The sequence below is a fragment of the Pseudoliparis swirei genome, chromosome 11 (assembly GCF_029220125.1).
Source record: "Pseudoliparis swirei isolate HS2019 ecotype Mariana Trench chromosome 11, NWPU_hadal_v1, whole genome shotgun sequence".
Taxonomy (NCBI): Eukaryota; Metazoa; Chordata; class Actinopteri; order Perciformes; family Liparidae; genus Pseudoliparis; species Pseudoliparis swirei.
The window spans coordinates 16,805,952-16,923,412 of record NC_079398.1 but is presented as its reverse complement, the minus strand read 5'-3'; the positions used below and the strand labels follow the sequence as shown (position 1 = coordinate 16,923,412).

The 117,461-nt window shown below is 43.4% G+C and overlaps 4 protein-coding genes across 7 annotated transcripts; all 4 read right to left on the bottom strand.

The window, feature by feature from the left end:
• Window positions 1-13,860: 13,860 nt before the first annotated feature.
• On the bottom strand, window positions 13,861-51,579 carry ppp2r5eb (protein phosphatase 2, regulatory subunit B', epsilon isoform b). Of its 4 annotated transcripts, none has more exons than XM_056426487.1 (14): window positions 51,111-51,579; window positions 44,872-45,035; window positions 19,869-20,065; window positions 18,907-19,008; window positions 18,520-18,612; window positions 18,317-18,447; window positions 17,661-17,720; window positions 17,199-17,307; window positions 16,728-16,781; window positions 16,559-16,609; window positions 16,384-16,503; window positions 16,183-16,310; window positions 15,873-15,974; window positions 13,861-15,151 (listed from the first exon to the last, which is right to left on the bottom strand). In XM_056426487.1, the coding sequence occupies exons 2-14, from the start codon at window positions 45,026-45,028 to the stop codon at window positions 15,052-15,054; spliced, it is 1,404 nt and encodes a 467-aa protein (XP_056282462.1). In that variant the 5' UTR covers window positions 45,029-45,035; window positions 51,111-51,579; the 3' UTR covers window positions 13,861-15,051. The 4 variants fall into 4 exon arrangements, with proteins under 4 accessions (XP_056282462.1, XP_056282463.1, XP_056282464.1 ...); XM_056426488.1 differs by having other exon boundaries at window positions 44,872-45,032; XM_056426489.1 differs by having other exon boundaries at window positions 51,315-51,579.
• Window positions 51,580-52,677: 1,098 nt separating this feature from the next.
• On the bottom strand, window positions 52,678-55,534 carry wdr89 (WD repeat domain 89). Its single transcript, XM_056426492.1, has 2 exons — window positions 55,143-55,534; window positions 52,678-54,820 (listed from the first exon to the last, which is right to left on the bottom strand). The coding sequence occupies exon 2, from the start codon at window positions 54,805-54,807 to the stop codon at window positions 53,683-53,685; it is 1,125 nt and encodes a 374-aa protein (XP_056282467.1). The 5' UTR covers window positions 54,808-54,820; window positions 55,143-55,534; the 3' UTR covers window positions 52,678-53,682.
• Window positions 55,535-57,478: 1,944 nt separating this feature from the next.
• sgpp1b (sphingosine-1-phosphate phosphatase 1b) lies at window positions 57,479-70,813 on the bottom strand. The gene is made up of 4 exons (XM_056426507.1): window positions 69,791-70,813; window positions 64,298-64,355; window positions 64,205-64,233; window positions 57,479-60,492 (listed from the first exon to the last, which is right to left on the bottom strand). The coding sequence occupies exons 1-4, from the start codon at window positions 70,526-70,528 to the stop codon at window positions 59,941-59,943; spliced, it is 1,377 nt and encodes a 458-aa protein (XP_056282482.1). The 5' UTR covers window positions 70,529-70,813; the 3' UTR covers window positions 57,479-59,940.
• An 8,382-nt stretch (window positions 70,814-79,195) lies between these two features.
• Window positions 79,196-116,126, bottom strand: syt16 (synaptotagmin XVI). Its single transcript, XM_056426484.1, has 7 exons — window positions 115,991-116,126; window positions 93,642-93,818; window positions 89,528-89,746; window positions 87,467-87,747; window positions 84,665-85,132; window positions 84,394-84,583; window positions 79,196-83,904 (listed from the first exon to the last, which is right to left on the bottom strand). Exons 1-7 carry the CDS (start codon window positions 116,001-116,003, stop codon window positions 83,591-83,593), a joined length of 1,662 nt encoding a protein of 553 aa, XP_056282459.1. The 5' UTR covers window positions 116,004-116,126; the 3' UTR covers window positions 79,196-83,590.
• Between the last annotated feature and the right edge of the window lie 1,335 nt (window positions 116,127-117,461).

The following is a 117,461-nucleotide window of genomic DNA, read 5'->3' as shown; positions in this document are numbered from 1 at the left end:
CGATGGTTCTTTGTGGTTCTTGTGGAACCCCAAAGCCTTTTAAAGAACCACGTATAGGGACCATGGTGTGTCTGTGTGTAGCAGCCTAACCAGGGGCCCGGGGGCCCTCAGGCTTCCCAAGAAGCAGATTTCACATTTCTGAATTCCTTGAAGGAAAACAGCATCAGACGTCACAGAAAGCGAACCCAACACCGTGAAGCAGAGAACAAGTGGAGTGACAACGAGGCCCTCAGGAGCTCATTATCTCTCCTGGAGGGGGAACGGGGCCCCGAGGAGCCGAGGCATCAGCCTCTGATTTACTAAGCGACCATCAGAGCATCTTCGCTATGGGAGGATGTTCCGTGTGTCTTACGATGAAGGTCCTGACGCTGCTGCTCAGAGCTTCAGGAGGCCTCTCAGCCGTGGTGATGGAGGCGTAGCCGACGCCCACTGAGGCCGAGCAGCGCCGCTTGGCCTTCTGGGCCCCTGGAAACATGGAGCGCTCATCCAGCTTCATACACTCAAATAAAAGAGCTGTAAATTGTATGAGGGATGTAAGAAGAGAAGAACTTTAAAACACATCGTGGTTCAGAGGTTTCATCTGAAAGTTTAATGATGACGTCATTCAAGAGGAAGAAGCAAAGATTCAAGAGGAAGAAGCAAAGATTCAAGAGGAAGAAGCAAAGATCCAAGCGCACATCGGTTTGTGTTGAATACATCTTATTGTACCGCCTTCACGTCCCGTTGATGACCTCTGGTGACCTCTCATGACCTCTCATGACCTCTCGTGACCTCTTGTGACCTCTCTCAGGATGGACAGCTGCTGTAAACAGGTCTCTCTCTCTCCCTCTCTCCCTCTCTCTCTCTCTCTCTCTCTGAGTCTGGGCTCTGATGACATGTATTCACAGTAGTTTCGCCGCACCATTATACCTCCATTATGAGGTCACCTGTCTAGGGGGGAGGAGACATGGGGAGAGGAGACATGGAGAGAAAGGGGAGAGGAGACATGGGGAAAAGGAGACATTGGGGGGAAAGGGGAGAGGAGACATGGGGAAAAGGAGACATTGGGGGGAAAGGGGAGAGGAGACATGGTGAGAGGAGACATGGGGGGAAAGGGGAGAGGAGACATGGGGGAAAGGAGACATGGGGAGAAAGGGGAGAGGAGACATATGGTAGAGGAGACATGGGAGGAAAAGGGGAGAGGAGACATGGGGAGAGGAGACATGGGGAGAAAGGGGAGAGGAGACATGGGGAAGGAAAAGGGGAGAGGAGACATGGGGAGAGGAGACATGGGGAGAAAGGGGAGAGGAGACATGGGGGGAAAAGGGGAGAGGAGACATATGGTAGAGGAGACATGGGAGGAAAAGGGGAGAGGAGACATGGGGGAAAAGGGGAGAGGAGACATGGGGGGGAAAGGGGAGAGGAGACATATGGTAGAGGAGACATGGGAGGAAAAGGGGAGAGGAGACATGGGGGGAAAGGGGAGAGGAGACATGGGGGGGAAGGGGAGAGGAGACATATGGTAGAGGAGACATGGGAGGAAGGAGAGGAGACATGGGGAAAGGGAGAGAGACATGGGGAGGAGACATGGGGGAAGGAGAGGAGACATGGGGGGAAAGTGGAGAGGAGACATGGGGGAAAGGAGACATGGGGGAAAGGGAGAGGAGACATGGAGAGAAAGGGGAGAGGAGACATGGGGAAAAGGAGACATTGGGGGGAAAGGGGAGAGGAGACATGGTGAGAGGAGACATGGGGGGAATGGGGAGAGGAGGGGGAAAGGAGACATGGGGGGGAAAGGGGAGAGGAGACATGGTGAGAGGAGACATGGGGGGGAAAGGGGAGAGGAGACATGAGGGAAGAGGAGACATGGGGGTAAAGGGGAGAGGAGACATGGGGCAAAGGGGAGAGGAGACATGCGGGACAAAGAGAAGGAGAAGGAGAGGAGGAAACAAGATCATAAAAGAGAAGGAAATGAGCAAAGAAGAGAGAAAGGAAACAAGGAGAGAGGAGACAAGGAAGAAACAAAGTGTTCTGCAGTCAAAGAACAGAAGTAAGAGAAGGTTAACACCCTCACAACAGAAACCAGAACGTCACAATTAAAATAAATTAAATGTATTTAATTTAATTTAATTTAAATTAAGTTAAATTAATTAACAGAGCCAGTTTGCCAAAGTCTCAGAATACTCTCAACTCTCTGGAAACTTCACACCCAAAAACATTTAAATAAACATTTAAATAAATAAAACTGAAAAAATTCATTTAAATCCTGATTTTGTTTCGGAAGTCAGACGTTGATGTTTCATGTGTGTGAAGCTTAATGTGTGTTAACAGTGTTCACACACACACACAGAGACACACACACAGACACACACACACAGAGACACACACACACACACATACACACACACACAGACACACACAAACACACACACACAGACTTTGCTTGCTTGTAGTTGTCCATCGAAGCCGATGATGACGTCCACTTCTGACTTTCAGCGGTGAGTTTTCTGGTGGCTGTATAGTCCTATCCTGGATCCACAGGTCTTGTCGCAGGTGGGACATGCGTATGTAGTAGTGGTGGTCCTGGCAACCTTGGTTGTTTTTCTTGTATGCCTTCTTTCCTGCCTCCTGGCTGTCCTGTCCTCCTCCAGTGCTGTGGTCCCATCTTGGCACATCTGACGCCAGGTGTTACGGTCAGCAGCCAAGCCCTCCAGGTCCCCTGGTCTGATTTTACATTTCTTTAGCGCTGTTTTTATCTGGTCTTTATAGCGCTTCTTCTGCCCTCCAGCAGAGCGTTGGCCTTGGGCGAGCTGGCCATACAGCACTTTGTGAGGCAGCCGATTGAGGGGCATCCTTATAACGTGCCCCAGCCACCGTAGCTGGTAGTGGGTGATGGTGGCCTCCATGCTCCTACAGCCTGCTCTCCTGAGGATCTCGGTGTGTGGCACTCGGTCACGCCAAGTGATTCCTAGCATTCGCTGGAGACAGCGGATGTGAAAATGCTCCAGGGACTTCACATGGCGGCTTTAAGTGACCCAGGCTTCACAACTGTACAGGAGGGTGGTGATGCAAACTGCTTGATACACAGAGATTTTTGTATGGAGATATAAGTTCTTGTTTTGAAAGACCCGGCGCCTGAGCCTCCCAAAGGCAGCTGATGCTTGTTTGATTCTGTTCTGGACCTCATTGTCGATGTTATTGTCCTCAGAGAGGATACTCCCGAGGTATTTGAATGATGGTACTACAGACAGATGCTTATCATTGATGCTGAAGATGGGTGGCGTGGGTGGGATGTTGGTGCTCCACTGACAGACTACCTCTGTTTTGGTGATGTTGATGGTCAGCCCCATTCTGCTGTAAGCCTTCACAGCTGCATCCAGGACAGCCTGGAGGTCTTGTGGAGTGTGAGCCACCAGAGCGCAGTCATCTGCATACTGCAGCTCAAGGACCCTCACTCTGTGCAGCTTGGTGGTTGCTTGCAGCCTCCTGATGTTAAAGAGGTTGCCATCGAGCCTATAGACTACTGTCACCCCGCTGTTGTCCTCAATTTCCTTATGGAGCAGCTGGGTGACGCAAAGGAGGAAGATGTTAAAGAGCACTGGTGCTAGTACACACCCCTGCCTGACCCCTGTGCACACAGGGAAGGAGGCAGACTCTTGTCCTCCTATTGTCACCCTAGCATTCATACCATCATGAAACTGTCGGAGGATGTTGACAAACTTGTTAGGGCATCCAAAGCGGAGCAGGATGTCCCACAGTAGGTCTCTCTGCACAGTGTCAAAGGCTTTGGAGAGGTCGACAAAAGCCATAAACAGGTCTTGATGTTGCTCCCTGCACTTTTCCTGAAGCTGCCGGGCTGTGAAGACCATGTCGACTGTACTCCTGTTCTTCCTAAAGCCACACTGTGATTCTGGGAGCAATGCCTCTGTGATGTTGTTGAGGAGCCTCTGCAGCAGCACCTTGGCCAGGACCTTACCAGCAACAGCAAGGAGTGCTATACCCCTGTGGTTGCCACAGATGGTCTTGTCACCTTTGTTTTTATATATAGTGACAATTTTGGCATCTCTCCATTGCTGTGGGATGTTTTCATCAGCCCATACTTTAGTGATGTGTTGATGTAGCGCTCTTGTACAGAGGTAACCACCATGTTTAAGCAGTTCCGAGGATATTGTCCATGCCAGGAGACTTGTTGTTCTTCAGAGAGCGGACGGCTGACAGGACCTCCAGGAAGGTCGGGGGTTGGTTAAGGTTGTCAATCGGTGGAAGTTCAGGCAGTTGATCCAGGATGGTGCGGTCTGCTTTAGAGTCCTGATTAAGCAGGGTATTAAAATGTTCAGCCCACCTCTCCAGTATACTGCTCTGGTCTTTTAGGACTCTGAGCCCATCTGCGGTTTTAACAGGAGTGATGCAGTGGTTTGTTGGGCCGTAGATAGATTTGACTGCATTGTAAAAGTTATGCATATCATTTCTATCAGCGAAAGATTGGATTTCCTGTGCCTTCTCTGTCCACCACTTGTTTTGCATTGTCCGTAGGGTCTTTTGCACTTCACGCCTCGCCCTCAGCCATTGCTGTCTGGCGGTGCTCAATGAGGGGTTTTTCAGGGTTGCCTGGTGTGCTTTGTGCATGGCGTTCAGTGAGTTACGGATGGTGTCTGAGTTATTGTCAAACCAGTCCTGGTGGTTTTTGGTCTTATAGCCGATTGTGTGGGCTGCTGCTTCATGAAGGGCTGAGCTGATAGCGGTCCACTGCTGGTCTGTGTCATTCCCTCCTCTCAAGGTGAGTTCAAGCTCTTCAAGTTTTTCAGCCAGGGAGCATCGGAACTCATTTCTTGTGCTGGTATCCTTCAGACGGGCACAGTCTAAGCGTCTCCCACTGACCCCACGTTTCCGCATGGGGGGGCGTACGCTCATGTGGACTTTGGCCACGATCATCCTGTGGTCTGTCCAGCATTCTGCACCTCTCATGGCCCGGCATATGAGAACGTCTTTGATGTCACAACGTCTCACGATGACATAGTCAATCAGGTGCCAATGTTTAGAGCGTGGGTGCATCCATGATGTTTTATATTTGGTCTTTTGCTGGAAGATGGTGTTGGTTATGGTCAGGTTGTGCTCAGAGCAGAGTAAGTAATCTCATGCCATTTGAGTTGGCCTGACCAATACCATGCCTGCCAAGCACTCCTTTCCATATCCTGTCACTCTGCCCCACACGAGCATTGAAGTCCCCAAGGAGGAGGATCTTGTCGGTCTTGGGGATCCGGTGGAGAGCCTCATCCAGTGACTGATAGAATGAGTCTTTAACCTCAGTGTCGGATGGCAGTGTTGGCGCATACACACTAAGAAGTGTAGCAAAGCGGTTCTTCGCCAGGGGATACGGAGGGTCATCAGTCTTTCACTGATGCCCACAGGTGTTTCAGTGAGTCTTGGTAGCAGTGTGTTCTTGATGGCCAGTCCCACACCGTGCAGATGTTGTCCACCTGGGGGATAGCCTTTCCAGAAGAAGGTGTAACCGGACCCTTCCTCTATCAGCGACCCTTCATCAAGGAGCCTGGTCTCGCAAAGTGCGGCGATGTCGATGTTGTAACGCCTCAGCTCGGCCGCAATCAGTGCTGTTCTTCTGTGAGGTCTTTCGGTTCTGCCATAGGAGTCCAGGAGGGTTCTTACGTTCCATGTTGCCAGTTTTAGGTTTTGGGGCTTTTTTCTTCTGTTTCGACCGCAGAAGTGGAATGACCCGACAGGTGCGGTAGCCTGTCCAGGTGCGAGTTGAGTGGGCATTTTTTAGGCCACCTTTTCTAGGCCCCTCCTCGGATTGAGGTGAGCAGTGTGGTCCCTAAATAGGGGCTGCTCAGTCACACAGGGTGCTGCCGAGATCAGCTGCCACTCAGTCCCAGCTGATAGCGACCAATATCCTGTGCCGCTGACGTGCAGGGCTCTGACTAGAAGCTCCCAGTCTATTCAAACCTGCTCCCGTCGCCAGTTGCCCCAACGCCGCCAGTCTTCAACCAGATGTGGATCCAGAGTATTCACCGTGGTCAGAGGTGGATACCTGCAAAGAGATTATTTAGAGTGCCGTTGGAGGCGCGCTATCCCCAGTAGCACTATCTTCGCCATGGTGAGGTAAATCTGATGGCATGGGTGAGCCCAGGACGACCAGTTCCCCATCCTGGCTGCAGGAGGCTGCCGGGTCCTGGCTGTGTTTAGGCCCGCCTATTGCGCACCGCCAGCGCATTTCTTTTCTGTCGGGGTCTGCTCCCTTAGCCCTGCCTCAAGAGGCTAACCCACAAGGCAGTGGGGCTATTTGCCCATAGCTGGGGCAGTGGTTGATGGGTGCCAGGGCATGTCCACCTTGTGGTGGGCCTGCACACCGCATCTCTGGGGCCCACTGCTGCTCCGAGATCCCCTGCAGTTTAGCCTGGGACCGCAGGGTACCCAGTTACCATGTGTGGCCACGAGGAGGCACTGCAGGAGTCTTGGTGGTGGAGAGGCTATGTACTGGCAGAGGAGACTTACGCTCTCGGCTCCTCTTTTCACCCCCTATGAGGGAGCTAGCCAGCGGTAGCTGAAAGCAGAGAGTTGCAAGCAGAGGGCAGCATGCAACATGCAGCATGCACTAACTACAAGCACTTCTGCACTACTGCACTAGACGCTTCACAGCCACCCTGTGTGATGATGACACACACACACACACAGACACACACACACACACACACACACACAGAGACACACACACACAGACACACACACAGACACACACAAACACACACACACACACACACACACATACACACACACACGCACTCATAACCTCATATCACCTGGATGAATCCTCTCTGAGTCTCATGTTTCACTAACCCGGTTTATTTACTTCAGGACGTCACCGTCGCGTCTCAAAGACATTTTGGGGCTTTTTAATCTATTTTGCTGACTCGGCTTATTACTGTTGGACGTTGTGCGTTTTATTTGTTTCAGAGTTTTTATCTAGAAGTTTCCAAACTTTGTTGTTTCCACTATTTTCCAACCAGATTGAGAGAGTTTGCCCTGTGGGAGTGTGCAGTTCCCCTGGTGGCCACTAGGGGCGTAGCCTCTGATTTGAGCAGCATTGAGTCGATGAGGTGAAAACATGATTTACAGAATCTGAATATGAACAGATGTATGACGTCAACACACTGTTGTGTGTGAGTGTTTCCCTGTGTGTGCTTATGTGTGTGTATATATGAGTGTGTGTGTATATGAATGTCTGCCTGTGAGTGTGTATATATGAGTGTGTGTGTGTGTGTATATGTGTGAGTGTGTATATGAGTGAGTGTGTGTATATATGAGTGTGTCTGTGTGTTATGTGTGAGTGTGTATATGTGTGAGTGTGTACTGTATATATGAGTGAGTGTGTGTATATGTGTGAATGTGTATATGTGTGAGTGTGTGTGTACTGTATATATGAGTGAGTGAGTGTGTGTGCATATATGAGTGAGTGTGTGTGTATATGTGTGAGTGTGTATATGTGTGAGTGTGTGTGAGTCTGTGTGTGTATTTGTTAAAATTCGCCTGCAGCTGCAGATTAAAAATCTTTGTATTCATTTATTGAACAAACATTCTTCATGGAGATAAAGTGAACGAGGACAGAGGAGACGAGGAGACAAGGAGGGGGAGGGAGACCACAGGGGAAGGAAATAAATACAAATAATTGATTGTGTTCTGAATTTTGACAAGAAGAGAGGAGGAGGAAACAAGGAAGAGGAGGAGACGAGCATGAAGAGAAACACTGAGGGAAGGAAACACGGAGGAAATGAAGCAAGGAGAGGAAAGAAGGGAACCACAAAGGAGATGAGAAACTAGGACTATATTCAATTCAATTCAGTTTATTTGTATAGCCCAATTTCACAAATTACAAATTTGTCTCGGAGTGCTTTACAATCTGTACACATAGACATCCCTGCCCCAAAACCTCACATCGGACCAGGAAAAACTCCCAAATAACCCTTCAGGGGGAAAAAAAGGGAAGAAACCTTCAGGAGAGAACAGAGGAGGATCCCTCTCCAGGATGGACAGATCAATAGATGTAATGTGTACAGAAGGACAGATTTAGAGTTAAAATACATTCAATGAATGTGACAGAGTGTATGGATAGTTCATAGTAGGCATATTCCACGATGGAGACCTCCACGATCCATCAGGCAGATGGCGGTGGGGAGGCGGAGTGGGCGGAGTCTCAACAGTGGGCGGAGTCTCAACAGGACAGTGGCGTAGTCAGGAGCAGGAATTCCATGACCCAGACCTCGATGATCCATCAGGCAGATGGGATCTATGCCGTCTCATAGGGTCCGATGACCCCATGAGACGTGAAGTCAAAAGGACTCCGGGGAGAAAGCAGAGTTAGTAACGTGTGATTGAGAGATGAAAATTCATCCTTAAGGAGAGAGAAAAGAGGAGAGAGATGCTCAGTGTATCCTAAACGTCCCCCGGCAGCTAGAAGCCTAGAGCAGCATATCAAGGGGCTGGACCAGGGCAAACCTGATTCAGCCCTAACTATAAGCTCTGTCAAAGAGGAAAGTCTTCAGTCTACTCTTAAACGAGGTGACTGTGTCTGCCTCCCGGACTGAAGGTGAAGCTGGTTCCATAAAAGAGGAGCTTGATAACTAAAGGCTCTGGCTCCCATTCTACTTTTTAAGACTCTAGGAACTACAAGTAGTCCCGCATTTAGTGAGCGTAGCTCTCTAGTGGAGCAATATGGTACTACAAGCTCCTTAAGATATGATGGTGCATCACCAATCAAGGCTTTGTAGGTTAAGAGAAGCATTTTAAAAGTGATTCTTGATTTTACGGGGAGCCAGTGCAGAGCAGCTAGTGCAGGAGTGATGTGATCTCTTTTCTTAGTTTTAGTGAGAACACGAGCTGCAGCATTCTGGATCAACTGGAGGGACCTAAGAGATTTATTAGAGCAGCCTGATAATAAGGAGTTGCAGTAATCCAGTCTCGAAGTAACGAACGCGTGAACCAATTTTCTGCATCTTTTTGAGACAAGATGTGCCTGATTTTTGAAATATTACGTAGATGAAAGAATGCAGTCCTTGAGATTTGCTTTACGTGGGAGTTAAAGGACAAGTCCCGATCAAAGATAACGCCAAGATTCTTTACAGTGGTGTTGGATGCTAGGGCAATGCCGTCTACAGGAACCACATCACCAGATAATTGATCTCTGAGGTGCTCAGAGCCGAGTAAAATTACTTCGGTTTTGTCTGAGTTTAACATCAAGAAGTTGCAGGTCATCCATGTTTTTATGTCTTTAAGACATGCTTGAATTTTACCGAGTTGGTTGCTCTCCTCTGGTTTTATCGATAGATATAGTTGAGTATCATCTGCATAACAATGAAAGTTTATGGAATGTTTCCTGATAATATTGCCCAAAGGAAGCATCCATCCATCCATCCATTCTCATCCGCTTATTCCGGGGTCGGGTCGCGGGGGCAGCAGACCCAGCAGGTTGACCCAGACTTCCCTCTCGCCCGCGACACTTTCCAGCTCATTCTGGGGGATCCCGAGGCGTTCCCAGGCCAGCCGGGAGATGTAATCTCTCCAGCGTGTCCTGGGTCTTCCCCGGGGTCTCCTCCCAGTAGGACGTGCCTGGAAAACCTCTAACGGGAGGCGCCCAGGAGGCATCCGAATCAGATGCCCGAACCACCTCAGCTGACTCCTTTCGATGCGAAGGAGTAGCGGCTCGACTCCAAGCTCCCTCCTGATGTCCGAGCTCCTTACCCTATCTCTAAGGCTGAGCCCGGCCACCCTACGGAGGAAACTCATTTCGGCCGCTTGTATTCGCGACCTCGTTCTTTCGGTCACTACCCAAAGTTCGTGACCATAGGTGAGGATTGGAACGTAGACCGACCAGTAAATTGAGAGCTTTGCCTTTCGGCTCAGCTCCTCTTCACCAAGACGGACCGGTACAGCGCCTGTTTTACTGCTGCAGCCGCACCGATCCGCCTGTCGATCTCCCGCTCCATCTTACCCTCACTCGTGAACAAGACCCCGAGATACTTGAACTCCTTCGCTTGGGGCAGGCACTCTGTCCCCACCTGGAGGGAGCAATCCACCGGTTTCCGGCAGAGCACCATGGCCTCGGATTTGGCGGTGCTGACTCTCATCCCTGCCGCTTCACACTCGGCAGCAAAACGCCCCAGTGAGTGCCGGAGGTCATGGTCTGAGGATACTAACAGGACCACATCATCTGCAAACAGAAGAGAGGCGATCCCAAGACCCACAAACCTGACATGCTCCACCCCAGGCTGCGCCTAGATATCCTGTCCATGAAAATCACAAACAGGACCGGTGATAAAGGGCAGCCCTGGCGGAGACCAACACCCACCGGGAACGTGTCTGACTTACTGCCGAGGATGTGAACACAGCTCCTACTGCAGGCGTACAGAGACCGGATAGCCCGTAGCAACGGGTCCGGAACCCCCCACAACAATTCCCGAGGGACCCGGTCGAAAGCCTTCTCCAAGTCCACAAAACACATGAAGACTGGTTGGGCAAACTCCCAGGACCCCTCGAGGACCCTTGCGAGGGTGAAGAGCTGGTCCACAGTTCCACGACCGGGACGGAATCCGCACTGCTGGTCTTGAATCCGAGGTTCGACCAGCGGTCGGAGCCTCCTTTCCAGTACCCTGGCATAAACTTTCCCAGGAGGCTGAGAAGTGTGATTCCACGATAGTTCGAGCACACTCTATGATCCCCATTTTTGAAAATGGTAACCCCCACCCCGGTCTGCCAATCCATGGGCACTGTTCCTGACCACCATGCGACATTGAAGAGGCGTGTCAGCCAAGACAGCCCAACAATGTCCAGCGCCTTCAGCATCTCAGGGCGGATCTCATCCACCCCGCGCCTTGCCACCAAGGAGCTTTTAACAACCTTAGCGGCCTCTGCCAGGGATATTGGTGCGACCCCCCCAAGTCTACAGGCACTGCCCCCTCTAGAGGGGACATGTTGGCCGGATTTAGGAGTTCCTCAAAGTATTCTTTCCACCGTCCGACGATGTCCCCCGTCCGGGTCAGCAGCTCCCCCCCCCACGCTGAGAACAGCCTGGGGTAGACCCTGCTTTCCCTTCCTGAGCCGTCGGACGGTTTGCCAGAACCTCTTTGAGGCCGACCGAAAGTCCTTCTCCATGGCCTCCCCGAACTCCTCCCATGCCCGAGTTTTTCAAAGTAAGCATGTATAAGGTAAATAAAATTGGTCCAAGCACAGAACCTTGTGGAACTCCGTGATTAACGTTGGTGGTTATCGAGGCGTCATCGTTTACAAATACAAACTGAGATCGATCTGATAAATAGGATTTAAACCAACTTAGTGCCGTGCCTGAAATGCCAATCGACTGCTCCAGTTTCTGTAACAGGATGTCATGGTCAATGGTGTCGAATGCAGCACTAAGGTCTAACAAGACCAGGACAGAGAGGAGTCCTTTATCTGCTGCCATTAAGAGGTCATTTGTAATTTTCACCAGTGCTGTCTCGGTGCTGTGGTGTTTTCTAAATCCTGATTGAAATTTGTCAAATAAACTATTATGATGTAGAAAGTCGCACAACTGATTTGCGACCACTTTCTCAAGGATCTTGGAGAGGAAGGGAGGTTAGAGATCGGTCTGTAGTTAGCCAACACCTCTGGATCCAGAGTGGGCTTCTTCAGGAGAGGTTTAATAACAGCCACTTTGAAGGAGTGTGGTACGTGGCCTGTTAGCAGAGACACATTGATAATATCTAATAGAGAGCTGCCAATTAAAGGGAAAACGTCTTTAAGCAGCCTCGTCGGGATGGGGTCCAAGAGACAGGTAGACGTGTTAGAAGTAGAAACCGAGAGAAGAGGGTGAGATGAGGAAGGAGGAATAAAGAAGAGAAGAGAGGGGAAAGAAAGGAGGGATGTAGAGAGAAAAAGAAGAGAAGAAATTAAATGATGAGTAAACAAGGAAAGGAAAGGATAACAGAGACGAGTGAAGGAAACAAGAAAATGAGAAGAGAGGAGGAAACAAGCATGAGAAAAAACATTGCGAGAAGGAAATGAGAGGATAAAAAGAAAATCAAGGATGGAAAAGAAGAAGACAAAAAGGAGGAGAAAAGAAAAGGAAACAAGGAGAGGAAACGAATGAAGGAAATAAGGAAAAGAGGACAATACAGGAAATGAGGATAAGTAAAGGAGAGAAGGAAAGGGGAGTCTGGGACAGAGGAGGCGAAGGAGAAGAAAATAAAGAGAGGAGACAAGAAGACATGAGAGAAAAGGAAACAAGGACAGAGGGGAGGACAGAAGGAAGCAAGGAGAGAAGTGAGAAAACAAGAGAAGAGTATAGGCAGAGAGGAAACAAGGAAAGGATAGAGGGAAACCAGTTAGGAGATGAAGAAACAAGAGGAAGGAGAAGAAAAGAGAGAAAGAAAAAAATAAAAGACACGAAAGGAAGGAAAGGAGGGAACAAGGAAGTAACGAGATAAGGAGAGAGGAGGAAACAACAGATGAAGGGAGAGGAGGAGAGAGGAGGCGACAAGCATCATTGGAAACTCGATGGTGTTCTAAAGCTTCAGAATAAAAGATTCATTCAAACAAACCTTCTGGTCGTTGCCGCCCTCTAGTGGCAACATGAGATACTGCAGCACGTTGTTCCTGTGACACACTCTCGATCTCACACACACACTCACAGTAAATAAAGCACTCCAGCATCTGGGCTTTATCACAAAACAGGTTTAATTTAATATCTCTTTATTTTCTTTTAAAATTTGTATTTCTCCAACCCTTTTTTATCTTTTCTTTCGCTTTTTAAATCATATTATGTCCGGGCCATCCTAAAGCACACATTAATCCTGCGGGGGGAGGGGGAGTTTATTTTGTATTTTCTGTCACATTCCCAACGGGTCAAAGTGGTCTGCTCTCTGACTGCCTGCCCCCCCCCCCCCACACACACACACACCTGCCCTCCTCCCTCCCCAACAAAAATATATATATATACCCAGTGGTCAAAAGAAACGTCATCAAATTATCCCAAAAAATTAGATACAAACCAAGAGAAGGGGGAGGAGTGAGAGACAGAAAGGAAGACACAAAGTGGGCGGGGCCTATCATAAATACCAGGAAGTGTTGTTCCATAATACCTCTTAACATACGGGACACTCCTCTCCACGGGGCCCTAAGCAAAGAAAACAGATGCTAAATACTACAATATACACGATTATCAGTGTACTGCAATCAATAACAATTTACAGGGTTCTTTTATTGTTGTAATACTGTTTAGTCAACGCCCCCCCCCCTCCTTCCGGTGGGAGAAGGAGTGAGGGGAGGCAGGGGAGTCTTTTCACAACAGGAAGTTATTATATTTTTTGGGCGCTCCTCTAAAAAGACGTGTTTTATTTTGAAAATCCCCCCGGTATGGCTGCAGGGTACCAGTGCCAGGCTGATACCTGGGGGACCAGGTGCGGCAGGTGAGGAGGGAGGGGTCAAAAAGAGGAGTACATAACCAAGCGGTCCATCTTTTGTTTTGGAGGAATTTTATATATATATAAAAATAATAAACTGAATTGGAGTGCGTTTACATGCGAATCCACACGCCTGATATCCTCGGGTTCACATGGAGCGTCAACAGGAAGTTAAAGTACAAATTAATGAAGATCCACGAAAAACTGCAAAACAGGAAGTGATGCACGATTTAAAAAAAAGATGTCGGAAGAAAAACCTTAAATTAAATATCCGTGCATCTACAATTAATTATTGTTTGTCATTTGCTCCGCGTTAATATTTATACAATCATAGAAGCATATTTATCTCCCTTCAACTTTTCGTTATTCATTTTAATGTTACGGTTCGACCACTAGGTGGCGGCAAAGCAGAAGAAAGAAATGAAGTGCACACACGTGGTGGAGGAAAATTATTTCAAACCCCAATTGCGTTTTTTTATAGTCAATATTTATGCAACAATCCAGTTTATTTACATTCTGAAAATACCTCCGTCGTAGTTTTCGCTGTTGGAGCCGTTCATGAGTGCATATTCATCAACTTTGGTAATTTTCATCTCAGACAGAAGTTTCCCCCCCATTGATTGATTGAATGATTGATTGGCTGCATCAGAGCTGCTGGTTCACATTAAAATTGTGACACACACACACAGAGGCTTTTATTGTGAAACAGCCACAGGAAATACAGTGCGACTGATGGTCAAAAAACGTGTGATTTTAAAACACAACTAATTTTGAATAATTCACGTGGTGTTTTTGTTTTTTATGCAAAGATCAAATTATTTATGTAGTTTGTGAAAATAAAAAATAGATCCCCCAGATTGAATAAAAATATCAATAACTCTCCCGTGAACACGCATGTAAACGCAATCAAGAGGGGCTTGTGTACGAGCAACTTCCTGTTTCTAAATGTGGAGACAGGTGGGTGGGGCCACGGCCAGGTGGGCGGGGCCAGAGAGGAACCTTAAGGGGGAGGGAGAGGGGGGGAACCATAAACAGATGCACCATTAGAAAGGAAGGAGACAGAAAGATGGAGGAGCAGAGGAGAACCAGGAAAATAAAAATGACTCACGGGGCTTAAGAAGAAGAGGAGGAGGAGGAGGAAGAGTTAAAATCAATCTTCTCTTCTTTTTTTCTTCTTCAAAGAGTTTGTCTCAAGTCCGACAGTCCAAACGTTTTGTTGTTGTTTTAATCCCCCCTCCCACACAAGTCATTTTCTCATTTTCTATTTGTTCTTCCTTTATTATTATTATTGTTTTTGTTGTTGTTTTATCCATTTGCAATAATATCATTTTATTTATTTTTTTAAAGGGGGAGAGAAAAAAAATGTATTATTTACATTGCCGTTGAAATAATGAAAACAAGACGTGATGAAACTACCTAAAAGTAAGTCGCACAAAACACAGGAGGACAAAACAAAAATAAAACATAAGAAAAATAATCCCCCCCCAAAAAACGATGAAGAAACCAGCGGAGGTCCGGGTTGGGTCTTCAGGAGCTCTGGGCAGACATGGCTGAGGTGGGGTGGGGGGGGGTTAGGATGGAGGGCGGGGGGGAGTCACAGCAGGGGGGGGGGGTGAAGCTGTCTTCGTTAAGTGGGGATGATGCCGTCGCTCCTAAGGCCGCGCTTCAGCTCCAAGTCCTCCAGTTTCTTCCAGAGCTCCTCCCGCTCCTTCTCCTTCTTCTTCTCACTTCAACAAACAAACATGGAGGACGAGTTAGCGGGGCGGGGGCGACGTGTTCCTCCTGCACGAGTGCTCCATCCATAAAGTTATTGTCTTTATTAATATTTCATTTATTTACTTTTGTTAATTTGGTTTTATTTATCTGTTTAAAAGATGCTCTATAAATAAAGTTATTATCATTAATATTTCATTTATTTACTTGTATTTGTTTAAAAGTTGCTCCATAAATAAAGTTGTTGTCATTATTGATGTTACAGCAGTTTGATGTTTAGTTTTCTCTTAGTTCAAACTAAACATGAAACACTTATTTGAACTCTTACCATGTTTTTCAAAATTATATTCTTTAATGAATTTCCATCATTTATAATCACGTCTTTCTACTCTTGCGCCGTCGAGTTCCTTGTGTGTGCAAACCTACTTTCAAATAAACCGTTTGTGGTTTTAAAATCATTTAAACTATGTTTTATTATTGCACGTTAGCAAAGAGGCTAGCAGCTAACAGCGGCTAACGTTGAACAAAGGAAAACAAAAAGGTCCGCTAACGAGCACAGGGCCTGTGATGAGGTGGTCGTTTACAGCTTTACTCTCCAGTGACACAGTGAGGCTGATGTTTCATCTCAGTGAGGCCTTTCCTGGTTAAATCCGCCCGGTAACAGAATAACTTCACTCTTCCTCTCTTTGACCTTTGACCCCTGGTCTTTATTCACAAAACTGAACTCTTGCTCACCGCTGGCGGTCCGACTTGTACGTGGCCGTGAGCTCGTCGAATAAGGTACTGTTCATCTCCATGAAGGCCTTCAGGACGTTGTAGACCAGCGCCACGATGGCCCTGCAGGGGGAGGGGGGGGGGAGGTCAAAGGTCACAGGCGATGACGTAATCATTCCAGTCTGTGAACTCTGAATTCGTCCTGAAGAACAAAGGCTGTGAGTGTTAATGTGATTTAATGATCTTTATGATCAGTGTTTCTACCAGAACCTTCTGAAGGTGGAGACGTTTGTTTGTTTGTTTGTTTACAGTAAACAAGCGTTCCACTCACGGGTTCCAGTGCTCTTTGGAGATCCTGTAGAGGCTGGAGAACATGATGGGCAGGATGACGCTGGAGTTCTCCTCGATCAGACTCATGATGTACTCGTTGTTCCAGTAGTACAGCGCTCGCTCCGCCACCTGGAGAGAGCACAGACCCGTGAGCCTCAGGGTAAACAACAACAACAACAACAACGGGCGGATCTCCACCGACCTGGAAGTGCGGGCTGGAGACGCATCTGGAGATCTGCTTGAAGAGCGGCTCCTGGATCTTCACGAACTGCGTGGGCTCGATGACGTCCAGGATCTCCTCCAGCTCGCCCAGAAACATCACCTGGCAGGAGGAAAATGTTTACTACACACACCACACCAACAACAACAAACCTCACCTCTTTTTGACTGCAGGTTTTTGGCCAGAACTTCAGTAAGCCTCTGATGACCTGAGGAGAAGAAGAGCTCATTAGTGTTCACCTCCATTCATCACCACAGTGAGGCGCTGTGCTGGAGTTCCACTGTACAGCAGTGACTGACTGACTGACTGACTGACTGATTACTTACTGGTTCTGTTAATGTTGGGTCTTTCTCTAGGAACTGTACAATGCAATACGCCAACTGGAGAGAGGAGAGCACACGTTAGAGATCACTACGGCAACTCAGAGGGACCAAAGCAGAGTATCTATATATTAATGTGAGCTTTTTATACGCAGCATTGTATTTATTATAGATTATGAAATGTCACAGATCAATTTCTATATGATCAACACAAGATATTTAAACACGTTTTTTTCTTCTCCTAATTTGACATTAAACACACACACATACACACACACACACACAGAGACATACACACAGAGACACACAGACAGTAACAAACACACACACAGAGTAACACACAAACAGAGACACGGAGACACACAAAGACATACACACACACCGACACAGACACACAGAGACATACAAACAGAGACACAAACACAGAGACACACAGAAACACAAAGACATACACAGAGATACACACACACACACTACCTGTGCGTGGAAGAGGGACAGGCTCCTGACGGTGTGGAGGGGGATCAACACTTTGACCAGAAACTGTTTATGCTCCGCTTTCAGTGGCAGAGCGAAACCATTGATTATACTGGTGGGGGGGAGAGAGAAGAGACATTAAACGTAAACACATAACACATGGAACTTTCATTGTGACTCTAAAAAAGCCAGCGGAGGATCAACGAGCTGCAGACACGAAGAGGAGCGTTTATACCACAAACACAAAGATGTGGCATTCAGGCTCCCTGGGAACTTTTAACCTCCACAAAATGCAAAGAAAAAACTCTTCCATGGAACAATATGTGGACCTCTGGGTCTGTTGCGTAGAAACAGGAAGTAGTTATAGCGCTGGTGAAGAGACATCCCCGTGTGCGAGGACTGCATAGAGACGGGCTGAAGGCCAACAGAGTGTGTGTGGGGGGGGGGTCGGAGGCCTCCACATACCTCCCCAGGATCTCCAGCAACTCCGCCACCCCGTTGAAGTGCTCCGTCTCATAAACAAAACTGAGACAGGAAGACAAAACACGTTAAAATAACAGTAGAACAATGAAGACGAGAAATAAAGAGGTAGAACTGCACGAATATGGACTAAACTATCATTCGTATACTGAGAATACATTAGCAATGAGAATAAATATTATATATATCCAGTTTTATATAAATACATATATATATATACACACACATAAATATGTAAATAAATATAAATTAAAAAATGATAAAAATATATATATATATAAATATGTATAAAAATATATACAAATAGAAAATATATACAAATATATATATATATATATTAAATATATATATATATATATATTGCACTTTTATATTATAATAGACAGGACTGCTTTCACTTCCATGCTGTGCAACTTTTCTGCTTATGTCATAAAAAAATTACTAATAACTAAACAAGGTATTCTTTTCTTTTCTTGTTTTTTTTGGAACCAGTGAACAGGAGGTGATCACCTGGTAGCCCCGCCCCTAAAGCATCCCCTGCTTTATGGTCTGTTTGACTCTAAATGACCATAAAGTACTAAATGATGACATCATGCTGTATAGAAGAAGACTTGAAACTAGAGACTGAGACATAAACTCACCGTAGAAAAATATTATTGATCTGTTTTCGTATAAAAGCCCTCAGACCCAGGAATTTGCCGTAAATTCTATGCAAGACTGTCTTCAGGTAGTCTCTCTCCCGAGGATCCTCACTGTCAAACAACTCCAAGAGCTGGAGGGAGAGGGGGAACACGGGTCAGAACCAGTGCGAGAGCGAGCGAGCGAGAGAGAGAGAGAGACTCACCTGTAGGACAAACTTCTGGTCTATGTACTTTTTGGCAATGCTGGGCTGGAATTCCTGACTCTCCAAGAACCGGATGAAGAACTCGTATACCAACTGGAGGAGAGGAAGAAGAGGAGGATGAAGGGAGGAGGGAGGAGAAAGAGGGTCGTGTCTTTCCGCAGTTTGTGCATAAACTAAAGTCAAATGTAACGTGAGAAGAGTCCATAAACCAGACTGGAAGAGGTCAGAAGGTCAGGAGGTCACAGGAGGCCATAAGGTCACAGCAGGTGGAGTGTGAGGCAACTGATCTTGGTTTTAAATGGCCCGCGTTTGGGTCGTTAAAGGGATTTTGATTGGGGAGGAAATATGTGTTTATAAAGTTGTTAAATGACACACACACACACTTACCTGTAAGTGCGGCCAGCAGGCCTCGAGCGTAGGCTCGTCTTCCTCGGGGTCAAACTCATTACTGTCGCTGGGCGGAAGAGTCCGGAATATGTTGTGAGACACCTAGAACCAGAAGAGGACAGGTGTCAATCAACGGGAACTGTGAGGGTTTCAAGTCCTTCTTGATCCTCATTTAAAGTAGCACATTTTAACTCGTAAAAAAGTTAATTATTATCAAAAGTGTGATTCTTGTGAACCGTTTATGGGTCAATAAACAAATTAAAATATGTGTTTTACCTCAATAATGACACTCAGTAGAATATTTAATTATGTTTATTAAATAATTTATTTTGTTTAGTGTTTTCTTTTATTGATTATTGTCTAATATTTCTATGAAATTTTATTTAAACTTATTTTGAACATTAAAAAACATCCAATAGCGAAGTCTCTTCTCATCTTAAATGTCACAATCCAAACGATATCCATAATAACTAATAATAATAATAACGCCAAGTAATTTATTGAGCTCGTATGTAAAAAACATCGACGCCTCCATTTGTTTTATGGCATATTCAGTTCATGCTTTTATTTTGAAGGAGGCAGATGGAAGCTTCCGCTGTCGTGTTTTTAGTCGTAATTCACAGATTTCACACGTTGACCTTTTCACTGCAGCAGAGTTCTTCCAGGACACTAGTGTGTGTGTGTGTGTGTGTGTGTTAATAGAGTCGGTGAGATGAAGAGAAAAAAAGGTCCATTCCCTAAATTTGAAATTCTTATTTCTCTTTTAAATTGTGAAAAAATCTGATCGTTCGGCCGACTGTCATATGTCCGACTGTCTTTAAGCACATCACGTCACCCCAAACAAAGCCTAAACTCTATAACGTATAGATAAGTCGTCTGAAGCAAACAGATTACGTCATAAAACCTTGAATTCTGAGCTTATCGCGAAACTCTAGAGATGCAGGACTTTTCCTCCTCCTCACCATTTTGACGACCTCGGGGTAGGCCTGCTCCGTCAGGTAGCCCCGGCTGATGGTGACGTAGTCCACCAGCTCGTTGAGCGTGGAGCGCTTGTACTCCTTCATCTTCAGGTCCGACAGCGTGTCCATGAAGTCGAACACGGTGCAGCACTGCTGCAGCTTCTTCAGGAACAGCTCCGGCTGCTCCGGGGCCGGCACGTCTGGGTGAAGGAAACAAACGCACAGGGAGGAGAGATGGGGATGGGGGGGGGGGAGACAGAGAGGTTACAATGGTGCAGAAGTAAAATGAGCTCTCAGACTCCCCTGGAGGAACGCTGTGACGCTAAAACAAAAAGTCACTTAAGTTCTACTAATGTTTGTTTATGTTGACATTTTTTATGTTTATCTTGCTGTTGTTTACGGTCCACTTCATAACTTTCAGTGAGGAGTTTGTCACCTGACAAAGTATTTATGTTGGTTACATTATTTAATTTGAATAATTTCATTTTTCCAGACCGTCAGACGGACAAAACGAGTGTTTTCACTTTATTTATGACTTAATTAATAATACAAATATAATCCAGCACCAATATCATCAATATTTAAGGGCGAAATTCATCATGATTATTTATTCATTTAATATATATATAAATAAATAAATAATGATTGCAATTTCTTAAAACTACAACAATAAATTCTTCAAAGAAATATATATATACAGTAAAATATCCAGTAATAATTAAAAAAATAAAATAAACGACGTGTGCTTTGAAGACGCTTTCTGTTATTTATTTTATTATGTTTAATGTATTTAATATTAAAGTGTGTTTTATTTATTATTAATCCAGTTACATTTGAAATAATAGACAGATATTGTTTCGATATCATTCCACTTCAATACGTATGGCACTAAATCCCAGAGCGAGACAGATGTGAATAAATCCTCTGGACCTCGATGAATTATCCTTAAATACCTCTGAGCTAAAGTATTTACTGTATTTAAACTAAAACGTTGCTTTAAGATAAGATAAGATATATACTTTATTAATCCTCAAGGGGAAATTGGTTCTCTGCATTTAACCCATCCTTAGTGATTAAGGAGCAGTGGGCTGCAGTGATGCGCCCGGGAAGCAACTGGGGGTTCAGTGCCTTGCTCAAGGACACTTCGACTTGCAACTAATGGGAAGAGCGGGGATCGAACCGACAACCTTGGGGTTGCAGGACGACCCTCTTACCCCACTGAGCTACAGCCGCCCAAATAAAGGTCTCCTGCTGCGACGCTTTAGACACATCCATCTCCTCTGGACCGGGATTACGCAACAGATAAACTGTGTGTGTGTACGTGTTTAAGAGTGTGTGTGAGTGTGTAAGTGTGTGTGTGGTTGAGAGAGTGTGTACGTGTGTGAGAGTGTGTGAGTCTGATTGTGTACATGTGTGAGAGTGTACAGGGTTTTTCCTGGGTCAAAATGGGTCTTCGGTGCTCCCCAAAAAAGTCTGTGTCACTCTGTCCATTTGCGCACCTCACGGTTGCGTATTGATCAGACAAGAAGACACGCTTATCAACTCGATTACTATTGATCAAAGCAGAACGAGGGTTCGGCTGTAGCCTACTTGAAACATACTATTGAGAACATATTCGCTTGACAAGCACGGGATGAACACTTTTTTTTAAATTTACATCGCAGACTTTTTTTTGCCTATGGGCACAATCACACCAGACGCGACTCTAAAAAATGCAGCCGCACCAAAAACGCCTTGGCAAAAACGAGCCGGGCAAAACAGCGCGGTGCGCCTGTGGAGCGGACCTGCGTGCGCAACCAACCGTTGATTTTGGGTTCAATATATGAAAAAAAAAAAAAAAGGAAAGAGTACGGCGAACACCACCATCTATTCCATGAGTTGTGTCTCGATGGCGAGGCTTTCAGTTGCACTTCCGACCGAGCAGGAGTCAGTTTGAGTCGTGTTTAGATTTAGGATTATAAAGATCTTCGTAATTAAATACCGCTAATATAATATATAATATGAGGTTCTCCTCGGGAAAACAGGAAGAAAAGCCCGCCTCCTGCTTGATTCGATTGGCTGCATTGGCCGAGCGTGACATTGATGAGCGGCGCGCCTCCGCGCCTCCCGCTTAAAGTTGAGAATATTTTAACTTTTAAGCGCGCCTGAAGAACGCAAGAAACCCGAGCAGCGTGGCGTTTAAAAGGCGCGTCTGAAAGTCACACCGTACCATAGGGAATCAATGGTTTTGCGGGCTACGCGTTTTTGAGAGGCGCGTCTGGTGTGTTCGAGCCCTTAGGCGCTCGGGATTTGTCATAGGCGTTCGGGAAAACGGCTTAGGCGCACGCCCAAATTTTCTCTATGCAGGAAAAACCCTGAGTGTATGTGTGTGTGTCAGAGTGTGTACATGTGTGAGAGAGTGTATGTGTGTGTGAGAGAGAGAGAGAGAGAGAGAGAGAGAGAGTGTGTGAGTGTGTACGTGTGTGTGATGATTAATAGTCAACAGATGAAGAGAAAAAGGCTTCCTTCCCAGATTTGAAATTATTATTTCTCGAATTGTGAATAAAATCTGATCGTTACACTTTTTAACCCCCCAATAAAATGTTCGGCCGATTTTCATCTTTCGAAGGATTACAAAAAAATAAAAATAAACGATAGAAACTGGGAAAAATACATCCGATTTTATGGAGCCAACATTTAAGACACAAGCAACCGAATCAAAAGCCTAAAATTGAGATATTTTATGAAAAATTATCAGTCGCCACAAACTGTAATAACCATGAACTCCTGATGTCATGGGAACGAGGAAGCCCGGACCGACAATCACGTGACATCCAGGGAACCGTCAGCTGATCTTCAGGCTGCAAAGAGGACAGAATGGTGTCCCTACCGTCTCATATTAAACATCCTCAGACACTTAAACACCACGTGAGGGTTTCTAGACCAGATTGAATCCGGCAGGTCAGGTGAAGTTAAACCTCGACATCGTCGTCCTCCTGAAGCTCCGACCAAACACAAAGAGCAGCTCTGCACATCTCATCTCATTTTAAATGATTATTGTGAATACCTTTTGATTTAAAAAGGCCCACGAGTGACTCTCCAATGTGGTCACTAAATAAATATGAACGGTGTTATCAAGTCCATCAGGGAGAAATCTGTATTTAGTTTAATAAAGAACTTTTCCCCTTTATTATTTATTATCGTGAGCTGAACTTCTTTTACGGACTTTTAAACATGAATAAAGAGAAACAACAAAAACATAAGGAGGGAGCGCCGCAAAAATGACCCGTATGAACTTATTAAGGCAGCAATTAAATGGTATTTGGTGTTTAACATCAGAAGACGGTTTTATAAAGTCCAGTGTGATTTATTATTTTTTTATTGCTTGTTTTCTTCAATGTAGCTCCAAAATATATTCACTTTATCATAATTAAGAATTAAAAACACAAGCAGTCACATTTGAGGAATGCATACGTGTATATTTATGCATAATATATAAATAAAAATACACGTATGCATTCCCGACCGCTCCGCTCTGCAGCCGAATGTCAAACCACAAAGCGTCCAGCTGCCCTGAGAGCCTGATGTGTCACCTACTAAACACGCATGATCCACGAGAATAAATCCATTAATAATAATACGTTTATTTTATAAGGCGCCTTTCAAGGAACTCAAGGGCGCCGTACAACACATTAAAAACAGTTAAGACAACCGGAGAGCAGCGGCAGCTAAACGCGCCAGCGTTCACTCCCGGAAGAGACGTAAAGGATGAAAGATTACAGAACAACATGAGGGTAGAGAGGAGAGGAGAACAACCCGCAGGCTCCTATAGGAGGACAGTGTGGGAGCAGGAACACACACACCTCAGCACATAAGCACACACATTTAAACAGGCGAAGGCGTGGGATGGGGGTGAGGGTAGTGAATGCATATCAGTGTGTAGAAAGTTTGTGTGTGAGTGGACTGGGTTGTCTTCTTCCCCCAGGCCACAATCAGACAGTTCTCAGTTCGCAAGATGGTCGTTGCCATGGAGACAGCCTTGAAAAGGTCCCGGGATAGTCAACAATCCACAGGTGTCCGTGGAGAGGGAATGAAAGAGATTCTCCCCTAACATAAATAAAACCCGTCCACGTTTCATCCAGTGAGCCGATGAGCGGACGGCTTCGTCATAAAACCTCTTTCCTGTTTGAGTTCCCGTATCATGGAGGCCGTTTACTTTACATCCTTCTCAAATCCATTTAGCGGGGCCCATGTGATCCCTTTTAATGCAGCATGAGCGTCGAAGTGTTTGGCGTCCGCTGATCTGCTTCAGATTATTGATGCTTCATGTTTGGCTGCAGGTGGTTCTGGATGTTAAAAAAAGTGGGTTTTAGGAACTCGCTCCGCCTCCAGAAACGGATGTTCTTATAAAAGTAAAAACAATGAGTTTTTCAATGTTTTTTAATCCTCAAATTCCTCCATTTATTACATCCAGAGGATGTGAAAACGGGCCTTATTGTCTGCAATTTTTTGTTAACTACATTATCAAAGAAAATCTACTTTTTCCCCTACGTTTTATTTCATTACAATCGTGTAATTCTGAAGTTTCTACCTGCAGGACTTTTATACACTTAAGAGGAAACAAAGCCGAAAGAAACTTAAAGAGGGTTGAAGGCTCCGTTACCACATGAAGAAGCATAGACTTCTATACAACCAGAGGAGTCGCCCCCTGGTGCTCAGGAAGAAAATGCAGCTTTAACACATGGGAAATAGACTTCTATCCAACCAGAGGAGTAGACTCAGCTCGTTGGAGGTGAGCTTGCCTCCATCCTGGACATATACACCAAGCGGTGCGTGGCCAGGGCCAAACGGATGATGAAAGACAATAACCACCCCGGCCACAAACTGTTCACCCTTCTACCGTCAGGCAGGCGATACCGCAGTATCAAGTGCCGCACAAACAGACTGAGGGACAGCTTCTTCAGTCAGGCCATCAGGCTGCTGAACAAGGACTGAGACCCTCATTAACACTACACACCAGAACATATTCTGTGAATATCTATGGCCATGGTGTATATTTTATTACATTGTTTTATATATATATATATTGTATATATATATTGTATGTATATACATATATATATAGTCTCAAAAAAGTGTATATTTTATTACATTGTTTTATATATATATATTGTCATGATGTATAATCTATTACATTGTTTTATATATATATATTGTTAATACTTTCTTCTTTTTTTTTTGTGAATATTGTATAGTTTATTCTCATTCTTATCCTTTTTTTTTTTTTTGTCTGCTACTGCTGTCGGGTGTTTTGCACATAAGAATTTCACAAACCGATTATACTTGTATAAAAGGGGATGTGACAATAAAAACTTGAAACTTGAAACTTGAAACTAAAAACTTGAAACTGAAACACATGAAGCTATCTGGTCTCATAGACTATTCTGAGATGCTTTACGAGAGAGGAAACACTAACGCTCTCCGACTTCAGCCTCGTCGCTTCCTTCCTTCCTTCCTGTTCAGTTTCTGAGCTTTTGGAAGTCTCCTCTGGACTCCCTTGGCAGAGGAAGAGAGAAGTCGCTGCTGCTAAATTAATGGTGGAAAGAAGCTTAACGACTCAGAGAGAGACCACAGGAACTCCTTTAAGTTCGGCTAATTGCATAACGCCATCAATCTATTGAACACGGTATCAGGGAGTAGCAGCCTGCACATGTACAGATCTCACATTTAATGCAGATTGTAAGTTATTCAATTGGCCTAACGTGATCTCCAGACCGTTGGTGAGGAGCCACGATTCAGCCGCTGATTATTTTAGTGGCCAAACGTGATTTGTCTAAGTTTAGAGAGCAGGAGGAGCTCACATGAGGAACAGTCGTCTAGAAAGTGGAATGCATGAACACAACAATGAGAATAACATGCACAGAAAAATGTGCGTGGCTGTTGATGCTTTAATAATGCAAATAAAGATGAATGAATATGGTTTTGGGGGAAACAGAGAATAAGTGCAGCAGTCAACTCGGATAATAATAAAAACCAAAACAATAATAATAATAATAAAGGCAAAACCCTGCAGGTTATCAGTGGACGTTTATCGTTTGACATTAAAACTTAAAAATGCAAAGGATTTGAGGGGTTGAAGTAGTAAAAACAAACATCAATTGCAAGGTGAAAATATCGTTCTCCTTCTTGATTTTCAGAATGTAAAAAAAAAAACTATTTTCAAAGCATCTAGTTGAGGAAGAAATATGACACGTTCCAGTCGGATGCATTCATTGGAGGAAAAGCTTCTCTCTAAACTAATCAACCACTTCCAGCGCTGTGGTTTTCGTCCTCTGACGTCGCGTCGGAGCCACAACAGAAAGTTACCGTGGTGTTTATCAAAAGTTAAAACACTTACTTACTCCCGTGCGTCACTATTCTCAGGTTCTCCACACACACTCTAGTCGAGGAAGGTGTAATATGACCAGGAACGCACTCTTTACAAACAGTCCACACACACTCGGTGTACAGGGGAAAGCCCCTCGTCTATAAAAGCAGCAAGAGTGTGTGTGACGGGGCGAGTGGGCTTGAGTTACAGCAGAGTAGAAAGAGAGAGACAGATGGACTTAACATGCGACTCTAGGTCAATTTGTGTACACACACACACACACACACACACACACACACACACACACACACACACACACACACACACACACACACACACACACACACACACACACACACACACACACACACACACACACACACACACACACACACACACACACACACACACACACACACCTTTTTGCTCGTGACCTTTGCTCATCTCCTGCTGGCGGCTTCTAATTAACCTAATTTACCCGGCTGAGAAACAGATGACTGATCTTCTACTGTTGGTCCCTGGAGATCCTCATCAATAGTTTATTTAATTTATATTTATGCCACTTGAACTTTAGATATCAGTCACTTGGACCTAATAATAATATTCATAATAGCTAATATGTAAGAGGATATTCTTTCTTGGATACTCCCAAACTTAAAATCTGACAAATATATTTAAATGTATATCTATATATAAATATATATTGTTTTAAATATATTTTTTCAACAAGAAAGATATATATATATATGTATATATATATAATTTTATATACAGGGTGTCTACAGGAATAAACAAGTGAAATGTAAGACTTTTTAAGACTACGTTTAAATAAAATTTAAGACCTAACTTGTGATGGAAATACAAATCAAAAGTGGAAATATACATTAATCTAAACACACTGATGTTTGTTCAAAATGAACAGTATGGTGGAATGCGAAAGGATAACACAAAAATGTCATTGCTGTTGTAAATTATATTTATTAATACAACATTCAGAACATTTAGGTCCCATGAACAAATGCTTATAACATCAAGTTAATATATTTAAAAAAATACGAGCAACATAGTTCCTTTTGAACAAAAAATCTATTAAATAACATAAATAACAATTCCAGCTGCTTTTAAAATGCAAATTCATATACATAATAGAATGTATGTGTGTGTGAGTAAGTGATGGATTTTACCATAGCATAACATAGCAAACATAATATAACATAACATGACATACACTCTGTACTAGTACTCTGAACATAATTTACATGTAATAACATATAATGACCTTACTAAATATCCAAGATACATATACAATACAATATGCTAAAACATATACCAACCTATACATATACGAACATATATACATATAACATATACTACACATATGGTAACATATAATAAACTAAACTACAGACAAATGGGAGTAGCAGGTAGTGCAATAATTCAGATAAATATGTATTTGTCATGTAAGAGACAGTATGTAAGTGTAAGTACAAGGAAAGTGACAGTGTATGTAAAGTGACGAGTGCAAAAGTGTCGATCGTGTGTCAATGTCCATTTAGCAGCCTGATGGCTCTCGGGAAGAAACTGTTCTCCAGTCTGTGTGTGCGAGACCGGATACGACGGTACCGCCTTCCAGAAGGCAGCGGGGTGAACAGTCTGAAGGCTGGATGATGGCCGTCCTTTAGGATCCTGCCAGTTTTCCTGAGGCATCGTGTGGTCTGTGTCCTGCAGGGCTGGGAGCTCCCTAACGATGATGAACTCCGCAGTCCTGACCACACGACGTAGGGCCTTGCGGTCCTTGGCTGTGTAATTAATGTGTAGTGCGCCTATGCATAGCTGTTATTAACTTGACACACGAGTAAAGCTTAACTATATGAAACACATACTCATATACAAGAGGATAGTTAATACATATATTTATGGCAGACTTACTTTGAGATGCTGAAGTAGGTCCTGGTGTCATGGCCCATGAGCTCCACAGGATCCTGACTGGACGTGGTCATTTCACCAATAACGCACATGAAGTCCAGCTGTCTGCTCGCGGTGGTCTGGTCCAGAGTCTCGTGGAACAGAATGAAGAACGCACTGCAGCGTTGGACTTCGGTGATGAGCTCTTTGTTGCACGGCGCTGGATTTCCTCCGGTGACCTCCAGCGTTGTAGTTGACGTCGTTGCTGGCGGCGGAGCAGCAGCTAGCCCCGCGGGCTGCTGGCGGCCTTCGCTAGTCTCTGTGCTTCTTGCTCTGCACGTGAGATTCCACCGCTGGAAAGTCTCCCGACACACAACGCAGCTTCAGAAGCGCTGTGCCAACGGCTGCTTGTTTCAGTAGTGGCGTTTTGCTTTTATTTTATTGTCTTTTTTTGCACTTTTCCTCTCTTTTTCTTTTTCTTTTCTTTCACGTTTGTCTTAGTTACGGTCGGACACTGGACCATAACTACTTTTTTCGATACTTCTACTGTGGCTTTTGTTCACTTTGTCGTGAGTATCGGTGAGCCGCAGCAAAACAATGACGGGATAATGGTCCGCTCGCGCTCAGCTGATCGCGCTGTGCAGGCGAAGCTTCTGCCTGGAGAAAGACCTGTGATCCCGCTGGAGCTACGGAGAAGGGCTCGCGGCCCGAGCGGGTGTCAAGCGGAGGGCTAAAACGAGGAGATACAAACCGCCTGGTACCGTCGATCATAACGGGGAACGTGAGGTCTTTGGCGAATAAGACGGATGAGCTCGGCGCTGGTAATGACCGAGAGGATCTTCCGTGAGAGCAGTCTCTTGTGCTTCACTGAGACGTGGCTGCACGCGGACTATCCGGATCACAGCGCGTCTTTGCCCGGCTTCAGGACTGTTCGGGCTGACAGAGACGCTACACAGAGCGGTAAGAAGAGGGGGGGCGGGATCGCTGTTTATGTGAATGAACGGTGGTGCCACCGGACCATGTGTGCGTGAAGAGGCGCTTCTGTGGCCCGAACATTGAACTGTTGGCCGTGGGGATGCGCCCGTACTATTTGCCGAGAGAGTTCACGTCCGCCATTTTGGTTGTCGGTACGTGCCGCCATCAGCTGACGCTGAGGAAGCTGTGGACACCATCCACTCCACTGTGTCTGCTCTGCTGAATCATCAGCCTGGAGCATTCATGGCTATCACTGGTGACTTTAACCACACCACACTGGATAAAGCTCTGCCAACCTTCCATCAATACATAGACTGCCCAACTAGGAACAATAAAACTCTGGACTTGCTGTATGCTAATACTAAGGCGCATACAGCGCCACTGCCCTTCCCCCTCGGCAGGTCTGATCATGACCTGGTCCGGCTGACACCCAGGTATGTTCCTCTGGTGAAGAGGCTGCGGTGACCACCAGGACTGTGAGGAGGTGGTCTCTGGAGGCTAACGACGCCTACAGGACTGCTTGAGTCAACGGACTGGGATGTGTTGTGTGGACCGCACGGGAGGACATCAACAGTATGACCGACTGCATCACGGAATACATCAAGTTCTGTGAACACACCACCATCCCATCACGGACTGTCGCTGCTTCCCCAACAACAAGCCCTGGATCACCAGGGACCTGAAGGCGCTTCTTAACATGAAGAAAGCTGCTTTCAGGTCTGGAGACAGGGATGAGCTGGGGAAAGCCCAGCGCAACCTGAAGGTGAAGCTCAGGAGGCAAGGACTCCTACAGGAGGAAGCTGGAGGCCAAACTCCAGCTGAACAACACAAGGGAGGTGTGGTCTGGCATGAAGCAGATAACTGGCTTCAAGGTGGGAGGAGACAGCCAGGGGCTCCTGGAGAGGGCCAACGAGCTGAACTGTTTTTCAATAGGTTCAGTTCACAGCCCTCCCCTACTCCACACATCACACCTCCCAAACACCTCCTCCCCTCTGTCCCCTGCTGAGCTGCACATCCACCGAGCCCTCAATAACAATGGGCACCTCAACCCTCCCTCTCTCTGTGACGACTGACCAGGTGAGAAGACAGCTGGAGAAACTACACCAGCGCAGAGCTGAAGGTCCTGATGGCATCAGCCCCAGGGTCCTAAAGACCTCGCCACCCAGCTGTCTGGTGTCCTGCAGCGCCTCTTCAACCTCAGCCTGAGGCTGGGGAAGTCCCGTGCTGTGGAAGACGTCGTGCCTGGCCCCTGTCCCAAATAAGGCCGCACCACCCGGCCTCAACGACTCCGCACCGGCCGCCCTCACCTCCCATGTGATGAAGGTGCTGGAGAGGCTGGTCTTGGCCCACCTCCGGCCGCAGGTGAAATCATCGTTGGACCCTCTGCAATTTGCTTACCAGCCTCATGTGGGAGTGGACGACGCCATCATCTACCTGCTGCAACGAGCTCAGTCGCACCTGGATGGAACCGGTGTCTCTGTGAGAGTCACTTTGACTTCTCCAGTGCATTTAACACCATCCAGCCACTGCTGCTGAGTGAGAAGCTGCGGTGGGACGCGCCCACCATCTCCTGGATCACTGACTACCTCACAGGCAGACCACAGTTTGTCAGAATCGTTCGTGTGCTGTCTGGAACGGTGGTCAGTGATGTTGGAGCCCCACAGGGAACTGTTCTGTCTCCCTTCCTCTTCACCCTGTACACCAGTGACTTCCAGTACAACACGGAGTCATGCCATCTGCAGAAGTACTCTGATGATTCTGCAGTGGTCGGGTGTATTAGGGATGGACGGGAGGAGGAGTACAGGGCAGTGGTGAGTGACTTTGTAAAGTGGGCCGATGAGAACCACCTGCGGCTGAACGTGGCCAAGACCAGAGAGATGGTGGTGGACTTCAGGAGGAAGGCGACAGCTCCTACACCTCTGAGTGTCCTGGGAGTGGACGTGGACATGGTGGAGGAGTACAAGTACCTGGGCGTCTCCATCGACAGCCGACTGAACTGGAAGGCCAACATCAACGCTGTGTACAAGAAGGGGATGAGTCGTCTCTTTTTCCTGAGAAAGCTTCGATCCTTCAACGTGTGCAGCAAGATGCTGGAGTTATTCTACCAGTCGGTTGTCGCCAGTGTGCTGCACTTTGCCATTGTCTGCTGGGGGAGCAGCATCGGAGCCGGTGACACCAGCCGCCTTAACAAACTGGTTAGGAAGGCTGGCTCCATCATCGGCTGCCAGCTGGAGCACCTGGAACAGGTGGTGGAGAGGAGGTCGTTGAAGAAACTGGTGTCCATATTGGACAACCCGGACCACCCTCTCCACCACCTCCTACAGGGACAGAGGAGTACTTTCTCCAGACGTCTCCTCACGCTCCGCTGCCACAAGGAGAGATACAGGAGAACATTCCTGCCGACGGCTATGAGGCTCTACAACAGTTCACCTCTTGCCAGATCACCCTAACCCTTCTTATATTTTGTGTTTTGTTTTTTTATTCTTGTGTGTTGCTGCTACTGACTCGACAAATTTCCCCTTGGGGATTAATAAAGTATATATCTATCTATCTATCTATTTCACCGACCGTGACCAGAAACAAGCCATGTTTTCTAAAGTAGTCGATGCTTCACGTTGTAGGGGATGGGACCGAATACGCGGGGCCCCTTTAAGAGAAGGGGCGTGGCCCCGGTGACACCAGAGACACCGCAGAGCGACCGGAGCAAAATATTAGACCTGGCGGAACAGATTGCCTCATTCGCAGTGACATGACACCCAAAAAATTTAAGACCAATCCAATCTGAATTTAAGACAATTTAGGACTTTTTAAGGCCTTATTTTTTGGAAAAGCAATTTAAGATTTTTTAAGGACCCGCGGCCACCCTGTATATATGTATATTAAATATATATGCAACATGCAAAACATTTTGTTTACATGAGAAACTTTGCCCTAATTTACCTAAATACATCCCATAATGCGACAAAAGGACCAATGTTACCTTTTTGATTACATGTCTGTATCTCAGCTGAACCTACGAGACTTAGTAGTTATTATTTACTTATTATTAAATATTGAAAGCATCTCTAGCCACAACAGAAGCTGGAAGTCATGTTTCCCAGCAGCCACTGGGGGGTTGAACATTATGTAAAGGATTACCGTGAACACACATGATAAACGCCGACTGTCACAACATCTGTTGTGTCAAGTCTTGAAAAAACAACAGGAAGACAGACGCGACCCGGCAACATGGCCGCCGTCAGCTGTCGATGCAGATCTCTGCACCTCGACATTCTCACACACACACACGCAGACAAACACACACACACACACACGCTGAGGAATAGTCTGTTGTTAACCGAACATATTTTACATGTTTATAACAAAGAAGATGAACCTAAACGAGTTGTGGCAGCAGTTTGCGGGCTGCCAAATAATGGGGGGGAGGGGGGCTGTAACCACGGTAACAGACTCAAACTGTCCCAAACACCCGCCGACATAGATTCAAGGCCACGTACGTAAGAACATGAAATTCAACCTCCGAGTTCATCCCAAACGTGACTTTTTTCCCGAAATGCTCTTGAAAATATTCCGTATGCAAAGATATAAAACAAAGATGCGCAGCACAAGAGTAAAGAACCAGATTATTAGACAGCGGTAAAGGCTCAAAGAGTGTGGATGTCTGCCGTCATACATCATGACGTCATCGCCCCGTGTCAAGAGATAACATTTATCTTTCTTAAATAAATGTTGACTTTTGGTCTGTAAAAAAAAAACACTCCGGAGTTATTGGAAATATTTGGATTGCACGAGTTGAAAGAAAATCTGGAACCCAAGTGTACAAATTTCACAACGCTAATAATATTAGTGCAGCCTGATTGTCGATATAAAACTCTTGTTAACGATGTGTCGACGATAATGAGGTTTTACAGGAGCACAGTAGACAAAAATCAAGCCAATAGTATCCCATGAGCCACTGGCCCAATGTGTGATATTCAAAAAAAAGGTTTTATTATAATTATTACTTCTTTCAAACAGTTATATAGTGTCACTTAAAAAAGGCGTTGGCATTTCATTTTCTGTCGATCAACTAATCGACACGTTTTCTTAGAAAGGAAATAAAAGATCGACATCCAGCTGCAATAAAGTCCAGAGGCGTCACCTCCAGGTGTGTTGCGCAACAGCTCTGTGATATTTTTATTTCCTCGCTTGAAAGCGCACACACACACACACACACACACACACGCACGCACACACACACGCAGGTAACGGGGCCGCAGGATTTGTGTAACACATAAACATATGTTCACCACCGCGATACAAGCTAGCCGCACCCCGTGGTCTCAGGTCTCACGCCCCGCGACGCGGCGCCAGCCGGCCGGCTGTCAATCGTTAACGCATGCCGCCGCTCTCCAGGTAAACTTTGCTCCCGGTCGGCAGATGGCGGAGCGACAAGCCTCCAAGCCACGTCCACTCCTTGAGGTGGCGAGGAACGTCTGAATTACGCTTCAAGAGACGAAACCGCCAGGAAGAGCCATCGCGCACACGCGATTTAATAATCACGGAGACTTTCGGCTTTTCTGGGGCACATCGATCCATTTTGTTTCCCATAATTTGTTCTCATGTTCAAAGCGGCACGTTAAAATATCCACACAAAAAATATGCAAAAGTTTTAATAATTGAATTATCGATCCCTGGATGCGTTTCCTTTAAAAGTGCCCGGAGCACCTTAAATACCCCAAAGAACACCGTCAATGAAGCAGAGTGCAGCAGCGCATGTCCTCCTTTCTCCTTCCTCCTCCTTCCTCTTCTTCCTCTTACTTTTGACGTACCTCGAGTGAACTGTCCCTAATAACATCCAGCTAATGACTCACAGCGCATCCTTTTAAAATAACTCCTAATTATGCACTCGTCTGATTAATAACACACAATGTATTGTTACAGGATTGTTATGTATTTTACACAATTGTATAGAAAATAGGCTGCAGTGGAACTTTGTATGCAAACTTTAAGACAGATAAAGCAGAACAAATGTAAAACAAGTATAACAATTAATAACGAAATATCGATAAGATAAACAAATGAATGTAATAAATGTTTTAAGAATGTTGTCAAATAAAGACAATGTACTAAAATAAATGAAATAAATAAAATAAAGCGATGCCATGTCAAAAAGCCAGCCTGTAAAAATGAAATCGTGACAACACGGCACGAGAGCACCAAGTCTGGAGAGCAGAAGCTGCAGCTTCTTCATTTAAGTCGATGTTACATAAAGACCTCGTTCACGAGTCCAGGAGAGAGGAGCGGGTCGAGGAGCAGAAACTCCACCAGACACAAGTTCAATCAAACTCAACAACAACACCAGAGGAGCCCGAACATGTTCGGGTCTCCATCAGGACGAGAACAAAATACGCTGTGTCGGGTTCACTGGTTTCACTTTGGATTCTATCCATTACGATACATGGAGGAAATATTGGTTTCATCTTCATCTATTCTGATTATTTCCTATATCTAAATTCGAATATTGCTTCATTTAGGAAAAACCTAGGTATAATTCCTGTGCTACAATACCATGTCTTTAATCTAAATGTATACAAGTCTTCATTCCCCTTTTGTCCCAAACAATTTTGCCTCATTTTCCAAGAAAAATGTTACTTGACAAAGCAAAGAAACTACTAACTTAAAATGTGAACAGTAATGGCGTTAATCACTCTGAAGGAGGCTCGTCAAAAGTCATTTATCAAGCAGATATTCTGGTTGCAGCTTCTCACGTCTGTTTTATATCTAAATTAAATGTCTGTAGACTCGATTAATATCTTCACAGACTTCTATTCATCAAAAAGAAATGCACGACCGATAACGAAGATAGATCACCACGAAGCAGACGGAAGCTCAGCAGGCCCAAAATCAATTTATTCCTTCAATTAACTCCAAGAAAACTATTCAAAGAACTAAACAAAAACACTTTTCCCTGCGCACAGAATCATAAAATGTTCTCAATCCACTTGAACTTTCCATTCTCCCGTCAGCCAGTAAAATCACTGGTCTTCTTCTGTTACCACTCCCAGTCCATTTAAACACTCCCTCACTCACTCCCTCCCTCCCCACACACTGCCACTCACTTAATCAGGGTTCCTCTTCCTGTTCCGACCGCATAAAGTAAGTCGTGAGCGTGGCCGGTTTGGGCCGAACATGTGGCCCGCTGAGGTCTTGGTGGACCCGGGTTCCTTCCTGCGGGCTTGTGTGTAGCGAGTGAGGCTGGGAACATGTAAAGAGACACCTCGTGGATCGGGTTTCTGTCGAGGGGTGGGGGGGGGTCTCTCGCTTTCTTTTCTATTTTCTGCCCCTCCCTGCGCTCTCTTTCTGATTTTATTTTTTAAAAGCCTGTGTCGTCCGGGGCGTTTGAAATGCCACCCAAGAGGATTTGGGTCCCCGTCGCTGCTGGAATCAGAGCCGGGGTCTTGAGGCCCGTTTGTCATGTTTGTACCACAGAGTGAGGAGACGTCACGGCAGCTCAACGTCAGAGGAGAGGAACCTCCAGACGAGGAGGAGGACACCACTCCACAGGAAGAGGAAGCCTCGCGAAATCCCTTTCAGTATAAATGTTTGTTTCTTTTCTCTGAAGGTTTAAATTCTCCTGTCGGAGGATGTCGGGTATGTTTCGGTAAGCGGGTCGTTCTTTCCTTTTTATCTTTACGCGTGCTTATGAAACCTGTTCATCATTAATAAATAAAGCCATATAATTCTGCGCTTCTATAAAGTTTTGGGGAGTTTACAGGAGACATTTAGGAAAATTAAAGGTCAAAACAAACAACTTTATGGGTCAACTTGATGGAGTTACCATTCAAGTTGTTTTACTACAAACACAAATAAATAATAAAAAAAGAACTAAAGCGTGTTATACCCAGATTTAACCCTGTATGCACGATAAGAAATGTATAACACTTCTTATCGTGCATACAAGGTTTGATCTGGATCTTTAAAGCAAGGAGGTCCAGAACTATAGAAGAGATTTGAACATTCTCAGATATAAATTAAGTCAGTAAACGCCCCTGAATTTAGTTTGGTTCTATTGTAACCATGGCTTTTTCATACATATATATATATATATACACACATATTATATATATATATATATTAGGGCTGTCAGCGTTAACGCGTTAATCTATGCGATTAATTTGGCCGCGATTAACGCACTAAAATATTTTACCGCAATTAACGCAACTTTGTTTACTTCCGGTGTCGTTGAAGTTGTTGCACTCCTCTGAGTGTCAAGCCGCGGCAGTCCGCCTCCTTCCTCCCGTCTGCTCCTCGATATTCACAGTGAAGCAGAGGGCGACGTGTCGGTGACGCGGGGCGGAAGGTGCAGGTGACTTTCTTTTTGTTCCGCCCCGATGCGCGCGCAGACACGCCGGCATGGAGCTCTGCGGCCGCGAGACGGAGAGCCGAGAAGAGTGACCGATACGTCGAGACAGAATGACATGCTGCTGTGTAGAGACGATCAACAACAGACGTTTAGTTTAATAAAAGAACAAAGACGTCTTTAACCCTTGTGTTGCCTTAGGGTCATTTTGACCCGAATCAATATTACACCCTCCCCCCGCCTTTGGGTCATTTTGACCCGATTCAATGTTTCACCCTCCTGTTACCTTTATATTTACTAACATATTTTACCCTTTGGGTTCAATTTGACGCCAGCAATTAAAACCTCCAGAAAATTATTAGAATTAATATTGTTTTCCAAGTTTAAGTGTGAGGCACTTTATGTTTGTTTGTTGACTACCGAAAGAACACCGACATTAAACATTGAATGGGGTCAAATTAATCCTAAGGCGGGGGGAGGGTGTAATATTGATTCGGGTCAAAATGACCCTAAGGCAACACAAGGGTTAAGGAAAGAACCTTACATTACTTCTGATGTAATCTGGCGCGAAAGAGAACATGACATGGGGGCGGGGCCTCACCCTGATAGAATGGTGGGGTAAACACTGGGATGTGTCACATGCAAAAGACTTTAAAAGGTGAATTTACATTTTTTTGTAAAATGTATAAAATGCCCCCAGCCTCCAGAGGGTTAATGTGACATATGTGAATGTCAGTCAGTTACCAAGGCCACTGGTTCTGCTGCTGTTCAGTGTTAAAGATGACAGGACCAATGGGGTCTTAGCGTAGCCGAGGTGAGTTCTACCGCTGGGGATGAACACACACTCTCTGTGACCGAGCACAGTGTGAGGAGGGCTCTGTTGAGGGTGAACACCAGGAAAGCTGCAGGTCCAGATGGCATATCTGGGCGAGTACTGAAGACCTGTGCTAACCAGCTAGCTCCAGTGTTCACCACAATATTCAACCTCTCCCTGGCTGAGTCCGTGGTCCCCGCCTGCTTCAAGAGATCCACTATTGTCCCTGTGCCCAAGAATGCTTCTCCAGCATGTATGAATGACTACCGACGGGTGGCCCTCACCTCGGTGGTCATGAAATGCTGAGAGGCTGATAAAGGACTACATCTGCGCCTTCCTCCCTTCCTCCATGGACCCGCTGCAGTTTGCTTATCGCCCAAACAGATCCACAGATGATGCTGTCTCCCAGGTACTGCACACCACACTCTCTCATCTGGACAGCCAGAGGGGGCTATGTGAGACTGCTGTTCATTGATTATAGTTCAGCTTTCAACACCATAGTCCCTCCAGACTGGCGGCAAGCTGACTGAGCTGGGACTGAACACCCCCCTGTGTGCTTGGATCCTGGACTTCCTGACCGCCAGGCCACAGGTGGTCAGGGTGGGCAGACACACCTCCAAATCCCTCACCCTGAACACAGGATCCCCCAGGGTTGCGTCCTCAGCCCCTACTGTACTCCTGTACACACATGACTGTGTGGCCAGGTTCAGCTCAACACCATCATCAAGTTTGCGAATGACACAGTGGTGGTGGGCCTGATCTCCGACAACGGCGAGAAGGCCTACCTGGAGGAAGTTGCTGATCTGTCACTCTGGTGCCAGGACAACAGCCTCATCATGAATGTCACCAAAACTAAGGAGCTGATTGTGGACTTTAGGAGGCACAACAACAGAGGACGTACTCACCACTGGGGATTAAGGACTACTGTGGAGAGGGTGAGCGGGTATAAATACCTGGGAGTCCACATCACCGAGGATCTGACATGGTCAACAAACACAGACACTCTGGTGAGAAAGGCAAGGCAGCGCCTCTACCACCTCAGGCAGCTGAGGAAATTTAAAGTTTCCCAGAGGATCCTTCAGTCCTTCTACTCTGGAGCTGTAGAGGCGTCCTGACAGGAAGCATCACAGCCTGGTTTGGCAACTGCTCCGCTCAGGACAGGAAGGCTCTGCAGAGAGTAGTGCGTTCGGCTGAGCGCACTATTGGAACTACACTCCCACCCTGCAGGACTTGTACACCAGGAGGTGCAGAACCAGAGCCGGCAGGATCATGAAGGATCCTCACCACCCCAACAACAGACTGTTTCAGCTGCTGCGGTCAGGCAGGCGCCTCCGTAGTCACGCTGCAAGAACAGAGAGACTGAGACGGAGTTTCTTTCCTCAGGCCATCAGGATTGTGAACTCCGACCTCACCAGGACCCCCATAGACCCACACAACTGCCCTCTTAGGCACACACACACACACACACACACACACACTTACTGTAAATATTGTGTTGTTTTTTATTTGTAAATAGTGTGTACTTGTTGCCCTTGCACATTCCTGCTGAGCATTGCCACTTTCATTTCACTGCACACCCTGTGTGTGTATGTGACAAATAAAACATCTTGAATCTTGAATCTTGAATCTCTAATACACCTTTGTTTACTAATCTGGATGTTTCACTGAAGAAACAATTTATCATCCACGATATTAAATACCTCGCTGGCACTTTATAGGTAGGAGCCTCTTTGAAAACACAGCTCTGTGTGAAGTTTAGTCTTTATAAAAGAATACAATTAAACAAGTGTCTAAAATACACGCTGTCTGAAGGGATTACTCGTTCATTTAGAAGATTTAGTCTTAAGAAGAAAAAAAAAAATTTAATCGCGATTAATGAATTTCAAAATGTGCAATTAATTAGGTAATTTTTTTTAATCGATTGACAGCCCTAATATATATATACACATATATATATATATACACATACATACATATTCACACACTGTATATATAGAATATATATATATATAACAAATATTAATGTTACAATATAATTGTTAAATATAGACAAATATACAGGACTGTCTCAGAAAATTAGAATATTGTGATAAAGTTCTTTATTTTCTGTAATGCAATTAAAAAAACAAAAATGTCATGCATTCTGGATTCATTACAAATCAACTGAAATATTGCAAGCCTTTTATTCTTTTAATATTGCTGATTATGGCTTACAGCTTAAGAAAACTCAAATATCCTATCTCTAAATATTAGAATATCATGAAAAAGTATACTAGTAGGGTATTAAACAAATCACTTGAATCGTCTAATTAACTCGAAACACCTGGAAACACATTTTCAAATGTTTGATTTTGTTTTGCTGTTATAAATCTTTTTTTTTACTTGGTCTGAGGAAATATTCAAATTTTATGAGATAGGATTTTAGAGTTTTCTTAAGCTGTAAGCCATAATCAGCAATATTAAAAGAATAAAAGGCTTGCAATATTGCAGTTGATTTGTAATGAATCCAGAATGCATGACATTTTTGTTTTTTTAATTGCATTACAGAAAATAAAGAACTTTATCACAATATTCTAATTTTCTGAGACAGTCCTGTATATATATATATATCTTAAAATATTATATTAAATATAAATATATTTTTATTATTATATATATATAGAGAGAGAGAGAGACAAATATTTGTATAAAATATATATAAGATATATTTATATATAAAACATATGATATTAAATATATATATATATAATAATATTAAAATATAATGTGACCCTAACTTGTGACAGAACCTCTCAGTCCACCAAGACAAAGGACTTAACATCATCGACTGCAACACAACAAACATCCTGCTTTCATGAGCACATCCTGACCGCCAGACCCAGCCTTCATGACAGACTGGCAGAAACACAGCAATGAGCAGCTGGATGAACTACCAATATAAATGTTGTATTTATTTACATTTCATTGCCTCTGTACCTGGACTCTAGCAATGACAATAAATTGAATCCAATCCAATTACAACACGACACTGACAACATGATCAGTCAGTGCAACTCATGTAAGTTCAGCTCTCACCACAATGCCATCAAGCCATGTGACTCCAGTCAGTGTGACGGCTGTGACTGAACTCTGTCTGTGAGCTTGTAGTTAGTTCATAAGCACAGACAGCCAGTCTGAGGCCGTCTGTCAGCTGTCTGTCAGTAATCCAGCTCCTGGTCTTTGATTTGGTGATTTTCTCAACTCCACTGACAAGTTTTTCGGGGCAAATTTGGTATTCATGAAAGTTTTCTCATCTGGGATTGGTTCTGAACTCAGACCGTTGGTGATTACATTCACATCAACTCAACAGACATCCTCAGATTTAAATAATTTTCATAATAATAAATATGAGAATCACCATTTGTGACTCCTGCATCTGTCCCTTTTCAAATAATAGAATAAATGCAATTGCAATCACTTTCAAGTAAACCAGATTGCTCTATCAGACAAGAAAAAAAAGCTCAATGTTGAGCTTTTATTTTGAAGGACAACAGCAGAAAAGCCGAACTCACGGAGGTAAGACCTGGCAAGTCGCCAAGAATCTCGGCTGTCGCGCAGGCGTAACCTGTTAATGCCTTAACGTAAACATGTACACGAAGGTACAGGCATTTCAACATTTATTTATTGATGACTTAGTTTTATGTCGGTGTACTTTGAGCTTGTGAAGTTATCAATATAGGCGTTTCTCCATTTCCCCTGCGCCTCACCTGTAGTGGTACGTTCCCCTCTTTCAGGGAGCACAGCTGAGAACACGGCTGTGTAAGCGAACCCGTTTTCAGGCGTTCATGAATCAGGCGGAGATGTTTTCTGACGTCAATCTTCCAGTCAGAAAGAAAACATTTCAGAAGACACTTCAGAAAATGTTCGAAAACGAGGAACAATGTGTTTCTGAATTTATTTTCATTTTATTTTGGAGATCGACAGGGAACGTCTCCGAGATCGACCGGTCGATCGCGATCGACGGGTTGGCGACCCCTGCGATAAAGAGTGTCAACGTCCCAGAGTGACTGAGGCCGCCTCGAGGCACTAAATACCTTCAAGCCAAAAGCTCTGGGATTTCTTCACGTTAAACTCTGAGACGTGGATGTTCGTGTAGCTCGAGGTATGTCGAGGAGGAAACCGCCGTTGAACCAGGGGCGTGGGTTTGGGTATGAAGTGAAATCGACTGGTTTCTCCGGCGTGCGTCATCCTCTTAGGACCCCGTGAGGATGCCGGCCCTGCTGGTCTTCCTCTTGACCTCCAAAGAACGAGCTGCACTGCCAGCGGCTTGGATTCATGTAATCCGGAGCGCTTTACCGAGACCCTGCTCGTCATTTTATGGCTGACGTCTGACCTGTGATGGTGACTAACCCTCGAGGAGGAGGAGGTGTGTGCATCTTGAGGATGTGCTTTCTCAGTCTGCTAAACCGACAGCTGTCTAGATACGCCTACTGCTGCTGTGGACATGTGTACCTCAAGGCAGGAGGCAACACATAGATTATGGTAATGAGGGGAAGAGAGCGAGAGAGAGAGAGATAAAGCGAGAGAGGAGAGGAGAGGGAGAGAGAGAGAGGCTTCCTCCATGAGAGCGATATTAAATAAATGTGCATACCAACAAGAGAAGCAGGAGAGGTTTGTTTTTGTTGTTGTTGAACATCAGAGCCGCATCCCGGCTGCCTCACTCAGTGAAAACATCATTGAAAAATAAATCGAAAGCCAGTAAACCGGAAATCTTTGTTCCAAAAGAATAGCGGATGTCGTGCTTTCTTTCTTCATCTCCACTCTTCTTCTTTTTTTAAAGTGTCGTAGGAATAAAAGATGCATCTTCCTCAAAAATAAAACACATTCCCGGGAAGGAGAACGGGAACTTCAAAAGAAAATGGGAGATGCGTCTGGAGAGAAAAACTGAAACTGGAAAAAACAACAAACAATCTTTGATCTAAAATAACAAGTGTGAGGCACGGAGGTAACAATTAAAAATGAATCAGTGGTGAAAACTGTTAAATCCTTTTTCTTTTTTTTTAACGAGAGAAACATAGATCCCTCGCCTCTTTGCCTGGTGTAACACATCAGACCAGTTCATAAAATGAAGCACTGCCATCTCCCACAGTTACACAACGCTGAGAGATTAGAGGGCGATAAACTGTAAAAGAGGGCGATTGCGAGGCGTACCTGAAGGCCACACGCCTCATCCAACAGTTCACTTCATTCACCAATTTAATAACCCTGGTTGGCGTTTCCACGCTGGGCTTTAGGCGTCTACCGTTCACCCTCCTAAAGGTTCCCCACAGGCCAGTGGAGGAACGTGGTGCTTGTTCTCACACACACACACACACACACAGAACCGTGGGCGTGGAGAACGACTGCACCCTCACTAATAACCGGCGGGTAACGTTGGGTTCACGCCGACGTCGAAGGTCTTGAAAGTAACACAGTGACAATTATAAACAATATACATTGTATAAAGTTAAGTGATAATGTGGTTTTTTTATGTTGCTCCAGCACTTCCTGTTTAGCCCTCAACATGACGCAACTTCACAATCTGTCCCTCCACTAGATTTCTTAAAAATAACCTGGTATCCCTGTTGGAGACTGTCTTTATTTGAGGATGACGTACTCCTTCCACATAACCGTGCGTCTAAGAGGACAGACTCGCTGCTTCAGAACAGAATACGGCGCAGACGCAGCAGACGGGGGACGACAACTCCAGAGGAAATCTGTCATCGGTGACTCCTCCCCCCCCCGCCCCCCGACTGCGTTTCTAATTCGGGACGGGCCGACTCCGTGGCGAGGGACTGGCCTCCCGTGTGCGGGGGGGGGGGGGGGGGAGACAGCTCGAGCCGCTCGGCGGTCAGCGGGGAAGGTGAGAAACGAGCAGCGTGAACCCCGACGTGTGAAAGTGAAGCGAGGAGGTGCTGCTGGAGGACAGAGCGTCGGTTGTGTTAGTCACAGAGAGACGAGAACATGCATTATAGAACAGACATGAGACGAGAGCTGGAGGAAACATGCGGCACGGAATCACAATCGTGAAGCACGCGGTTCAAGTCAGATTCCGTTCATTCTAGCAGCCGTCCTGAAGAGGCTGCAGACTTTGATTTTGCTGCCACAGTCACAAAAAATCATTTAGATTTATAGTGTGGAATTAATCTCCAATATCAATGTTATATTCATGTGAAAACTACAGTCGTTCTAGTTTCTCACCCAAACTCCATGTTCCCAGATTACATGTGAACGCGTCATGATAACGTTATAATTCACCGTCGCCTCCCTCATTAGCCGTTAGCGATGCTGCTAACGTTAAGAGCTCTCCTAGTTAATAAACTAATTTGCAAATATTTAGCTTAACCGCAGTATTTACCGCAAACAGTTTTAAATATTTCTAGAAATGAGAAACGAGACGTTGTGCTCTCTAGGAACTGTAGTGCTTCCTCTTTCCAATAACTCAATACAGGCCTGAAGTTGTTTGGGTATTTGATTCTTGTGCATACTAAACAGTGTGTACTTCCAGTGTGTGTGGAGGTCAGCCAGTGTAAGTCTCACACACACACACACACACACACACACACACACACACACACACACACACACACACACACACACACACACACACACACACACACACACACACACACACACACACACACACACACACACACACACGAGTATAAGCCCCGCCCCCTGAGGAACCAGGAAGTGTCCTTCCATTAGAGCTCTGGAGGAGCCGTCCGTCTGGTTTCTGGGTGGCAGCATTCCATCAACAGCAACGTGGAGCTCATTGTCACTACGCCCAGGTGCATACCGAGCATCGCCCAATTATGCACGTTTAAATACACTCCGCTGATTATCAATGCACCGCCATTCCTTAACTAACGAGTCAGACAATTAAGTATCACGTCAGGCATCACAATGACATGCAGGAACTACAACATCAAATCAGTCAGTGGTTCTCAACCTGAAGAACAGCTGGTCCACCTTAAAAAAGGTCAGCACCGACCTGATGATCTACTGTCGAGGCACATAGAGCACGAGCACACACACACACACACGGCTGAATTGTGGGGAAGTTTGTGTAGAATTATGCAAATAAATACGCGGAATACCCGACGTGCACCACAGGTGAGCAATAGAGAGGACTTCATGTTTAGGATGTTGTGACTTAATTCTGAAAATGTGACGGCAGAGGACAACGATCACTTCAGTTAACACCTTCAAGTTGCTCTGAGACCTCTGCTTTCAGACGTCCATCATTTGCATTCCCCTCTTTTAGCTTCTTTTCTTTAGTCTTCTCCCCTGGAGAGACCAGGTCATCCTGGGTCCGGCACCTTTCTATCTACTCTCTTATTGGCTGCACGCCTCGTTAACCTAATGACCTCTGTTATTGCTGCTCTTCACTGAAGAATGAATAGTATTCATGCTGCAAAACTCCCAAAATGTCTGCAATACAACATTTTATTTTGAAGGAATGACATTTTTTTCTCTTTGAGATCTGAATCTCGACCAGAGTGAGATTACTTATGCAGCTACGACATGAGCAGATACTCAACGTTGATGTGTGGCTGTTTGTCGCCCACCCCCCCCCCCACACACACACACACGGCACTCTTACCCTTGAGCAGGGGCAAGGGCGTGAGCTCGATGGGTTTGCCCTGGGAGCGGAACTGGGACGAGCTCTGCGACCGCTTCTGCTTGGCCTTCCTGACAGACTTCCGTGAAAATCCATCCACTTTGTCCACAGATGGCGACGTGGTGGCTGCCGAGGACATAGCCCTGCTGGGGAGACACATGGGGGGGGGGGGGGGGGCATCAGACAGGTATTTAGACAGCGGCTAACCACACAGTATGGACAGCTTTACATTTTAGGATTTACAAAACATAGAAATCAGGCTGTGAACTCGTGCACGCTTCCAGAACTATGACAATTTAGATCCATCTCCTGGTTCTTAATCCCGCTTTGACTGTTTGGAGGCCCAAAGTGTTCGATATCAAACAAGGTGCAAGACGAAATATAGTCGTAGATTAAGGAATAAATGGTGAAAAACTTCAACTCATTATTATGAAATGGTATTTCAACATGGTTATTATCATAAGAGGGTTTTACGTGGAGTCCTTTCTTGAACAGCCTTTATCAAAAGTATGTTTTTATGTTACAGTGTCACGTGAGCTTCTATAACTTCGGGTCTATGAGCATGCAGACTAAAAATAATATTGCATTTTTATCCATGAACATGCAGCTCCACAGCCATCAGCGTTTCTCTGTTTTGGGAGCGAGTCCAAGGAATCCCAAAAGGTAAACAAACGTCCCGACTGATTTTATATTTTGAATGGTATTTGTCCTTCTAGCTCCATCGGACCCCTTTCCTCCAGCCTTTTATTCATCTCGGCCTCGGCCTGGTTACAGTACACAAAACACACACAGAAAGTTAGTCCACCCACAACAATAGAGCTACAGCGAGAGGAAGCGGAGGAAGCGTCCGCCGCCGCGTGTTCGCTGCCGATTACGTCTAGAAACACACAAAGCCGCAGCAGAAGTCACACTAAACTTCTTTTTATGAGCCACGCCCTGAAGGCACATCCATCGAGGGGTCGTGCTCTCCGACGTCCACGCCACCGGAGGGGACGGCGATGAGCAGAAACCACTCAGGAGGTCGAGCGTGAAGCGTTGCGTAATAACGGCGTGAATGGGACGCCGCGGGCCACACGCACACACACGTGTGGTTAGAGACTTCATTAAAGCCGACAACAGTAATTAAGGAGTTACAGTTTGCATTTAAACTGTCTGTATTTAAAAAAAACTGAGGGTAGCTATTGAATATTTATTGACAGCAGCTTGCCTTAACCAATCAGTGACAATGTAATTTAAAAGGCGCCTCCACTAGAAAACAGGAAGGCATATATGGTAGCCGACACTTTTTGACGGTCGTAAAATAATAACATGGCGGCTCCGTAATATGCACCAAAACAACAATGACTTAATTCCTCCGGACGTCAGCGACTACTTTCTGTTCTGGCCTTCACAATAAAAGCCCCGGAGCTGCAACAATTAGTTGCATTTAGTTGACATTATTTTAAAAAAGATGAAAAAATAAGGATTTGCCATTTTATTTCAGTATGAATGAAAAATCGTTGCATAGTTTTATAAGAAAAACACTGTAAACACTAACCCTGGGATCCAAGAACTTGTGTCATGGAACTCTTCACTATTTATTTGATATTTTATATTAAATAATAAATACGTGTTAGTTGAAGCACTAACAAGGTCTCTAAAATATTATTTACGCCGTACATTAACCAAAGACTTTTGAGGGCTGCTTTAAATTTATTTTACGACGACGTCCTGCAGACACAGATCCATGTGGACGAGACTCGTCCGTCAGCGGCGCTCAGCGTGTCCTCCCTCACGACCACGGCTGCCAACCATCTGACGGAAAGAATCTTCTGCCGAGCGACATCACGGCGGGGAAAGCACCGCCAGCCGGACGCCGAGCTGGCTCATCTACGGCGGCTAATTCACCATTAAAATAAATAAATAGAAAGGGAAAAAAAAGCTCAGACTAAAAACATAAACGCAATTTTAGATTTGCCTTTCAAACTTTTGTTACACGGCTATTCAAATGCCAAACAAAGTGAGTCCCAGCAGCACCTGGGGACACGACGACACACTGCAAACGGAGACGAGGGCTCAACGACCAGACCCTCTGAAAACCACCCTCACTAACGGCGTCGACGCCATTGAGAAGCTTTTTATTCTTTGTTTTAAAACAGGCTGAATGGGAGTGTTCCTAACCAGAGTTGAGGGCGTGAGAAGAGGCGGAGCTGAAACAATTAGTGGGTTCATTAATTAGTTGATGGATAGAAAATCTCTGGTTGCAGCTTCTCCAAAGTGTGGATCTTCTGCATTTACAGACGTCAATATTTTGAGACAAAGCAGTTTATTAATAAACTAAAATGACTTTTAACTGGGGCTGTGTAGTGGCTAGCACTGTCGCCTCACAGCAAGAGGGCCGTGGGTTAAATTCCCGGTCGCGGCGGTCCTTCTGTGTGGAGTTTGCATGTTCTCCCCGTGGCAGCGTGGGTTCCCTCCGGGTTCTCCGGCTTCCTTCCACAGTCCAAAGACATGCAGTCAGGTTAATTGATGTCTAAATTGCCCATAGGTGTGAATGTGAGAGTGAGTGGTTGTATGTCTCTATCTGTGCCCTGAGATGGACTGGCACCTGTCCAGGGTGTCCCCTGCCTTCACCCTATGTCAGCTGGGATCGGCTCCAGCGCCCCGCAACCCTAATGAGGATGAAGCGGTATGGATAATGGATGGATGGATGGACTTTTAACTGAGCCGGCAGACTGATGCAACTTTAAATCTCTGCGAGGGCGTCTTAACGCGGCCAGTCAGCTTCGTTCAGCTCGGATCAAGCGTTCAGGACGCTCAGGTGAAGTTAGACGTCACCAAGCCGCCGCTCTCGGTTTCATCACCGATGGCAATGATTAATATTTCAAGAGCTGTCAATTTTTGTTGTTGCTTCCGCCACCTGGTGAATGCCACCAGTAGAACATCTTTAAATAGGTACAAACTGGAGCTTGGCTTACCTGTGCAAAGGGGCACTGGAATCCCCATGTACGACCATCAGACCCTCACTGTCTCTCTATGTCTCTCTCTCTCTCTCCCTCTCTCGGACTAGACGGCTAATGGCGAAAAACACTTCAGCGGAACCACAACACACGAGGGAGAGCGGCAGCCGGTCAGGCGTATGGCGACCGGCCACCTCTCTCACGTGTCCCTTACATAAGAGACCAGATGACATCCAAATGGGCTCAGGGAGGGTAGGACTAAAGAACAAGGAGGGAAGAGGGAGGGGGAGGGAGAACGGGGAGAGCGACAGAAAGGGAGGAAGAGGGAGAGGACAGGAAGTCAACAAATAGGAGCTGAAGTGAGGCGACAGGAACACACACATAGAGATAAAGATCAGGGAAAGATCCTGTGGTCCAAAGTTTAAACTCCTGAGAGCTGCAACAACCAGACGCACATTACGTAGGAATTAGTTCCTTCAAATGTAATCACGAACAAGCAGGTGGAGGAATTGAGTCGGACTTCACTAAAACCTTTAACTCCAGAGAGGAAGTATTCAAGCGTCACGCTTATACACAGTCCTGAGTACCGAGAGACACTTTGAGGACTCGTCTCACAATCACCAGCTCAGCCTTTGAAGACGCTTATTACGCAACATCAATTATGATGAAACACAAGAAACGTTCTTAAAATAATATGTATAAGTTCAAGACTTGTGCATAATGAGTAAGACTAGGTTTGATTTGACCACGGATATTATTAAGGACCAATAAAGACCAGATATTTCATTTTCCGGAGCCCTCGGCGACGTCTTTAAATGTCACGTTTTGTTCCCCCGACGGTAGATATTCAGTCCGTCACCAACGAGAACGAAGACACAACGTTTTGTCATCTTTCTTTTGGTCAATCGACTAGTTGTCTCACAGTTTCAGCTCCGAAAACTGGCAGACACACATAAAGGACGAATATTCAGTGTCTGCAATTTACAAAAAGCGGGAAACGTCCCGAGAGGAATGAATTAAGTTTAAAAAAAGACGACAAAAACTTCTTAGCCAGGAGCCTCGCAGCAACACATTAGTTATGCTCAGTTATTCTACATATCGGTTTCCTGGAGCGACCGATAAATGGACGAGCGGTCCCGGCACGAATCCCCAAATGTACTATTTTAAGAAAAAAAAGTTTCCTACTCACTTCATGGGAAAGACTCCCGATGCCATCGCTCACTGAACTTCTAAGACGGTGTGATTCATTCACCAGAAAATGACATGAGTTCACACAGAGAACAAATGAACTCAGCAACTTTCAAACACACACACAAAGATAAGAGTGAGGTTGTAACTACACGAGCGCATCATAAACAGGAGACTTTGGATGCTCCGCTATCTCAGAAGCAGCTGGCCCTCAACACGGTCTGACATTATAGAAACCGGGTAGAATCTACCCGGTAGATGAACCGGCGCGACGGCACCAAAACTAAAGAGTACACAAAACACAAACAAACACACAGTGTAAATACCATGGCATGTAATGCATAAAGCCACACCTGGGCTTGGGCTCTGGCATGCGGCCGTCATTCACACATGACTGAGAGGACAGAAGGGTGCAATAAAAAAGGAAAAGTCATTGTTGGGAAGTTAAAGTACTCAAGTACTGCACTTAAAGTACAATTCATGGTATTTTTACTCTTCTACATTTATTTTATTACTTTAATTACTTTGCAGAAACAGAAATAAATGAATTCCATAATTGTTACGGGTTAAAATAAAAATGGAGGAAAATCCGCACACACAAAAGCAATAAATATAGTAAAGATTTAGCTCCACCGTTACCGGCTATAACATTAAAGTGATGTAAACATAGATGCATTCATAATTATAATTAATAATATTACAATATTCTGCACAGGAATATTTTGGTTTGAAGTGTATTTTGAGGCCAATACTTTTGCACCCAAGTGAACTTTTGAAGAACTTTCAATAATAATAATAATTCAAACGTATATAGCTAAACTAAATACACAAAGACGCTTTACATGGGGACAAGAGACAGTGACAGAACAAAACAAAGATGGAAAGCAGACAGAACAAACAAACATGTGACAGAGTATTCTACACTTTCACTTAAAACCCGGAGCACTTTTTTCACCGGTGACCTTCTTGTGTCTCACTCACTCGTCCCCCGTCGCCCCTTCTAGTTTCTCCAGCTCATCCATGTCACTCCACCACGCCTCACTCTTCATGACCTGTCCTACTCTTCATCACATCACCATGTCTCACTAGTGGATATAACCTCTCACTCTCTCCGCCAGGTTTAACATACACGACACACTGTTTGGGAGAGGGATCCTCCTCATTTACTCTCCCGAGGATTTCTCGCCTTTTTCTTTTTTTCCCTTTTTGGGGGGGGGGGGGGCTGTTAAGATGCAAGGGTCAAAAGGTCAGTGGATGACACACATGTATATATTGTAAAGCCCTCTGGGAGGCACACTTATCATTTGTGATTTCAATTGAATAGTTTTTTCTCTGAACAGTGTATTTTGGTGCAAAGCCAGTCAAAGTAAATATTTGAAAATCACCCAACATTGCTTTTTAAAATCAAACCCACAAGGATTATAAACAGCCTTTTGCTTTACTTTAAAAGCAACAACAAAAAACGGCTCGACCCTCTAAACAATAGCGATGATACACATCAAGAGTGATTAAACGTTATTACTATTTACTTATTGTTATCAGCTTTAGGGCCTAAAGGCAGTGAAGAAGCATCCTATCCAAAAAACTTGACAGCGCTGTAAGTCCTCGCCTGCTAGTTAGCTCGCTGGCTAGGTAGCTCGCTGGCCTAGCTGCCCGTTACAAAGCGTCCGGATTCACCGGTTCAACCGTTCATTAAGTCGTCTCTTTATGGTCACACGGAAACACTTTCACTCCAACGAACGTTTTGTATTTTTAAATCAAAGCCGCGTGACTTTATTTTCAGGAAAAAAATGGGGGACATTTTTTTTTATTTAGCCGGCTAGCTAACGTGAACGCGGGTCGTTAGCTCACGAGCTAGCTCGTTAGCTTTCTTCTCAAACCAAACATACAAACACACAAACACACACACACACACAAGATATACGGATCATTCAGTAGATTCAAAAAAGCTACACGTGTGTGATAGAGTAACGTTACCTGGGCGGACCGGGGCGATCACCCATCATCCCAGGTGTAACAACAAGGAGGGGCGGGGGAGAGGGGGAGGCAGTGCTAAAGGCTAACTGACAGCCCCGAGCCGACCTGGTACTTTACCTTTGATCCTCTGCAACGAAGACCGCGGCAGTTTGTGTTTGTTTTTGTGGGGGGGGGAATCTACCGGGGGCTAACCGTTAACCTCCAGCTCGGTGCAAACAGACGGGGTGTTTCTCTCTCCCCCCCCCCCCCACCTCCTTCAAGCAGCAAAAACAAGCAGGAAAATGTGGCCTGAAAACAGCCACAAAAAAACCACACGAGTACCTTTTTTTTTTCAAACGGAATAATCCTCAAACTCCCATCAATGGCAAAAAAAAACGGCGATATAAAACGATTACGTCAACGCGTTTACATTCCCGGTACTGATCCACGTGTCTTCCCCCCCTAAAAAAACCCCAGGATTGTTCTCTCCTTTGGCTCGTTTCGTGATTCGGGGCTGTTTCTTTTTCCTCCCTATTGTCAACACTGCTGGGTTGAGAGACCTCGGCACACATAACAAGAAGAAGAAAAAACCCGGAAAAAAACGAACCCGCACAGAAAACTTGCTCGGTGCGTTAGGACTCAACGTGCGACGGTGATTGGCTGCCGGGACGCGGCGCCTAGCGCTCCGATTGGACGAAAACCGGTGTCGCTTCGGAGTTGAGCGCTCCGATTGGACGACGGGCGGTGTCGCTTCGGCGCCGAACGCTGCGATTGGACGAGAGGTGGTTTCGCTCAAAAGAAATCTTTTGAATCCGTCGGTTGGGTGGAGGAGGCGGGACCAAGGGGAAGATATCGGGGCAGAAAAGCGGAGTGTCTGCAGGAATGAGGCTCAACCAGTCCGAGGGGCCCGGCCCTTTCTGCTTGTGCACTTTTCTTTTTTTTAACACGCTCACCCATTCATTCGACCCACCTTTTGAATGCTTTATTTTATTTTATGATATTTTAAAGCGCGCTGCTGTTAAGGAAGCGTTGGGTTTCTGTGCGAGCTCTCTATATTAGAGAGAAGGGGATGTGTTATAGGAGGAAGACAGTAACATAACTATAACTATAATATATAGGTCTGCTAAGACCGACAATGCCGGAGCAATGTGCATGGGCGTGCGTGTAGGGACGTGAAGGGGTGGCTCAGCAAATTCCTTCATTATATATATTTATATATATATATGTACAAACACTTAAAAAATATATAGACACTTACATATACTTATATGTATGTATATACAAACACACACAAACGTAATAATATATACATCCATACATATGTATTCAATTCAATTCAGTTTATTTGTATAGCCCATTTTCACAAATTAGTTTTTGTCTCAGAGTGCTTTACAATCTGTACATATAGACATCCGTCCCAAAACCTCACATTGGATCAAGAAAAACTCCCAAACAACCCTTCACGGGAAAAAAAGGGATATATATATATATATATACATATTTGTATATATAATATATAATATTTGCTTTAAAAATAATCATAAAAGTGCATCTTTTCTAGAAGAATCTCAGATAACATGAACTCTTCTATTCATGTAGTATAATTATATTAATAATAATGTCATGACATCACCCTCTGAATGTGTTTCCTTTCATCGGTTTAAACTTTGATTTATACCACAGGAAAAATTACTGAATCACCATGAAGAGTAATTGAACAACTTTTAATGTGTCTGTAATTTGATTATATAAAGTCTTTTTATTTCACCACTGCAGGATTTCTCCAGTGTCGTACAGAAACACGGATGCACACACTCGCTCTGCCAATCATGTTATTCCACTCTTTGCTATGTGAGGTCTGGATCCTGCTGAGCCGGGCGGCTCCGGTGACTCCAATGACCCGTCGGCCTGCAGCAGCTTTAAAAAAAAGGGGGAACTTTACAACCAGGGAATCATAATAATAATTAAAAAATGAAAATCAGAGCTGCGTCCCAATTTCATAGTGAGATTCACAGCATGTTTCATTTTTCTTTGCCGCTCGCCGCTTCACTCAAACATCTCAGGAATTTAGAGTTTTGTTTCCAGCGTGAACTTCGACCTTCAATGGACTAAATAAATGCAACAAGATGCGTTTCACCTTTAATGTTGAATATTCAAGGTAACTTAAAAGTCCTAAACGCTCTTTGAAGTTCATTCAACTGCAACCTTACATCAATGGACCGTATTTATTTGTTTTTTTCCAGCGTGAACATACTTTAAATACTTGAAACCTGTTTTTGTTAGTATGCAGTGTGGAATGAAGACACACGTCAGATGATCTGAATAATGTGTCCTCATCACGTGGCGATTAAGGTAAAGGTCACGTTATGCGTACGTTCAATCACATTTTAAAAAAGGACGGCGCTAGTTTTTTCTTCTGATTCAGGTAATAAATAGAGAATCAGAGAAATCACAGACGTCTCACTCCTCCTCAGTCCTGATGTCACTTCCTGTTCACCGGTTGCAAAGAAACCAAGATGGCGACGACTGAAATGCTGAATTTGAAGCTCCGAAACATCAGACCACTAACCAACGGGTGACATCACAACGACTCCGCCCACTTCTTATAAAACAGTCTGAGGTGAATATTGAATATTCAGAGGAAAGACACAATATTTGTTGATGTGTAAGACTAGAAAATAAGTGTGAATGTTTTCTCCGTTAGTGCGGTTCAGTGTTTTGCGTAGCCATGTTTTTTATGCGGTCTGGATTTGAGCCTCGAAGGTGCCTCGCTCTTCATGGTCTCCCTTTTCCCCGACGTTAGCTCCTCCCCTCCCGGTTTCCACAGCAGCAGCTGAGAGTCCTCGCCGCCCGTGACCAAGACCTCCCTCGCAGCGTCCCACAGGAAGCAGCGCACCGTGGAGGCGTGGCCTCCCTCGAGGGTCCTCAGCAGGCGGAGCCCGCCGCCGTCGCACTCCATCAGGTGGAGGTCGCCTCCGTTCTCCCCCCCGACCACCAGCAGCCTCTGGGCCTCCTCCAGCCACCTGCCGCCCACCAGGTAGTCCACGCCGCCGCCGCCGGCCGTCAGCGGCAGACCGCGAGCGTCCGGGGTGCTGAAGACGGTGAGGGGCTTGTCCGTGTCCAGCTGGCTCAGGTCCCACAGGTGCAGCCCCTCGTCGTGGCTGAGGCACAGCAGCTGCGTGTAGTCGGGTCCGGACCAGCAGACGGAGCTGGCGGACGAGTCGCCGTTGAAGGTGGCGAGCAGCGCCTCCTCCTCCGCCCCGCAGCTCAGGTCGAACACGTTCACCAGGCCGTCCGTGGAGCTGGACGCCAGCCGGTCGTTATCTCGAGGGTGGAAGCGCACCTGCGTGATGTCGTCGCTGTGCGACTCCGAGTACACCCCGAGGAGCCCGCCGCCGGGCTTCCTGACGTCCCAGAACACCAGGAAGCTGTCCTCGCCGTCCACCTGCTCGGTGCCGGCGCACAGCAACGTGTCGCCGCAGCTCAGGTCGAAGCTGCAGTAGCTGTGAGACGCGTCGCCTTTAAACACCTGCGCCGCGTCCGACCCGGGGCGCCGCACGTCCCACCCGCGGATTGTCCCGTCGGCGGAGCCCGAGTAGAGGAAGCCGGGGGAGGCGTGGGAGAAGACGACCCCGCACAGCGGCCCCCCGTGGCCCCGGTACTCGCCCACCAGGCTCAGGGTGTCCCTGTCGTGGAGGCGGACGGACAGGTTGGAGCAGCACACGGCCAGCGGGCCGGCCGGCTGCAGGGCCACGTCCAGCAGGTAGGTGGGCTCCGCGGGGCGGGACCGCCGGGCGATGGACAGCCCCTTTAGCTTCTCCTCCAGACCCTCCATGGGGGGTGGGGGGCTGAACAGGAAGAAGACAAGTTAACGTTACATTTGGTCCATTAAATCTCAAAGAAAATGATTTACAACAAGACTTCATTCATTTTTCAATTTTTTTTGTAAATTCTTTATTATTGGACACAAGTTTACTTTAGTGTTTTAGGAATCATTAGAAACCATTTTACAACAATACATAATTATTCATATAAATTAGATTCGAGCGTTGTCCGTAAATGTCATGTGAAGGTTTTAATGTGTCATGTGAAGTTATTAATGTGTCATGTGAAGGTTTTAATGTGGCATGTGATGTTATTAATGCGTTAGATATGTTATTTTCAACCTACCGATTTGTCCACAAATTAAGGATTAAACAGCCCGTCTGTCGCACTTTTGGACTTAACTCTAGAATACACGTTAAAGTTATAATTAACTGTTTTAATATAAGGATTAGTATAATATAATAGTTTTCAACTTGAGCCAAAAGAAGAACAACTCAGAGGAAGCACCGTTTCTCACGTTTCTCCGAAAACAAGCATGGCGGAAACACTCTGTGTCACATTATTTACCGCCGGGTGGGAACTGTTCCTCTATAATAAAATATAAAGGTTCCGTTTCTAGTCAGAGAAGACAAATCATATTTAGGGAATTTAAGTCAAATAAAATATGCCTTTTAAAAAAAAAGAGAAAGAAACGGAAAACGTTGCAGCCTACTTTTTTACCAATTTATATTATTTTAATTAATTATTAATTCATATTACCATATAAATGAATACATATTTAATAGGAAGATAACATTTCTATTATATAATACACATGACTTGATGGCCTTTTCTTTAAAGACACTATTACTTTGTTTTAATTTCTTATTGTATTTGTTCAAATATATATAATATATGGGTTATAAACTTTGGAACAGAACAGATTTTCTTCAGTGTTAAAATAATTTGTTCTAATAAACTATCGACTTTGTTTTCACCTTTTTACAATTATTATTTATTTGTGAATCTTAAAAATGTAAATCACCACTTGATAACTGACTAAACATTTTTATTTTATTTTATTATATCTTTAGGGATTTATTTAGACCCCTCAAATATATCTTAATAACACGAGTTCAGTCATTGTAACTCATTTGTTTTTAATTATTTTAGTATTTCATTTATCAGATAAACCATGGATTAAATTCAGCTTTAATTTATTTTTTGGGCATTTAAACTGCATCGGTCCTCCAGCAGGGGGCAGCAGCGGCTCGTTTTCAGTTTTCTAGGTGAACGAGGCCTTGAAGCGTTTCCAGCTGACACAAACCGGAAGTAACACACAAAGAAATTAAACAAAAACCTTCCTGTCATTGCAGGTTTAGATCAAACAACCGGTGAAAGAAGGGGAATGTAACTCAAAAGTTTTATTTGATTACATTTACAAAAAGGAAGGAGATGTAACGGAAGAAGAGAAAGAGTAGAGGAAAGGGAGAAGGAGGAGGAAGAAGGAGATGAATAAGGAAATGAAGAGGAATGAGAGGAAGAAGGCAAATAGGTAGAAGAAAAGAAAGTAGATGAAGAGGAAGAAGAACAAGAAGAGATGGAAGGAGTAGGAGGAGAACAAGAAGAAAAATGAGAAGAATATAAATATATAAAAATATATGTATATTCTAGCTATATAAATATAACTATTTATGAATATATATATATATATATATATATAAATAGTTATATTTATATATACTATATAAGCTCTTTATGTACTGATGGATTTCAGATAACCAAACAGCATTTGTCTACATATTGTATTATTTTAATTTTATATTTGTTATTACAGAACCAACATTTTTTCATAAATGTAACCAGAAGATTGAAATCAAATGCATTTTAATTTATTTGACGTCGACATTAAAACTAAACTCTCGACTCACTTTCTGAATTTGAAGGAAGGCAGAAACGTTGTTCCTTCCTCATGAAATATAAAACACGACCAGTTTTCACACGAAACATAAATATATTCCAGAACAACAACAAAAGGCACTGAAGGGAGGAGAGCAGCTGCAGTTCAACCACTTCATACATTCGGTCAAGAGAGAAATATTTCTCTTTTTTTAAAGAAAGAAATAAACAAACAAACAAGATGTTCGTGTTGTTTTCAGCCATTTTTAAATAATAATGTATTATTTATATAATAAACCTCCTGATGTTTGTGGGTGAAGACGATGTCCGGGTGTATTTGGGTTATGAGTCATAATTCTGGATAAATATTTTCTCAGGTAAATCTCATATTGAACTATTTGGAGTTTAAATAAAGTACATTTTGGATTATAATCAATAACTAAAATTTGAAAAGACTATTTCAAGTAAAATATTGAATTATTAAATATTTTGTGAATCCACAAAAAGCCAAAAAGCTAATAGTTCTACTGAATTATATCTAAATTAAAATGGATTTTTCTCTCCATGTCAGATGTGGATAATTTGGTTTGTTATAATTAATTAAATGTTTAAGATAATGAGTTCCTCTCTGTTCAGTGTGGAGGAAGTTTCCTCTCCTCTCACTCATTCATCTCACTTCAAGAAAAGAGGCGCTGGAAACAGGGACCCACTTCCTGTTTTCACTTCTTGTTTCCCTTCGAGGCCACAGGAAGAGAAACCAGTCGGGCAGTGGAGAGATTTATAATTAAATACAAGAAAGAATGCAAGACAAATAACTGTTTTATTAAATAACAATAAATTGTTTGTTTTCTCCCTTACAGGATGAACTATTCTTCATTATTTTTACTAAATCACAGGAAAAACAAACGTCACATAAAGGAAGTGAAGTAAAAAAATACCAGACAATCTTAGTTTACTTTACAGCCCTGAAAAGTTGTGATAAATTTAGTTTTATTTATGAAGGAAAAAAACAAAATAGTTGCTGGTTGGAGCTTCTGAAAATGTGACGATTTCCTGCTTTTCTCTTTTATATCGTCGTACAATAAATATTTCGGGGTTTTGAAATGTTGGTCGAAAAAAAGAGAAGAAAAAAAAGTTCTATTAACATTTAATAATCAGAAAAGGACAAAAACGATATTTTGGTCAAATGTCTTGTTATCAGACAATGTTTATTTGGGAAACTGACGAGTTTTTTCAATTTGACATTTTATTCAAATAATCAACAGATCAACCTAACATTTTAATAGTGGTTAGTTACAGCAGTAATTTAAATATCTAAATTAATATGTGCTTTAAATATCTTCAGCTGTTTAACTTCACTGCTCAGCGGGAACGCAGTGCATTGTGGGAATAGTGCATTTACATTAAGACAGTACCGTACTAAACAACGACGACGCACCAGTCCACTTCCTGCTAAATCAAGACCAGGTTGTGTTTCTCTGCTCAGAGTTCAAAGGTCACCAGATGACCTTTAAAGAGAAAAGGCACTTCAGTGACAGAGGAACCGTGTGTGTGTGTGTACAGGACTGTCTCAGAAAATTAGAATATTGTGATGAAGTTCTTTATTTTCTGTAATGCAATTAAAAAAACAAAAATGTCATGCATTCTGGATTCATTACAAATCAACTGAAATATTGCAAGCCTTTTATTCTGATTTATTGCTGATTATGGCTTACAGCTTAAGAAAACTCAAATATCCTATCTCTAAATATTAGAATATCATGAAAAAGTATACTAGTAGGGTATTAAACAAATCACTTGAATTGTCTAATTAACTCGAAACACCTGCAAGGGTTTCCTGAGCCTTGACAAACACTCAGCTGTTATAAATCTTTTTTTTTACTTGGTCTGAGGAAATATTAAAATTTTATGAGATAGGATTTTAGAGTTTTCTTAAGCTGTAAGCCATAATCAGCAATATTAAAAGAATAAAAGGCTTGCAATATTTCAGTTGATTTGTAATGAATCCAGAATGCATGACATTTTTGTTTTTTTAATTGCATTACAGAAAATAAAGAACTTTATCACAATATTCTAATTTTCTGAGACAGTCCTGTATATATATATATTGTGTGTGTGTAGGTCTACATTGACTTTAGCTGGTGTTCAATTGTCAAAAACAGAAACATTTGAACATTAAGTTTAGAAAATCCTTAAATTTAAATATTGCTGATAAAAACAGCAAAACAGAACGTTTCTCTCTTTGCTACTTCCTGTTTGCTACTTCCTGTTTGCTTAAATGGTGTATGGCGTATATTAAATATAACGTCAAGAACCTTTATGAGAATTTGTATAATATAATCAGTGTTTTTTTATACTTTCCTTCTGTCTCGTTTCCTACAAAATTATATTGTGTAACATTTTAATTTGACAATAATAATAATAATATTGTATTTGCCTGAGCTGTGACCCCCACGCCTCCAGACGAAACTCCTCTGCACAGGAAGTGGACGCCATCGAGGAGGGTCTCGACCAGGAAGTCAAGTTTACAGTGTTGTAAGAGAAAACGGCACTCCCATCATCCCAATAAATAAACTTCTCAAAACCGTAAAACAAAGTCGGAGAACCATTAAGTTTCAGTCCACAGGTCAAAGGTCACCGTCAAGAAGAGCCCCGACACCAAAATGAAGTATAAAAATCGTACTGCCGGCGAGAGGAAGATTAAATATGAATTATTACAAAGCGTCCCGACACAAAACCACACAAATATTTAACGTTGAATAAAAAGAAAAAAATGTCAATTTAAAAAAAAAAATCAATTAATCAAAAGATTCAGATTATCTGCTTTTCTCCGTTTTATGTTTTTGGAATTTTGGAACATATTGTAAATGATTTTCTGACATTTCACAGATAAATAAATGATGACGGTAACCGTCGGTTACCAACACTTATTTAATGGAGTCACTGAAACACGTTTTAAAAGTTGTGTGGTTCTTTGTCGAAATGTAAATATCAAGACACACAGTTGTTATCGATCAGCAGCGATCAGTGGCGTTTTTTTTCTCTCGGAGGAGGAAGTGGAAGCTTGGCTCCGATCCAGCGAGTCGTGGATTCAGGAGGAAACCGTCAGATTTTATTTGAAATTAATTGTTAAAAGATCAAAGAGATTTGGCGTCACTCGCCAATTTTTTTTCCAGCAGCTCCTGGTTCAGACCAGATTCGAGACTTTTGATTCGCCACGGTCACGAACCCAGGGTTCGGTGGGGGTATCCGACCGGACGTCCAATCAGGAGAGCCGAGTCCAGCTGAAGAGCAGCGGCACCAGGAACAGCACGTTGAAGCCCACGGCGGCGTACACGATGTAGCGGTACGGCAGCTCCACCTCCATGTGCTGCCGGGCCTTCCTGGCGTCGCCACCGGGCACGCCGACCACCCGGCACACCAGCGGCAGCGTGACGGCCTTCATGAGCGCCCGCGTGCCCACCAGCACCAGCACGCCCAGGACCAGCCGCAGCAGCGCCGCGCCCACCAGGCCGGAGCCAAGGGCGGGCGCGGCGAGCGGCAGCAGGCCCGGCGCGGCGTCCGGCAGCAGGCCCAGGCGGAGGTTGATGTGGGAGGCCAGCGCCACGCCGGCGCCGGTGCCCAGGATCTGGGCGGTGTCGCCCCGCGAGGTGCTCCACGTGTCCAGGCTGAAGGAGAACAAGCCCAGCAGGAGGTGCAGGGAGACGATGGCGAGCGGCGCCCAGCGGCACGTCAGGTTGAAGCCGTCGATCGGGTCCAACGCCGGCAGGAGGAAGAGGAGGATGAGGGCGCTGTAGAAGACGCCCACGATAACGTCCTGGAGGAGAGGAGCACACGGGGAGTTCAGGGTCAGACGTGACACTCACCAAGGATCTCATGATCTTTATTTGTTATTGAAGTGCAGAAACTCAACTAACAAGAATAAACCCTGAAGACATCCTGCTGATTTATTATATTTATAGAATAAACTTCAGACTTTTGTTGTGCTTTTCCTGCTCCGGGGCCAAAACAGGAAGTGGAAGACAGGAAGCGGAGGGACCGGCGAGCTCGACGTGGCACTGAACTCTGAACTCGGACACAAAGGTCGTCGCCGGCGTTCATTTATTGACCCGAGAGACGAAACCCACAGACGGGAACTCCTCCCGACTCACGGAGGAGAAACCGTTGAGTTTTAAACATCTTCATTCTTTTGTTCTCCTGGATTCTGGACAGGACTTCGTTGCATTAAAAGAATAAAATAAATGATCTCTTTCTCTCTTTAAACAAAAGAAAAAGGGTACTATTTAAAATATCAAAACTATATTTAAGAACACAAATAAAACAAAACGTCTGTACTTTTACGTGACGGACTCAGGAACCTAAATAATTCACCTTCGCATCCCGAGACGTATCGATCCGGTATTGATTCTGCGTTATGCAACGATGGAAAGAAACACGGAAACTTGCTCCGTCGGACATTTCATACGCTCTATACGTCTATTCCTCCTACGTGAGCCGTTGTTGTTGTTGTTACATAACATTACATGTCATTTAGCAAACGCTTTTATCCAAAGCGACTTACAATAAGTGCATTCAACCTAGAGTATAAACTAAGAACAACAAGAATACAGAAAGTAACATTTCCTCAACATAGTCAAACTACCAAAGTACCATAATAAGAGCTATTTAAGTGCCACTCAATGCTTGTTGTTGTGTGCACAAACACAAAGTCGTCCCTCATCAGCGTTTACTGCCTCTGGACCGGCTCTACTTTCCCCAGACAGAACCCTTCAGGGTCCTGTAAGAGTTAAATCTTACTGGGTGGGTTATTAACCCTCCGGCTCTCACGCGGCGGGGCGGCGTGTGACGGCCTGGACAAAGTTTACTGCTGACTCAGCAGCCAGATAAGCAGCAGGAAACCCTCCAGAGGTTCACTGATCCATCACCTCTCTGCTTACGCTGCACACACTTATCAGCTCGTTCTCTCTCTCCCTTTCCTTCTCGCTTTGAACGACAGCAAATGAAAGTTTTTCCGCCGTCTGAAAGTTCTCTGCATGACCGACGTCCAGAAAGAGGAGGAGTCTGAAGGAACGCCAGGTTAGGGTCATCTGGAAGAAGCTTTTATCTTCAGAGCTACAAATGAGCTTGGACAGCTTTAAAAGGCCGACTGGATCCACCAGCAACCAGCATAATGATAACTGTGTTTATGTCGCTCCTTTAAAAACACTTCACAAGGTGACAGGCGAAGCAGCGGACACGAGACGACTGAGAAACGGTTCAATGGACGAAACGTCGATGCTTTAAAAGAAATAAAAACGGTGAAAAAGTTCAGTCTGGTGCAAAGGGTCAGCAGACGTCAACAACGAGGGCGGCTTCTCATCTCGGGGCTCTTTCCTGCAGAACAAAAGCCAGAGGACTTCCAGAACACTCGGAGAGCCCGGCGGGTTTCAGGCCGAGCCGACGCTCCACTCCCTGAAAGACAACAGGCGACGCCCAGCGGAGCCTCCGGGGCCGCCGCCACTTTGAGCCGCCGCTCTGAACCCTCGTGACCTGGAGCACACTCCAGTCACCGGGATACGACCCGCTTCACAGAGGGAGCATCATCTCAGATGCATTGGGAAAAACAACAACAACATAAACCTGCAAAGAAATCCCGTTGTCGTCAATTCATCAAATTGTAAAATAAATATAGGCTGAAATGCGACGGGGCTCAAGTTGTAAACTGAGTCCATGGTGATGTTATATTTCCTGTTTACATCCCCCAGAGCATGATGGGAACTGTAGTTTGAGGGGATTACAGGGATTTTTCAGAGTTGATGTCATGTTGCTGGCACAATAAACAATAAGCATCATCTCTGGTGTGAACATCTTTCCCATTAATCGAAACTCAACTGAAGCAGCTTAAATGTGGAAAAATACGTTTTTTTTGAGCCAACTGAAAACAGAAGGGGGGAAACCTTCAGGGAAGAGTCAAAGTTTAGGATGATTGAGATCTGACATCACACGGGTGGAAAGTACATTTTAAAAAACTAGTGCTGTGAAAAATAACGCGTTATGATTAAATTACAGGATTAATTAGTTACTTTTTTTAACGCATGCGCAGAATGAGCTTCCAATACGTCTGTTGTTGGTCGTCTCTACAGCAGCATGTCATTTTTGTCTCTACGTGCCGCGTTAACACGACTCGGCTCTCCGTCTCGCGCGCCGCAGAGCTCCGATGCCGGCGTGTGCGCGCACATCGGGACGAAAAAAAGTCACTGGCACCCCCCCCCCCCCTGTTTGAGTTGCTTTATATATGTATTTCCTCATAGTCCTAGGCAATAATGCTACACAATAAATAGAATGCTTCAATCGACACCGTGATCGGTATTATCGGATCGGCAGATACTGATGTCAGTGATCGGTGATCGGTGATCGGCACCAAAAACCTGATTGGTGCATCTCTAATCATAGGTCAAGATCTGGTTTCACCTGCAGCATTGAGGGACACAACCACTTTAATCCACATGGGGCGCCAGAACCAACAACGTTAAAGTTCCTTGAAGTTACTTAAATTTAATCTGAGTTTTTACTTTGAGGGCAGTGGGAAGCGGTTCCACTCAAAAGTTATCGTCTTCTTGAAGCCCAGCGGCAGTTCTTCATGTACCTTGTGGTTTAAATGGAATATGATGTTGTTCTGCAGGTTGCCACCAGGCTGAGGTATCAATGCATGAGGAGTAAACACGTCCTATGGTGCATCATCTGGTCTTCAGGACTCCACCGTGTTGCACATCGGTGATCTCATCCTGCTAAAAACTAACCCGCCAACGTGAGAGTGGCGGAGAAAAGACGCAGGAGCAAGTTTTTCCAGGCAGGAATATTCATCAACGCCTTTTTCTTTCCAGTTAGAATTAAGAAACGCCGTATATCGTCTTCAGCAGAGATGGATGCCGGCCTGAGCACGTGGAGCACACCATGCAGGGTTCCCCCAATTAAAAACACCCAATTCTGCTCTAGAATTTAACAATTTAAAAGCTTCTTTAAATATTTATGTTACTTTATGCAAAGAATCTCCACGAAACACACAAAAGGAAATGCCTTGCTTCTCCCAAGACAGTGGGCAAGAACCCCAGGAGGAAGATGTGTATTCATTAAAATGACATGAACACTAGAAGTGTCGACTGAATACCGAATTAATCAGATCACACAAAGCCAAAGCACCCCCGACGTGTGCAGATGTTCAACGGTATGTGCGATGTGGGGCCATGTGATCCTCGGCCCCCGTCAGAGCTTTAAAAGCAGGAAAGAAAGACTTTTGTTTGGAGGCTTAAGTTCAAACACAAACGCTGCAGGCTGGGAAACGTCTGGTAGACGGTTAATTTTATTTAATCTGCAAATTGGTTCCTTGTGTGCAGGTTGAAACTCACGAGAAGACCAACATCAACCATCCCATAATAACAACGTGAGAAGCAGAGACACCTGGACGACGCTGGTGAACACCAGTTTCTCTCTTTTTACAATTCTAAAGCAGAGACAAGCTATTGTGTGTGTGTGTGTGTGTGTGTGTGTACCAGGACTGAGTGCATCCCATGTGATCGGGCTGACGAGACCAGCTTACATGCAGTGTGTGTGTGTGTGTGAGGGCATCCATCCCCCCATGGGGCGTGCGCAGACCAGCAGACACCAGCAGAGAGCCAAGCTGCAGCCCAGAGTGAAGGAGTACTGAGGAGAGAGGAGACAACAACTTTTAGAGAATAGCTAAATATATGGTTATATAATTAAGTCTTCACACGTAACACTGTGGTGTTTCAAAATAGCTTTTGTTTGACCATCAGCTCAGAAAAAGAAAAGAAAAAAAATTGCTAAATTAAACTACAATAATACAAATAAATCCCAACAAAATTTTTTGACTTTTCGCCCCGTTTCCTCACAAGTTGAGTCGGACTCATTCTCAGGATTTGTCTTCTCTATAGGTTTGAAGAAAAGTACGAACTGATAGTCCGCTTCGCCATTGTCTACAGGATTTAGACCCGCCTCTTTTCACACATTAGCCTATAAATGTGGTCACCCCGCTCACACCCAGCAGCCTTCTTCTCTTCTTCTGAGTTTAATGTCGTTTAGCAACGAGACCGTCTATTTTTAGGCGCAAAATGCGACCATTTGGTCGCAGTCTGGAGCCCTGAAAGGGATGTTTTTTTAACTCTATAATGACAATAACGCATTGATGAAACAATGCAGGTGCATAACTTTTAATAAAACTGTGAATGTAATTCAAACAGAACCTCCAGGCAGGAAGTGCAAAACATTTTAAATATATTGAAGCGGTGCACACGTCTAAATGCAGATAAACTCAACTTCACATTAGGGAAATTCATAATCAGTATTCGTTCATCTCTGACCCGGTGATACGACCACAATACAAATAGTGTGTGTGTGTGTGTGTGTGTGTTCCTGATAACGTGGACGTGATGTGCAGTGGACCTCATAAAAGATTCCTCATTACGTGGACCAGAAGAAAAGCCGAGTTCACTTAATCTGATCCGGGACACAAAGCGTCCAACTTCAGTCCAACCTCAAGCTAACCTCAAGCTAACTTCTTGGTCTGAATTTGTGTAACTTGCACAAACGGGTTTATTGATATAAGCACTACTCAAAATATTGAATATGATGCAGCCAAATCCAATAGTTTGAGGATGTTACACCTTTATTTCTCTATAAATAAACGGTTTGTCCAGAGGCAGGAGAGCAGCTGGTGAAGATGAGACGCGAGACCTGCAGTCCGTGTTCAGAAGAACTAAGCTCAACGGGACACTTCTTCAGAGAATAGAGGAAGGGTTCATGCTCTCCGATGATGATGGACACCGGCGAGCATCCGGAGGGGAGGATGAAAGGAGAGCGAGTGACAGTCGAGCCGTGAGAAAAGAGACGACGGGCGAAAGCTGCTGAGGTTTTAACACCCTGGGTGAAACGTTTTTAAAAAGCCTTTTGTTCTCTTCATTGTTGTGGAAGCGACTCAGATTTCCTCCTCAAACCAGACCTACGACAAATCCCAGACCACCACTGGGGGCCACGGTGAATCCCCCCCCCCCCCCCTTGTTATCTGCTCTGCTCCTGCAGCTGGAGTTTCAAGGCCACTGAATTTAAGCCATAAAGAAGACACTAGTGGCATGTGTGTGTGTGTGAGTGAGTGAGAGGTTTACTGGTCAGATGGATTTCAGGAACACAGATTAACCTTTGGTCCACATGACGCTGCTCACCTGTTGGTGAAGTACACAAACTGACCACAGGTCAGATTTAGGGTTTAAAGCCGATGGGATTTGTCCACATATTTGAATTTTATTATGACATTATATACCCACGTGTACAAAGCACAGTTATCAAAACATGAGCTAGAGATTATTAAAACATTAATGTTTGTGGAGTCTTTTGTTTTTCATGACTCTTGAATTCTAATATACAGTGCATCCGGAAAGTATTCACAGCGCTTCACTTTTTCCACATTTTGTTATGTTACAGACTTATTCCACATTGGATTAAATTCATTATTTTCCTCAACATTCTACACACAAAAACCCATAATGACAAAGCGAAAACAGTTTTTTGCAAATTTTTGCACATTTATTAAAAATAAAGAACGAAAACATAACATGTACATAAGTATTCACAGCCTTTGCTCAATACTTTGTTGAAGCACCTTTGGCAGCAATTACAGCCTCAAGTCTTCTTGGGTATGATTCCACAAGCGTGGCACACCTATTTCTGGGCAGTTTCTCCCATTCTTCTTTGCAGAACCTCTCAAGTTCCATCAGGTTGGATGGGGAGCGTCGGTGCACAGCCATTTTCAGATCTCTCCAGAGATGTTCAATCGGGTGCAAGTCAGGGCTCTGGCTGGGCCACTCCTGGACATTCACAGAGTCGTCCCGAAGCCACTCCTTTGTTATCGTGGCTGTGTGCTTCGGGTCGTTGTCCTGTTGGAAGATGAACCGTCGCCCCAGTCTGAGGTCCAGAGCACTTTGGAGCATGTTTTCATCCAGGATGTCTCTGTACATTGCTGCATTCATCTTTCCCTCAATCCTGACTCGTCTCCCAGTTCCTCGCGCTGAAAAGCATCCCCACAGCATGATGCTGCCACCACCGTGCTTCACTGTAGGGATGGTATTGGCCAGGTGATGAGCAGTGCCTGGTTTCCTCCAGACATGACGCTTGGCATTCAGGCCAAAGAGTTCAATCTTTGTTTCATCAGACCAGAGAATTTTGTTTCTCATGGTCTGAGAGTCCTTCAGGTGCTTTTTTGCAAACTCTAGGCGGGCTGTCATGTGCTTTTTACTGAGGAGTGGCTTCCGTCTGGCCACTCGACCAAACAGGCCTGATTTGTGGAGTGCTGCAGAGATGGTTGTCCTTCTGGAAGGTTCTCCTCTCTTCATAGAACAACGCTGGAGCTCTGTCAGAGTGACCATCGGGTTCCTGGTCACCTCCCTGACTAAGGCCCTTCTCCCCCGATCGCTCAGTCTGGCTGGGCGGCCAACTCTAGGAGGAGTCCTGGTGGCTCCAAACTTCTTCCATGTCCGCATGATGGAGGCCACTGTGATCATTGGGACTTTCAATGCTGCAGAAATCTTTCTGTACCCTTCGCCAGATCTGTGCCTCGATACAATTCTGTCTCGGAGGTCTATAGATAATTCCTTGAACTTCATGGCTTGGTTTCTGCTCTGATATGCACTGTCAACTGTGATACCTTATATAGACAGGTGTGTGCCTTTCTCAATCATGTCCAATCAACTGAATTTAGCACAGGTGGACTCCAATCAAACATCTCAATGATGATCAGTGGAAACAGGATGCACCTGAGCTAAATGTTTAGTGTCATGGCAAAGGCTGTGAATACTTATGTACATGTTATGTTTTCATTCTTTATTTTTATCAGATTTGCAAAAAACTGTTTTCACTTTGTCATTATGGGTTGTTGTGTGTAGAATGTTGAGGAAAATAATGAATTTAATCCATATTGGAATAAGGCTGTAACATAACAAAATGTGGAAAAAGTGAAGCGCTGTGAATACTTTCCGGATGCACTGTATGCTGCGTGGTGAACGCTCAGGGAAACTAATTATTCTTTAACTAATGACGTTCCTATCAGTCACTGCTGCACTTTGTGTTTCGTGCCAATTATAGAATGATAAGTAACAAGAAGGTTCTCACCTTCAAAGAAAAGGACCTTGTTCTGGTGTTTTGTTCAAAATAAACATAGCAGGGGAAAAAAGTCACGACTCTGAAGATAAAAAGAGCTGAAACCTTTTAAATAGAAGATAATGTTCAATCAGCTCCCTGAACGTATTACTGGCAGCATGCGAGTGACAGATCATTCAATATGTACATGTTGAGACCCAGAGTCTGAAGACGGAAGAACAAAACAACCAGCTGCTGGCTGGTTACCGGCAGACTCTAGGGACGCTCTCTAGCCACCGGGCTGGTTACAGAGATCTTCTAAACGAGGAGAGAAAGCCCCGAGAGCTGCAGACTCTGTCTTGTCTTGAAGGCCCACACTAGGAGGTCAGGGGTCGCCTCTCCTATCTCGTGGCAGACAGACGGGGAGGTGCAGCATCGTAAATCAATCCCACCCCGCGGCTCTCGTCTCGGCAGTGATTCAGACAACGCAGGGACCACACGCGCGTTTGGAAATCTCTGGACGCCGTGAAAAGGCATCGTGGGAATGGTGTTCCACAAGAACTGGTCATCTGTGCCGTCTCTGGCCGAAAACAGACTTGTTTAAATTAAGAGTTTTGGCGAAAAAAATGTCAGACGTTTCCCCCAGAGCTCAAGGTGACGTCTTCAAATTGTGTATTTCTGTCCAACGAAACAAAAAATATGGAATTTTAAATAATAGAGTAGCTTAAAAAAAAAAGCAGCAAATACTTATATTTTAGCGGGACAAATGTCTGGGAATCTCTGCAAAATAAGTAAATAAATAAATGAAGCAGTTGCGATGAATCATCGTACTGTTCCAGAAGCCTGCATGCAGCGTCTCTCAGCTCCATGAGGGTCAAATGGACTTCCTGCAGCTCATGGATCGCTCGCTCCCCCCCCCCACACACACTGGGACACAATGAGCGCACTACACAGAGCTTCTGTTGGCGTTTGCAGACACAATGGAGGGCTGTACCTCCAGAGAGAACCACGGGAGATGAAGACGTGTTTATGACTAGAAGCTGCTGCTGTCACTGCGATGGAGTGGATGAGTGGGGAGAGGCTGTTAATCAATACTTAACGGGCCGCTGACGGGCTAATTGACTTTATGTGTCCCCGTGGTGGAAGACAACAGGTGTAATTAGCTCCACGTTAAAGCACAACGGAGGCTGACTAAATGTTTTTATAATCTATTGTTCTGTTGTCTATTTTGACCGTTAAAACAGTCAGAAGACAGTTGAGAAGTGGACTTAAAAATATCAGGTATTGGCTCGTTTTGCCTTATAAAGAGAACAAATCTAAAATATATTCCGTTTGCATTCAAGAAAAATGACAAATATTCACATACAAACCAATTAACTGTGACGAAATCTTACCCACTTGACTTATTACATCATTTTAAATTGTTGCCGAACTTCCGGTCGATCTGCCCACGACATCTTTCATCCATGGTGTCATCTTGTGTTGTTGCATTAAATTGAATTGTTGCAAACCTTACGATGCGGGGCAATTTGCATTAAGTCAATATATTGTGCTGCAAAAGGCCAGAGTTTGAATGGTAATCATTAATTATTGCATCAGCGTGTATACACAATCAATATAGAACAAGAAGCTGCAGCATTTAAATGAATTGTATGCAGTTGATGCTTCCAGTAAAGAATATAAAGGGTACAATATATGTGAGTTTCTATTTCTTCTACTTTGATTAAACTTTTTTACACCAATGCATAAATGTCAGGTCTCCTTTTAAGGAATGTGTGCATGTTGTGTATTAATAATACAGAGCTTTCAGCCTCTCTATAATTCACATGCACACATGTGAAACACCAAAACAGAAAGTGTATCAGTTTCCTTTCTGTAAATAAAGAGGAAGTGAGCACCTGCACACTTCCTCTTTCCCCTCTCTCCTCCTGCATTTGATACATTTCAGATATTGTGTAAACAATTAGACATTAAGTGCAGCCCGACTGTACCTCCCAGCGGCCGTAGGTCAGGAACAGCAGGGCGATGGGCAGGGCCGTGCCGGACATGGCGTGCGTGGACGGCATGCTGTACTCGGAGTTGTAGAACATCTCTACCTTCACCACGGGCGGCGAGGCGGGCCGGGACCAGCCGACGACGTCCTTGGTGCACTGCCCCAGGTACATGACCCAGACCCACACCATGATGAGCCGCCGGCCCACGAAGGCGTCCACGTTCCACGTGACGAAGGGGAAGAAGGTGATGTAGAACAGCTCGTTGCCCAGCTCGGTGCCGAAGGTGAACAAGTAGAACAGGAGCCGGTTCTCGATGAGGAACTCGCGGCCGACGTCGCCCGTCAGCGAGTTCCTCCGCAGGGGTTTCACCGTCTCCCCGCCGGAAGCGGGCGACCCGTTCCGGGGTGTCGTTTCACTTTCCTCGCCTCGGTTCGTCGCGACGCTAGCGTCGGCGTCCCTCCTGCGAACACGCGTCGGCGACCCCGTTTGTGTTTTCTCCCCTTCCCCGGCTCCGATGACGGCGGACGAGGTTCCGCTCTCATCTCCCTCGGCGATGTGGTGATGGCAAGCCCCGTTGTTGTGCGCGTGAGCCCGGTCCGACTCCTTGTCGGTGCCGGTGGTGGTACCGGTTCTCAAAAACGTCCCGCGTACTCCACAAAAGCGCTGAAAGCGGGCTACGAGGTGGGGGTCTTGTAGATAGTGATACAGCTCTACTAACCGGTTACTTTTCTCCATGTTTACAACACCGGGATGGTAGCAGAACCCTCCTCTGGTACGTCGGCTCCCCTGTGACGTCCGTCAGCTCGCTAACCCCTGCATTGTGGCAGAGTAAACCCCGAACCGTTAAAAAAAATACAAGTTATTATAACGGCGAGAAATACTCATGATTTTTTTTAAAGAAATACAAATAAAAGAAATTAACAAAGGATATATTGCTCCCCCCCCCCCCGGTGAGACGATGACAAGAAAGAACTGAGCGGGTCCGGTTCTTGTTCGCCGGCGTCCGGATGCGACGGGAGACCCGCTATCTGAGCCTGCAACTGACAGATCTATGGAGCGCATGCAGTGGGAGCGCGCCTCCCGTGGTGCGTTCTAGTGCCGTCGGACATTTTGTTTTCTCACTTAAAAAATAGAAAGACACTGATTATTTTTTATTTTGTCATGTTAATTTTCATTCATATTAATTAAGGTCATGGGTGATATTGATGTCAATACCCTGAAGTTAAGATATAAGTTTCTTTTTCACAAATTATAACAAACTTTACTCAAATGAGAAAATATCGTTTTAAAAAAAAGGTTAACAAGCCCAAGACCCAATAAACACCTTCATGTTGTCCATGACATATTGATAATATCTTACAATGAATAACGAGGAAGTGACAAATCTATTATATTATGTAATTCCCAGTGGGTTCTGTGTTTAAAAAAAAAATCTGGATAAATACTAAAGTTTGAGGTTTCTAGAAGCACTTAAAGGCAACAGGAGTTCCGGCGCGCACCTACGACAGACATGGTGACGTCACGACGTAATGTGACCGCACTTAGTGATAGATATTCAGATAGATAGATAAATAGATAGATAAAACCACAAAACATTGTCACCTGACATATTTTATTTGACAATGAATCACCTGAAAAAACGTTTACTCGCCCTTTTTCAAAATAGTTTCTTAAATATGGAATATGCATTTTCATCAAAATATAAATTCTTGTTTTAAAATATCAAGCTTCTCTTTTATAGTTGCCCGCACATGTTTTGTTGTAGTAGTTTTTCCATTGTAGTGATTGTTTTAAGATGAAGGGACTGGACTCAACACTCAAAACACAGGATGGGACACTGAAACAGGATGAATCAATAATCCATTAGTCAGCTTCGTAAAGCACACTTTGTGCCACATTAAATAAGAATAATAAAAAATAAAAATAAACAGTTACAAAATATGGAATATAATATCAGTTTGAAAATATTCTGCTCCCTGAAATTTTGCTTTAAAACCAAATGGAGCAGAAAATAAAATATTCCTTTTTTTTAAAGAAAGATTATCACTTTTGGTCAAACATAACTTTAACCCCCAACTATTTAGTATCAGAAGTACTACTTATTTAATACATTGTTTATAATACACCATAATGTAGTTTTATGCAGACAAAAGGCCCAGTATCCTGATTTTATACTATTATATCTTTATTTCACTTCATTGTATTTCATTATGTTCCTGCCTGCAGCATGAGTTACATTAATACACGTATACCTGCTTACAGCTGCATTATGTTGTGTTGTAAACACTAAATATAAAACGTATAAATGCTAAATTGGGGGCGTTTCTTATCAGTCCATTGAGATTTGAAAATATCAGCCACTAAAAAAATGGCTTTGAGATGAATAATTCCACCAGCAGAGGGCAGCAACATTATGCAAAACACAGGACATCATATACAGAGAAAGCACCGTTTTTCCCCACAGGCATTGAACGCACCTCCAGAGATTATGATTCACACATCAGGGAATGTTGCACAGGATATTTCACAACTCACACGGCAGCATAGAGAGAGAAGAAGCATATATCAGCGAGCCGAGGTGCATCGTTCTGGAAAATCCCTGAATACGCTCACGGTTCACATGAGCAACAATAACAACACAAAATAAAAAAGTAAATAACACCACATCGACAGCCTGCTTCAAGTCTCTCACACTCTGCAAAAAAAGTAGTAAATGTCAGTGGCGCTGCAACAGCTTGACATCGACATCAGAGACCCTGTGGACCCCTCAGCAGGAGAAGAATCAGGGTTGTTTTTTTATTTGTGAGGAGGTTGAGAGGAGGTGACACCCCATGGCAGACCAACACCAGTCCCTCCAAAGGGTCGTTGTTGTTGTTGTTGTTGTTGTTGTAAGTGGAAAAATAAAATCGTCAGCAGGTCTCCGATGAAAGGCGGTCCAGAGGCAGGTCAGCCGTTGTCGTCCAGGTTGTACAGAAGCACCCGGTGGTTGGGGGGGAGGCCCGGGCAGCCCCCCAGGCTGTACAGGCCCCCGGCCGACGGGTAGCAGGGCACCAGCCGGTAATGCTGCAGCTCCTCCAGGCCGAAGGCCGGAGAGCAGCAGTCCATCACCAGCACCTTCACCCTCTTCCTGTCTGGGTACAAGAGCCTCCTCTGCCCCCTCTCTCCCACAACCTCCTCTTCCTCCACTTCTTCTTCTTCCTCCTCTTCTTCTTCTACTTCATCTTCTTCCTCCTGCTCCTCTTCCTCCTCTTCGGCCTCCAGCTCCTCACCCATCTCCTCATGGTGGATCTTCCTCAGCAGGTTGTTGATGAGGACGGAGCGCCGCAGGTAGGCCTCGGGGTCTTCCAAGAACCTCAGCTTCTCCAGGGACAGCTTCAGGATGCAGCTCCGGTCCTCCTGCAGGATCAGGTGCTGCAGACGAAGAACAGGAGCATCACTTTGACTTTTCATGAAAGTCTCTGCAGCTACAAGGTTGTTTTTGGTCTTGTTAACACAGATAATCCTTTTTTTAAAGTTGTAGATTATGTCAACAGACATAACCCTAAACATGAACGTCTTTTGACGTTTTATTTAACATTGTCCTTAAATTATAAGGAAATATATTTACTGTCAGCATCTACAAAGCAAGTTCAGTTAAGCTTTTCTGGACATTGACAGAGGCAAAAATCACTATTACATAACTAACAAGTGCACTGGTTTTAATGGGGTCCCAGGAAAGGCAGCATTTGCAGCCAGACCTGAATTAGCTTATTTCTTTTCAAAACCAACCATCTAGTTTGGCTTTATTTAATTAAATGTATTTAATTTTTCATTTTTATGTTTTTTATGTATATACAGGACTGTCTCAGAAAATTAGAATATTGTGATAAAGTTCTTTATTTTCTGTAATGCAATTAAAAAAACAAAAATGTCATGCATTCTGGATTCATTACAAATCAACTGAAATATTGCAAGCCTTTTATTCTTTTAATATTGCTGATTATGGCTTACAGCTTAAGAAAACTCTAAAATCCTATCTCATAAAATTTTAATATTTCCTCAGACCAAGTAAAAAAAAGATTTATAACAGCTGAGTGTTTGTCAAGGCTCAGGAAACCCTTGCAGGTGTTTCGAGTTAATTAGACAATTCAAGTGATTTGTTTAATACCCTACTAGTATACTTTTTCATGATATTCTAATATTTAGAGATAGGATATTTGAGTTTTCTTAAGCTGTAAACCATAATCAGCAATAAATCAGAATAAAAGGCTTGCAATATTTCAGTTGATTTGTAATGAATCCAGAATGCATGACATTTTTGTTTTTTTAATTGCATTACAGAAAATAAAGAACTTCATCACAATATTCTAATTTTCTGAGACAGTCCTGTATATATTGTTTAATGTATTTTTGGTATTTTTTAAATTTGTATTAATTTGTATTATTTTATTCACGTTTTTTTTAATTAATAAAAATTGTAACGTATATATAGATATTTTTATGTATTTGGTTAATTTTTTATTTCATTTTATTTATTTTTTAATTTTCAATTACTATAATTATATATTTCTTTATTCTTATTTCTTGAAAAAATACATTTTTTAAATTTTTATAGTAAACACAGATGTTAATAAAATGACCTGGTGGCTGGTTAATATCTGATCTGTATTTCATGAACATAAAGGTGTCATCTGCATAGAGGCGAACGCGCCTTAGAAAGCCACTTACTCTGTTATTGTGCTTTGAAAGGACAACATGTAAAAAGCGATGTGAATGTAATGAGAAACAAGATGGTGAAGGTCAGGAATGAAGCAAAACATTACACAGAAATATGTGAAGACACCTTTGCAATGCAGAGCCCGATAAACATTCGAGAGGGATCAAGGTTCCTCAAGCCAATCAAATTACACAAACAGAGAGAAGAGGTTCTCACTTTTTGAAGATATCCACGTAGGCCTCCGTGTAGATCCTCCTCCTCCGCATATTTCCTCTTGAAGTAAGCAACTTTCGACGTTGTTGAATGGTTTGGTCTCTCTCACGAGGAAGGGGCCGCTGGAGGGAACCAAACGAATGTTAACAGAGGGCATGCTGGGAAACGGATTTATGTGTTTCCTCCTGCACCACTAATGTAAAAGCTTCTGTTTTAAAGACTCACTGGGATGTTTTATTTCCTTTAACAGTTGACTTTTAGGAGACAAACAACATGAAGTGCTATGCTAAATTAATTAAAATAAGATACATCATTACTTAATGTATTTTATTTAAAGTTCACTTTACTTTAAATTAACTGAGACCCAATACTCATTTAACATTTAAATAAAGCTTATTCTGACATGTTTAAAAGCTACAATCATACAGTTAGAAGTCTAATCCTAAAAGAGGATCAATCATATGTTTCTCAAAATGTACAAATATATTTCACTTCCCAAAGCATTGAAAACCTTTGTAGTAGTAGTTTAGATCATTACAAAATATTCCTTATACATTTTTTATTCAGTCGTAAATGAAGTATTCTGAGCAATTAAACTTTTAAAAAGTAATAAAGAGACACGTAGTTTACATATTAAGAGTCTTTAGTATTTCAAATACGGAGAAATAAGTTACGATTTTAATCTGAAAACTGTATTGTGACCATTTATATAAAGGTATATCATATCATATCATATTTAACATTAACATGTCTGCAGTGAAACAAAGTTAATGAAGTTTGATGACCTTTAAAAGCTGCTATCATAATTATTAATGCAAGTCACATTGCCCATATTAAACCTGCATCCATTTAAAAGTTACAACACTGCCCCTAAATCAGCTTAACCCTCCTGTTGCCTTAGGGTCATTTTGACCCGATTCAATGTTTCACCCTCCTGTTACCTTTATATTTACTAACATATTTTACCCTTTGGGTTCAATTTGACGCCAGCAATTAAAACCTCCAGAAAATTATTAGAATTAATATTGTTTTCCAAGTTTAAGTGTGAGGCACTTTATGTTTGTTTGTTTGTTGACTACCGAAAGAACACCGACATTAAACATTGAATGGGGTCAAATTAATCCTAAGGCGACACGAGGGTGTAATATTGATTCGGGTCAAATTGACCCTAAGGCAACACAAGGGTTAAATCTGCCAAAATCACCCAAAATCACCATAAATCACTTTAAATCACCCTAAATCACTCGTTTCCTCAAGTCCTCCAAAGTGTAAATGAGCTGTCATGTGACTCCAGGTGTGACATCACCTGCTGCTGATGCTCCACAGCCGACACTCAGCGCTCTAAATCAGAGATCAGCTGATCTGAGCCTCCACATCGCCCTCAGACTGCTGCAGGTGAGGAGGAGGAGGAGGAGGGGGGAGGAAAGACAAGACACAACATCAGAACATGAAGGCAGCAACTAAAATAACATTAGTGCAACCTGGATATATACATCTGCTACTACTCTACTTTAAACTACATTTAAAATACAAATTATATTTAAAATAAAATTTATATTTTCTGATGTTCTGATGTAAAGTCTGAATCAGAGTTCACGTGCATCTCTAAAGGAACATCTATCACCACCTTGACACCTGCACTAAACATACAACATCAAATACAAATCTGTGAAATAAATGTCAATAAAATGACAGATAATCAAAATTAAACACAATAAAGGTTGTAAAATATAAAAATGTAAGACAAATAATGAAAAGGGAACTAAATGCCAAAAGTGATGTCTATGAACACCTGCATTTTATGTTGACATATTTCCACATAGTCCTCTGATTGGCTCCTTTATGTTCTTCATATCTTTGCATAATATTTATAGAGCTGTCTCCAGAAAATCTGCTGTCCTTGGAAGCTCATTTAAATTCAAGAAAGAGGAGGAGGAGAGATAAGAGAGCGGCGTGTGTTTGTGTGTTTGTGTGTGTGCGTGCGTGTTGTTCTAAATGTCACAAATCAATCATAACCACAGTGGGAAGCTTTATCGTTACTAAGCATTCACACCGTGCAACTGCTGCATGACTCACACATCCAACTGCAGCCCGGATATTTAATCTGTGAGAGAATGATGCATATGAGAGAGAGAGAGAGGCTGCGTGGGAAGTGTGTGTGTGTGGGTATGTGTGTATGTGGAAGCAACACTTGGACACATTATTTTTTACAGCAAATGTTTTACACCAAAATCAGAAGTGTGTGTGTGTGCGTGCAGTAGGAAATGTTGGCTCCCTTAAAACCACGTTTATCTTCATTATTATTGGTGTGATATAAAACTATAAACTAACAGGACTTTGATTCGAGACTTTCACTTTCACCAAATATCAACTTTTCCCTGTGATATGTTCATAAAAAACATTGTATGAATATATATTGTAATCTATAGGGGTATGAGGAGGATATGATCAACACATATATTTGGATTAGAGAGATTTTCACGAGATTTTATGTTTTTAGGTTGATATGAATAGTGTTTAAAAGAAATATTAAATGCAAAATATAAATTCTCCATGTGCATTTTATTGTATTTTACACTTAATTGAATCCTCCTTTTTATTGTGGATTTCTAAATGTTTAATTTATATCCTCACCTTTGCCTCCATGTTTGAAATAAACTATTATAATAGAAACGAGCTGCTGTTTTAAATGCAAACCATTAAATCTTCAATAAATACAAAAGGTGCGTGAAGCTTCTTCACCTTTCAATAATCCTGTCGGTAAAATCCTCTTTTTTATAATAAATGTTTTAATTTCTTTACTCACCTCCATGTTTGATATACACTATTATAATGCAGTATAGAAACGAGCTGCTGTTTTAAATGCAAACCCACCATTATTACATCTTCACTCAATAAAAAGCTTCTTCACCTTTGATAATCCCGTCAGTAAAATCCCTCCTCCTTCCTCCGCTCCTCAGCGTCTCGTCCAGCGTCCTCTCCCCGACTCAACGACGCTGCAACTCGGCCTGAACGTCGGCGGCTCCCGGGGGCTCGTGCAGACCGACGGACCGACAGACAGCTCCGGCTCCTCCGGGGCGTGAGACGCTCGCTGCTCTCCGGCCCTCCTGAAGTATCCCGGTCACCGCAACACGAGACACAACGCGCGGCTCCGCTGCGCGCGCTAGTGCCACCCCATTGGTCCACGCGGAGGCAGATGTTTCCTGTTGCTAGGAGACTGAGAAAGCGGCGATGACGATTAGTCTTCGCCGCATCCAGCGTGCACGGCGAGCATGCGCGTGCGTGTGAAGGAAGGAAATATCATCTGTTGCTGTGTTTGACACGAGGCACAAAGTTGTGTCTGTATACAAATATACAAAAACACAAATATATAAGTACACAAATACACAAATACTGTACACGAATTGTTTTTTATGAAGGCTATATTTCATTGATTTATATCAAAAGTGAATATCAGAAGCAATTAAACATTTATAATTATAATTTGAGGGTGTTTTCTATTTATTTTGACATTATTTTAGTTAAAATTTGTTGTCAGAAATATGAAATTATTTTAATTTGTTGTACTCAAACTTCGAAATGTTACTAAAGCTGAATTAATATGATAAATATGTGGAAAATAAAAAAACAGATTGTCTTGTTTTTGTATTGGTTTCTTTAGTTTTCCCAATTTGGTTAATGATTCATAAAAATAAATAAAAAAGGAATCACTATTTCTTGTAAAAATGTAAATTATGATCATAATTTTTTTTAAATCAGCATTTTGATGTATCTATATAAAATAATAAATATTAGACTTTGTGTAAGACAAAAATAATGTTTTATTATATAAAACTGATCACCCCACGAACACAAAGTATTGTTACCCATTTTAGTGATTTAACTTATATACTCTATGCAATTATAACATTAATAATATTCAATTAGAACCTTAATTTTCAAGATTTTTCATTAAAACACAAAATGCCACCAAGCTTATATTGTATCGTGCTGAAATACTCTTAATCTCATCATAAATATTATTGAAAAGCAGTGATATATATTGTATAGATTTGACTACTCCTTGGCTAATAAATGTCCTTGTAAATTAGAACAAAAATAATTGTAGATTATAAAGTGACCCAATGTAAAATCAGGATCATAAAACAGGTTCTGCTTCATGTAAAAAATAATTTGAGAGAGAAAAATAGAGAATAATATGACTTTTGAGAAAGAATTAAAGGGGACGTGAACGCCTGAAACTACACGGCTAATAAACAGCCAAGTAAACACGCTGCTCGTCTGTTGCTTGAATCTAAAAACCAAAACATCTGCTGTCATAGATTAAACTTTCACAAACAAACAACAGATAGTAATCCACTGCGTGTGACTAGAGTGAAACTGGAAATCTCTCCTCCCAATCACCGCGGGATGAAGCGATGAAGCGTGTTTCTGTTGTTAGCCGGGTAGAATTAAGACATCTAAGCTGAACTCAAGGAAACAGATGGCAGACAGACGTTCCCTCAGTGGGGGTCTCATGGGTTTTATTGGCAACGACAGAATGTATTGGTACAAAAAAGTGCTTTCAGCATGCACGACCCAGACCAGAACCAGACCAGAACCAGGAGTACAGGTTCCACAGGAAGGTTCCACTTTGTGTGTCATTGAAGATCTAAGATGCATGACACGATTGTCTTAATAGTTATTACAATTAAATTTGTTGTTGTTGACAATGGATTATAAAGTCTTGATTGGTTGAAGATTATAACCGCTTGTCTTTAATTTCAGTTCCTACGATGTAAAAATACTAAAAGATATGCAGAATGATTGTAAATTATCTTCTGAATATGGTTTAATTCTATTTTTAGGTTTAGTAAATCAAAAATAATATTTGTACGTGTGTGCGGTAAGGACTAAACCAGAACCAGGAAGTGATTAGCCTAGCTTAGCATAAGCAAGGGGAAACAGCCAGCCTGGCTCTCCTAATGCCTCTAGATCTCACTGATTAACAACAAAAATCGGTAAAAAAAGTGTTACTTGAGTTACTTGTGGCAAACGTTTATAAAACAAAGCAGATTAAAAACAAATTATCGAGTGACCTTTAGAGGGGTTTGAATAATCAACAGAGCCAAGCTAAGTTCTGCCCTTGTGACAAGAAAGCGAATAAGCGTATTTCCCCCAAATAATATTCCTTCAAACATTGTGACATTTGGGATCATTGAAGATGTTTTGTTTTGACCTGTTGTGACTTGAACCTGACTGGATCTGGTCTGACTTGGACTTGAACCTCAGTCCTGGTCCAGGTCTTGTGACCTCAGGGCCTGCAGCCACCTCCCATGCATGCAGGCCAACAGCAGCATTCAGGGAACAACAACAAGGCTTCATGCACATTTGGATCATCTTGGTGGATATGTTTCATCTCAAAAATGTTACAGGCACTTCTTCATCAAAGTGTTACGACGGCATCACATCTGGGATCTCAAACTGAGCATGCAGACGTGTAAATACAAATATAAACACTAATAAGAACATTAAACAATTACTATTTTATAAAATATAGAATAGACATTGTAGATTATGTACAACAACTCAACATGCATAAAATATATCAATCTGTGCAGTGAATTCACGTAAATATTCACACTCGCATGTATGAAGCCTGAAGAATTGTGATGAAACCAACATGTAATAGTAATTGATTTAGACCAGCGTTTAGGTGAGTTAATGGCAAGAAATATTACCAATAACTGGAACACTGTTTTGTAATAGGCTGACCTTCGGAAAAAAAGGAGTTTGTTGTGTTAAGATATGAAATGTCATGTCGGTGCTTTTGCTATTTCACAAAACAAATTTTAAAATGTATTTGTATGACATAATAAATAAATTTCCACATTCTATAAACACAACAAAACTTCCCTGGAGTTTGTTCATTTTAAACAACGATAAGCCGAAACCAAAAAGTTATGTGTGCTGCTAGCTAGCTAACTGATCAAATTGTTAGCTAACCCTTTTTTAGTTATTGTCTTATCATAGCTTCACAGCTTAAGTCTGACTAGCCTTAGAGGTTTAATGGTGATTACTTTCTCTCCTTTCTAAATCGAAAACAACACAAGAACAAAACAGTCAGGGATTAAAGCAAGACGCTAACGTTAGCAGACCCGCTAACTAGCATCATACCTACAATAGTAACCTAGTGATGCTAGCAACAGCAAGGGGAGGGGGGACAAACGTTTAAACTTAGGCGCTAATATTAATATATATATATATACTTTATATATAATATACCAGTGCAGCGGTTAAACAGTTTACCTTTAAATGAAATAGCCACTGAGAAAACAAAAATAAATGCTGTCGAACAAGCTAACCGAGCAGAAGCAAATTATAGTTAACTTCTGTTTTTGGGGGGGGGGGGGGTAACTGAAATTCACCAGTTATTCTGGTCTTTGAAGAGTGCTTATAAAACTAAAATAAAAAACAATCCAGCCAGTTGCAGCACTCCTATTCTTCCTCGTCACACATCTGCAGTTTCAAACACAACAGTCGTTATTTTACAGCTTGTTCACTGCGTTTAACAGACAGAACATTGTCCATTGATTCCTCTCTTCTTGAAAATATCTTCGTCTTCACTTCACCGGATGAAATAAACACTGAAGTACACTTTTACTGATGCGGTGGAGCAATTTGTATGTGAAACACCTGCTTCACAAACACGTCAGAGTTATGCAAGAAACTGAGAATAGAAACCAATTATGTTTCTTTAAGGTTTGAAATGTGTTCAGGTGATGGTGATGATGATGAGGATGAGGGTGGTGGGTTTGCTAGAGAAAAGTAGCTGTTTAGAGCCATGTGTTGAATGAGGTTTAGGGATGTTTCTGTAGATGTTTTCTTCACAAACAGTCTTATAGACCGTGTGTGTGGCCCTTTATAGCTACACTTTTATCTTCCTCCTTGCACAATGCTCAGGATGGCTCACTGCCCGTATAGAGCCGGGGTTTCTTTTGTGATTTGGGTGAACTGACCCTTTAATCCACAAAAACAATTTACTTCACTTCACAAACAGTCGTCACGGCCCGTCATCTCCTGAAACCCAAGGTAAAATCTTCTATATCAGGGTATTTTGTACTTTCTTTAAAGCGAGCTGCAGTGCATCATTTTCTAAAGGGAGCTTTGTCGTCACCTGCCTGAAGAAAACAAACCAGCTCTCGGTGCAGACTCAACTGCTGCTCCAATGAGGATGAGCTTTATGAGTGGCAAAGTCGTCATCACACTGTACAACTCTACAGCAGAAATCTACCAATTACCACAGGGCCAGTGTGAGTGAGTGTGTCTGTGTGTATATGTGTGTATATGTGTGTGCGTGGGGGGGAATCGCAAAAAAACACACTTCCAGGGTAATTCATTGCACGTTGTTATTAACAGCTGCATCGAGATATTTAAAGCCTCTTTTGAGCTCAGCGTTGATTGGGTGGTTGAGATGAGCCCCCCCCCCTCCCCCCCATCCCCCACCCCTGTGAAGGAGACGAGGAGGAGGAGGAAGCTGGTGGTTCAAGAGCCGCCAGCTGCCGGTCGCTTCCTGCCTGTAGTAGCGCACGAGTCGTCGGGGTAGATTATGAATGAGACGCCTTCCTGCTCCACTTGAGAGGAGAAAACATCTTCACTTCTGCTCTCGTGTTTTTCAGGGCGAGTTTTCCAAAATTTTGAAAGAAAATGACTAATAGTTGCATGTTTTCCATGAAGCCGACTTTGTTGCATTTCGCTCTTCGTCGATACGTTTTCAGCATTTATTATTTACTTTTCCTCAATTTCTTTGCATTTGCGCCCTAATCTCAGATCGGATTCCCATCTTCTTAGTTTGTGGCGACAAATTCCCCCGTGCTGTCTGTGTTTCAGGGTCTCGGTCAGTTTAAAGTGACATCTAGTGGTGAGGTCGCAGATTGCAGTGTTGGAAAACTACGGTGGCCTTGAGGTCAAATCATGAAAGCCAGCATTTGATTGTCCATTCTGGGCTACGGTAGAAACACGAGGGGCTCAATTTAATCTCATAAAAACACAACCTCTCTGAGCTTCAGGTTATTTATACATGAATGAAAACACAGTTATGATAATGATTTAAAACTCCTGCCAATAAATGTCAGTAAATCCTAAACACTGTTCATTTAAATGGTGGATCTTCCAAATAGTCAGAATAATAAACATTTCCTGGTTAATTCTTCTAAAAATCCACTTAGAAGCACGAGTTAGATTAACGACTTGAGTTTGCATCAAGATCAATACGACCACATAATGTGACTTAAAATAATAAACTTACTTTGTTAATTGAAGCCCCAATTAGAGCTTTGGAGGTGAAGATGAAGTGAGGACAGGTCAGTGATGTAATGTAATGAATGATAAATATGGCAAATGCATGTAAACACAATGTCACATTGACTTATTGACTCGTGGATTATCACCGTTTGATTGTTTAGTTATTGACGTCGTCAAATAAAAACCTTCAGTCAGGACTCTGCTTTGATTTTCCAGTCAGTAAAAAGAACAGCAAGATTTAGAAATAACAAGTCAAACACACGCGTACACACACACACACACATGCACACACACATGCACACGCCTCTAATTTGTGTGTATTTTCTAACACAGCATTTCACTAGAAAAACTAAACTGCAGCTCCCGCGTCTGCAGAACACAAAGTTCTACATGTGGGAGATGTTCTGCACGAATCCCTCTAATCCATCAACGGTTTGAAAACTGGCAAAAAATCTTTCTTCTTTCATTTCTTTACAACTTTAAAACTGTTTTCGGGCCTCCAGAAGCCGACATGTGGAGCGGTGCTCAGAGGAGTCCTTGAATGCATCGTCAAATCCTTCCTAAATGAACTCCCTTTCCTCGTAAGCAGCCTGAGCCTCGTGGCGTTAGGCCTCCAGCAATGCATGCCAGCGACAGACCTTCTGGCCACGCCCGTCCTTCATGTCCAGCCAGTGGAGCTGCTCCTCCTCGCCGCTGCTGTTCTGACCCAGGGCGATCCAGCCCACCATCTCCTTGCGCTTCATGGTGCGCCGGTTGTAGATGGAGACCAGCAGCGTGACGTCCAACAGCTGGAACAGCGCCACCTGGAAGATGAAGGTCTCCTTGTAGACGGGGTTGGGTTGGCCGCGGCGCACCGACGTCTTACAGCGAGAGATCTCCTGGCCCACCGAGTTCAGCAGAGTCAGGCGGCCATAGGTGTCTGGAGGAGGAGGAGGAGTGAACATTATTTTTTTCGTGAAACTTTATAGCCCCCTGTGGACTAAAGTGGTAGTGTTGGTTCTGGTTTCCCCTGTGGACTAAAGTGGTAGTGTTGGTTCTGGTGCCCCCTGTGGACTAAAGTGGTAGTGTTGGTTCTGGTGCCCCCTGTGGACTAAAGTGGTAGTGTTGGTTCTGGTGCCCCCTGTGGACTAAAGTGGTAGTGTTGGTTATGTCGCCCCCTGTGGACTAAAGTGGTAGTGTTGGTTCTGGTGCCCCCTGTGGACTAAAGTGGTAGTGTTGGTTCTGGTGCCCCCTGTGGACTAAAGTGGTAGTGTTGGTTCTGGTGCCCCCTGTGGACTAAAGTGGTAGTGTTGGTTCTGGTGCCCCCTGTGGACTAAAGTGGTAGTGTCTCTGAGCACTAGAGCCCCTTTAGAAACCTTTTTATTTTAGTAAAATATATTATTAGGAGGTAAGTTATAAAACATCAGACCTGGAGGTCTCTGGATGGCCAGGTTCCTGAAGTGACTCCCCTTGATGAGCTCCACCATCATGCGCCCCGTGGTGGCGTTGTAAGTGAGACCCACCAGCAGCTCGGGGACGCCGCCGTGCGTCAGGGACTGCGTGGACGAGGCGCTGTCGCTCCGGGACACGGTGGACACACTCACCTTGGACTCCAGGCTCTGACGGGACCAGACCAGAATATTTAAAGATTCACGATTCACGATCTTGTTAGATTCAAGACCCAGAAAGGAAAAGCTCACCTTGAGGTTGCTGCGGGCCTCCAGCACCAGCGTGGTCTCCACCGCCAGCCCTCCGTCCAGGTCCAGCGAGCCCAACCGCAGCACCTTCTCGCCCATCATCTTCTCTCGGGACATCCGGGACGTCCCGAGCGCGTACAGCCGGAACCGGATGGCCGACGCCTGCATGTCCGCCGGGTCCAGGCGCGAGAAGCGGAAGGTCTCGTTGAAGAGCGGCTCCGTGCCCTTCTGCACAGCCGTCCGGTGGCGCTGCTTCCTGCCGGGCAGCAGCACCATGTGCACCTGCCACGAGTCCATGCCGCTGCGGGCCTTGTCCGGGACGTCCCGCGCCGAGATCACCGAGACAAGCAGCTTCTCCGCGTCGGCGCGGTACTCCAGGGAGAGGACCAGGTCTCCGCATCTGGAGATGGGGGGTCGGGGGGACGGGGTCACCGGCTGAGGGGGAACCTCGTCCTGGGGAGGCTGCTCCTTCTGAGGAGGAGAATAAAACATGTGAATTTGTGTCATAAAGGAAAACTTCTTCCTTGCAGGATTCCAGGAAGTCACCGGGCATCGACCCCCCGAGCAGGACCAAACGGATCCGCTCTCTCCTTCAGAACCCAGCACATCTTTTCGAGGTAGAACCCAAAGACCGCGAAGTTGATTTGAAATTTAATTAAGAAAAACGTTTTTACAACCGTTTTATTCTCATTGATCAAAATAAATACATTTCAAAGCCATAATTTGCGTTACAATTATTATTTTACGTTTTACATAAATTATCTTAATCATAGATCACTGTTGTATGTCATATATTGTAGTGTTCATACTTTACATATATTTTTGTTCCCATATGTGAATGATAAATATTGTAATATAACGGTCATATACAACACACTTTCTTAATTTCTCTATTTTATATATGCAAAGTAAAAATAAACCATCTGTAGAATTTAAAACTCGTAATTATCCAAAAGCTTTTCTTAAATGTGCAGAGACACAAACTGAGTAGCAATGCTGTCCTAAAGGAGAAATGCCCCATCTCCTCCTCCTCCTCCTCCTGTTAGATGTAAACGATCTAACAGGAAGTGAAGGATCTAACAAGAAGTAAAGGATCTAACAGGAAGTGAACGATCAAATCAAGTTAAAAACAAATAAGTGCGTTAATTTGACTGACAGCATTCGTGTTTGTACTAATATTAGTCTGCAGTAGAAGTAATTATCTTGTTGAGATAGTAGTATTATTATCAGCAGCAGTACTAGCTTTAGCAATAATATACATATATACAGTGTGTAGATATATATATATATATATATATATATATACACATACATACATAACTGTGTAAATAAACTACAACATCTCTGCCACTGATCCAAAACCCGTTCGCTATTTCTAAAGCGTTTCTAGATGTCAGTGTGACCCTGTGTGTGTGTGTAAGTGTGTGTATATTAGTGTGTGCATGTGTGTGTGTCTCTGTGTGTGTGTTAGTGTGTGCGTCTCTCTCTGTGTGTGTGTTATTGTGTGTGTGTTGGTGTGTGTGTGTGTGTGTGTGTGTGTGTGTGGGAGGTGTTTGCTGCACAGATTGCTCCCAATTTCCAAGTGTGATTTGGTGACTGAGAGGTGGTTAGATTCTACATTCCCACTCTCCTACATGGACCAACACACACAGAGATATACACACACACACACACACACACACACACACACACACACACACACACACACACACACACGTTTCTTCAGCAAAGGAAATATAAACTATTTATACGAAACCTCGAGGAGCCGTGTTTGGTTTGTTTCTTCCCAAATGAACCTGAGGGGATGGCAGAGTGATAATCCTCTCATAGCAGAGTTAAAGCTGCATTCTCTCTCCTGACCACCAGGGGACGACTCCTCTGGTTGTATAGAAGTCTATGCTTCATGTTTTAAAGCTGCATTCTCTCTCTTGACCACAAGGGGGCAACTCCTCTGGTTGTATAGAAGGGGATTTTTTTACTGCGGGGCTTAATGTGATTGACATCTTCTAAAGCAGCGGCCCCCAACCTTTTTTGAGCCACGGACCGGTTCCGTGTCAGAAATTATTTTCACGGACCGGCAATATAAACGACGTAATAAATATGACATCATACAATTAGGGCATAAAGTGCCAAAACTACAACTCATCATTACGCCGAATTAGTGTGAGCCGTGCGCTTGTTTACCTGCAACGAGCCGCTAATGGAGACGGCGACACAGACGTGTGTTTGGTCCGCTGCTCCTAACCGAGTTCTGGTCGCTGTCATTAGAACACCGGCAGAGTTGTTGTGTGAAATGTCCCTTAAGGCCACCGTCATTTGCATCTCGAACAATTTTTCTTCTAGCTCGGACGGGCTCGATTCACCGGGTGGGTTTGTTTACAAATGGGTTGCAGGTCTATTCTTTTGCAGTCGGGTCTTTTGTGGTTGGAGTACCACTCAAACTCTTTTAAAAGCCTCTTCCACCGGTCAACGTCTGAAACATGTAGAATATTCCGCTGTTCACTCTCCCACAGCAGCGACTTTATCGGCCAACTTGAAAACAGTTGTCATTTCCCTGAAGTGACAGAATTCATTGAGCAGGTTGAATATGTTTTAAGATTCTTTGTCACTGAAATGTGCCGCCAGCAGAGGGTTTGGCGCGTGAGACTCGCCTGCAGCGATGAACCCGAACTTTAAGACTCCTGAACGCGGCTCAGACGTACACACGGGTGTATCCGGTCCTTTTTCAAAATAATATATCTTTCCGACTGATTAAAAAAAAAAAAACCTGCTCTAAAGCACCGAGTGACAGAGCGCCTGCAGTACCTCGGGTGTCCAGATGGAGGAGCTGTCCGAGGCGACATCGTTTTTGTCGCCGTCCTCCGCGGCCTCCTCCGTCTCCATCTCCTCGCTGCCGTCCGCCGCCCGCCGTTTGGCGCCGGGGCTCTGAGAGGCGCCCGACACCCGGAGAGCAGAGGTTCTGTGTAGAGGGACCGGCGACGCCCTCTCGCCGTCCTCCACGGCGGCGGACAGCGGGTCCTTGAACCCCCGCCGGACGCCCTCAGCCTCCATTCCTGCAGGTGGAAGGTCGGCGGCAGGCTTCACATCTGTGGGGCGGAGGGGCATCACATCTACACGTCAAATGAATTATCACATTTACAGTCATTAAAATGTGTGAACAACGACAACTCTAAGCAGTTTAGTTCTTATTTAAAATATATATTTTGCTCGTCTCTTGCTCAAAATAGTTAGTATTTTTTTTTTGCTTTGCTGATAATCAATGTGATTCATGTTCGGCTGCGTATCAACGAGGTCGTCGTCATCAGGTTTCCATCCTCTTTTTAATATTCAATATCTAGTCCACGAATAAAAGGTTTGAAACAAATAGATGCTGTAAAAAAACACGAGATTCTGAGCTGAATAGTTCAATATATCTAAAGCACGCTGAGGATGTTTTTGCAAATGTTGGTAACACTCGTCTTAAATATAGATTTCATTATCTTCCAAGAAAAAATATATACGTATATATTGATTAATGACATTATAACTGACTTATTCTGCACTAAAGACGCGTTAGAGGTGCAGGATTATATATCGTAGTGGAAATCACCGAATGGCAAATGCAATGAACCGTTCCACGATTACGCTTTAAATTAAATAAAAAACATTAAGATCTAAAAAATCCCCCAAAAATCTGCTGGCTGCAGAACGACAGCGTCCTCCGGCGAACCCTCGACTGGAGGCGTCGTCCCCGGCGAGGAGATGTCGAGCTGTCCGTCAAACGGCGGCCGATCAAGAGCAGTTATCTCCAATTCACCATCGTTAAGGTCGGCCTGACCGGCACATCCACGGCCGGCACGGCAACAGGTGAGTCATCGGTGTGTGTGTGTGTGTGTGTGTGTGAATACCAGTTGAGACGGACTGACCCCAACAGAACGATGTAACCAACAACCAGCTGCTCGTCTCAAAAGACACAACGGTGAGTAGCTGACGCTGCCCGGTTAGCACGTTAGCACGTTAGCTCTGAAGAGAAGCTCGTTAATTAACTTATGCCACACCATGTTTCTATAGTTAATCCAACTGTTTTTTACACAGAGGAAACTAGGAAGAGAGGAGAGGAGAGAAGAAAAGAAAAAGACAGGAAAGGAGAGGAAGAAACAAGGATGAGAGGCAAGATGAGTTTGAAGGAAGAAAGGAGAGGAGGAAACAAGGAAGAAAGGAGTGGAAGAAACAGTGATGAAAGGAGAGAAAGAAAGAGGGAAGAAAGGAGAGGGGGAAACAATGATTAAAGGAAAGGAGGAAACAAAGAAAAAAAGGAGATGAGGAAACAAGGATGAAAGGAGAGGAAGAAACAGTGATGAAAGGAGAGAAAGAAAGAGGGAAGAAAAGAGAGGTGGAAACAAGGATGAGAGGAGAGGAGGAAACAAAGAAAAAAGGAGAGGAGGAAACAAGGAAGAAAGGAGAGGAGGAAACCAGGAAGAAAGGGAAGGTGAGATTGAAGGAAAGAAAGGAGTGTAAGAAACAAGCAAGAGAGAAGAGAAGAAAAAGACATGAAACGAGAAGCGGAAACGGGGGAAAGGGGGAATGGAGAGGATGAAACGAGGAAGAAAAGAGATGAGGAAACATGAATAAAAGAATTAAAGAAAGGAGGAGGAAACAGTGATGAAAGGAGCGAAAGAAAGAGGGAAGAAAGGAGGAAAGAAGAGGAGGAAACAAGGATGAGAGGAGAGGAGGAAACAAGGAACCACATTACAAACTTGTTTTATTTTTTCATTTTAATTTGCTGTGATTTGAATTAACTGGATTTTAAAAATGAATTTACTGGAATTTTAATTTGTTGTTGTTGTTTTGTTTCGTTTTATTTTTATTTTAGTAAAGCGTGTTAACCTTCACAGTCCGACGGCTCCGTGCTGCCCTCCTCTTGGTCTGACAGGCGGTTGAACTTGTGGCGCCGGCCGAGCGCCGACTGCGGCTCGCTAACGTTCACCGACGACAAACGAAAACTCTGCGACCGCGACACCGAGATCTCAAACTGCTTCAGGACCTCGTCTTCACTGTCAGAGGAGCTGCCGCCTTCGTCATCATCATCATCACCGAAGCTGCTCACTGAAGGAGAAAAACACAGGGAGACACAGGGGGTGATAAAGAGGAGAAGCTGGGAAAGGAGAGGGGAAAGAGAGGAGAGGAAGAAAAGAGAGGAGAGGAAAGGGAACAGAAGGAAAAATTAAGAAAGTAGATGAGAAAACAAGGAAGAGAGCAGAGGGGGTAAAAGGATAAGAAGAAGAGGAAACAAGGAAAAGAAAGGCAGAAGAAAGGACAAGTAAAAGAAAGAAAGGCGAGGTGGAAGCAAAGAAAGGAGAAGATGAGGAAACAAGGAAGAAAAAAGAGAGGAGGAATGGAAAGAAATGAGAGGAGAGGAGGAAACAGGAAAACAAATGGAGAAAGAAAGGAGAGGTGGAAGCAAAGAAGAAAGGAGAGAAGAGGAGGAAACAAGGAAGAGAAAAGAGAGGAGAGGAGGAAACCAGAGTGCGTTTCAACCAAACCATTTAGTTCAGAAGTCTTTTGGTCCTGAAGCGTTTTTAAACCTTTCGTTTATTTCCTGGTGACGAGATGAGTTCTTAAACTTGTGTTTTTCTCTTTGCTGTTTTTCACAAAGAAAACTAAACTGTTGCCCAGAATCCCGCCACTGCAGAGCGGACCCTCCAACAGGCCAATCACATCTCTCCACATATCTGCACACGTTTAGATGAGATAAAGATTTGGCACAAAATCTGCGCATTTTATGCAAATTAACCACAAAACAGTCGACTACTCTGGTTGTATAGAAGTCTATGCTTCATGTGTTTGAGCTGCATTCTCTCTACTGACCACCAGGGGGCGACTCCTCTGGTTGTATAGAAGTCTATGCTTCATGACACTACTTCTCCCTTGATGTATTCCCTCAGTAAACATTGGAAACATGAGTTTATGTCTCAGTCTCTAGTTTCACGTCTTCTTCTATACAGCATGATGTCATCATTTAGTGCATTATGGTCATTTAGAGTCACACAGACCATAAAGCAGAGGACACTTTAGGGGCGGGGCTACACAGTGATCCTAATATGGTCACTTCCTGTTCACCGGTCGCTCTCTGGTGAAATAAATAAAACATGTTCACACTCGCATCATAATTTGACCATTATCGGATAGCAACAGCTGAATGTGTGACGCGGCAGCAAACTAATTTGTCCACGTACTCACAACGTTCCCCCATCCAAGTGGTGGAAGAAGTTTTCAGATCCCTTACTGTAGTAAAAGTAATACTTAAAAAAAAAAAAAAATCTTACACTTTTGTTGTCTTTTTACAGCTTTTATTTTAATCGTAATTTTATTTTTTGGGATTGTTTGATCATTTAATTATTACATTTTGTTTCTGTTATCGTGTTTATATTTTTCATTTATTAGTTGTTATTGTTTCAGTATCTAGTTTACTCCGATTCAAGTGATGGAAGAATCCTTTACTGGAGTAAAAGTACGAGAAAATACTAGTACTAATAGAAAATATTAGTACAATAGAAAATACTAGTACTAATAGAAAATACTCCACTACAAGTAAAAGTATTATCAGCTACATGTAGTGGGGGGTGATCTGTTTTAAACCACTTCTTTTTACTGCTTATATTTTTGTTATACTTTTATTTTTTTTAAATTATTTTCTAGTTTATCATTTTATTTTTATTTTTTAAAAATGTATTTCCATTTATCCTTTTTTTTGTCACTCAGTATCTCCAGTACAGTTTAATCAATGTTACAAAGAACTTCGTAAACTCAGCTTCATAAAGAAATACCATGAAAAGTACTCGATCAGCTAAATGTTTAACTTTTATATTATATTGAACTATTATATCTGACGTTATTGGTGGTAAAAAAAAAAGTACAATATTTACCTCTTAGTGGACGTAGCTTGAGCCGGTGCAGTACACCGGTTCACTATTCAAATGGTGTTTGACGAGGCGATAACTGAACAGCCCGACTCGTTTGAGTCCCAACAGGATGTGCCGATTGTTCAGGAAACCGACTGGAATTACCAGAAGCTCACCTGCTGCAGGTGGAGTCAACACACGCTGTGTTTGCTCACCGTGTGACGCACAACCTCCACACGGCTGGCGGCACCGTTTGAGGTTTATTCCTCTAATTATAAAGCACACAAAACGCTTATTATACCTGCAGAAAATAAAATAACATTCTCCACTATTCTACAAGTATTACTGTCACATGTAGTGAAACTCAGAACCATCGCACTACAAGGATCCAAGAAACAAGCATTTAGAGCAGGGGAGTCAAACGCATTTTCACCATGGGCCACATCAGCATCATGGCCGCCCTCTTAAAGGGCCGGAAACGCTTTATAAACTCCTCGAACATATTGGTAAATAACTCTCTTTGCATTCGATTATTGTTTATTGGAGTGTAGAAATATTGTACATAAGTAAATGTCCTTAATATTACAACGTAAATCCATTTAATTTGAAACTTTCAAAATAAAAGCACGGGAAATGTTTCTTCAATTTCTTTAAGAAAAGGGGATCACATTTCAAGCCGTCAGGGGCCACATAAAATGATGCGGCGGGCCGGATTTGGCCCGCGGGCCTTGTGTTTGACACCTGTGATTTAGAGCATTTCAATTTAGTTTCAAGGTTATGCTAACAGGCTTTATGAGTAGGGGGGAAGCTATCGTTGTAGCTCGAGCTGTTTTCAGCCGAAAAACGTCTGTTAAACTCAACATTCATATTTTATTTCACATTTCTTTTGCAGTTTAAATAGTTTAAAAAATGCTTTTTAAAAGACATTGTGTTCATTTTGAAACGTTAGCTTCCATCTTTACCTGTTTTCACTGAATCTGTTCGACCTCCTGGAGTAGCAGCACAGGGGGTTGTGGCTTCAAGATTAGGTTAAAAAAAAAAGGCACTTGTTATATTATTTAATGTCAAAGAAAAAAAAAATTCAACGCGGTGAGTTCAGGGCCTTCGCTCTGGATGTGTGTTTGACAAGTGGGAGGAAAGAAAGAGGTTTACTGAACTCAAGGTTTGTATAAAGTTCAGGTATCTTCAGTGTGAGCTTCTGACTCACTCGACACACACGCCAGTGTTTTCTCTCTGGACTGAGTTGGAGTCACTGTGCAAACGGGAGCCACGGTGCTCTCACACAGGTTTCAGGTAACGGAAGGAAAGGTCGAGCCTCGGCGAGAAATTGGAAACAAAACTTATCATCCATCTTTACGAGGGAGACGATGAGAAGACGATATGTAGATAAGTTAAGTGAACATTCATTTACGGCATGAATAAAATGTATCTAGTTGATTTTGCACCCTCCGCTGTAGAGATTTGAGAAAACAAGTACTCGTGCAAAAAAAATCGTTCCACACTTTTGTTTACGATTCTTACTGAAAGTAAGCGTTGAAAGAAGCCGATGCGACGCCACTGTGACGTCGTTTTTGAAACTCCACGAGAACGAAGAAAACTGCCATCTGCTGATGAAGATCATGTGACATGACAGAGAGCTATATATATATACGTATATATACACACATACATATAAATATATATATAAATATATAAACATATATATTCATACATAAATATATATATTTATCCATAAATATATACATATATATAATAGTTAGTCACATATAATATATATATTATAGTTAGTCACATAATATATATATATTTATGTATAAATATATATATATTTATATGTCTATATATATACATATAAATATATATTTATATGTATATATATACATATAAATATATATTTATATGTATATATATATATATATTATATGTGACTAACTAAAATGTATTTTTAATCGTAATTTATAAAAACTAATAAATGTCATGAACGCGCAGGAAAGCATAGAAATATAAAAGCCCTCGTTCCCGTCGGGCGGCAGCACCACACGTTTCCTAAACTGCATTAAAAACCCTCTAAACGTAGATAAGGATATCCATTCACTCACCGAGGCCCTGGCGGATTCCCTGGCGCGTCTTCTTCCGGTGGGTGTGGCGGTGCTCCAGACACGGCATGCCGCCGACACGCGAGAAACACAGCTTCTTGTTGATGAAGAGGAAGAGGATGGCCAGGGCCACGATGAAGACGCCCACCGCCGACAGGAAGCCGATGGCCTCCGGGGGGACTGGCAGGAGGAGGGAGAGGGGACACACAATGATACACTGATCAGACCACACAAACAGGCAGCCTGCACACACACACATACACACACGTGATGCACACAGACAGAACAAGTGACACTTTAGTATTTGAGTTACCCCTCCGTGCGTTGCTCAAGAGCAGTCAGTGTAGAAAATAAAAATAAAACAACTGTGCAGCTGCTGGGAAGGAAAAAAAAAGAACTAGCAGCTAAATGCCTTGCTCAAGAGCACACGGGTGGTTTTATCAAGCAAAACAACTTAAAACATGTATTTCTACTGAATTTATTTATCTGATTTTCCTTTACTTTGTTATATTTACAGCATCCTCAACCAAGGCCCCGTCTACATTCAAGCCACACAACTTACTATTAATAGCTTCTGTTTATTGACAGATTTGCACAAAAACGTCAAAAACATTTCAGAATCTACTGAGTTATTATACATTGCATCATGTGGGTACAGCAGTACTCAATAACATTAGGCTGTCGCTTCTTTCTCGTGTAACTGTTTAGTTGCTAACTATCGAGCTAGTTAGCGGATTGTAAGCTATTAGATGAGCATGCTAATGTTGTGTCGAGCTACGGTTGCTATGCTACGACGGCTTTACACGGAACGAGTCCGGTGAACTAATACTCGCATTATGTCCAGAAAAAACAATTCATGATTTTAAATTATTTTTTATCCTACAAAATTAAGGAAAGACACAAAACATTTTACTTTATTAGCAAAAAAAATAACGGGTTGACTGAAATAATTACAAATATTAAATTAAATCAAATTAAAAGATAAAAGAAGAAGAAAGAGTGACAGAAAATAGAGCGCAGGAGGAGGAACAAGATGGAGAAGTCAGAAATTAGGGAGAGGCAGAAATAGGATGAAAAGAGGAGTGAAAAAAACAAAAGGGAGAGGAAACAAACAAGAGCAGGACGAGAGACGTGAAGAGGAGACGAGGCGTAAGACTCTGCTCTCAACGTGGATGAATAGAAAACGCATTTATAGCTGCGTGTGTGTGCCTGTCTGTGTGTGTGTATGTGTGTGAAGTGTGTGTGTTCTTGTGTGTAGTGGGGGTGGGGGTCACTTCTGTCTCCCGTTTCCACGGTAACGTCCCAGAGAGCAGAAAAGTGAATCAATGTGAGCAAGCAGAGACGAGTGCACATCCTGCTGAGAGCTCGATGGTGTGTGTGTGTGTGGGTGTGTGTCATACTATTATGTGTTTTATGCATTTCAAACGCCACCTTGTGCTTTTATTTCTCTCTCTCTCTTTTTTTAGAAACTGAATCTCCCACGCTGTACAGATGCACCGTAAGAAAACATTCACACATTGCCAAGCAACAGTGCGTAGGTGTGTGTGTGTGTATAGGTGTGTGTGTGTGTGCGTGTGTGTGGTGGCGGCGGCGAAATAATGAGCAACAACAGCAGCTGGTTTAATCCTTCCACATGCAGCAGTGTTTGCATCAGTGGTGGAAGAAGAACTCAAATAATTTACTTAAAAAGGTAAAGTGTGCAGCGTTCAGGGGCAGTAATAATAATAGTAATTATCTTATCTTTAATGTTTCTATCACCTGAAAATAAGAATTGGTGTGTTTTTTTTAACTTGAATGAGACGTTTGTATCTACATACGACTTAACGGTCGTTTTCTTTTGTCCATGATGCTCCTTGCCTCCACTAAATGACGTATGAACACATTGCTGGTAAACACACGATTAAAAGTGTGTTTGTGTGATGTCTTTGTGGAGAAACTCAGTTTTGCAGATCTGTCGATTAAATAAACTAATCGATGAGTTGACGACAGCCCTCGTGTTTCTACATGAGACGAACCAGCTGGCTCTCCATTTGAACCTTCACGTTTTCAGTTGGATGCAATCTGAAAACTCACCACTAGGTTCTACGCACAGCACCTTTAAGAAAAAATTGTATGTAGAAATACCCGATTAAAGAAGAAAAAGAGCTGCATTGAAAGTGTTACTAAGGCAAAAGAACCGAAGTATTCAATATCTAGTACATTTTAGAGTAATATATACATATATATATATATTAGTGCTGTGAAAAATAACGCGTTATGATTAAATTACAGGATTAATTAGTTAATTTTTTTTAACGCACTTAACGCATGCACAGAATGAGCTTCCAAACATCTGTTGTTGGTCGTCTCTAACCAGCAGCATGTCATTTTGTCTCTACGTGTTGCGTTAACACTACTCCAATCTCCGTCTCGTGCGCCGCAGTGCTCCGATTCGGCGTGCGCGCGCACATCAGGACGAAAAAAAGTCACTTGCACCCCCCCGTCAACAACTCTTCTCGGCTCGCGCGCGGCAGAGCTCAGCCGCGATGCGCGCAAACTGGTGAGCAAGTTATGTGCATCCCTGTGTATAAATGTATATATCCGTCTTTTGTCATAAATCTTTATGTTCTCACAAAAATATACCGAGAATATCGGTAATATGTGATTAATCATGATTAATCCACAGAAACATGTGATTAACCTGATTAAAATTTTTAATCGTTTCACAGCCCTAATATATATATATAAAATTAATATTGGATCATAATTGTACGTATCACTTTAATGTAACAGAGGAGCTTATTTTAACCCTTGTGTTGCCTTAGGGTCATTTTGACCCGAATCAATATTACACCCTCCCCCCGCTTTAGGATTAATTTGACCCCATTCAATGTTTAATGTCGGTGTTCTTTCGGTAGTCAACAAACAAACATAAAGTGCCTCACACTTAAACTTGGAAAACAATATTAATTCTAATAATTTTCTGGAGGTTTTAATTGCTGGCGTCAAATTGAACCCAAAGGGTAAAATATGTTAGTAAATATAAAGGTAACAGGAGGGTGAAACATTGAATCGGGTCAAAATGACCCAAAGGCGGGGGGAGGGTGTAATATTGAGTCGGGTCAAAATGACCCTAAGGCAACACAAGGGTTAATAACTTTATATACTGTCTGTAACAGGGACGTGCGGTCAGGGGAGACAGGTGAGGCAGAGCCTCACCTGTCATGAGTAAAAACAGTAAAAAATATAAAGAAATAATGATAACATCAAATTTCTATTAATATTTGTCCACCGATCTTTATGTATGACTAATTCCGAACATTTTATTGTCAAAATCGCTGAATTTGCCTATTTCCTGTTCAAATACAGGATGAATCGAGAGTTGAGGCGACGAGTCGAGCCTCACCTCTGATTACGCAATCCATCACAAGCTGGGTTGAGACATGCAATTGGCCCGTGCGGGTTGCCGTATCTCTGCATGTTGCCAATATAATGTTTGCAGATATGTTTATTTGCCTTGATTTTCCACAGTCTGGCTAAGGTCTTTAACCATTACAGTTTAATGTTTGTAAGTGACATATTTAGTTTTGCGGATGGGAAATAAAACCGCAGTGAAAAGGCGCGGTGAGGCAGATAATACTCTGCCTCACTGAAGGGGCGCTAGTGAGCCAACGGGTACTTGTTGCTGCTTCTTCTACGCAGAGGCGCCAGGCGAGTCAAGTCCGTTTGTTTTTGTATTTTGCTACGCCAGACTGCCAACATGGAAGAGGATTATATATCTAAGCTTAAACATGTATCAAAACTGGACTTTCGGTTAAAAGTGGACGTGATTAACACAGGTAGACCAACGCCGGAGCTAAAAGTTTTGCTTCAAACCTTTTCTTACCTTACGTATCTGTAATATGTACGTGTGCGTGTGTGTTGTGTGAAGAATGCTGATGAGACATGAAATAACCAGTAGCCAATTGAATAAGCCCCTTTTGGGTTTATATATTTGTAAATCTGACACTAAAGGAGTCAGTGCCTCACCAACCATGAACCTCACGTCACTGGTCTGTAATATTTTGGGGCAACTTTTACCGATTCACACAGAAGGCGTATACCTCTTGCATGGCAATAGGTGTATATATATATATGTATATATATTAGGGCTGTGAAACGATAAAAATTTTAATCGGGTTAATCACAGGTTTTTGTGGATTAATCATGATTAATCACATATTACCGATATTCTCGGTATATTTTGTGAGAACATAGAGATTTATGACAAAAGACGGATATATACATTTATACATTCTTCTATACAATGGTGCTGCAACTCAGCAGTTATTTAGCAGTTTTCTTCCATATGGAACATTAATACATCTTCATCCTAAACAGAATGTTTAACCCTCCTGTTACCTTTCAGGTCAATTTGACCCCATTCAATGTTTAATGTCGGTGTTCTTTGGGGTCAATTTGACCCCAGGCTGTTTTTCACTGTGTCAAACATATAAGAAATATCAACTTTTTTATTTATTTAAAGGGCTATTTAGATAGTCAACAAACAAACATAAAGTACCTCACACTTAAACTTGGGAAGCAATATTAATTCTAATACTTTTCTGGAGGTTTTAATTGCTGGGGTCAAATTGACCCCGAGTGTAAAATATGTTAGTAAATGTAAAGGTAACAGGAGGGTTAAACAGAGCATTTCTCTCTTGTTTGTCAACCATTAACTCCACCATGATACAATCTAAAGGCCTCTAGTCTTCCTCTAGCAGCTGCTGAGGCAAACTGACTGTGTGGGTTTTCTTCATGAACTGGGCCGTGATGAAAGGGACGGCGGGGACACCGCTGCAAAGCTGAAACCTTTTTTTTTTGCTCGGTCCCGATGCGCGCGCACGGAGCTCTGTGGCACGCGAGACGGAGATCGATAAGTGTTAACGCAACGCGAAGAGACAGAAATGACATGCTGCTGTGGAGATACGATCAACAACAGACGTTTAGTTTAATAAAAGAACAAAGACGTGCTCTAGAGAACATGTCAGGGGGCGGGCCAATCTTTGTAATGTCATGCGATCTACCAACACTACGCCGCGATCGACTGGCAGGTCGCGATCGACGTGTTGAGACCCTGATCTACAGGAAGTAAAAGTCGTAACAAGGTTTCCGTAGGTGAACCTGCGGAAGGATCATTACCGATGAACAGACCGTCTGCATGAGAGCGGACAGAGTTCAGATTGAAGTGGTGTATTGGAAGCTCATTTTGCAAGTGACTTTTTTTTCGTCCCGACGACCAACAACAGACGGATTTGAAGCTCATTCTGCGCATGCGTTAAATGCGTAAAAAAAAAAAAATAGCTAAACCTGTAATTGAATTAACGCGTTATTTTTCACAGCACTAATATACAGGACTGTCTCAGAAAATTAGAATATTGTGATGAAGTTCTTTATTTTCTGTAATGCAATTAAAAAAACAAAAATGTCATGCATTCTGGATTCATTACAAATCAACTGAAATATTGCAAGCCTTTTATTCTGATTTATTGCTGATTATGGCTTACAGCTTAAGAAAACTAAAATATCCTATCTCTAAATATTAGAATATCATGAAAAAGTATACTAGTAGGGTATTAAACAAATCACTTGAATTGTCTAATTAACTCGAAACACCTGCAAGGGTTTCCTGAGCCTTGACAAACACTCAGCTGTTATAAATCTTTTTTTTACTTGGTCTGAGGAAATATTAAAATTTTATGAGATAGGATTTTAGAGTTTTCTTAAGCTGTAAGCCATAATCAGCAATATTAAAAGAATAAAAGGCTTGCAATATTTCAGTTGATTTGTAATGAATCCAGAATGCATGACATTTTTGTTTTTTTAATTGCATTACAGAAAATAAAGAACTTTATCACAATATTCTAATTTTCTGAGACAGTCCTGTATATGTATATATATATATATGTGTGTGTGTGTGTAACAATTAAACACAATCTTGTCTCTATCATCCATGTTTCTATTTAACGTTATCATCCCTTTGAGCCTGTTAATCCTACTCATTAATATTCTCTGTTCTTTTTTTGTTCTACATGCTTGTAAACAGGTAAATGATGCATAACTTTGTCATTTTAATCTCATATTCTTTTTTTTTTAATGGTGCATCTGTCCAGATGAGAAATGGCCTCTTGGCTAACTCGGGCACATTTACAGGAATGTTTTATTAATGTTTGTCCCTGCAAAAATAAATCAATACGATTAACTACGGTACAATAACTGTGCCCTCAGACAGTCGAGCATCGGGTTGGTAAAAACTGCCCAAAACAGCTCAAACGCTGCATGAGAAAAGAGGCCATAACATCCCATAACCGCTCAACTAACAACCTACTTTATGACATAAAACATGCAGTATTTATCTCATTAAAACACAAATAACACAACGATCTCTGGAGCCACTAAAATTGTATTCGGAGGTATAATAAATCTTTCAGGACTAAGATCTCTTTGAAAAAAAGGCAGCAAAAGCCGCCCGTGAATACGACTGTTAATCGTAACAGTCGTATTCACGAGGGTGACATTCGATGTCTGGACGGTGTGTTCAGGTGTCGTCGTAAAGTGGAGTTTCCCCTCTCAGCTGCTCACAGACACACTGAGCTCAGTGTTGAAGACCCAGAGAGTCTCTACTGTCTATAGGCAGATGGACAGGAAGTCTGGCCTAACACCTGCTGCGCACACACACACACACACACAGGCCCTTATTGTACACAAACATCACGTCTTAAAATAGCTTGTTTTGACCCCTTTTTGTTTATGTTTATTCATGAGGAATCACATATATATATATACATATGTATGTATATATACATACATATATTTATATGTAGATATACAAATAATGTATATAATATATGAGTCGGGGAGGGAAATCTCACACAATCTCTGATCCGAGGCCGACGCCGTAGTGAAAGGTTGTTTGTGTGAATACTAAATCCTCTGATTACTATGCAGCTGCTGACTTTTACACCCGGCTTTTAAGTGAAGAGCTCGAGAGGAGAGAAGAGACACTTTGATGTGAGGAGGAGGAGAAGAAGACAGCGGTGGTGGTTAATATTGAAGTATTTGGTCAAAAAGTATGGTGATAAACAGTGGCGGCTGGTGAATTTTTTTGGGGGGGGGGGGGGTCGGGCGCAGTTGGGCGACGCGGTTTAAATAGCACTCAACAATGAGAAGAAAAGAGGTTTTGAGTAGAATATTGTAAAAAACAAAGCTTTATTTCAAGAAAACAGCGTGCTCACCACTGTCCAATAACAACTATCAACACATTGTAACTTTGGGCATGAGAGGTTCAGAGCAGCTTTAAGGAACATTGGGCTGGGTTTCAGAGGTTTGCAAAATAAAAGAGTTTCACCCTCACATGAAAGAGGTTCAGAGCAGAATAGAGTCAGAAAGAGATCACATGTTACATTGGGTGTTTGACAGAGCAGACCCACTACTGTAAAGACAAGTAGCCTCCTCTCTTTAAAGTGGGCAAACTTCTCAATAACTCTCTGGTTAAAGTCAATCATGTCTGTAACCAGCCTGTTTCATTATTCTTGAGGGAATGTGTCTGTTTTTCAGAACTTCTTCGTTGTGTTTTCGATGCCAGTTCGGTCTCCTTCTGCTGCTCTGCTCTGCAAACAGGGTTAGCTTCATGCTGTTAGCGAGTTAGCTCCATGCTCTTAGCTAGATAACTGCGGCAAGATTTGTGCTTTACACTTGTCTGCAGCTCTTTAGATCCCTCCCCCCGTTGTAGTCCAGAGAGTTTCAGTCCCAGGACTTTGGAACAACAGACAGGGGAAACTAAACAGCGCATTACTCACTGAGCCTCCAGCTGACCAGCTCCGTTAGCTACCTGCTCGCGTAGCTCCGTGGAGCTCTCTGGCTGAGGGAACGATACCGGTCTCTGATTGGCCGAATAGTCCAGTCACGTGAAATAAGAAACGATGTCATTGGCCACGGCGCAAATGTTTGCGCCCCAAGATTCACGTTTCATCCGCCAATGAGAAGCCGTCCTTGCCGAAACGACCGTGAAATGTTTGCTCGCTGCCGCGCACACACGTTGGGCCGGAGCCCCGAAAATGGGGAGGGGCTTCTCTCCGTGATAATGAGTGGCGATATATTATTTATGTCACATTTAACTTAAGTGGTTGTTGACAGGCTGACGGTCTCCCACACACATTTAGTGCGTCAACACGGTATATTTACTCTTTAAATGATTTGGTATATAATGTTTTTTGACAGGATATATAATATTTTTTTCTTCTTCTTTTTTTTTTCATCTCAACATTTTAAGAGGGGCGGCGCCCTATCCAGGGTGTCTACAGGAATAAACCAGTGAAATTTAAGACCGTTTAAGACCACGTCTAAATAAAATTTAAGACCTAACGTACGAAGGAAATATACATTAATCTAAATTAATTAATTCAAAGTAAACACACTGATGTCTGTTAAAAATTAACAGTATGGTGTAATGCAAAAGGATAACACAAATGTCATTGTTGTTGTAAATTATATTTATTAATACAACATTTTCAGAACATTTAGGTCCCATGAACAAATGTCTATAAAATCAAGTAAATATATTTTTAAAATACGTGCAACATAGTTCCTTTTGAACAAAAAAATCTATAAAATAACTAGTGCTGTGAAAAATAACGCGTTAACTCAGTTAATTAAATTACAGGTTTAACTAGTTTTTTTTTTTAACGCATTTAACGCATGCGCAGAATGAGCTTCCAATCCGTCTGTTGTTGGTCGTCGGGACGAAAAAAAAGTCACTTGCAAAATGAGCTTCCAATCCACCACTTCAATCTGAACTCTGTCCGCTCTCATGCAGACGGTCTGTTCATCGGTAATGATCCTTCCGCAGGTTCACCTCCGGAAACCTTGTTACGACTTTTACTTCCTGTAGATCAGGGTCTCAACACGTCGATCGCGACCTGCCAGTCGATCGCGGCGTAGTGTTGGTAGATCGCATGACATTAAAAAGATTGGCCCGCCCCGACATGTTCTCTAGAGCACGTCTTTCTTCTTTTATTAAACTAAACGTCTGTTGTTGATCGTATCTCCACAGCAGCATGTCATTTCTGTCTTTCGCGTTGCGTTAACACTCATCGATCTCCGTCTCGCGCGCCACCGAGCTCCGTGCGCGCGCATCGGGTCCGAGCAATAAGATGTCACTTGTCAATCTGTCCCCGTGTCCGGGTCGGTGAGGTTTCAGCTTTGCAGCGGTGTCCCGCCGTCCCTTTCATCACGGCCCAGTTCATGAAGAAAACCCACACAGTCAGTTTGCCTCAGCAGTTGCTAGAGGAAGACTAGAGGCCTTTAGATTGTATCATGGTGGAGTTAATGGTTGACAAACAAGTGAACAATGTTCTGTTTAACCCTCCTGTTACCTTTACATTTACTAACATATTTTACCCTCGGGGTCAATTTGACCCCAGCAATTAAAACCTCCAGAAAATTATTAGAATTAATATTGCTTCCCAAGTTTAAGTGTGAGGTACTTTATGTTTGTTTGTTGACTATCTAAATAGCCCTTTAAATAAATAAAAAAGTTGATATTTCTTATATGTTTGACAGTGAAAAACAGCCTGAGGTCAAATTGACCCCAAAGAACACCGACATTAAACATTGAATGGGGTCAAATTGACCCGAAAGGTAACAGGAGGGTTAAACATTCTGTTTAGGATGAAGATGTATTAATGTTCCATATGGAAGAAAACTGCTAAATAACTGCTGAGTTGCAGCACCATTGTATAGAAGAATGTATAAATGTATATATCCGTCTTTTGTCATAAATCTCTCTGTTCTCACAAAATATACCGAGAATATCGGTAATATGTGATTAATCATGATTAATCCACAAAAACCTGTGATTAACCCGATTAAAAATTTTAATCGTTTCACAGCCCTAAAAATAACATAAATAACATTTCCAGCTGCTTTTAAAATGCAAATACATTTACATAATAGAATGTGTGTGTGTGTGTGTGTGTGTGTGTGTGTGTGTGTGTGTGTGTGTGTGTGTGTGTGTGAGTTCTCATGTCTCTATGTGATGGATGTTTGTGCACAGGTTCATGTCTACTCCTGAGCTTTTGTGAATATACTAGGAAAACAATCCTTTTCAAACTATGAATACAAAAACTTCCAGTTGACATTTGGTCCATTCTCCTGGAAAAAAGAAAGAAAAGGCAGACATTAGCCAAACAACAGTCACCACATCTCTTATGACACCACCACTTCAGATTAATGTCAGACTGGATAAATATGAATGAAAACTATTTTTACAAATTAAGCAACGCGAGCCATCCCTTGAGCCTAGTGTCTACTATGTAGACATATTGACAGGTAAACACCACTCTACTACCATTCTAAAACAATTTTTAATTAGTCTAATAAATGTGTAGTGCGCCTATGCATAGCTGTTATTAACTTGACACGTGAGTAAAGCTTAACTATATGATACACATACTCATATACATGAGGTTAGTTAATACATATATATTTATGTTAGACTTACTTTGAGGTGCTGAAGTAGGTCCTGGTGTCATGGCCCATGAGCTCCAGAGGATTCTGACTGGACTGGTCATTTAACCAATAACGCACATGAAGTCCAGCTGTCTGCTCTCGCTGGTCTGGTCCAGAGTCTCGTCAAACAGAATGAAGAACGCGCCGCCCTGTTGGACTTCGGTGATGAGCTCTTTGTTGCACGGCGCTGGATTTCCTCCGGTGACCTCCAGCGTTGTAGTTGACGTCGTTGCTGGCGGCGGAGCAGGAGCTAGCCCCGCGGGCTGCTGGCGGCCTTCGCTCGTCTCTGTGCTTCTTGCTCTGCACGTGAGATTCCACCGCTGGAAAGTCTCCCGACACACAACGCAGCTTCAGAAGCATTTCACCGACCGTGACCAGAAACACTCGTTCTTTTCAAGCCGTTGTTGAACTTGCATCCTGCCATGTTTTCTAAACTAGCCGATGCTTCACGTTGTAGGGGATGGGACCGACACGCGGGCCCCTTTAAGAGAAGGGGCGTGGCCCCGGTGACACCAGAGACACCGCAGAGCGACCGGAGCAAAATACGGACCTGGCGGAACAGATTGCCTCATATTCGTAATGACATGACACCCAAAAAATTTAAGACCAATCCAATCTGAATTTAAGACAATTTAAGACTTTTTAAGGCCTTATTTTTCGGAAAAGCAATTTAAGACTTTTTAAGACTTTTTAATGCCCCGCGGACACCCTGCTATCGCCCTCTATGGACGCACCGCCACTGGTGATAAAAGATGTTCTCCAACAGACGTCGTGTTTCATTTTGCAAGCAAATCTTCCTTTTCTGTTCCTCTGGTTGTATAGAAGTCTATGCTTCATGTGTTAACGCTGCATTCTCTCTCCTGACCACCAGGGGGAGACTCCTCTGGTTGTATAGAAGTCTATGCTTCATGCGATAAAGCTGCATCCTCTCTCCTGACCATCAGGGGGCGACTCCTCTGGTTGTATAGAAGTATATGCTTCATGTTTTGAAGCTGCATTCTCTCTCCTGACCACCAGGGGGCGACTTCTCTGGTTGTATAGAAGTTTATATAATGACTACTTCTCTATTGTTGTGTTCTAGGGCTGCAACTAACGATTATTTTGATAATCGATTAATCTGTTTATTATTTTTTCGATTAATCGATTAATCGGATAAAAAAACTGTAATTTTCAACCCTTTATTCAAAACAGGGTTCGTACGGTCATGGAAAACCTGGGAAAGTCATGGAATTTTTAAATGGCTATTTCCAGACCTAGAAAAGTAATTGAAAAACATAAAATCCCAAAATGTTTGGAAAAGTAATGCAAATGTGTTATATCAGTCGCGCGCGATTCCAGGATGCTTTATTTTCATTGGTTGCTGGATTAAATCTTACCCAGATACAACAGATACATTCTTTTTTTGATTGGCTATTGTGTAGCCCATTTCTTTTTTTTGGATTGGCTGATAAGTGGCACCTCACAGCAGAACTCCAGGGGAGCGCTTGATTCCTCCACGGTGAGGGCAGCGCTGCTCATGTTGGCGCGCTGCGGCACATTAAAACTTTAAATAGCCGAGAGTTGTTTTTCAGCGTGAGAAATACGATGTGTGGCGGGAGTGCGTGACTAAAGACCGAAATGAGTGACTGTCACTCTCAATGCGTGACACTTGAGAGCCCTGATGACATCACCCGTAGGCGCACTCAGCTCCGTGAATGTCTCCGACTACGTGAATGACTTCCGCATCCAGCGCCACGAGAGCAGCAGCAGCCAATTAGATTCATCAACAGCGGAGCAGCTCAGCGCTGATTGGCTCTCACAACGCAGCATTATGGTCTCTCCTCTCCCTCCGCTCTTGTTTCTCCTGCGCCGCTCTGCGCTCAACTAAACTTTTTTTATACTCCGCGACTTATTGAGTGCCGTAATAATTGCGCGACAACGAAACAACAATGAAATTCTTTGCCAACTATTTTAATAATCGATTTTATCGATTCGTTGTTGCAGCCCTAATGTGTTCCCTCAGTAAACATTGTAAACATGCGTTTAAGTCTCAGTCTCTAGTTCCAAGTCTTCTTCTATACAGCATGATGTCATCATTTAGTACTTTATGGTCATTAAGAGTCACACAGATCATAAAGCAGGGGACGCTTTAAGGGCGGGGCTACAGGGTGATCGACAGGTTGACACCAGAGACGTATACAGCGTCTCTACATCACTTCTCCTCAGACCTAATATGTTCACTTCCTGTAAAAAAAACCACATGGAAACTGTATTTTTATGCAAACTCGAGCGACAGAGCATCAGTCCACGGACCAACGGGTGACGTCACGACCACCACGGCCACGTGCGGCGTCACCAGGAGAGTTTCTCACATTTTGATATGCAAAATACAAAACTTTTTTTTTTAGGGACCCCGGACACCGGAACCTCTCCTCCCTACTTTGTCTTTTTCTGGAAAATGTTAAAGGACAGACGGGCCGACATGTGACGTTCACTGGCTGTTGTTGTTCTCGGGACTGGAGGTCAGATCAACCCGGAGACATCGGCACACCGTGTGTTCAGGCTGATTCAAACCATTGGCCACCAGGCAGGCAAACACACGCACACACACACGCGCGCACCCACACGAAAAAAAGCATAGTTTCCCTGGAAACAACCCGGTGGCTCTGTTAAGGTATGATGAGTTTGCCTTTTCCCACCCACATGTAAGACGGTCTCACGTTACCATGGCACCGTCGGTCTGCTCGTCCTGATTGGCCGAGGACCACGGCGAGGACGAGGAGGAGAGCGTCTCAGGGTTGAGATGAAGAGACGGCGAACAAAACATTTTTTTTTTACAAAACTTTGATCTCATTGACTTTCATCCAAAAGAGCTTCAGAGCTGCATCTTATTTATTATTAGTTATTTATACTTAGTTTCCAACAGCTTCAATTTGATATTGGAAAATACAAGATAATATAATATAATATATAATTTTGTAAAATAAATTCTAACTTTATTTATCCCAAGGGGAATTGTTTTGATGAGGCTCTTTCTTATTATTAAATATATATTTTTTAATTAATTATATTTGTATAATAATATAATAATATAGTAATATTTTTGTGTTTTTAGTTTTTTTAAATTGGTTTCCACGTTGGAAACATATTTAAAATATTATATATATATATATATAAAATAATATATAATAATAAAAACGTTGATCTCATTGACTTTCATCCAAAAGAGCTACAGAGCTGCATCTTGAAAATGCAAGATAAAATATAGTATAGAATTATGTAAAATAAATTTGAACTTTATTTATCCCGAGGAAATTTGTTAACTTTTTATTGTTATATATATACTTCATTTTGTATTTTATATTTTACTTGTATACATCTATATCTTTCATCCCTGTTTTTTATATTTTATATTTTATTCTCATGTGTTTAGTTTATTGGTGCTGCTACTGTGACGACAAATTTCCACTTGGGGATTAATAAAGTATATATCTATCTATCTATCATCTATCTATATATATATATATATATCTTTTTTTAATTGATAATACTTGTAGTGTTGTTTTCAGTATTATTTATAATACTTTAACTTTATAAATACATAAAATATGTGTATTATATTTGATCTTTACGATGATAATTGAAAGTAAATGTCGTTTTTCAGTTGTAATAATAATCCTTTTTAATTAAATAATTGTATCCGAGTCCGAAAGCATCGGTTAGTTATCCTCGTTCATCATTATAATATTTACTTAACATATCCAGTTTTCTGTGTATCACAATTCAATGTAGTGTTATTATAGTTCCCTCTGTTAAAGTAAACAGGAAGTGAACTCATCAGAGCCAGAAAACTGAGCTCTCCAACACTGATGCTGAGGCGCCACCTGCTGGTTACTAGCTGCACGACACCTGAACCACGTGACTGAACACATAACTCAAATAAATAAATATTAACTATCATTTATATTTTAACATCTAACCGAGTAAATTTCATAAAACTTAACTAAAGAGAGATTAATAAAATAACATAATTTGTTTACTTTAAATAAAATAAAGACTATATTATATTATATAATATTAGATTAGATTTGACTTTATTCATCCCCAGGGGGAAATTTCTTGACAATTTGTTTACGAATATACTATACAATTAAATTAAATTAAATAGCAGGGCATATTACATTCAAGAATTAAAATAATAAAGATAATAATTATAATATTATTATAATATATATATTTAAATGTTTTTATTTATTATTCTTTTCTATTTATTAAAGTTTTTCTTTTTGTCATTTACAATGTTTTGTCACGTTCTTTATTGTAAAATCAATAAATAAAAAGTTAAATAGAAAAACAGTGAAATTAAACCATTAGATGAGAAACGGGACTCAACCACCATCACCACCATCATTGTAGTTCTCAGGAAGAAGACGGTCAAATCAAAACTCACTCTCTCCATTCGCTGCCGGACGATTCTCTTTAGTTCCTCCTTCGCTCGACATGTCTTCACCTCCTCTTTGCCTCCTCTTTCCTAAATCCTTTATCCTCTCTCCTTTCTGTCTCTACCCTCCTTGTCCTCTCTAGAGTCCGACCTGCTCCCGGCGTCCTCGCGTGTGAGCCGTCACTCGGCTCTGCCTTCCCGCCTCTCCCGGTGGGCGAGGCGGGAAGGCAGCGCCGAGTGACGGCTCCTTCCTGAACCACGAGACACAACAGAGGAGAGGAAGCAGGACAATGAGGGCGACTGGAGGAGCCTCCTCGGCCCAGAGAACCTCCTAAGCCCCTTATGGACTAAAGTGGTAGTGTTGGTTCTGGTGCCTTCTGTGGACTAAAGTGGTAGTGTTGGTTCTGGTGCCCCCTGTGGACTAAAGTGGTAGTGTTGGTTCTGTCGCCCCCTGTGGACTAAAGTGGTAGTGTTGGTTCTGGTTTCCCCTGTGGACTAAAGTGGTAGTGTTGGCTCTGTCGCCCCCTGTGGACTAAAGTGGTAGTGTTGGTTCTGGTGCCCCCTGTGGACTAAAGTGGTAGTGTTGGTTCTGGTCCCTCTGTGGACTAAAGTGGTAGTGTTGTTTCTGGTGCCCCCTGTGGACTAAAGTGGTAGTGTTGGTTCTGGTCCCCCTGTGGACTAAAGTGGTAGTGTTGGTTCTGGTGCCCCCTGTGGACTAAAGTGGTAGTGTTGGTTCTGGTGCCCCCTGTGGTGTAAAGTGGTAGTGTTGGTTCTGGTCCCTCTGTGGACTAAAGTGGTAGTGTTGTTTCTGGTGCCCCCTGTGGACTAAAGTGGTAGTGTTGGTTCTGGTCCCCCTGTGGACTAAAGTGGTAGTGTTGGTTCTGGTGCCCCCTGTGGACTAAAGTGGTAGTGTTCAGGGTTCTTGCACATGTCGACCAATGGATTTCCATGACTTTTCCATGACTTTAAACCAAATTTCCATGACCAAACTGAAATCTCGGTGTATACATGAACATTTTTGAAAATGTAGTATTCAAACAATGAGAATTACAAAGCATACAATATACCTTAAATGAAACAAATGAATGAGACAATAGTTTGATTAAAAGAATACACATTGTTATACATGTTTATTCTTATAAACACTTATATAAATGTTTATTCTTTTAATCAAACTATTAACCCTTATGTGCAAATCCATCTGTTTGTACTGTAAATAGTGGTTCAGGCTTTGTTCAGACAGAAAGACATCGGCCCTTCAACACGTTGACCACGTGACTCTTGAAGTGAAGAAGCCCCATGAGCAGGGAGATGAACATTTACTTTCAACACAAGCGTCGAAATATCAGGCTGGCATCTTCGGATGATTAAAAGTGCATTTTCTACATGTGAGGCGAGACTACTGACTACTTGGATCCTGCTAAGTGTCTTCTTTAGATTAGTTTATCTGCTGAGTTACTGTTGTATTTGTTGTTTGGAGCTGCTGGATTGTTGGTCTGTACTGTTTTAGGATTTGTTTTGGTAGAGAGGTGTGTCCTGATTACTGACACCTGAATCTTCACTGATTGGACGAGCGCTCATCACCTGGTCTCAATTGAGTGTCATTTGAATACCAACGAGCAAGGGGTGGTGTCAACGCGGCTGGAGGTAATTGGCACCAACTTGGGCTCATAACCGGATCGGGTCTTTAGCGTCATCGGACGAAGACTCGGAGGACAAAGACATAGGAGTCTTCCGTTGGAGTCTTCGTGGGTGGCTGTGTATTCCACCATTTTGTGAATATGTGTGTATTTTCCATACCTGTGCGTATCTCTACTCGTAGTTACTATAGGACTCGTTCATTCATGGACCGGAACCCCTCCTCGGTTATCCTTCCTACCCGTTCTACTCACACCCAGCACCTTGTCACGGGAGGCCTCTGGAACTGTCAGTCAGCCAACCGCAAGGCTGGTTTCATCTCTGGCTTTGCCATGGAGCAGTCGCTTGACTTCCTGGCTCTCACTGAGACCTGGATCACAGCAGACAACACGTCTACCCCGGCTGCTCTCTCCTCTGCCTTCTCCTTCAGCCACACACCCAGACCCTCTGGTCGGGGTGGAGGTGCAGGTTTACTCATCTCACCCAAATGGTGTTTCTCTCCCTACTCGCTTCCACTCTTTATCCCACTGACTTTTGAGTTTCATGCTGTGACCGTTACTCATCCGGTTCAACTACACATTGTTGTTCTCTACCGTCCCCCTGGTTCTTTGGGAAATTTCTTGGAAGAGCTAGACGCCCTCCTGTCGAACTTCTCGGAACACGGGCCCCCCGCTCATCCTTCTGGGTGACTTTAACATCCAGACAGAGAAGTCATGTGATCTCTTACTCTTACTGTCTTCTTTTGACCTCTCACTAAGTCCCTCCCCTCCCACTCACAAAGCCGGCAACCGCCTTGACTACATTTTCACTAGAAACTGCTCTACCTCCAACCTCACTGTAACTCCTCTCCATGTCTCTGACCACTTCTTCATCTCTTACTCTCTCTCGCTCTATGGTACTGACAACCCACCCATATCTACAGACTCTGCACCTGTACGCCGCAACATTCGCACCCTCTGTCCCTCCTCCCTGGCCTCCTCTGTCCTATCTGCTCTCCCCTCAACTAGCTCCTTCTCACTCATGCATCCTAACTCTGCCACAGACACACTCCTCTCTTCCCTGTCTTCATCTCTTGATTCTCTTTGTCCTTTTAAGACACGACCGGTTCGGAAATCCTCTCCGGCTCCGTGGTTGTCGGACTCGGTGCGCGCCGAGAGAGCCACCCTGCGAGCGACGGAAAGAAAATGGCGAAAAACTAATCAAGCGGAAGACCTGCTCTTCTATCAATCTCCTCTCTCCTCCTTCTCTTCCTCTATATCTGCAGCCAAAAGCTCGTTCTACCTGACCAAAATTCAGTCTTCCTTCTCTAACCCTAAAAAACTCTTCTCTATCTTTTCCAACCTCCTTGATCCCCCGTCCCCCTCCTCCTTCCACCCTTTTGCCGAGCCACTTTGTCGACTACTTTACAAACAAGATAGACGACATACGCTCCTCCTTTACTAATCCATCTTCTATCACCTCACCAACACTAACTTCTTCATCCCCCTCTTTCCTCTTTCACCCCCGTCTCCCAATCAAGTTCTTAGCTTGGTGACCTCCGCCCGACCGACCACCTGCGCCCTTGACCCCGTCCCGTCTCCCATTCTCCAGGCTATTGCTCCTGACCTTCTGACCTTCCTCACCCATCTTATTAACATCTCCCTCTCAACTGGCTGTTTCCCTAACTCTCTGAAGGAGGCGAGAGTCAACCCTCTCCTGAAGAAACCCACGCTTGACCCGTCTGAAGTCAGCAACTACAGACCGGTCTCTCTTCTTCCTTTTCTCTCCAAAACTCTGGAGCGAGCTATCTTGAGCCAAGTGTCCTCCTATCTCCACAGTAACAGCCTTCTTGACCCTCACCAGTCTGGATTCAAGGCCGGCCACTCAACAGAGACTGCCCTCCTTGCTGTCTCTGAGCAGCTTCACACTGCTAGAGCAGCCTCTCTCTCCTCTGTCCTTATCCTTCTAGACCTTTCTGCAGCATTTGACACCGTGAACCACCAGATCCTTATCTCTTCTCTTCAGGAACTGGGGATCTCAGGCACTGCACTCGCGCTTTTCTCTTCCTACCTTAACGACCGCACTTACTGGGTAACTTGGAGAGGATCTGTGTCTGATCCTTGTCCTCTCACTACTGGGGTTCCTCAAGGCTCTGTCCTGGGTCCCCTGCTCTTCTCTCTGTACACAAATTCTCTCGGCTCTGTCATTCGTTCGCATGGCTTCTCCTACCATAGCTATGCTGACGACACCCAACTGATCTTCTCGTTTCCACCGGCCGAAACACGGGTGGCGGCGCGAATCTCTGCCTGTCTGACCGACATCTCTCAGTGGATGTCTGCTCACCACCTGAAGATCAACCCTGACAAGACCGAGCTACTATTCCTTCCAGGGAAAGGCTCCCCCACCCATGACCTGACTACCACATTCAACATCTCTGTGTTGGCCCCTACCCTGACTGCCAGGAACCTCGGGGTGACACTAGACAGTCGACTCTCCCTGACGGCCAACATCGCTGCGACGCGTTCCTGTAGGTACATGCTGCACAACATCAGGAGAATACGGCCTCTTCTTACTCAGAAGGCGGCACAGGTTCTGGTCCAGGCTCTGGTCATTTCACGCCTCGACTACTGCAACTCCCTCCTGGCTGGTCTGCCTGCTAAGGCCATCCGACCTCTGCAGCTCATCCAGAATGCAGCAGCTCGACTGGTCTTCAGCCTCCCGAAATTCACCCACACCACTCCGCTCCTTCGATCTCTCCACTGGTTACCGGTGGCTGCTCGCATCCGCTTCAAAACACTGGTTCTGGCGTACCGTGCTCTTAACGGATCGGGCCCCGTCTACATCCGAGATATGGTCACACCGTACACCCCGGCACGTTCGCTCCGCTCGGCAACAGCCAATCGTCTTGTGCCTCCTGCACCTCGAGCTAATCACTCTACATCCAGACTGTTTGCTGTCCTGGCTCCTCAGTGGTGGAACGAGCTCCCCACTGACATCAGGACAGCAGAAAGTCTCTACATCTTCCGCCTGAGACTGAAAACACATCTTTTCCGACTATATCTGGATTAAAACACAGATTTGCACTTCAGTGGCACTGGGATGGCACTTATTGTGGTGCTTTTGTGGTTCGACTGAGTTGAGGAAGTGTTGCTTCCTGTGTTCTTGTTGTTCTTGGTTTATACTCTAGGTTGAGATGCACTTATTGGAAGTCGCTTTGGATAAAAGCGTCTGCTAAATGACATGTAATGTAATGTAATGTAAAAGAATAATTTTAATTGTCAACCTTCAGTGGCCACATTACCTCCACAGTCAGGGCTTCACTTTGTCACTTCCTCTCCAATGTTTAACTTGTCTAATGTGTTGCCACCACACAGAGTAGCCAACATGGTTAAATCTACACTTCCCTGACAGTAGAATATCAAGACTGCTACCCAAGCTATGGCCAGCGAACTTTCTAGTTAAGATGCGTTCACTTGCAACGAGAAAAAAAAAAAATCGCGCCGATAGTATGAGAGCGTATGCCGGCTTATATTTTGAGTGTCTTCCTTTCAAAAACATATGAACTATTTTAAACTCGACGTAAATGAACATGTGAATATAACTATTTTCCATGACTTTCCCAGGCCTGGAAATTACCATTTTAAAATTCTATGACTTTTCCAGGTTTGCCATGATCTTACGAACCCTGAGTGTTGGTTCTGGTGCCCCTTGTGGACTAAAGTGGTAGTGTTGGTTCTAACGCCCCCAAGTCGCAGTTGACTTCACCACTGTAATTTTAACAACAAACCAATTTAAATATCTTCTTCCCCTTGGATAATTCTTTCTGTGGGTTCATCAATCAGAACCTGTCTGGAACCGACCGGTTTCCCATCAACACCCCCGGTGCTTCGAATAAACAACAACAAACTGGGATTCAGTTTACCGTCAGTGGCAGTAAATACGACCCGTGAGGGCATGAATTAGACATGCAGGCGTTCTGTAACTAGGCCACAACAGGCAGAAACACACGAGGCCGACTGGCTGCTTCCTCGTGTAGAACGGAGCGATTACCTCGACGCCGCTTTGCATCCGACGACGCTCGAGTGGGCGGCCGGGAGTTTGCTTTAGGTAGCTGATCCACTGCAGAGAGAAGGCAGCTTAATACATGAATCATAGACTTCTATACAACCAGAGAAGTCACCCCCTGGTGGTCAGAAGAGAGAATGAAGCTTTAACGCATGAAGCATATACTTCTATACAACCAGAGGAGTCACCCCCTGGGGGTCAGGAGAGAGAATACATGTACTTGTTATTTCACAATACTGTAAATATGATATCTTGATTTTTTTAAAATAATAGTAGATAACCAAAATAATTATTTTAAAAATCACTTCACTGGAAAAATTATAAAGTGAATCATGAGATAAATAAATATTTTGTGAGTTGCAGCTCAACCAAAGTATGTCAAGGTTCATTAATTATCCAGGTGGCAAAACGTTTGTGTGGCATCACTCAAACTATTATTGTTTTTTAAAATTATTATATTAATTCTAAGCAGACGCCTAATGCTGCAGTCGCAGCTCGAGGTTTAGAGCAAATGTACTAATTCTTGGTAGTTTAATCTGGAACAATACAACATTTTTAATGTAAAATATGAATCTGCATTTCTTAAATAACTGTCAAATATGTATTATTATATTTATTTTATTTATTTATTCAAATTACACCCACTGCAAATACTACAACATATGAAGTAAAATAGCAGAATAATATTAATAATAATATGAAAATACTGAATATACACTTTAATTATTTATTTATAATTTTTTACATTTAATTTATTATTTAAATTCTTAAATGTAATATGCCCTGCTATTTTCTTTTAATTGTATTGTATATTTGTAAAAAATAAAAAAAAGTGCTGCTGCTTCTAGAAATTTCCCCTTGTGGATGAATAAAGTAAAATATAATATAATCTGATCTCAAACACACTGAAGGAGACCACGGGCTCCTCTGCAGGCCTAAATTATGAAACACTACGACAGCAGGGTAAACACAGTTTCATTTCACTCAGGTGAATTTGAATAAACATTTAAAAAACTGGAATGTTGAGACACCGCCCACTCCTCCTCTCTAACTCCATCTGCCTGATGGATCGTGGAGGTCTCCATCGTGGAATATGCCTACTACGAACTATTCATACACTCTGTCATATTCATTGAATGTATTTTCACTCTAATCTGTCCTTCTGTACACATGACATCTATTGCACCTGTCCATCGTGGAGAGGGATCCTCCTCTGTTGCTCTCCTGAAGGGTTCTTCCCTTTTCCCCCCCTGAAGGGTTATTTGGGAGTTTTTCCTGATCCGATGTGAGGTTTTGGGGCAGGGATGTCTATATGTACAGATTGTAAAGCACTCTGAGACAAATTTGTAATTTGTGAAATTGGGCTATACAAATAAACTGAATTGAATTGCATTGAATGTCTCATGATTTAAACATGAGATACACAAATAAGGTTCCGTGAAGTGGCCATGATGAGGCAACTATCAACTAACTCTCCAGTCCAACAACACAGCAGGAATATTCACATTATTATTATGTATTAGTGGAGAGACTGACAACAAGGCCCCACATGTCAGTAATATGAATAAAATGCAGCTTATGTTTGGTATTTAAAAAATAGAATCAGTTGGCCTACGCATCTGGTCGTTATCAGACCGCCATAAAAAAACACGAGCCTGAACGCAGCACTGACATGTGGGGGGGGGGGGGGGGGTACCACGGGAGGAGAGACGGTGCTACTTACTGTCCGAGGCCATGGCTGCGGCTGGATCCCCCTCAGACTAGCAGCGGGACCGAGGCGACGGCGGCAGCATCGTCCCCGCAGCTCCGCGTCCTCCAGACCCGCAAAGATCTGCAGCCGCACCGCGGTGAGCGGTGACGCCTTCAGGAACTGTGGGAAACATCCACACTCTACAGGGTTTAAACGCATATTTTTACTTTTTTTTCTTCTTTTTTAACCATTTGATAATTTTAATTACGATTTTGTTTTTCCGCCACTCGTTAAATGAGTGATTCATGGAGTAAAATCACAACATAAATTGGTTAATTTAATCCTATTTCGGAAATAACAGAAGAACGTTTACAATTCACGGATTGTCTTTGAACTGTGCATCCACCAGCGTTGCCCTAAGACAGCGGTCCCCAACCTTTTTTGAGCCACGGACCGGTTCCGTGTCAGAAATTATTTTCACGGACCGGCAATATAAATGACGTAATAAATATGACGAAGGGCATAAAAGTGCCAAAACTACAACTCATCATTACGCCGAATTAGTGTGAGCCGTGCGCTTGTTTACCTGCAACGAGCCGCTAATGGAGACGGCGACACAGACGTGTGTTTGGTCCGCTGCTCCTAACCGAGTTCTGGTCGCTGTCATTAGAACACCGGCAGAGTTGTTGTGTGAAATGTCCCTTAAGGCCACCGTCATTTGCATCTCGAACAATTTTTCTTCTAGCTCGGACGGGCTCGATTCACCGGGTGGGTTTGTTTACAAATGGGTTGCAGGTCTATTCTTTTGCAGTCGGGTCTTTTGTGGTTGGAGTACCGCTCAAACTCTTTTAAAAGCCTCTTCCACCGGTCAACGTCTGAAACATGTAGAATATTCCGCTGTTCACTCGCCCACAGCAGCGACTTTATCGGCCAACTTGAAAACAGTTGTCATTTCCCTGAAGTGACAGAATTCATTGAGCAGGTTGAATATGTTTTAAGATTCTTTGTTACTGAAATGTGCCGCAAGCAGAGGGTTCGGCGCGTGAGACTCGCCTGCAGCGATAAACCCGAACTTTAAGACTCCTGAACGCGGCTCAGACGTACACACGGGTGTATCCGGTCCTTTTTCAAAATAATATAGTTTTCCGACTGATTTATTTAAAAAAATTTAAACTTTATTTATTCACTTTTTCCCGCGGCCCGGTTCCAACCAAGCCGCGGACCGGTACCGGGCCGCGGCCCAGGGGTTGGGGACCCCTGCCCTAAGACAAATAAAACACTAAATAACGTTTTATATATATATTAGGGCTGTCAGCGTTAACGCGTTTATCTATGCGATAAATTTGGCCGCGATGAACGCACTAAAATATTTTAACGCAATTAACGCAACTTTGTTTACTTCCGGTGTGCGTTGAAGTTTTTGCACTCCTCTGAGTGTCAAACCGCGGCAGTCCGCCTCCTTCCTCCCGTCTGCTCCTCGATATTCACAGAGAAACAGAGGGCG

Coding starts and splice junctions, on each gene's coding strand:
- syt16 (XM_056426484.1), bottom strand. Junction 87,748..89,527: donor GGAGCCGTCGGACTGTGAAG/GTTAACACGCTT, acceptor TCCGCCCCACAG/ATGTGAAGCCTGCCGCCGAC. Junction 85,133..87,466: donor CCTCCATCTGGACACCCGAG/GTACTGCAGGCG, acceptor TCTCCTCCTCAG/AAGGAGCAGCCTCCCCAGGA.
- wdr89 (XM_056426492.1), bottom strand. CDS start 54,807: ATGGAGGGTCTGGAGGAGAAGCTAAAGGGGCTGTCCATCGCCCGGCGG.
- sgpp1b (XM_056426507.1), bottom strand. CDS start 70,528: ATGGAGAAAAGTAACCGGTTAGTAGAGCTGTATCACTATCTACAAGAC. Junction 64,234..64,297: donor GTGTCTGCTGGTCTGCGCAC/GCCCCATGGGGG, acceptor TGGTCTCGTCAG/CCCGATCACATGGGATGCAC. Junction 60,493..64,204: donor ATGGGATGCACTCAGTCCTG/GTACACACACAC, acceptor CCTCTCCTCCAG/GACGTTATCGTGGGCGTCTT.
- ppp2r5eb (XM_056426485.1), bottom strand. CDS start 51,022: ATGATGGGTGATCGCCCCGGTCCGCCCAG. Junction 18,613..18,906: donor CCTGCTGGCCGCACTTACAG/GTAAGTGTGTGT, acceptor CCTCTCCTCCAG/TTGGTATACGAGTTCTTCAT. Junction 16,311..16,383: donor TCTCCAGCCCGCACTTCCAG/GTCGGTGGAGAT, acceptor TGCTCTCTCCAG/GTGGCGGAGCGAGCGCTGTA.